The sequence below is a fragment of the Molothrus aeneus genome, chromosome 15 (genome assembly GCF_037042795.1).
Source record: "Molothrus aeneus isolate 106 chromosome 15, BPBGC_Maene_1.0, whole genome shotgun sequence".
Classification (NCBI taxonomy): domain Eukaryota; kingdom Metazoa; phylum Chordata; class Aves; order Passeriformes; family Icteridae; genus Molothrus; species Molothrus aeneus.
In genome coordinates this window covers 9,611,802-9,733,682 of record NC_089660.1, presented here as the reverse complement: position 1 = coordinate 9,733,682, position 121,881 = coordinate 9,611,802, and the positions used below count along the sequence as shown (strand labels likewise).

Below are 121,881 nucleotides of genomic sequence, written 5' to 3'. Positions count from 1 at the left end.
AGGAGGCCAACATCCAAATTATCCACTACACTAAAGCTCTTACACAGATCCTAACTATATATTTTTGAAATCTGAATCAAAGGAGCTCTTTTGGAGCTAGAATCCCCTCTGTCACTCAGAGATACATCACCCCAGTCCAGCAAATGCAGCACCACCAGTATGAGAGGGATGAACAAATTTTGCATGAGCAAAACTGAGCCTTGAGAGTTTAAAGGTGCAAAATGAAAGACTTGATCCTACTTTTCCTATGCACCAAAACTTGAATGATTTTCCTCCTGTCCTTCTGCAACTGAATAAGTACCAGTAAAGAAAAGAAACTAAGACTTTCAGCAGTGCTTGTCCTAACCTCATAAGCTGTCAAGATCAAATTATACTCAGCATCTTATCCTAAATACCTCATGCTGCAGTTCCCTGTGGGACATAAATCAAGGCTCAAATCTTTTGCAGCTGTAGTACTGAGTGCTCCAGCAAACCTTGCCATGGTCCAGTTGGGCTGGGATTCATCTCAAGGGCAGGAGGAATGCACAGGGCCCAGAGCAGCATATTAACACTAATTATATTATATAACACTAATCATATTAACACCAATAATTGTGTGAATGGTTGCACTTAATCTTAGAGGGCTTTTCCAGCGTAAACAATTCCATGATTCTGAGTGTCCAAGGCAAAGAAAAGCATGAGAACATAACTTGAAAGTGGAAATAAAATGAAAGTTTGAACTATGACTAGGACGATTTCTGCTAAGTACCCCAAAAGTGGGTTGCACACCATGATAAGCTTAAACTGAGGCACAAATTTCTGATTTTCCCTAACAGCAAATAGCCAGTTAATGTGAAATTTTAACACATTTTTTTCTTGCCATCCTACTCTTCTATGCTGTCCTTTGTACACAATTAGGAAGCTCATAGTAAAACCATTTAACAGTAATTTCTAGTCAAAATTTTTGCAGGAGTCACCAACACTTCACTGCTGGCAGAGCTGCCCAGCCATTCAATATGGGGTGTGGGTGCACTGGCAGGGGGGAATGAGCTGAATTTGGGGTTTTTAGGGTTTTCTTTGGCTCTTGTGCAGCAGTAAGATGCCAGCCTAGGCTCCTCACTGAATCCTTCCCATCAGGGACAGCTTTCCACTGAGAACATCTCCAGTACTGTGGAAGGTTTGTGGGATAGAAGGCTGCTCTTTCCACTTCACCTGATTTTTTACTCAGCTCAAAAGACCCACAAACTTTGTAAAGGTCAGGACTGGGAGCAGGCTATTCCCCAGGGAGTCACTGCAATGTAGGCTGCAGGGGTCAGGTGCAGTGCTGCAACACATGCCCTGTGGGCTGCATGGCACAGGAGGGAGATGAAGGCACATGCTGCTGCAGGAGTTTGGGTGATGTTGTGTGTGAATGGAGGGGCACCATCTGTTTCTGAAAGGACTGTGCTCAAGCATTTGCTGAAAATGAGGTGGGAGTTTAATTGCCTCTTCTGCAAAATGAGAACATCAGAATTGGAGTAAATAAAAAGGACAGAGATTTGTTGGAGCAACTCCAGGGGAGGCCACAAAGATGCTCTGAGAGCTGGAGCATCTCTGCTCTGGAGACAGGCTGAGAGAGCGGGGGTTGCTCATTCTGGAGCCAAGAAGGCTCCAGGGAGACCTTACAGATCCTTCCAACATCTAATTGGGCTCCAAGAGACCCAGAGAGGGACTTCAGACAAGGGCATGGAGTGACAGGCTAAGGGGGAATGGGATCACACTGACAGAGGGCAGGGTGAGACTGGATATTAGGGACAAGCTCTTCCCTGTGAGGGTGGTGAGGCCCTGGCACAGGCTGCCCAGAGAAGCTGTCCAGGACAGGCTGTCCTGTCCTTGTTCAGGGCCAGGCTGGATGGAGTTTTGCTCTCTCTCCTTGCATGATTTGCTCACCCAGTTCCCAGGGCAGGCGTTGGGTCTCCTCCCACGTGGCAGGACTCCTGTGCCTGCACAGACAGGCTGCTCCTTGTCCCAGCCAGCACCTGCCCAGGGCCCTCCTACTCACTCCCTGTGGCAATGGGCTGGATCCCACAAAGCTCCAGCAAAGGACTCAGGGTAGGACCAGCTCCTTCCCCACCACAGCCTCGTACTGTGCAGGTCTGGTACCATCTAATGAGTGCAAAAGCAAAGTCTCCATCACCCATTTCTCTCACATCTTTTTCGGTTTTTTGCAATCTTGAGATTTGCACTTTTTTTATATTTTGCAGAAAGGATCCAAGTCTCAGCCACACATCTGTTTATTTCAGATCTGGAACATACAAAAGAAGAATTATTGTGGTTTTTTTTCCTAGATGCTGTCTTTGTCAAGTGCTCTTATGCCCACAAGGTGTCTGAGATATTATTACAGAAACTCACAGCATTTTCCCTCTTATCTGGTAACACACAGGATGCTTTTTTTGCTTTATTTTATGAACCTGCTTCCCTTTCACTAAACATCTTCCAGCAGCACAATGTTCTGCAGCAAGTTTAGATTTGCTTTGTACTCCCAGAGAGGTGCAAGCCAAATGACAGTTGACCAGGTCAGCCAAGGACTTCACCAGCCCCATCTCCATGGTGTGCATTTCATAATTTCATGTTTACAGACACATAAATAGACTCAGCCCTCAGTCACATGTGTGAGGATCTGTTACACATTCTTCACTGCAGCCAGACTCACAGCGGCTCAGCTAACTTCAACTACCCACAGAGGAACTTTTTGGGTTTTCTTCATTTCTCACAAAATAATAATGGCAAACAACATGTGTAAACTTCATACTGCTTCTCTCTTGCATTGTGCCTAACAATGGCTCTGAAAACACCACCAGAATTTCTTCTTTGATAGAGGTTTCTCTTTCTCAGAATTTTTAAGCATCACAGTGTTGGAATAAAGCGCCCCCCAAAACAGTCCAGTGTGCCACTAATTTACACAAGGTTTGTGAGGTATCTCCAGTAGCTTCTGCGTGAGGGAGGCTTCTGTCACTCTGTTACAGACATGGGCAAACAGTGCCCACGTTAGGGAGGCACCACTTCCTTCAGGGCTGCTGTGAGAGCTCTTCTTGTTCAGGCAGAGCCCAAGCACGACCCAATCCCCCCAGCCACCACTGGCACCAGAGGGATAACAAGGACAGGAGCCCTTGCACTCACAGGATGATGAGGCAACAGTAGCAGATTGAAAGCTCTGAGGCCCTGAAATGAAAGGCATCAAAGGCTCCAAAATATTATTGTAAGATTTCTTACTATGATGCAACATGTGCAGTAAGAAACAGGGTCATAAGAAAAACAAGTGATATATTTTTTAAATTATTATTTTACCATACTTGCTCATCAAATTTTTAATTGTAATTCAAAAGCAGACAAAAATAATTTGAAAAAATGTAAACTAAGGAGAATGTATGCTTAAGGTTGGAAAATAGTTCTCTAACAGTAGGTTAACACACTCTCCTGTGGGCTACACTCAGCTTGGTAAGTTTGAACCCAGTGGCAGCCCCCATTCCACAGTCCCACCAAGAGGGCCAATCCTAGAGCACAGCTGGATTCTAAGCAAGTATCACTCCCCTCTAAGATTATATCCTTCCATCTTATTTTAGAACTGCAACAAAGGAAAGGCAATTTTTTTCACATTCAAAGAGTTTTCCAGATAGAGGATTTTTTCCATACACCCATGAACAAAAATTGAGCAAAAGTGAGACAGAACTATTATTATATCCACCCAAGAAAACCCAAGCTCACTCCTAGACCATATACTGAGTACATTTTTTCCTGATTTTGATAATTTCAAAAGAACTACCTGTTTAAAACTCTGTAAAATTTCAAGCAAAATTTTATTTTCTATTCCCAATACTTGTGTTTCCAGTATAGGATGGGACAAGAAAATAACAAATGCATCGACAACATGTTAAAGAACACTTTCACCTTTAGCTTTTCTTCTGCAGTTTATTTTATAAATTACAATTTTCAACATTTAGTGCACTCACATTTCAGAACAGAAACACCAGTGCAAAGAGTGGTTTGTCCAAGTGCAAGGAAGTTACACATCCCCACTGACCCCAGTGGATGAAGCTCAAATGTACCTCCTCAGTCCACAACCAACAATAGTGTGACCTAAATGTGAGTATGTTGTAGTCAACAGAAACACTGGACTTTGGTTGGAAACAACCATATACTTTGACAGGACCAACAAGAGAAGAACAATTTGACCTCCAGCAGACCTGTGAATTCACTGGGATTGGAGATCACCTCCATCATTTTTCTGAACTGACATTATTATAAATAAGTGAATGCCAAATGTTCTATTTGATGCTCAGATCCAATTATCAAAACACAATAAAGCTCCCATGCATGCAGGTACTGTACTCCAGTGAATGCCACAGGTCACCTTTGGCACATCATAGTCAGAACCTGAACACAGAAATAATCCTGATCTGGCAGAGGATGAATGAGAAAGCTTGGAGAGCTTTCCCATCTCCAATGCCAATAATTGTTGCTGAAAAATGTATTAAACCAAGACTGAAATACAGCAATCACCTCTCAGTTATACAGTACATACTAGACCCCAATTTTAATTACATCCAAGCAAAAGAAATCTTATTCAACCCAGAGATGTTGGTAAATGGGGTCACTGCTGTGAAATACAGGCCACTGTCAGAAGTAGTTAGTAGGATCTTAGAAATCTGCATTCATTTCTCTTAAGGAACTGTTGCAATGTAAAAACAAAATGAGACAATTCATAAATAACATCTTTATTAATGAGTTTTCTTTTTCACATTCTTTAAAGTGATGTTCAATTAAAATCTGCATAGTCAAGAGTGCAAAAAAAAATCAGAAGTCAGACCCAAATGTGAACACTACCTTTTTTGAAGCAAGACTGGCCACAGTCATAGGAATAAAATAGAAATAAATGGCCAGAGGGATAGGGAGGGGGTGGGGATGAGAACCACCAGGAAAATTCTCATGAGTATATTTGTCTATTAATAAAGTCTTCACACAAAGACACACAACACTCATTCACATTCATGTGCACAACAGAATGTAAACTACAGAAGAAAGGTCCTTCCTCTGCTGAATGAAATGAAATAGAGCAAGATTATTTATGTATTTCACTGAGCATTGATCACCTATTCCAACAACATACCCAGCTGGATAACACAAGGTCCAGGTTTCTTCATGCCCTTATTACAATAACATTTCAGCCACCATCCCAGAGCAGGAACCAGGGAACCAGGAGTGTTTCCACAACACTGGGAATTATTCTTAACACACACTTTTAAGCACCATCACCTCCCTTCTTTTTTAATTTTTAATAGGATTACCCCTTTCTTTAGTGCTGTTGTTCACAGCTGGTTGGAAGAGCAGGTGAGGAGGACCCCTCCAAGCCCATGCAATGGCTCAGCCTGTGGAAGTGCAGCACAACATCTCCACTTCCAGCTTCATTTCCATAAGCACAGGCAACACAGTCCCAAATCCCTCACATCAACACCACAATGACTCTGCAAGTAGTACTTTTAATATTTACACCATCTAGTGATTTAGCTGTGGTCTCTGCATTATCACCATCATCAGAAAAAGCTAGAGAAAAAAACCAAGAGGCACATCCCCTACATAATGGCTGTAGGTAGTAAAGACACACACTGTCCACACAGTGGTGAGAGGCCACTTCTTGCCTCCAGTCTGGATTTATGCAGCAGAGACACCACTCCACAGCTGAGCATGAGTTAAAATGCAGAATTCTCTATGTTGGTCATTTGGAAAAGCCCTCCAATGCCCTCACACTGAACTGCACCACACACAAACTGGCTTAATGTTTTGCATGTGATTCTGCAGTAATAAACTTCATTTACAATTTATATTAGTTAGGTTCTGAATTATTCAGATGCACAATCTAGGACTGTGGGGAACTGATCATCAATATTCAATCATACCAGTTCAGGTCTGGGCAAGGAATAAGTCTCATTTATTTGCTTTGTGCCTACAGCCTTTAGATCTGAGATTCAAGCCCAGAGGTCAAAAGAAAGTTATTTGTGAAATCAAACCAGTCAGAAATACATTTGCTGCCATGGATATTGGAAACATAAGGCCTAAAGTATTTTGGAGAAGATATACAACAGGAAGTAAAAGGATTCAGTACAACTTGCAGCAGTTTGTATTTGTACAAGGACAAAACAAACTACAAAGTGAAACTCAAACCCATCAGAGTGAAATGGTGACTCCAAGGTTGAAACTCCACATACTTTTGGCAAATTAGGAGTAAAACTTGCCCAGCACAAGAAAGCACCCACCACAGCTCCCAGCCAGCATCAATAAAATGTGCTGCAGCATCCTTTCTTCAAAGATAACCTGCTTTCTCCTTGGGGAACTAACACTCAAAAGCAGGGAAAAGCAGTCAGAAACTGGAAAGAGGGACTGACTTCTACCCCAGAAATAAGTGCCCTGGGCAGCCAACAGCTGCCACACTGGCCAGATTTCAGGGCAAAACCACTTAAAAGAATCCATCTTGTCCTAAAAGAATCCACTTAAAAGAATCCATCTTGTCCTAAAAATAAAACTGGCCAATGGGTGTGAGCTGGTAAACCTGCAAAAGCAGCAATGGCAACCCCTTCTTTTTCCTGGAAATTTCATGGGCAAGTCTTCCGGTAGACCCAAAAATGAATTAAATTGGAAATGGGATATTTAGTGCAGTGTTAATCTTATTTCTTCAGAAAGAAACTGTATTTCTTGTGTCACATCAGGGGTTTAATTCAAGAGACCAGTAGATTAAGACCACTTTTGTCATTAATTCAAGATTTACTTTGGCACAGCTCATTTAGACTTTTTGTATTTGTGGTAATTATAAGGGCATCACAGTGGATTTTTCCTTTACTAAGGAAAATCCTAAAATAAATACAATTTAGTAGTCTGAAAAAACCCACCTTTCTCTAATCTACAACGAAACTACTTTGTGGCCTGCTTGTGTTTCAGGAAAATATCCCACATATTCAGATCAGCCTCACTAGTTAAGACACATTAAAATGAAACATTTCCCATTAAAGATGCCAAAAACTGGATTTAAATTTATTGCATGACGTTGCATAAGAAAGTGTATTATTGAAAACTGTAAGGCATCATGCAATTATCCATCAGCTAATTATTTATTATTCCTTGAAAGATGGTTATATACTCTAAAGTTATAAAACCAGTTTCAAAAAAGTACATAAAAAATTTAACATAAGCATTAAATATTTTTCACATGTTCATCGTTTTCAGCTGTTAAAAAGTGCATTCAAACATACTGTACTGGAAAGTTGCTCTGACCAAAAATGGTGCTGGAGACTCATTAAATTAAAAGCTGCAAAAGGATGTTGCATGGGATTAGAAAGCTCACAGGTTGTGGTATTTAAACTTACAAACTTGCTTGAAATAATTTCGCAATCCTCACACTTACAATTTAGCATCAATGATATAATTAGCTAAAAATGTGTATTTTTAAAATTGAACAGTCAAATGAATTCAAGTTACGTACACTGAGTGATCAGAAAGGAGCAGACAGGGAGCCCCAGGGCAGGGTGTGCTGCTGGGATTTTGGCAGGCTCAGTTGATGTACTGGGCCATCCAGCGGAACCCCTCCCCGTAGCCTTGTCTCTTCAGCACGCTGCACATGAACACCTCCAGGGGCCTGGCATTCAGGTCCTTCAGTGGTGTGCTGCCCTGCAGAGAGACACAGACAGGCCCTTACAGCTCCTTGTAAAACATGCCCTTACAGTTCCCTTATAAACAGCATCTATTCCACATGGACATCTGCTTCTATGGAATGCCCCTATTTAACTCCTGTTTGGCACTGGGATTTTGGAAAATAAATTAATCTAAAATCATAGAAGGAACCTTAAAGCTAGTCTCATTCCAAACCCCTGCCATGGGCGGGGACACCTCCCACTATTCCAGGTTGCTCCAAGCCCTGTCCAACCTGGCATGAAAACACTTCCAGGAACGGGGCATCCCCAGCTTCTCTGGGCCTGACACCTCCACAGGGAGACCAGAACATGCAACCTTAAACTCAGTAACTTGTGTACAAGAACACCATGCATGTTCTCACGGGCATCCACACTGGAGAGGGGATGTGAAACCAGAACAGAACAGCAGACATGCAAAGAGAATTTTAGAGCTTATATTTGGTGTTCGGTCACAGTTCCCTGCTCTGTTTGCAACATTTTTCCAACCAGATAAGAAAAACATTTGCTACAAATTTTAGGTCTGACCAAAGCAAAAGTGCCATGTGTTTGCTTGCCAAGATCAGCACAGTGCAATAAAGCTGCTGTTCAACTGGGGATTAACAGTGGTGTCCATGCTTCATCAAATACTTGTGGTGTAAAGACCAGAAAACAAGAGGGCAAAATGCAACAAACAAGAAAGTAAAGATTTCTTTTTGCCTGACCTAAACTATGATTGGCACTGAACTTAAAGGGGGGCACCTAAGAGTGAATAAGCAAAGAGGAACTGCAAGGCAGGTGCCCTCAGCAGAGCTGGTCAGCTAAGGGAGCTGTGATTGGGAGCCACAGTGGAATGACTCTGTCAGCTGCAGGGAGGTTTCTTCCCAAGGGCCAAGGACATCAAGCACCATTTCTAACACTCACAAGCAGAGCACTGTATTAACTTTACATTAAAAGGAGCTGAAGTATCACAAAGATCCTTACTAGAAATCTGCCTTGTTGCTACAGATGCCAGTAGGAACTTTTTCCTTTCTGCAACCTACAAACTTACACTTCTACAATGGTGTAAATCTATCTCTAAGCTTTAGGCACATATGTTTGGTAGAAAATTATTAGAGCTTGCACTTGAAATGAGAAAGATTCTATTCAGTTTTCTCTCATAATTCACTCTACAACTATAGCCTCTGAAAACTGTTTAAAAATAGTGCATAAGAAAGTTGAAGTACTAAGAATTATTCTAGATACAAGTACATTTTCTCTGAAAAAATGTGGCATTAAATACAACATAAAAAGTTGTAGTAGACATACATTTAACACACACACACACACAAAGAGACTCTGGGATTCATTCTAAATACTGTTATTATGTACTAAGTACTTTATAAATTAGAAAAACATTTCTTTTGTATAGCTGGAGCAAACCAGAGTCAACACACAAATAAGGGAAACTAACTGCCCAAGCAAAAAACCTCACAAAAAAAAAAAAAACCAAAAAACCACAAACCTTTCCTGTTGTCTGGCCATACAGACCAAATGTCTCTCGTAACCTCTCTTCACTGATGGCTTCAGGTCTGTCAATCTTGTTACCAAGAATTAGGATAGGCACATTAGCAATAGTTTCATCTGTCATTAGTGACTGCAAAGGAATGGAGAAAGGAGGACTGATTAATTTAAAATACAGAAGGTCAAATCACTACTACTCATTTGCAGGCGACAGCAGGGGTCTGTTGGGTATTTGAGCTTAGTTCTTAGAAGTTCAAACTTTCAAAAGCTTATTTAAACTTACATCAAGTTCTTCTTTTGATTCAAGCAATCTTTCATGATCTGCACAGTCCACCAAGAACACAACACCATTAATTGCAGGCAGGTAATTTTTCCACACTCTGCGAGCTACAGAGAAAATAAAAATGAAAGGAAATTATCCCCAAATAACAGAGTGATGCACATTGGTAATTAAAAAGCAACAGGTGTGTGTGGGTTTATTAATTTGATTTTTTTAAAAATTCTTAGCTTATGTTGCCAGTCTTTGGAATGCAATTTCATGTTTTGCAAAGCTTGAAATAACAGAACAAAATTATAATTCACTCTAATGTTATCATTGTTCTGTCCCACATGAATGCTGATGTGTGGAAATGGTTTTTGTTTCCCTAAGAATTATGTCAATAAAGGTAAGTTTGAAGGTAAATGCAAGGAATTCAAAGTACCGAACTCCTCCTCACAGTATTGGTCAAAAGTTTCTCCTCTACTGCAGCTCTTGCTAAATCATATTTGTGATGAATGGTGGAGATGGGCAAAAGAGCAGCCAATGTCACAGAAGAGTTTGGGAAGTCAGTCTCTGCAGCAGGGCCGTGCTTCTGATTGGAAGCAAACTGCAGCCCAGTTCAGTGAGCTGAAGTGAGACATGCTCTTACCTTGAGCGTGTCCACCCAGATCGAAGGTAGTGAAAGTCATGCCAGCAATTGTCAGCTCTTCTGAAGCTGGAAATACACACAATTATGTTCTAGGTCAAGATTATGCAGTGCTTTGGAAAAGCCTGGCCTTCGACCACATAGATTTTACTTTCTTTTGGTTCTTTCCAGTATTTTGTTATTCAAGAAGAACATGAGAGTAATACATTCTCTCAAAATCAATGGCACATTCGTGTATCACCAAAATGTTATTAACCATTAGGGCATGTGTGAAATATCTACAATGCTAAGAAGAGCAGAGTATTCCTACATTATTTATCCCTACATGTTACACAAATAACAGTTGGCTCTGACATCTGATTTGCAAAAAAGATTTTGCATTTGGCATTTTGTTTTCAATACTGTTCAAGGTTTCTCCTCTTCACATCCTTTCCCAGTTTCTCACCTCCTTACTAGACTTCCCCAATCCACATTTTCAACCTGTGTTGAACTTTTTCTCCTGCAAGGTTACCAGGATAACAATTACACAGCAACCTCTGAGACACAAACACTGATTTTCTAATTATACAGAGAAGCTGTTCCCAAAAATTGCAAGCCCCTATGTCTTGCAGCTTCTATACTACAAACTCTCTGCTTCATATAGTACAAAACTTCTTCTTGTTCTGCTTGTTATTCACCTCTTAATTTTAAATATAACACTCTGAACTATCCTACACACATTGTTTTTTTAAGATTATTTATGGATTGAACTATCTATGGATTGCAATCCCAAAAATCCCTTTGTATCTCCCCAGTTACACTGATGGTCTTATAATCAGATCTGGCATAATCAGATCCTGCTTTTCTTCAAATGCTTTCTAGCTAAGGAGCAGCACTATGAACTTACTGGGGTGTAACGTGGGGACGTGTTGTCCCAGTCTGTCATCTTTGAGCATGTGCAGCAGTGTCGTTTTTCCAGCATTGTCCAGCCCAAGAAACACTAGTTTGCCTGATTTCTTGTACAGTCCTAGAACAAAAAAAGACCTAGTGATTAATCAGTTCAACAGAGTTCATTTCTAGAGATGATTTTGCTCCTAGGAACGAAGTGTTACAGTCACGGTACAAAATACAGACCAGGCAAACTCCACCACACCTTTATCAGTGCCCTTTATCCACGTTGTACAAATGACATTCCCAGTTACCACAAGCCTGCTGCACCAGGTAACATGCAGCTTACAGGATGCTTGGCAGGAGAGGCACAAATTGGTGTGAATGTGTCAATCATGGAATGCATGCCATTATCTTAGGAAAAGCTTCTGACTGAACAGGACTAAATGCTACCAGTGTAGTTTACTCTGCCCCAGCAAGAGGACAGTTCTGCTCACAGGTGGTGGACAGGTGGGCACAGACCCAGCACTAACAGCAGGTTCTGGATCATGGACCATTCTGAACCTGAACTCTGTTCACCCACCTCCAATTACAGCAAAACACTCATCCGAGACAAAAAAGAAAATTCAGACCTCAATCACAATAATACAGAGAAATTGGATTCAACATCAATAAACATAATTTGTGGATGAATTCCTTAATATTGGTTAACACATTATTTGGACAAAAAGTAACTTTCACCCACACCCCCAGGAAAACAGTTGGCTACATCTTGAATGGCATCGTCAGGACACTTCTGACACACTTTGTCCCATGTGACAATGCTTTCCTAACAGGAATAAGAAATTTTATTTTCATTGGTTGTCATCTTTATAAAAATGTCTTCTGCCCTTCTTCTCCCCCTCCACTTGTAACCCCAGAAATGCAACAGTTGCTGTGAAGGAGAGGAAAGATTTTTTAAAACACAAACACCATATTTTCTTAAATTGGAGATTATCGAAGGGCAATTCTCTTACAACTTGTCAACACTCTATCCTCTGCCAGAATTAGTTTTCACTGCTTCAAACTCATTGATATTCAAAGTAAAACATTAAGAAAAATTAAATTTAAAACAAAAAAATCAATTCTGTTCTGTACTGCAAAAAATCCCCTGTTTTCTGTAATGTGCTATGCTTGTGTGTGCTGGGATGTTGAGCCAGCCCTGCTGAGGCTCAGCATTGCAGGGGCAGAGGTGCCTCTGCCCAGCAGACCTTTACACCACTGCTGTTTGCTCACCTCTCCCTCTGCCTTTGAGCTAATCTCAGGGATCACATTCCAGCTGCACATGTTTTGTAACTTGCAGGAATGAATATTCTCTCCTATTCTTCATCTTATTTCATTAATGATCTTTGTTACTCCAGGTCCTGCAGGGTGTCTTCACAGTTCTTTCAAATACAACAACTCTTACTGCCCAAACTCACCTTCTCACATACCCATATATACACTAACTAATAAACTGTGGAGTGGAGGAGAAAGTGTTAATGTTTACAGAGAAAGAAGTGGACAAACATTTTCATATACTAACTTAGATCACAGGAGAGACTCCAGTTCACACTCACCTTATGAGTTAAACACAACTCTACTAACCTATAGGAAAACAATAATATTTTTCCCCCTCTCAGCCTACAGATCCAGGAGTCTTTGCTTCCCAGTCAGATGTGGCTGGTTGCACCACAACATTTCAAGCTTCCCAGGTGTCTTTCAGAGAAACACAAGACTAACAAGCAGGCTACACCAAGATCTGAGTTTTTATACATATATACAAATTAAAGAATGGTTTTGTGCCTCCCAGAAGTATACTTGTGCAAAGATATTCTTCCTAAAGTGATCCCATTAACCTTCTGACAGGACAGCATAGGGAATTGTGGGCAGGTTTCCAAATGTTGTGATCTGCCTTCTTCAACTCTAACTATAACTAAGAATGCAAAGAGAAAGTGTTTCCTTTAGAAAAAGAGGGACACAAAAAAGGGAGCTGCTTCAAGCTCCTCTGTCTTTCAGCAGAATTAGCCTTTGCTTGCACAGGAATGGAAGAGCAGGCCAGTGTGCAGTAATCACTGTGCAGCTAAGGAAGAAGAGATAAGAAAGATTAGTCAACTTAGTTAAAATTTCACTGGCTAACATTTTGATAGCAGGCCAAGGGTCTGACATTCAGTGCAAAACTTTAAACTTTCAACTGATAAAAGGTAGGTGGCACAGCTTGCTATGATTTCTTAGCCTTAAATGCTATTTGACCACTTTAATAAAATCCTTTGAACTTGGAAATTTTGTCTTTTACCTATGGGATCTGCAACTTCGGATCCTTTTTTTAGTATCCTAACATTAACTGTATCCTAACGTTAATTTTCCTCATGGTTGTGGGGCTTTTTCACCCTGGACTGATGTGGATTGCAGACTTTTTGAATAGGGAATAATTTTCTGAGGCTCTTGAGAAGATGCCAGTGAAGTTTCACATTAATTTCTGTGGCACAGAACAAAAACTCACAGAACAATGTGCTGCTGAACATGAGAAAGGGTTTCAATATCTGACACTAATTTTTTGCAGACAGTCCCTCCTATTTGGATTCTGAAATGATAGTTTCATGTGCAAAAGAACTGAATTAAAATAACTGAGTTCAGTTCTTTACAGCAGAGAAAAATCAGGAGAAGACCCATAAAAGCCAAGTGAATTACACCAGCTTAAATGTAGTATGATTAGAAAAGTCCGACCTTTTGTGATCATGAAATAAAATGTAATTTTTTTCAGGAAGGGTTAATGTAAGACAGAGTGGAGAGCACACTCTGGAAATGTTCAGTATTGATAAGTGAAACTTTTGTTTGAGTGTTACTGAATGTACACCAAATCAAATATTATTATTTACCCAGCAGTCTTATTTGAAGATAACAGAGGTGAGCAGATATTTTACACAAGAAAAGCAGAAAGGAAAAGACCCAAACAATAATGACTTACCTAAAAACTGCAATACACTACTGAAACCACTGTAAATCCAATCAAATAGGAACATATCTGAATCTTATAGTCTGAAATAAAGAGAAAACATAATACATTTAAGTTCTGCCAGAACAGCACATTAAGCATTGTAAAATATTTATAGGTAACAAAAATAATTTAAAATCCTGTGTTAAAAATAAAAAAAAAATAGTTTTGGTAAACTGTATCATAGACCAGTTAAACGACAATAGCAAAGATTTTCCCCTCCCTTGGGAAAACTCTACATGGACTGAAGTCTTTCCAAGAAGTAAAAATAATTTTATTCAAAGTACAATTTGTTGAAGGTATGTGATGATCCACTGAATATTTTAAACAGGATTTTTACTTTTCAGCTGGGGAAAGGTGGCACTTAGAGAGGGATATCAGTGCAGATTTAGGGCTCCAGCCACCCCTGGGAGCTGCTGGGGTTCAAAGTGGAGGCAGTAAGAGGTGAAGAAGTTTTGCAGAGTTGAATCTAGAGAAGTTTGATACCAAATAAATCCTTGTCCACACAGAACCTGTCTGTTTGGCTTGTTATAGAAAACAATTACCTAGCACAAAGCACTGGAATTACCCTTCAAAGACAGTGACCTCCTCTACTGCCCTGCACAGGCTGCCAAAATTCAAACCTTAAATGCAAAAGTTTTGTTTAAAAAAACCCACCAGACTCCCATATTTCCCCACCGAATTCCTTCAGCTTGGATTCAGTAACAAGCTGAGCTGAGAGCCCATACCAGGTTCATTGTGCAGCCATGAGTGATTAATTTCCTAGCTTTCATCTTAATTTCCTCATTATCTGAAGTGAGGATAATCATAGAATTATTGAGGTTGGCAAAGACCTCTAAGACCACTGAGCCCAACTGTTAGCCCAGAACCTCTGTGTTCAACACTTAAACCAAGTCCCCAAGGCCACATCCACAGGACTTCTGAGTGCTTCCAGAGGTGGTGAACCCACCACTGCCCTTGGGCAGCCTGTGCAGGGCTTGGCCACCCTTTCAGTGAAGAATTTTTTCCTAATACGCAATCTGAATCTTTGCTGGCACAACTTGAAGCTGTTTCCTCTTGTCTTGTCACTTGTCACCTGAGAGGAAACAGCCCTCACCTGGCTACAACCTGGCAGGGAGCTGTAGAGAGTGATGAGGTTTCCCCCTGAGCCTCCTTTCTCCTGGCTGAGCCTCCCCAGCTCCCTCAGCTGCTCCTCCTCAAACTTGTGCTCTAAACCCCACTGAAAGCACCAGTTTGACACAGTGAACTGTGAGCATTTTAGTTCTCTTGGAGACTAAAGGGCAACATCCTTAGAAGCCTTTAGCCAGCTAATTCCTACTGGAATACATGACCCCTGCAGACAGTGGGAGTGTGGCTGCCCTGGAAAAACTGGGCTACACTGCTAAACACAGCTGGGACAGGCATCCACACTGCTACAGGGTCTCACCACACTTGTCCAGAAGCTGCAGGGCTGCCTTGGGGCATCACAAGAGGACTTCAGGGCAGCTCTGAGCCTAGAGCACAGCACACAGGAGTCAAAACACAGGTCTGAACCAGCCCAAAAATCCAGGCATCCATCACAGCAGCTACACTCGTGACAGAGTTTCTTTGCTACGCAACAACAGGTACATCATACAGAGCTAATGTGGAAAGAGGAGTGGATATTTAAATGACCTTTGTTTGCACTGGAACAAAATCCGTTCAGATGACGAAGCACCAGGTGTGTTGGTTTCACCACAGCTAACCCTTAAACCTTTAACCACGTCTACATGACTCTGAACAACACAGCAGCTGCAACAGGCACAATTTTTAAGAATACCAATGAAATATGCTTGTCAATGCATAAACACCCAGTTACACAATGTCATGACTGAAACTGTTCCTTGCATGGCTAAAAATCAAAGGTCAAGAATAAGCAAACATGGCAGAACACACACGTCAGCAGATTTATTTATTGCTTGAGCAAAATACCAATCGAGAAAAGCCTCTGTGGGGCTTAGGGAAACCATCAACTCAAATAACCTGCAAATCAGGGCAAACAGCGTGATGTAAGAGAAGTGCTCAGATTACTGAGGTGAGAATAACTTCAGTGTTCAGTTGTATTAACCTGTTCCATCTATTACACTTAGGTTTACAAAAAACATCAACCAAAACAATCTTCATGCACTACAGAAAAACTTTAAGGGGTGAGATTCAAACGATTAATGTGAGAGCAGGATTACTCTCCAAACACACCTGAAGTGGCATTAATACTGGTTCAATTTCCATCACCATAAGAAAAGCGGTGCTGGAAACAGAGCTACCCAAATCCTCCCAGAACAACCTCCATATCAGCTGGCAGCAGTTAAAGGAAAACACTTTCAAAATGGGAAAAAAATGGACAGCTAATTGTAAAGGGACACAGGTAATATTTGAATAGCGATATTAAATCTACTCTTATCACACAGGAAAACTTTATAATTCAGAGCTGTGTCAAATCAAAGCATTGCAAAACCAGAGTGGCTCTGCTCTGGTTTGAGAGTTGTTATGCTGAGAGCAAATTCAGGGAAGAGTTGAGGCTGTTGAATATATACAGACTCAAACTCTCAGGCTCACGTTAAAAACACCACAAAAGCAGAACAATGAAGACTCAGCAATCGCTGTTCACAAGCCATGATGGAGATGAAGGTACTATTTTAATGTTATTTCAAGGGTTGATTTGAAAATAATCCACTGGAAGCAGACAAAAGCTTTGAATGAAAAGCTGTGCTGGACCAAGACAGTCTTTTGATACCAATTGCTTTTACAGGCATCACCAACTCACTGTGTCTCCACTGCAAAGATACCAAAGTTAATTTTCTAGTATCACTTCAGTGACACATATCTACCACTGAAAAACATCCCCCTTCAACCCTGGTCAATGTTATTCCATCAGCAAAGCATCACCCAGTAACTCCTGTGGAGCCAGGTCCACCACTCCACAGATCAAGGACGTGGGTTCACTCACTGAGACTGTGGAAAATGAGGAATTCCCCACAGTGGCTCTGGTAACACCGAGCCAGCCTCCTGAAGGGAAAGCTGCTGACAGCATGGACTAGCAAGCAAACTCACTCACACCTCTTTTATCTTCTGAAAACTAGGAAATTTTTCCTCCTACACTCAACTTGCTTTTTTTCTCGCTAAAAATTCATCATTTCACTCCCAAACCTTAGGACAGTGCTCACTTCTGAAGACTCTTGAAGTTAAGGTAAGAGACAATATCAGGCTTTTAAAGAGTGTTTTAAATGCTTTTATGGAACAATTAGGAAATAAAAACCAGTGACACCCAAGAGAACAGCTCCTGCATGAACTGGGAACACACTGTGCTACACCTGTGTGGGGACTGTCAGCAAGAGAAGAGATCTGAGTCCAGCCTGAGAGCACCAAACATCAGTTTCAGCCACAGTTCAGTCTGAAACCACAACCTGCAAGCAACGGCTTAAAGCCTAGTGCCAAGGGTGTATTTTTAGTTTTTCAAGCAGGATGGAAACATGATAACTTGAAAGTTATAATTTGACACATGATCACCATAACATTATAAAATATTACTAGAGGTAATGAAAGTAAAAATCCCTAGGAAACTCAGTGGATAAACTGAGATCCTACAACACACTTTATTCTTTGATTTGAAACTGCACTTGGATGTTGTATTTTAAGAACTAAGGAAAGGCATAGTTAGAAAATGAGGTAAAAGCATAGACTTTCTTAAAGTATTTTAACAATTTTTTGACAGCAACTGATTTTTGACACAGCAGAGTTTTTCTATGAAAACAGCACTACAACACACAAGTTCCTAAGGGCAGCTGGTGCAGCGGTTTAGGCAGCCCTGGCTCACCAAGTCCAGCTGTCAGAGCACATCCTCGCTGCAGGGCTACTGACCATTCACTGACTTGGGAACAAAACCCTTAAAAGCAGTAACTTCTGAAGACATAACAATACTTCTAACAAGTATTGTCAGGTCCATACAACACGGCAGACGGCTGCCCAGGGAGGCTGCAGGGCATCCGTGGGTTATGGGGTTCCTTAAGGCACCTCACCACCGCAGACCCCGGGAGGCAGCGCTGCTCGGGACCTGCGAACACCGTGACAGCCTCAGGACCGCCGGTGCCGCCAGCGGCCCGAGCAGCCCCAGGGCAGTGCCGGGGGGAAAGGGAGGAGACAGAAGGGAAAGGAGGGAAAGGAGGGGAGCGGCCGGCCCCGAGCCGCTCACGGCGCGCTGCCCGCGGCCCCGCACAGGCCGCAGCTCGTCGGGGCGCGCAGGGACCCCCGGCCAGGCCCAGCCGCGGCCCGGAGGCCGCTCCCGGCAGGACACGGGAACGGCCCAGCGTCCTGCGGAGCCAGCCGGGGACTACAGACCCCTCACCGCCCGCCCCGCTCACCCGGTACCGCCGAGGCCGAGGTGCTCCGGGACTCGGGCAGCACCGACACCGACACTCACCCGCGGCTGCGCCCGCTCCGCCCCCCGCCGCTCCTTCCGGCACCGGCAGCCGCGGCTCACACACTCGGCTGGGCTCGTCTGCGTTCGGATGGACTCGGCTCTGCCCGAATAGGCAGGCGTGGTCTCTACTGCGTTGCCTTCGGCTGGGTTCGGCCGGGCTCGCACCGGTTCGGTGTGACTCGGCTGTGTTCGGCTGGGTTCGGTTCGGCTTCGCTCGGCTCCGCCCCTCCGCGTGCCCGCCCAGCACCGCCCCCGGCCCCGCCCCTTTCAGCCGCAGCGCCGCTCCCGGAAGTGCCACGTGTCCGCAGTGCGGCTGCGCGCGCCGCCCGGCAGTTCCGGTGGGTTCGTCCCCCCCGCCCGGGCCGGCGCCGCCACACGGGCGGCACCGAGCGCAGCCGGCCGAGCCATGGCCCAGCCCGCCGGGGCCCCCGCCGGCCAGCAGCCCTACAGTAACGGTGAGTGCAGGGTGGGCTCGCGGGGCTCGGCGCGGGATAGGCCTGGCGGGCACGGCTCCCGCCGCGGGGCGCTTCCCCCAGGCCCAGGCCGCCCTTCTCCCCGGGGCAGCGGAGGCCGGGGCCGGTGCCCGCGGGCAGAGCGTGGGGAGGGGGTTCTGGGGACGGGTGCTGGGTCACATCCGGCTGAGCTCGGCGGGGCAGCCCGGGCAGTCGCGGCCGGGCTGAACTGGGGCGGACAGCAGGAACGGAGCGGCGGCGGAGCCGGCACTGCCGGGACCCCGGGAGCGGCCTGCGCCGGTGGGAGCGGGGGCGAGCTGCTGTCAGACCGGGCCTTGCCCCGAGTGTCACTGAGAAAAGCACAGAGTGGCTCATCAGGCATAAAGCTTCATTCTGATTTATTTTAATGGCAGAAGTATCCCAGAGTACATCTGTCTGTCGGTGTGAACGACAGCACCTTGCAGAGAGCCCCTGTCCGTGCTGCACGGGCTGGCCCGGACCGTCCCTCAGCCCGGGTGGGTCCCTGTCGGTGACACGGGTGACACAGCCGAGGTTTGACCCTTTGGAACGGGGCTGTACATGTGGCACTGTGGTTATCGCTGAGCTCAGCCCGCGGCGCTGCGGGGCTTTCTTATCTTGTCATTCCCGTAAAGCCGACATTATCTGGTTCTGTGTGCTGCCAACTGGGAAAGTCTTCATTACTTTCTTCCCCTCAAAATGTATTTCTTTACAACGAGATATTGAAGGTGAAACTGAGCTTACTAGCCGGTATTTTAATGTAGGAATAAAAAATTCAGGGCCAGCCTTGTCTCTGTGTCTGTTTTCGTGGCATGTGTGCAAATCTGTGCTGATGGAAGTGTCTCCTGATTTCACATACACATCCTCTGCACTTGCTGCCTTAATTACACACTTGTGTGTTTCAGTAGCTGTGCTGCATCATAAGCAGTTCAGTTATAATGAGATCTTTTGATTTTTCTTCCCCCTCCTCCTGCACAGTGTGTTTATTGCTTTTCTTCAAAGTCATCAGCAAAACGACAATTTGCAATTAACTGTGTAGCTGCTTCTAGGGTCAAGGGAGTGGGAAGAGTATGAATATAATGTGGAGAGAGAGGCTCTGTCCTGGAGAGCTTATGGTCTGAGCAGAGGCTGTACCAAGGGAATGTTAGCTAATGGAGAACTGAGTGGGATGATTTACAGACTGGCTTTGCTTTATGTTTGCTCATTTCCCTAGTGTCAAATTAAGCACATAATGGAAGTTATGGAGAGGCAGCCAAGAAAGAGGAATTTCAGGCTGTTCAGCTGTCAGGTGTATGAAAAATAAAGAACTGAAATGTAGAGTTATGCAAATTAAACAGTTGTTATGGTATGTTAGAGATAAGGCTTGGGTTGCTGGCCTTTGAAATAAATCAAATTGTTCAAGCATGGACTGTTCATAGCGTTGTTTAAAATGTATGTTGAGAGGATGCTGTGATCCTTGCCCTTTATACTGACACCAAAGCTTTATAAAACAGTTTGGAGGGTACTGAGTGCTGTGGTGGTGCTTACAGTGGTCTGTGAGGAAAGAAGACTGTCAGCAGGATGATAAATTGTTCTACAGCTGTCAGCCCTGCCTTGCAACTTGTTGCTTGCTGAAGTGTTTGCAGGTCCCTGAGCAACTCCCTGAGCTTGCAAGTCCACTAAGGCAGTAAATTGTCACAGCAGCACCGTGTGCTGCCCGGGAAATTGTTTAGCACAGAGCTTTGGGTTGCTTAGCAACAACCTTCCTCTCCTTCATTTCTGTTTGTCTTTTAATAGGACCAATATTCTGTACTCATTTAATTGCAGGTGTCTAATTTGCTTTCCAGTTAAAAGATCTGAAGTGCAAGCAAGAAGGAGAAACAATTCTTTTAGAATGTTTTGCTCTTCTCATGTGGTACCTTAGCATGGTACTTTGATGTCATGAGGTGCTTTAGGAGCTGTTGGGTTTGGAATCCAGTGGGTCAGACTCAGAGAAGTGGACAGTGGTGGTGACTGATTCCACAACATCTGTTGGGATGTAACTTTTCAGGGTGTTTATCTTTGCATCTCCTTGGAGCTTGGAGAACTTGTGGCTGGCAAAAGTGATGTGCTGAGTAACTGGCTTGGAGTAGGGGACAGTGAAATTCTGTGTGGCAGAAAACACAACTCAGATCCTGGCTGTCCACATTAGTAATTTGACTATTTTATAAAACTATCAAGCGACCTTCATACATATTCTGGTGCTATTCCTGATCTCTCAGAAACATTAAATGGCCTTGTGTTGTTGCAGAGGAGTCTTTTGCTATTAAAAATAGGTGGCCTTTCTTCTATTACTAATAAATTTCTGTAGTCTCCAAGTGTTGGCTGTTTTGCTGCTGTACAGGTGAAGTAGCTCTTCAGTCCACAGAATTCCTTGTTTATTTCTGGCCTCACAGAAAACCAGCAGCATTTGGGGAAGGCTGGACAGCCTAGATACTCCTTGATGGGTCTCAGTGAAGAGGTTGGGTCAAGATGGGTATCTGGCTGCAACCAAGCAGCGAGTCCTGAAAAGTTTTTGAGCACTGTGAAACTCTGTGTAAAGGGATTTTGTCCCTTAGTGCTATTTCTATAGCTTTTTCTGGCAGCTTAGTGCAGACTTGTCTTGGAAACATGAACTATTCCATGAGGATGTCAAGACTTTTCATTGTGCTTCTGACTTTGAAAATAAAAATTGAAGTTGGAACATTTATAGTTTGGCATAAAGTGCCATAGAAAATATCAAGTAGGTCAGTTTTTGATATCACCTCACTTCCACTGTTTTATCCTCAAGCAGAGAAAACAGTGCATAAGAGAGCAATCCAAATACTCTGATTTCTGCCTGGGATAGAGTCATGCCCTAAGGTGAAAAATCAAGTTATTAAATCAATTTGTATTTGTTCTGTATTTTTCCTGCAGTTTATAGTGATGATGTTTTATCAGTGTTTGTGTGGATGCAATCAGAAGGTTTGATAAGAATTCATAATTTTTAAAGTTATCGTGTTTAATTGCTATAGGGTTTGTAAATCAATTGTTGGAAACCCATCTGATAACTGCAGGGTAGTTTTTGAAGGTTACTGTAAGCATTTTCATCTTGGTGAGCTTTTCTTTAAACACCCTTGATTTTAGAGAATTATTAATTGCTAATATCTACGAGCAGCATTGTAAGGACAGTAGGGTATAACTGGATTTCCTAACTGAATGATAAATTACAGGTTGAAATTAATGGTTGGAGAATAATATGGTGTGTACCTTTTATGCACAAAGAAGAGGCAGTGAGGATGAGATCACTGGCACTGTAGTAGTTATATGGACCTGTGCAATATTTGGTGAATTAACAGCTGTGTGTGACTCAGAGCCTAAGGTTTTCTAGAATGATCAGTGCAGGGTTTGTCCTAACTAAGAATTTCAATGTATTCTGCATTTAGCTTAATTTATTGTCAGAAATGTGTGAGTTACTTTAACTTGGAAATGTGAACTTGCTCACCTTTCAGAATTTAAACATTACATTCTAATAACCAGCCATCTTTTTTTTAATGTGTAACTGTGTGTGTGGAATGCCTCCAGTATTTAAGCTGTGTTTTTAGGGGATGAGGAGAGCCACAATGTGACTGGCTGAACTGAATGATACAACACTGGAAAGTGTTTTGGTAGTTGTGAAGGAGTCACAGCTGGCTGTGGCCTGCAGCATCTGGTCTGTTCTGCTCAGAAGGATTTCACTTGAAAATTGATAGTCTCTCTTCAGCATGTCCATTTTGTGGCAATAGTATGAACAATCTGTACTAGTACCTTTCTTGATGGAGCTCTTACTGCACTGGAAATCCCATGGGATTCTGTCAGCCTGTTCCTCTGTAAAGCAGAAATCTGATGTGTTGTTTACCCTTTGGAGAGTTATTAACCTTTTTTTTCCAATTTTTTTTTCTTCAAATAAGTAAAACTTAGTTCATGTATACCAACCAACATATGCATAAAGAGCATCATCAACCTGTCAAGTATTTTTTTCCTGACTGGTGAATTATTTTATGATAAACTTACCCTTCGTTCTGTGTTGGTGACCAGCTGGCCACTCACATGAGCTGTATGTGTACTAATAGTTCTCATACTAAAATTAACTGCAGAAACTTTCATAGATTAACTCAGTCACTTGAGAAGCAGCGTGGTGACCTACGGTGGCACTTGGCTGGCAGTGTCATTGTGGTAAGCTGACGTGTAGGCTGGTGTCAGCCATGGTGTGAAATGGAGTTCTTACGTAATGGATCTTCCACTTTCAGTCTGCTCCTGTGTGCTGCTGCCAGTGCTGTGGGGCTGTGCTCCTCCGTGGGCAGCTTGTTTTTGGGGGTTTCTGAGGAGTGGATGGGATCCTGTGTGTTTCAGTCCAGGAGCATTGATGGTACTGGAATGCTTAGTGGTTTCAAGGTTACTGTAAAACAAAACAAAGATTTAAGTGTCAATAGCAAAAAAATACTGCCAAATTCACATCCCTTGCAGTAGTACTTCTGTCACACCTAATGGTTTAAGTTAAAAATGGCTTGGAGACTAATAAAATCCTAAGGAAAGACATTCACAGGAACATCTTTTATTTTCAGATGTGATACACAACACTGACTTCCTGAAGAGTGTAGTTTTTTGTTTTTTTTTCATTCCAGGCCCTGTTCAGAATCAGCTGATGCATTCCCCAGATGGCCAGGGATACAGCCCTGCAGTTCCAGGATCGTACTCCCATCAGATGCCAGCAAAGGTTCCTCCACATCAGTCTTCTGGACAGTACAGCTATAGTGGCTCTCAGAATGTTTCTCAATTAAACAACTTCCAAGGACCTGGCCAGACTCTCAATAGACCACCAGTGGCAGCTTTCTCTGGGTCACCAGTGCAACAGCCAGGTCCTGTTCCACAAGTGCTGCCACCTGCATTACAGAACTCAGCTGCTGTATCATGTGCTGGGAGCTTTCCTCCTGGAGCCAGCCCAGCGGTGCTTTCAAACTGGCAGTTCAGCCAGAGCCCTGGGAGTCAGCCCCTTGGGGCTCAAACAAGCCATTTGGCTCCTGTGCCTGGGACAGGGGCAGCTCAGCCTCCATCATCATTACCAGGAAGTACAAATCCTGCAGGGAGTTATCAATATGCTGCTTCTCCAGGGGCTCCTCCACTGCAGAACAGCTACATGAAGCCAGGTAATCAGAACTTTGTGGTATTCTTCCAATGTATGTTTTTCATATTTCACCTTTTAATATAATGAGTATAGAACTGACTCTGCAGTGACAATTTGCTTGTGGAAGATTGTTAAAGCAGATACACCCATCAGAAATACCTGGATGCTTTCTTTGGGTTAGAAATGAAAGTTCTGTGCCCAGGGTGGGTGTTTCAGCTGGCTGGAGCAGATAACTCCTGAATGGTGTCCCATTGTTTTGGGGTGCTGTGTGTGGGTGATGCTGTTTCTGTGATCTAGACCATTTCCTGGGGTAACCCATGAAGCATTAGTATGTTTCAGTCCAGGACTTCACCATTGAAAACTAGCTCTGTTTAGTGAGCATGGGCAGTAACCACTTGATTCAGGTAATTTTCTGAAGAGCCTGTCAGGTTGATTCAAATAACTGGAGCACAGCCTGGAAACTGAAAAGCATTCTGTGCTGTTGAAATAGAGGTCAGTTCAATGGAAAGCTTTCTTCCCCCAAACTTGTAATTTTCACATTTAATGATAATTGTCAATCTTCAGAAAGTACTCTAAAAGTAGGAGACTCTGCTCCTACTGCTTTACTGCTGTTATATGCAATGGTAAAAGCTTTTCTAATACAAAATAGCTCTATTGTGCAACTTGTGATTATTATGGAAACACAGTTAATTCTCAAGTTTCTCTTTGCCAAACTGCTGTATGTTGTTAGGTTTTTTTCTCACTAAGCATGCAAACAGGACTTATGTACAGAAATATTTTCGTGTAAAAGCAAATAATTTTTCTTGTTAAGCACTTTTAGCCTCATTAGAGATTTTTGTTGATGCTAGTTTTTTGTTATATGCCTGCCTAATTTTCTTATGCTGCTCAAAATGTCTTAATCTTGCAGAATTTATTAAACTGTTTCTGGCACTTAATTGGAATAAGCAGTTAGTAGTTTGGAATTAGTGAGGAAAATGCAGAGAAATTTTGGAAAGTGGCATATGAAAGGAGAGGAAGTGTTTGGAACAAGTAATTTTTGAATTTTTGAATATTCATTCAATCCTCCTGAGCCATTTCCCTGTTTTTTTGTTTTTGTTTTTGGTTTTTTTTTTTTTTTTTTTTGTATAGCAATGATCACTTTTAATTAAACTTGCTTGGTGATTGTTCCAGACTTGGTTATAGCGTTGGGATATTTTTTGTACATCTTGGAATTCTTTCCAACAATAGCAACAAAAAGCTGAAAGAGATCAGTAAATGCAGGAACCTGGAATGAGAAATGAACTTGAAGTTGAGACCTTCTACCCACATGTTAGGATTTATGTATCTCATGCCATTCATCCTCTGAATAACAAAAACATTTAGAATTCAATCTGTGCATTTTTGTAACAAAACTTTTGTGATTTTTTCAGCTGGGTTAAACTCCTCCTAAAAGTTAATCTCTTTATAGGATCTGCACCTCCACCAGTGACTCAGCCTTTAACTCCCCTCCACCCTCCAAGGCCACCTTTAGGACCTCCACCAGTTGGTGGTCCCCCTAGGCCACCAGCAGCAGTAGCAGGACCACCTAGTGCACAGTCTATGCTACAATCAGCTGTAAACCAAGAAGGTAAGAAACAATTTGCTCTTTATGTTGAATTCAAACACTGGAACTTGCTGTAATATGCAACCTTTAAAGTCAAGCACGTTGTTCTATTAGAAACTCAGATTTTAAAATTGATACTGATACAGCTAATAATTTAATCTGAAAAGAGTAAGTAAGGACCTGGAAAGAAGAAAAATTCTTGTAAACAGACATTATAAAATTTAAGAAATTAACAGTTGGAAATAGATTTCCAAGTGAAATGACCGTGGCCATGTCTGCTGTAGTTGACATTGCTTTTTTCATTTTGAGTGTTGTAAAGTGATAGGATCTCATTTCTCTGCATCCCTGAATGCTGTTAGGACAGAAATCCATGTATGACTCCCTGTATTGTTCATTCTACAGGGAGAGATAAAATGTGGACCTTGCAATTCCTTGCTATTTATGTAGCTGTACCTAATTCTTCTCTGTGTAAAATCACTGAAATACACATCTTGCATTTGTTAGCTTGCTGAAGGAAGTTACTAGAGGCTGTGAAGTGTCAGCTGTTGAAGACAGACACCTGGCTGAGTGTCTCTCCTGTGGGCCCTGCACAAATATGCCATTGTTTAGGAACTCCTCAGGGCTCTGTATCAGACAGACTCCAGTTGTTTGGCATTTAGTGCCCATGCTAGATGGGGCCATGTGTGAGTTGGCAGCTTTATTTTTACATACACAGTTCTGTCAAAGCTGTTGGTTCCCTGCATGTTCAGATTGACAGTTTCTTGTGTGTGGTAGCTCTGTGAGCACAAGAATAGTATTTTCAGATTTAACTTTGTTTGGAATGTATTAAATGCATTAGAAACAGCTTTTGCTTAGAAAATATTTTCTTCATCGTGAAAAGAAACATTTCCAGAGCCCCGGAGAGATAAAAATATTTAGTCTATGAAGCAGGTTGATTGCTGCTAGGAAGATTCAGTGTGTAATGTAAGTTCCTTTTTTTGGGTCATCTTTGGAGATTTTAATAAAAAATGGTAATAAAAATAGAGTACCTACTTGTCCTTAGCAATATATAGTTGTGTTAGTATATTTAGACATACTTGGCTTACCAAAAACTGCCCTTTGGGAGCACTCTCTGAGTCTCAAGGTTTTTCTTATCTTATATTGAATTTCTATCTTGACTGATATATGACTGTGTCAGAGCTGTTGCTGTTTGGTGAGCAGTAGTGAACTAAATGTGTAAGTGTAGGGAATTTGGTGGTTCTGTGAATTATCAGGGGAAAAAGTTCTTCAGGGTTAAGCTGAAGGTTACTAAGGAAACCTAAGCTACAGGTTACTTGGAAAACTACAGCTAGCCTAAAGAAACTTCCTCTGCTGAGGAGGGAGCATCCCCTGACCCTTTGCTGCATTTTGGCTTGGAAGCTATGGCAAATCCCTAATTGGAAGGAGTCATAAAAGATTATTCAACCAGAAGTGTAGGGACTTTGGTTTTCCTTTAAAAAAAAAAAAAGTGATGTTTTATGAATGTCCTTTGTTGAGATCACATCTGCAAGGGACATGTGTGTGAGAAAGAGGACAAAGTATATTTAATTCAGTTTCATCCATGGTCAAAACCAAAGTAGACTCAAACTATGCTTATCTTAATATTCATCCAGCAGGTAGGATATTTTTTGCAGTTACCTCATTAAAACTTCTTCATAACTTGTGCAAATTTTTCCTGTGGTTGTTTTTCTTTAAAGGTGATGCCAGATCTGCTGCCAGTGATGGGTCTGTAGTGCAAAACAGCTATGATGCAATTGAAGGTGGTGGCCTCATGGGTAAGGCTTTGGGAGTAAAAATGCTAGTTATTATTATGGAACTTTTAAGAGTTTGGGAAAGACAGAAGTTTAAGCATTTGTGTACAAACATATGTACTTGGTTCAATGCCTGTCTTGAAGCTAAATGTGAAATTTGAAGCATTGACAATTAGCATGTGTTAGCCTGTGATATAAGTATGAGAGAGCTCTTTGCAAAGTTGACTGCAGCTGTATTTTTCAGACTTAGAAACTAAACAGGCAGCTCTCCTGTTGTACTAATGCCTCAAGTAAGAAACAGTTCTTCAGCAATTAAGTGTCTGTCTGCTCTGCTTCCAGCAACTCCACACCATTCTCCTGCAGCCCCAAATCTTAAGATGAATAGAAGTGTTGGGTATTCTTACCCTGCCTTACCTCCAGGCTACCAACATGCTTCTCCACCTGGAGCCCCAGGAATGAATGCAGCTGCTTTGCAGTATCCAGATGGATCAAAGCATTTCCAGCAGGTAAAGGTTGTCTGGTTTCTGTCTCAGTACTACCTCTGGTGGGGGTGTGTGGGTAAAGAAAAGTGATGGTTGGTAGGTGTTGTGCATCCCTAGGATGCTGCTGCTTTTGTTCCCTGTTTGGGCACCATTTGTTCAAGAGGACAGACATAGCCCAGAATTAATGCTTTTGCCTGTGCCTTGGTACCAGTTTGGAAAAGCTGTGTTCCAGCTCTTTATGAAGTGTCCCACCCTCGGATCTGTTCAGGATGTTTCTTTTGAAACTTTCAGTTGCTTTTGGCATGTTTCTCTTCAGTGGCTTTGTTATTGTTAGCTGAAGTGTTTGGTTTTTCTTTCCCTGAACTTTCAAAGTGAACTGACCAACACTTTCACCAGCTGAGCCTCTGTATTTCAAGAGTTTTATAGGCAATTTATGCTTTTTTCCTCTCTTATGGTACGTACATAAGTCAAGTTCATGTGACAACCAGCTTTTCTAAATATATTGATACAATGGCAGTTAGTACATGAGCAAAACAAACTGGAAGGGATATAGATGTGGTTTTAAACAGACTATGGGTTTCATCCAAGTAGTTGGTGCTAATTTGTGAAATTTGATTTGTCTCTAGCCTGCCCTGGGCACTAATCACTTAACTGCATCAATGGCTGGCCTGAGTCTACAGCAGGAAGGGTTAAGACCTGTGAATCTTCTTCAAGAAAGAAATATTCTTCCTACCACCCTTTTGAAGGCTCCTGTCCCCAACTTGCATGAAGACATCCAGAAGCTCAACTGCAATCCTGAGTAAGATTATGCATTTGCTATAATACATCAAAATAGATAGAAATGTAAATTCCTGCTTATAAACATGATTTCACAAAATATTTTCTTAATTTTATGAGTAGAAAATATTGAAAATGGGCTTCACTGTTACAATAAAGGCAGTAAGTAGATTTAACTTTGAAGAGGGGAAAATCATCTTTGTAGAAGGTATGAGAAAAAATTAGTTAACAAAGCAGCTATAGATAGGTACAGTATAAAAGTTTTATGCCTGGCAGTGAGTATGGATGAGAAGATATAAAATAACAGTTAATTCAGTCAGGTGAGGTATACCAAAAAGATTGTGCCTGAAGAAACATGGGTGACCTCTGTATTGAAAAGTAACCATTTAAAACAATGGAGTAAATGAGATTTCAAACAAGAGACTGGCAGTTGGTTAATCAGTTATTCTCTCGGAGGAGACCCACCAAACTGTGAATAGCCAGGGACTTCTGCTTTGCAAATATTTTTATGGTAGATAAAGGAAATAACAGCGCCTTTGTGACGTTGTTCATGCAAACAAGCTGGACAGGATTTGCAAAACTGCCACATACATCTGCACCTTGTGGAAGCTGCTGAGTGCTCAAGACTCAGAAAATGATTGTGGCATTGTATTTAGTTACTATGTTTTTAAAACCACCTTATAAACATTGCTGGTTCTGATTTATTCCAAAGTAACCTTTAGTATATAAAGATTTGGTGCAACTTTGAATGTTGTTAGGCTTAACTTTGACTTGAGTGACTAAAATGACACTGAGTTCTGTGTAAAGAGCATTTGTATAAAGTAAGAACTCTAAGTATGTACTGTGGGTCAAGCACAGAAACAAAATAATTTGACAGAGATAGAGATCTTTCATCTGGAAACAGAAATTCACCATTAGCAGCTCTAGAAAAATATACTGTACTACTGAAATCATAATTTATTTGAAAGCCTCTGAAAATAACCCTTTGTCATCCATGTAGGTTGTTCCGCTGTACCCTGACTAACATTCCTCAAACTCAGGCCTTATTGAATAAAGCCAAACTTCCTTTGGGGCTCCTGCTTCATCCTTTCAAAGACTTATCGGTATGAGAAATGTTCAAAACTTTACATGCTGAAATATCAACTATGCCTTTACTAGAGTCCAGACAATGGACAATGAATTATAAAACAAGGGCAGGTATCTTGGCCCAGAAGAATTACCATAGTAACTGACATTTCCTTATTCCATACAGATTGCTGCAATTTTTCTCAATTATTTTTCCCTACTATATTTAAACCTTCAGGTCTCACTTCTTAATAAAAAAGAAAGCCTCCCAAACCTTAAAAAACCAAAAGCTTAAAGGCAGCACAGAATTTGGACTGTGATGGAAGACAACACCTAAATTCCAGGTTGTCTCGTATCACTTGTAGTTATTAATTTCAAACCTAGTACTAATTCTAAATTCAAGACTTGACAAAGTTGAAGGGATTTGGATGTCATGGAATAGCCAGAAGACTTTGAATTTAGCAGTGTCTTTCTTAAACATTGGGTTTTTTTCTCACTTCAGTTGATTTTTCAAAGATGTGGGCTTTTTCCCCCCTGCTTTTTGGTGCAGGACTTGATCTTAAACCATCAGTGTAAAATTCAAGAATTTAGAGGCTTGGAAGGGGAATCTACACAGTTAAATATGTTAGAGCTCAGTTCCTACCTGTCTTACTAAGGAATTGCAGTGATGCTGTGAGGATGCAGAAGTACTCCTTCTTTCAACGAGGATGCTTTGCCTCACTAGGCAGCTCAGTGTGGGTGGTGTTGTTACCACAGATGAGCAGCTGCAGGGTGAGGATGCTTTAAAACAGGAAGCTTTTCTTTTCCAGCAATTGCCAGTGGTCACTTCCAGCATTATTGTGAGATGCCGTTCCTGCCGGACGTACATCAACCCCTTTGTCAGCTTCCTAGACCAGAGGAGGTGGAAATGCAATTTGTGCTATAGAGTCAATGATGGTAAGTTTTAGATGTGCTTGAAAGTGCTGCACTTAACCTTTTCCAATTAACCTTGCAGCACCTTAAGTGCTGCAATTAACCTTGGCCTTTGAGACTGGAGTGTTGTTGGCCACATCAGCAGGGGGATTGTTGTCAGTCATCCTGGGGGTCATGAGAAATGTTTCCCAGTGCCAGTGGTGTCCCTAAAGAAACATGATGAGCCCAAGTAGTCCCTCACAGTACCCTTGCACAGGTGTAAGAGCTCCACTGCCTGGTGTAGTTCTCCATGTGTTGCCACAAAAGAGTTGATATATTTGTTTTAAAATGCAGCATAGCCAATACTAGTGTGAAATACTAATATATAAACTTATCTGCATAGTTCCTGAAGAATTCCTCTATAATCCTGTGACAAGAGTTTATGGAGAACCTCATAAAAGACCTGAAGTCCAGAATGCTACTATTGAGTTTATGGCTCCATCTGAATACATGGTAAGGCTTTATTTACTTATTCTCTCTCTTTGTTTTATTTTCAGAGGGATGTCAGAGAAAGTTTTGTTTCAGAGGATGCTTTCCAATTCAGTAGCTGTTGCCTTAAGGAGTGTATCTGAGAACTCCTGGGGAGGACCTCAGAGAGTTCACTTTTAAACATTTATGATATCAAAGTTGTTCTGTATTTGGAATGTGTAGGTATTCTGTATTTGGAATGTGTAGGTACTCTGTATTTGGAATATGTAGTATCTTTGGAAGAAAACTAGAATTCTGGTATTACCAAATAAGAGGCAAATGCATTCAGAAATTTTAGCTATCATCTATGTGCTGTTTTAGCAGTTTAAACTTGCAATAGAATGAATAAAGCCAATGTAACAAATGCTATTTGAGAATTAAAGGTGATCTTTTCTTTGCTCAGCTGCGTCCACCCCAGCCCCCCGTGTACCTCTTTGTGTTTGATGTGTCCCACAATGCAATCGAGACAGGATACTTGAACACAGTCTGCCAGACCTTGTTAGACAATCTGGACTCGTAAGTACTTTTTTCTTTAAATCTCCAATTTTCATTTGTCTTAAGAAACCTGTGGTAGACACCAACATGCCAGTCCTTTCTGTGTGGAAGACAATTTTCTAGTGTGGGCAAACAATGGCCAGTGTTGTGTTAAAATGTGCCATAAAGCTGTAGTCTTTTTCCCATCACAACTACACCAGTATAAAAGGTAATTTTGAGACATGATTTTCAGTCTGACTCTTTCCTATAAGCTTCATAAATCCCCAAAAGAATGTAAGTATCATGTTTATCTTTTGAACAGTATTTTTTAAAAGCTGAAATTTAGATAAGTATTTGCTGAGAAGAGTCATACATCTAATAACCTTCTCATAAAATGCATACTGTTTGAACTTATATAAACACTAATTGGGATTTTGCAGTTTATTTATTCCTTTTCTTCCACTTCTGATTACCCTCTTAAAAGGTTTTCACCTGCCTGCCAGGTGACTCTACCATGAGCTCCTTTTTTGTTGTGGTTTTTTGTTCTTTCCAAAATGACTTAGTGAAGCTCTTGCTGTGTAGCTGTTAAGCTAACTGCTTGGTAACAACCACTGAGAGATGCAGTGGATGTTAAAAAAAAAAAAGCCTGCAGAAATGAAATTTCATCTTGTTGAACACCATATGTCTCATTTTCAGGCTTCCTGGGAACACAAGAACAAAAATAGGCTTCATAACATTTGACAGCACAATCCATTTCTACAGTCTTCAGGAAGGTCTCTCTCAGCCTCAGATGCTTATAGTTTCAGATATTGAAGGTATGCAAAAATAATTTTTGTGATCAGTACCTATTAGTGACTTCTGGTTATGACAGCCTTTAAAAATAAATATCTGGTGGGAGTTTCTGGATCACACCATTAGTCTCTCTAGTAATGCCTTTAGAAGTACCATATGTGTGAGTTTGTTTATGAAGACATCTCCCTGATGTCTGAGCAATGCTGTGGCTGCTCATGACTTCAAACATGAAGACAGCTTTCCTACCTTCTAGTTTAATTTGTACAGATCTCTAGATTCCTCTTGAAATCCCAAACACTGATGTTAAATACCTTTCTGTAGATTTTCTTGTGGCTGGTGCTTAGTGCTTGTCCTTCTGCCTATTGTTTCAAATCACCTTTCACTGGATATTATTGGGCAGGGTAGAATGAACATTGGAAATATTTGCTATGTGATTTTATTTAATAGTCTTGATTATCCTTCATGCCTGTTGATTGCTGCTCCACCATGGAATTTTAGCCACAGGAATGCTTATGAGAAAGAAAAATCCACATAATTATGTTTACACGGGTTAATACACTGATACTGTGTATTTTTTTCCAATAAGTATGATGGTTGGCAAATAAAGTCAGGGAAAGCTTGATGTGTTTTTAAAAGATAACTCAAATATTTTTTCCCTTTCAGATGTATTTATACCAATGCCAGAAAACTTATTAGTAAATTTGAATGAAAATAAAGAGGTAAGAAGCAAGGACTTTCTTACATAAATAGTGACATTTACATAATTGGGGATATGTTTGGTAATTTTTTGATTAATTAATGCTCATTAACACCAGCTGTTCGAATGCCAGGTTTGAGGCAAAAAAAAAAAAGAGGTCTTTTATCTATGTCACTGTAAGTTCTTGCCAACCTGAAACAAGACAGTGCTTCAATTTTTCTGTGACTTTCTCTTTACTACTTTAATATTAGAAGTGTTAATACTTGGTTGTGTTCAAGTATTTCAACAAGTATGTATGTATGTGTGTGTGTATACATATATATAAATATATGTATATATATATATAGAGAGAGAGAGACCCAACAGCCAATATTTGGCTATAAAATAGAAAACCTTGAAGACTCATAGGCCTAATACAGTTTTCTCACTTGTAGCTAATTCAAGATCTGCTGAAGACATTGCCACAGATGTTTACCAAGTCCCTGGAAACTCAGAGTGCTCTGGGGCCTGCATTACAGGCTGCCTTTAAGCTGATGTCCCCCACTGGAGGTAGAATCACTGTCTTCCAGACACAGCTCCCATCTCTGGGAATGGGAGCACTAAAGTCACGAGAGGAGCCAAACCAAAGAGCAACAGCAAAGGTTAGGAAAGAAAAAAGGTTGGGAGTATTAACAACTCTGTTCTATGTGTGTAGGTGGTTCTGGGATTTCCTCTTCTGGGTTAATTTTCTGCTTGTCTTGCTTCTTTTAAAGAAGGTGAAAAAACCAAAAGAAAAGCCAAGCAATATAAACACAAGTTAATTACCTGATTTTTTAAAATAAAATATTTTTAATCAATGATGGAGAATGATTGTGTCCCTGAAAGCAGGCAATAAATGTATTAATCAATTTGAATTTCCTTTGTGTTTTGTAATACCCCACTGTGTTAACAGGATATACATCTGACACCATCGACTGATTTTTACAAGAAGTTGGCCTTGGACTGCTCAGGTCAACAGGTTGCAGTGGATTTATTTCTTCTTAGTGGGCAATATTCTGACTTGGCTTCTCTAGGTAAGTCATATAAAGCTCTTTTGGGGCATGTAACTCTTGTATTTTGAGCAAATGCATAGAATCTACATTAATATTTAGTAGATGTACCTGATTTGAATTAATCTAGTGTGTCAAGATACAAACTTGTCCTTGCTGAGCAGTGACAGTGAATAGAATGTCGTCTTTAAGTCCTGATTTAACCTACTTATCTTCATGTCATCCCTTAGTGAGTCAGGATCCTTGTTCTACTGATACAAGTAGTGGAAATAGTTTCTTCCTTTTTTATGCCTTTTTAACCATCAGCGTCATTGCCTTTAACAAGTTTTATTAGCATTTTAATTATTTTTTTCTATTTAACCAAACTTTCAAGTGACAGCAATTTCAGGTCAATAGAAAATTATTTCACACCTGAAATTTATCACATGTTAGAATATGCAGTTGTATCTACATCTCTCTCTGTAGGCAGGTCTGTAACTGTGTATTTGAGTGATTTGCTGGTGTGAACAATTTAATACTTTAAAGATGGCAGCAGCAGCTGTTTGCACTTTCCAATGTATGCTGGTTTTGTTTCAGGTTGTATATCAAGGTATTCTGCAGGTAGTGTCTACTACTACCAATCTTACCATCATAAACACAACCCTGTCCAGGTGGAGAAATTGCAAAAGGAACTGAAGCGATATTTAACTAGGAAAATTGGGTTTGAGGCTGTCATGAGGATAAGATGCACCAAAGGTCTGAATTCACCTTCTTAGGTTTTTATGGGGTGGAGAAGAGGAAAGTGGGGGTTTGCTGCTCTTTGGGAATGTTTTCATTGGTCTTCTAGCTATTTTGTAACCTCAAATGATTAAAAGGCAAAGATTAGAAAAGTAAAATTCAGTATCAGGGATAAGACAATTTTTTTTAAGACTATATTTGCAGTGTGTTTTCTGTCATCAAAGTTCCAGTTTATAATGGTCAAAACTGGAAGTTTTCCTGAAATTTCAACAAGGAACTAGTTTTATAATCTATATACTTTCTACTACTCTGCATTGATTTGCCTTGCTAATTCCCACTTTCTGCTAGGCTTTGTGGATTCTTTGGATGAGTTGTCAGTTTGCAGTATTTATCTCTTCTGAAGACAATGTATTTCATTGAGAGGGAGCATTCCAGTACAGTCATATACATTGATGGCAGATCTGTATATGGTGCTTGTATTTCACAGCTGTAAAACCCAAACTGATTCATTATTATCTTGTAGGTCTTTCCATTCATACTTTCCATGGGAACTTCTTTGTACGATCTACAGACTTGTTGTCATTGCCCAATGTAAACCCAGATGCAGGATACGCTGTGCAGATGTCAGTGGAAGAGAGTCTTACTGATATGCAAGTGGTTTCTTTTCAGTCAGCTCTCCTCTACACCTCCAGCAAAGGTAAGGTTCAATTGAGCCAACAGTGGCATTTGTAGTGTTGCTTCATAAAACAAGGATGGAGGTTACAGTTGTCTTTCCTTGCAGGTGAAAGGCGAATTCGTGTGCACACGATGTGCTTACCTGTTGTCACAACCCTGAGTGAAGTGTACCTAGGGGCAGATGTGCAGGCCATCACAGGGCTCTTAGCCAATATGGGTGAGTGTGCTAAGAGCTTGTTTGGATATGTGTGGATTGTATCCTTAAAGGTCTGAGCAATAATCCTCTGGATTAGAGGAAAAGATTCTCCCTCATCCTAAGAGAGTTTTGGTTTTAATGCTTGGCTTAGGTGAAGGATCAGTAGAGCTGTGTGTAATCACCTGGGCTTAGGCTTAGTCTGGTGCATCATCGTGCGCCCCCAGCTTTTTCTGAAGCACTTCCCCTAGAATGTAGTAAAAGCTTAAGCTGCATTGGCATATATGATGAAGTGAGAGGAGTTAATGTATGTGACTGCATTCCTGCCAAGGGAGGAACCCTCTGATTTGAGCCTTGCCCTGTTTCCAGCTGTGGACCGCTCCGTCTCCGCCACGCTGAGCGATGCGCGCGATGCCTTGGTCAATGCCGTGATTGATTCCTTGGCTGCTTATCGCTCCTCCGTGCTGAGCATCCAGCAGCCCGGCCTCACAGCTCCCTTCTCCCTGCGCCTCTTCCCACTGTACATACTGGCACTCTTAAAACAGGTAAGAGGGGAAAGGAAGCCAGGCAAAGGATGATTTTTGGCAGGTCAGCCTGAAGTAAAAGGACAGTTCTTTGATGGAGAATGATTTCGTTCAAAAGCAGGAATTTAGAAGTGTGCGTAAAACCAAAAGTATAAATGTTTTAAGCAATGGAAGGGCAAAATAATAAAGACACTGACTAGTGAAGAGCATGTGACAGGATACTGATACTGTTTTCTCAGGAATCTCAATTTTGTGTGTCTCTGGAAATGTAGATCCACACAGCAGTTCAGTGCGGATTAGAACAGAGCTGAGTGTGGCAGACAGGGAGTTAGCTGGCTGGCTGTTCTTGCAACAGGTTTAGAGCATTTCACAGTATTTGCCCAGTGTAAGAATTTTTTAATTGAATTTCCCTGAACTGATACTAAAGTCCTATAAGTGTTGGACAAACTGGTTTCTTGGTTCAAAAAGAAGTTTTGGATTCATACATCTTGATTAGGAATTAACCAGCATGTTCATATTGAGCTTTTTCATGTGAAAGGCTTGATAAGCATTTGATCCAGTCAGGTGGGAGGAGTGAGTCCTGCTTGGATTTATAGCGCTTTTTTTTGGTCCCAACAAGCCAGGACTATCTCTTTCTTGTTAATACAGACCTGAGATTCTGTACATTGAAACCAGTTGTAAACTGCTCCAGTATTTATGCTTTTGAATTTTGTCAAGTAGCGTTTTTGAGGTGTATGTTAGTATTTCAAAGTGCTTTCATCTCAGCTGTAAGAGAGGATTGATGGTGCCAGGTCAAGGTTAATTCTGAAATCCAGAAATGGGAGCGAGACTTGTATGATTTCTATGTGAAACTGAGGAGAACTATGGAGAAGTAAAATACAATGAGAAAAAACTTAGGGTACATCTTTAACCTTAAGTAAGAAATAAGTAGCAGGCAATGTGTCTTATCTTCCAACTTACCTTGCTTTGCTTTAATGGTTAAACTAAAGGCCTGCTTGTTTGCAGAAAGCATTTCAAACTGGGACAAACACACGTTTGGATGAACGCATCTTTACCATGTGTCAGGTGAAGAACCAGCCCCTTGTTTACCTCATGCTCATGACACATCCCAGTCTGTACAGAGTCGATACTCTCACAGATGAGGTGAGTCTTGGCCTTGCTACATAATCTGTTTGATCCCAAAGATCTGTGTGATGTGAAAGTAAATGTGTTAGAAATCTCCCAAGTTTTCCATCTAAAGCTGCACAGCTAAAATGTAATGTTTCATATTTGGAAGTGGAGTGATGAATTCTGGAGAGAAGCTGTGCTTTCCTATGGATGGATGGGGAAAGTTTTTTCCTAACTTATTTCACCTTTGCCTTGTGTCATTATCTTGTGCTATAAAACCATATGTACATAAAGACATCATAATGTGGGTTTTGTCCCTTTGTAGCTTCCTTTATTTTAAAATATCAAGCAGTTTTGAGAACAGGGAATTTTTCTGTAAAACCCCGAACAATTTTAGAAATCACGTCTTTGGTACATAACAAATCAGATATTCCAGTTCTAGAATTAATTAACTAAGATACATTTGATAACATTCACCCTCTCTAAATAAAACATTAAGATTTATTAGTAAATTACTAATTAATAAAGTAAATTATCACTTTAAGTATGGCTTGAATGAAACTGAGAAAAATGGTCCAGCTCTAGTATTCAGTGTAATAAATCCTCCTCTTATTTAGCATTCTGTTCTTGTTTTTTCCATCAAGATGTGAACCACTGTTTTTCATCCTTCTTTTAGGGAGCTCTTAACATAAATGACAGAACTATACCTCAGCCACCCCTTCTCCAGCTGTCAGTGGAGAAGTTGAGTAGGGATGGTGCTTATCTTATGGATGCTGGCTCTGTAAGTTGTGTGGTGGGGGGGATTTAAAAAAGTATCCAAGTTTACTTGGTGTGCTCTTTCTGAGAACCCAAAATATGTATAGGACTGCTGAGGTGTGTTTTGGGTTGGATTAATGTTGTTATTGATGGTGTCTTTCAGGTGATGTTTCTGTGGATTGGGAAGAACTGTGGGCAGGGTTTTATCAGCCAAGTCCTTGGAGTTCCAAATTATGGCTCAATACCACAGAATATGGTATGTGCTTGCTCTGCACATCAGTCATACATACAATGCTCCCAGAATATAATTTGCATGAGAATTAAAATACACTACTCAGCTATTAGCCCTCTAGTGGTATAGATCCAGATCCAAGGAAAGAAATAATTGCTGTTACCTCTTGGAGTTTGTTCTCATGATGAGGACACAGTAGGAAGAGGCTGACAATTACTGAGTTTCTCAGACCTGTGGGAGCAGACTAAGAACACTTGCAAATAGTGAGCACAGTGGGTTAGTTAGTGGGAAATCTTTTAGTTTCTACAACAAAGCAGGAATCAACCACAGCTCAGTCATCACCATTCTGACAGCTCCTAAGAGTTTAGTGCTCTTGACTATTTCAAAAAAGACAAGACTGAAACTATACATCACAAAACGTATCTGTCTGGGTTTTCTTTATACCTAATGAGTTTGGCTAGTTGAAGTGTTCCTTTTGGTGTTTTTCTGAAAAATTTGTATTAATGAAACCCTTTGGCTTTTAGACACATCTCCCAGAACTCGAAACGGCAGAATCCATCAGAACACGAACTTTCATTTCTTGGCTGAGAGAACAGAGACCTTTCTTTCCTATTCTATATATAATAAAGTAAGTGGGTTTTAAGAGTCTTTTTTGCTTCTTCAGCAACCTGTTAACAATACATACTTGGATATTATATACTGAACTTCCTTAATGGAATTCTTAACAATAGTGTGTGCTGTGCCTGACAGATTTGACTACAGATATGACTTATGAGTTGTCTCCAATTAGAATTTCAAAAGACTAAAAAAGACTAAATGTCACAGGAGAATCTTTAGGTAATGTCAGATAAATGAAGTAAATGCTGGTAAGAGTACTTATTAGGATTAATCACTGCTAAAGGCTATTTGAGATCCTCTTTTCATATGTCCTTAAGCTTTTGAAATGTCTTGTCACTTGACCTGTGACTTTATTCATGCATGGTAGCCCTGACAAATGTTAATTCCACTCAAACACTTATATTTTTGTTTTTAAGGGATGAGAGTCCATTGAAATCAAGTTTTCTGCAAAATATGATTGAAGACAGAACAGAATCAGCCTTATCATACTATGAATTCCTCCTTCATATACAGCAGCAAGTGAATAAATGAAACACTAGCCTTTGGCTTACTTCTTTAAGGAAAGATTTTGCAGTAAAGAATGATTGTGCTTGTAATATCTTCATTAAATCTGTGGCCTGAGGCAGTTGATGAGAAGTTCTCACTGTGATTTCAACGAACTAAAGCAAATAAAGGACCACATCTGAGAATCAAATGTGCAACTACATAATATTGTACCTTAAAAAAAATCAAACTGTTGGAACTGGTTGAGCACCTTTAATTTGCTGCAAATCGTGTTTTTACTGTAAGTAGTTGCAGCATGAAGTACATTTACAAAGGCAATACTGAAAAGGTGAAATACATTTTGTAAAATAAAGAGTTCTTTGTTGTTCAAAATGTATATTTCTGTAACTTTTTTTTGTTTTGTTTTTGTTTTTCTTCTTTTTTTTGTTGCTGCTAGATATAAAACCTCACAATACTGATCATGATTTGCAGGGAAATTCTTTCTAAGTGCATCCAGTGATTACAGACAGAGCATCTCAATGTTCAACTTAATGCTTAAAGTAGCAGTGAAAGAAGTGTTCATTGTGAAATGAACAAATGCTTGTGAAGTGTAGAATCCAGTGCTTGGATTGGATTATGGCTAATAGGACTAAAGGTAAGCTTAACCTGGATAAGGTGGCTGAATTTGTTGAAGCTTTTAATAAGTCAGTATTCTAATTTTAAAAACAGTGGGGAAGAGTGGGCCCTACATGAGACAGATTTTACAAAGTCATTGGCAGCAAAAGTAGACTAAGGTAGATTGTAAGCTTTGCTTCTCTTCAGTAAAAGGAATAGTTTTAATTTCTATTTATGAATGGTGTGGGAGGGGAAGAGCAAGGAAGGTTATCTCAGATTTTGTTTGGTTTATGTTCAGTAGACTTTTGGCTCTTGTTTACTTTAAGTGAATGTTGGGCCCCTCAGATCTGGTGTGTTTCTGAAGCAAGTTTGTTGGCAGCACTTCAGACCAAATGTTGGTCTGCAACACTGAATATTCTGACATGAAAATTGGTAATTATTTTTCCAAGAACAAAATTATTATATTGAATTTGAAGATTTGTATATGGTTGCAGACATGCCTGAAGTTTTCAAAGAAAGGGTTTTATGCTGCAGCTGTGTAATGAGCCCAGATCCAAGGCCAGTGTGCACCAAATAAAAGCTTTAAATATACTCTGAGATCCTGCCAGAGCTACAGATCAAAACTGACATCGGACTTGAAGTAGGAACTTATATACAAAAAATATTTAAATAATTTTATAGAGGTGTATTGATAATTCTTCTGTTTTCAAGATTAAGCTGTCATTGATAGCTACCAATGTAAAAAGTATTTAAGTTACTGTATTCCAATGCCCATGGAATTGTTGCATATGGAAAAATCTTGGTTTGCTTTTTTATTTAATAATGGTAAACCTAAAGGTCTTTCAAAACTTCTTTCTGGGGCAGGTAACTTGAAGAGGTAAAACACTTGTGAGTGGTCAAATGTACTGTGCTTAGGATGTTTGGAGATACAAATGTCTGTAGGGTCAGCATTTGGGTAAACATTTGCTCCCATTTCAGGCTGTAGCTGCTTGTGATTGTCAGGATTTTCCTCACTTCAGGGGAGGAGTTCCTTGGGAGAGATTGTTCTTGAGCACAAGAAGCTGAAGTTCAGAACAATGCCTAAAACAGCATGAAAAGATTATTGTAGAACCAATTTAAGCTTCCCTGTCTGCTGCCTCTGTAGCAAACAGGAATATATTTACTTGAACTGCTTTTCAGAGAATTGCACAGTTTCTAGTCATAGTGAAGAGGTGTCTTTTAAATTTTGATAGTCTGATTTTTTTTTTCCCCAGGGAGGGGGAAAGGGGTCTCTTCGTTGAAATCATAAATGGAACCTCTGCACTTGCATAGGTTCTGCCCTAAACCTTGTGGTTTAGGTATATTATCACTCAGATGTTGAATTGAAAACCATCCTTGCATCAAATAGCCCACCCAAAGTCTATTTCTCACTATGACTGTATTTTGCTACTATATCCCTTTTTTTAAGAACCGTAAATACTAGAAATGGCCTCGTTGCTTGATGTCCACCAGACCAATGGCTGAAGATGTCACTCTTTGTGGCAGTTGACAAGTTTGAAGTTGAGTCCCTAAGTTTTACAGAGCAAAACATGATAAATGAGTCAGATGAACCCTCTGGGAGTTCTCTTCACTTTGGAGGAAATTCTCTATTGAACTTTGTTCATTGATTCCCTTGCAGTGGGGAAGGCCTGCTGGTTCACTGCTACTGCTGTAATGGCAGTGCAGGGAACATGAACACACACACTACCTGTGATTGCTTTTTTACATACAATGGAAAAATGAGGACACTGAAGATGGACTGCTAAAGTAGGCAAGAGTGGTTCTGGTACTTAGATCTCAGCACCACAACTCCACCACTGTAAATGTGTGGTAAAGGTGTGTCTCTCTTTGTAGTCAAACACTTTTTTTAAAACTGTTTCTTATTTTGACACATTAGTGTTCAGCCAACATTGTTACCATTCATTTTACTTTGCTTTCATTATTGTTTTTAAATTAATATATTTGAGTCTAAGTCCACATAGGCTATGTTGCAATAACTAGAATGATTCAGTTTTATTTAGAATTAATTTCTTAACAATTTAATCAAAGATGCAGAATGGTTTTTAAGTTAAGGGACCATTAAATGTGATTTTAAGGTTCTGTTTGCTATTATGGATGTAATCCTTAAAGTAAATTTAATTTTGTAAAGTAGTGTATAATATTGTAATATTAAATCTTTGTTCTCTGAACTCAAAGATTTGATCTTCAGTATGAAGTTATAAATCTTCCCCCTTCTGAATTTGAGACAGGATTTACTTGTCCTCCTTTTTACAGTTTGTAATTTTCACTGTTTTATTCCTGTAAAAAGTCATTTATAACACATGCAAATGCTTATTTTATCTGTGCTAATTTATCAGATTTGGCTACTCAATAAAATTAATTGAAAGAACTCATGCCAGTTCATCACTCTTTTCTTATAAATAAAAGTAGAAGAATGTATTTAATTGAGATAAATGCCATGTTGGTCACAGGACGTAGCTAACAGTGATGGTTGGAATTTAGCCTTTAGCAGCATTCCAAGACGGTGATCAATTTTATTTTAGGTAATCCTGTATCTTCATTTAACATCCCATTATTTCAGCAGCTTTTTTGTAAAAGCCATTCCATCTTAATGCTTGCAATTTTTTTTGAGATGTTGTCACTGCTGCCTCTGGCCCATCATAGATGAGTTAATGCATGAGCTTGGTACTCTGACTTCTGTATTTAACTGGTTTTAAATACAGAATTCTCTCATTTAATATTGTAGAAATATTAATAGGATTTGTCAGCTCTGTTTTTTTTCCCAATGCACCTAACACTGCCCTGCTGCTGCTGAACTCCCCCATTGCTGTAGTGGCTGGGGGATCAGCGGGCACTGTCCTGGCACGGGGCTTTGAGAGCGGGGGCTCTGCAGGTCAGTCCCGTTCCCGGCAGCGCCCCCGGGCAGGGACTGCAGCGGTGCCAGGGCCGTGCAGGGCACGGGTGCTGAGGGGAGCCCTCTGTGTCCTGGGGCTGGTCAGGCGAGGGAAGAGTAACGCGGCAGTTTCACCACCTGGCACACCAGGAGGGGTGTACCGGACTTTTGGTGCACGTAAAGATGAACATTGTGCCAAACGATCTTAGTGGAAAGAAGCCAGCTCCGTGTTCGATAATGCCAGTGGCTCTGGCGTCCCGGAGCAGTGTTGTCTGTTGGTGTTTCCTCGGTGTGCCCGTCAGTCCCGCAGTGCCAGGGGCTGAGGCTGTCCCGAGTGTGCAGCGGGCCAGCCCCGCCCTTCCTCGGGGTGACCCCGCCACCCCGGTCCCCTGAGCGCCGCCATCGCCCCTGCCCGGCCTCGCACTGTGACGTCACTTCTGAGGCCGGGGCGGCCATCTTTAGTGCGGGCGCCGCGCCGTCAGAGAGGGGCGTGGCGGGGGCTCTGCCAGCGCGCCCGGCCCTTCTCCTGCCCCTACGTAAAATGGCGGCGCCCGCTTCAGCGGCTGGAGGCGGGCGGTGCCGGCGCCTGCGCGTTGTGCGGGGCGGGCCCGTGGTGCCGGGCCTGCGGTGCCGGGGATGGCGGACGGCAGCGCGGGAGGGGAGCCCACACCGCCGGGGCCCCCCGCGGGGCTCTCGGCGTCCCAGCGCCGCGCAGAGCTGCGCCGCAGGAAGCTGCTCATGAACTCGGAGGAGCGGATCAACCGCATCATGGGCTTCCACCGGCCCGCGGCGGGCAAGGGTGAGCCCCGTGGCGGGTGCGGCGGGGCTGTGTGAGGGCTCTGGGGCTGCGGTGACGCCTCGGCCTCTCCGGCCGTGACCGCTGCCCGCGGTCCCCTGGTTGCCCGCAGGGACAGGGCCGGCTGGTTCCCCGGTCCCTCATAGGGATGCCTCAAGCATCACGACCTGCCCTGCTCCGCCAGGGACCCGCCCATAAAATCCCTGTGCCCTCAGAAAGGTCGGCACTCGGGCCCTAGATAGCGAGCATACAAGCTGTCGTTTCACTGCAAGTAGTATTTTTAGTTGAAGAAACGATGAGCCTCCCCCATGTTTTTAGTTAGTAGCTGCTGGCTTTCATAGCTGGCTTTTTATAGCAAAGTTATCTCACATTTGGATAGTGACATGGATGCTTGTGGTTGTTATGCAGAACCATTATTTTCTTGCAGAACCATATCCTAGGTAGCTCAGTTATATCTCTGTGCATTCTTCAAATGGGCTGTCTTGTCAGGAAGGAGTTCTCAGATTTCGGTTTACAAAGATGCCGATGAGCTGTGGATCAGTCTGATACTGAAAAGTACTCCTGAAGTGTCAGCTCTTGCTCTGTGCTAGGTCCAGACCGTTCTTGATTTGCCTTTTGTTCTCTGCCATCACCTCGTCTCTGGAAGATGGGTCTTCAGGCTTGATATAGAGCAGGTTAACACTGCTCTGCCTCTGACACTAGACAGGCAGCTAAAGTGCTTAAAGTGCTTCTGTTTGCTGATTTGTCAGGTATTCGTGCTCTTCTGGTTGATACACTTTCTGCAAATATTTGTCTTTTTTTTAATGTCAGTCCATATATTTGGATCTTTCTGTTTGTGTGTGCAGTGCTGTTGCTGAAGGAAATTCAGTGTTTTTAATATCTCCATTGCTTCAACTTCTGACCTGCATTGCACAGCTTTGTCTTGTGTCTGCTCCATGAAGAATGTCCCCTTTAATCATAAATCTGTCTTTTCCCTTGGGAAGCAGAGACCCAGGATCCTGACCCAGTATAGATGAAGTGTTGTTCCATGTACATGGCGTACATAACTCTGTTTTTATTTTTCTTCCTTAGATGACGAAAGTCACACAGAATTAAAGCTTCAGCATGAGCAAGATAAATCAAACTCCCTTCCCATTCCTTCAGTTTCCAAGCGGGTTGTGCTTGGCGATTCCATGTGCAATGTGACAGGCTCGACCGACCACGCAGGCAGCATGGCAGAGCTCAGAGGGGACAAGGACTTGTTCGCTAAAGCCCCAGAGCTGGTCACCGAGGGGACGGGCGAGCTCCGGCAGCGTCACAGGGCAGAGCTGCCCTCCGAGGCTGCAGCACGGCCACCCAGACACGGCTTGGAGCAGTACCTGTCCAGGTTTGATGAGGCTCTGAAGCTGAGGAACCAGCTGATGAGCGAGAAGCCGAGCCAGGAGAACGGGAGCGCGGCGGAGGAGTTTGACTCCTTCCGCATTTTCAGATTGGTGGGGTGTGCCCTGCTCGCCGTCGCGGTCAGGGCTTTTGTGTGCAAGTACCTGGTGAGTTCAGGGACACAGTCCTGCTGGGGTGTGCTGCTTGCTGCACATTCTTGGGAAATATCTGGGCCTGATTGGTAATGACCAAGGTGGGAATTTCAATATACAACACAAAAGTTGTATAAAACCTAAAAAAATCACTGAATTCTATGAGAATAATCTGCTACCAACACAGTCACTGTGTAACCACTGAGAGCATCACATTTGGTCTGTTGTGGTTCGGGAGCAGATGCACTGGAATAGCTTTTGCAGCTTAAATCCCCTGCAAGTTTATTCCCATCTTGGTGAGCATATGAGTCAGCTGCTCCTCTAGTTCAGGGTCTACAAAAGAATCATAGAGTAAGAATGGAGTTCTCATCTGTGGAAGTGTCCAAGGCCAGGCTGGATGGAGCTTGAAGCAACCTGGTCTCGTGGAAAGTGTCCCTGTCCATGGGTTTGGAATGAGATGTGTTTTCAGGTCACTTTCAACCCAAATAATTCTGTGTTGCTAAGAATAATAGTTGTACCAAGGTAAGTAGATCCTACTCATTTATCAGCCTGGGAAAAGTAGTTCCTTGGTATTCCCAGTGCCTGCCAGAACAACAGCACAGAGGTGTGATGCAGGTACAGCCATCCAGCTCCTGCATCCCTGGGCTCAGTTTTACACACTGGGCTCAGTTTTACATCCTGCTGTTCTCTTCTGCCCTTTCAGTTTTTAAGTCTCAAAGAATAGATGGCAGAACCTTATTTTTGGCATGTAACTTGTCTACTTAGACTTGTAGTGTTTGAGAACAACTTTGTTCCACAAATTAATTTTTACCTACTACTTTTCTTTTATGCTTTGGAAGCATTAAATCTTTGTGTTTCTTAGCTATTCTGACCAAGTTAATTTTTATATATTCTTTTCTGTTCCTTCAGTCGATATTCGCACCATTTCTTACTCTACAACTTGCTTATATGGGGCTGTCCAAGTACTTTCCAAAGGTAATTTTTTTTCCAGAATTAGATTAATTTGAAGTGTTTTCAATTTAAACTTGTGTTTAGATTGTATTGTTTTAGGACCAATGCATGTGAAGCATTTTTCCCTTGTTTTAAACTGTAGAGTTGAATGACCAGTGCTGATAGTTTATACTAGTTTTTAATCTTTCCAGATTTAGTCCAGGATCTTTTCTTAAAGTTGCAGTGAAAACATGGACTAGCAGCTTGTGTAGCTGTAGCCTAATTAAAAGTGTTTGTCCAGGAAGTTCTTTCATGTCTTCAGGAAACTTGCTTTTCTTCTAGACCATGTTTTTCCCTGGTTATTATTTGCTTTGCTAAGCAGCTGTTCTGCATATAATATCTGGATGAAATCTGGGAGAGTGTTTGCTAAAAAAATGAGGCAGAATGTTGAGTTTTAATGGCTCTGCATTCCACTGCTGGTATTGGTTTGAATGGCAGCTTGAAATGAGACATTTGTCTGTGTGTGAAACTTGCTGCTTATTAGCAAGATTTGCTATACTACTTGCTTTATATATTTACAACTGGTAATTGTTCCTGAAGCATTTGTTAGGTTGATGATTTTTTCAGGTCTGTGGGGCAGAGTGGGATTGAATGATGTTCAATCCACAGTTAAAAGGGAAAATTTGCATTTTAAAAGGAATAATAGATTACTTGTAGAAAATCAGAATAAATCAGCAGTTGTTTTGTAGTTAAGTATATCATAATAGTCATTCTAAACTGATGTGTCACAACACAAAACAGTAAGTTTAGCCTTAGATTTGCACCAGCTCATCTGCTACATCATCTTGATCTTGTTTTTGGTGTACTTAAAATCCACTCTTCAGTTTCAGAATTCAAGAGGTGGCTCCTTTCCACAGCTTGCTTTTACTGCAGTTAGATGTGGGTGGTTGAGGTCAATCCCTTTGTTAACCTACATTTTTCTCCCATGAAACACAGAAATATTCTTGAAAGACAAATTTAGACTGCATTAAATTAAAATATCCACCAAGTATCATCAAATTATTAGAATTTTCAGCCACTGTCACTTTTCCTGCCTGTCAGACTTGCATCCTTGGGATTCCTCATCTTAAGGATGGAACAGCTTTCAAAAGGTTTTGGAGCATTTCTGAGTTCAGAGGCTAAAACTGCCAAATTAAGTTGTTCTAAACCAGAAACAGTTGGTTTTCAACTCTAAATAATTTTTTGTTAGAACACTTTAAAGTATTTATGGGGTTTTGAGCAACCTGGTCTAGTGGAAGGTGTCTCCGCCCATAGCAGGGGATTGGAAGGAAATGAGCATTAAGGTCCCATCCAACTCAAACCATTCTAATTCTGGGATTCTGGTTTTTTGCTAAATAGTGTGATGATGAGATTAATCCAGTTCTGACAGTGGAGAAGCCAGGCTTGGCTTCTTACACCTAGATTTCCCTTCTCTGGGAATGTTCCCACTCATGCAGGAGCAGCTGCCCAGCCTCATATCTCAGCCTGCTGGGAGAAGTAGTGTGAATGAGGCAGAATAGCCAGGATGAATTTTATCTGCTGTTAAGCAGCCTCTCACTGGTAGATCCATCACAGCAGGAATCTGTGTCTGGGATAAGGGCTGTGACTCCTGGAGTGTGTCTGGACAGAATCCATCCAAACCTGCTGCTCCTACCAAGGGATTTGGAACGTCTGAAATTGGCACAACATTGATGACACATAAAGCAGAATTGGATTAGGAGAACTAACGTGATACTGGTTTTTCTTTCCTTTCCAGTGTGAGAAGAAGGTGAAAACGACAGTACTGACTGCTGCTCTTCTCCTCTCTGGAATCCCTGCAGAAGTGATCAGTCGCTCCATGGACACCTACAGCAAAATGGGAGATGTTTTCACAGACCTTTGTGTCTATTTCTTTACTTTTATCTTTTGCCATGAACTTACTTTGGTTTTTGGCTCTGAAGCACCATGATGGCTGTAGAATTCCACACAGTAGCTACACTAAAGCTTTCTGGACTGTGTTCCTTTTAACATTTGACTGTGCAGGCAGGTCTAAACCTTCATGAAAATTCTTACCTTTGGAATGCTTGAAAGGGGCCTTAAATCCAGTAATTTTGGGAAAGGGAGAGCAGGGTCCCTGACTGCCAGTTGTGTTGGTTCAGTTTATTTAAATACTGTGTCTGCATATTACAAATGTGAAGGTTAGGATGCAAGTGACAGTGGATGATTTATTTGTTTTAGTTAGATGATGCCCTTCCCAGCCTCCTTGATAAACATTGACAAAGCTGCCTTTGTTCTTTTCAGTGAGAACAGGAAGAGAATTCCCTTCAGCAGAACCATATATATGTGTATATCCTGTATGACTGTAGCTAACAAGACCTGCTCATTTTGTGGTGTTCCCATTTTTTAAAGAAAGCTCTAAAGAAAAGAAATCCCTGTATTCTCTTCAAATGTTCAAGTTCAGAATGTTGAACCGAGTAGCTGCTTCTGGAGAATGTTGGTGAAACTTGCCACTTTGTTGTCCTTATCCTTGCCTTGCCATACATTACTTATTGTGATTGTGATTAATTTAATTTGATGATTGTTGTGGAAAAGAGCTAGACAAAACCAACAGCAAGAAGGTCCTGGTGCTTATAAAGGTCATTAATCAAAAACTAAGAAGAAAGAGAACTAATCACATCTGTTTATGAGTTTCCAGCAACCTAATCCTAGTGCAGCTCCTCCCTGTGCTTTTTGATACTTTTTTTTATATTGTTATCTCATGAGAATTTTACACATTGGCACCCAACCTGCAGTATCAAATGTTTGCTCTAGTGTTTATAAAACTTACAAGGGAAACAGTTTTGTTTTCAAAAAAACCCCTTTGTTTTGTCTTAGGAATTTTGCACAGTGAGAGGAAGTGTCATTCCAAATAGTCAAACACTGATAAATCTCTGAAAATCTCTGTTGAAGCTAAATTTGGTAGTGTTTTCAGCTTGTAGTTTTCTGTTTAAAATCTGGACTTTCAGGTAGTATAGGCTGATGCCTATTTTTAGCATAGTAAACCACATATTTAACTTGCTATTTTCCTGCAGAGTTTTTTTTAGGGAGCAGATGTGTTTAATTGTACCTCTCTAAATGGCCCAGCTTTCAGCTGATTATTCTCTGTTAATGCTTCCTCCTGTAATTTTAGTGATGCATTTCTGACTTTTAAATGAGATACATGTTTGTGGCCTCAATACAAGAACCTTATGTTTTGATTTTGCCATTTTCTTGGGGGTTTTTTAACTGGTTCTGTTATGGTGAGTATTACATTACAGATGTACAGGGCTGGGTTGCAGAAAATTCTGACTTAGGTCTATTAGCACAGATATTGATTCAGCAGCTTTAAATTTATTTATATTAGATAGTCATTTCAGAAAATTGAAATTACAGTAATTTAAGATAAGGCTGAGATATGTAAATAATGAGTTTGCTCAAAAATTACTTGTTCTGATTCTCTATTTATATGCCCAAATGTAATACAAATAAATTGAAAAAAATCCCTATACCAGTACCTGCAAAAAGCGATGAATTTTTAATGCTTACCATTAATCAGGTAAATAGCCTTGCATGGGCAGAGCACCAGGAGTGGCTTGTGCTTGATTAAGAAATCTCGATGAAGAAATGCCGATCAAGAAACGACCTTTGACCAAGAAACCAATCTCTTATATTCCTTTTTTAACTTACCTCTGTTGTTGTACATAGTTCTGTTTCATGTTTATTGCCGATGTTTTTTTTCTATTAAAAGCCTGTTTGTTACCCGCTTCCTCGGCGCTGTGTGCGGCCGCGCCGGGCTCGGTTCCCGCCCCCGTTCGTGTGCCCGGGCGGCGCTGCGCCCTCCGCCCGCCGGGGGGCGCTGGAGCGGGGCGCGGCCCGGAAGGGGCGGCGCTCCCCGCAGGGCTCTCGCCGTTCGGGCGCGGAATGGCCGCCGCCGTGTAGCGGGAGCGCCGCCGCCATGGGCCGCGAGTCCAGGTGAGGGAGCGGCGCCACTGCCTCGCCCGCTCGGGGATCGCGGCGCGCTCGGGGCTGGTGGCGCACTGAGGGGGACAAAGGGTGGCGCGGGCTATCTCGGCCGGCTCTGTCGGGCGCGCTGAGGCCGCCGCGGCAGGGCCCGGGCCTGGAGCCGGCCCTGAGGGCAGGGCCGGGCACTCGGGGCTCCGGCCGGGGCCGAGGGTCCCAACACTGGGTGGGCCCGAGTTGCCGGGGCTCACCGGCACCGACCCCGGGCTCCCGGAGCACCTCCGGCCTTCTCGGGCATGTTCCAAAATGTCGTAATTAGCCACGTAGGGGGGTTAGCTTGGTTTAGATGTTCTTGCTTGTGCCTTTTGTGTTTATGAACTATGTATATTTTGTCCTCTCCCAGCTGATGTAAAGACCCGATTGGGGTTGTAACCAGCTCGGCAGTAATGTGCCCTTGTGCTGCGTGTGTCTCGGGCCAAAGCTGTGCTCCAGATGATACGGAGCTGTTCACACCTGTCAGGCTTTAAACCACTTCCACGGTTTAAATTTGCTACTGCTGTCGGCCATATGCCTCTGTCTCGTAGTTTAATCAGGTTTTTATACTAAAGCTAACACTTCAGTCCCCACATACACTTGTACTACACTGTACCAGCTCCCAGGTCCATCTCCGCCGAGGGAGACAGGTTACTTGAAATTTTAACAACCACCTTAAGCTCAAATTAGTGACCTAGTGCAGAGCTGGGCACTCCCACAGATCTATCTAAATTAGTTCCCGATGAGCTGGGGCAGCAGTGGGTGGTACAGGGCACCCTTAGAGCCTCCTGAATTGAAAGCCAAGCTCTGGCACTCCAGCCAGCAGGACTCAGTTGCATGTCACAGTGTAGCTTCTCTGCTGAAAATGACAGGGTTCGTCTGTTTGGGCTAAAAATAATGTTAAAAGTGGGTTTAAAGTTTAAAAAGTGAAGAAATGGTTAAGAGGGTGAGAGTGAATGGTGGGTGGAGATGGGTGGGGGCTGCATGTGCTGGGGTTGGTGTGAGGAAATGTTCCTCACACTGGGGCTTCTGCAATCTGAAATCATCTTTTTGGCTTTATTGCACACTGTAGAGGAAAGATATTTAAAAACAAAAGTAGTTCTCTAGAATGAAAAGGTTAGAAAGAGAGGAAGTATAGAGCAGATCCCATGGCATTTTGTGATGGAGATGGAAAAGAAATTAAAAATCTCAATGCTGACAAATGTTCTTAATGATCTTTGCAGTTAGTTGTCCTGCTGATAGGCAGGATGTGGGTGTGTGCTACTGTACTAACTCCCAAGTGCATGTGCTGCCTAAATATACAACATAACATAGACTAGATATAAATATATTGCTATTTTTAGAGCTGAACTATTTTAATACTACCATGGAAGTGAAACAAGGAGTGGGGGGCTGAGAGTCTTGCCTTCTCTGCTTCTTCCTTCTTCTCAAGCATGACTACTGGGCTTGTCAGGAGAAAGGGTCTGTGGGTCCTGAGCCACAGGAGAGTGAACAAAGGAATTATTCTGGCCTGGTGTCCAAAAATCTGGGATTGGAAGAAGAGGAAATGGTCACAGTCAAGGTCCCTCTGTGACTTCTATACTCAGTTGAAGAGTTTCCTAGGAAATTCCTGGCCCTGCTCTGCCCCACAGAAGTGTGGATGGGATAAGAGCATTAATGAGAGGAGTAAAGGAGACCCCCATCTACATCACACCCCTCAGGCCTTGCTGACTTCTGACAGCTTCTGTTGCGATGTTTGAAATGAAAGAATTTCTGTTGATGTCAGCATGGTAAAGGCATTGACCACAGCTGTGTCACTTCCTCAGGGGTTTATCTTTCTTTAATTCCAGTCTGACAGCTTTCCCATTGAGTACAGCTATAGTTCACCTACCTTACATGGGTAAACATTTATTGTATAAAAAGCAACAAAGAGCAGTTTTGTTTGCTTGACAGATTTTGGGATAGCTTCAAAGAGCCTTCAGCTTTTCCTATATATAAAATGGAAATCCGTGGATTTCTGGAAAGGAAATTGTTCTTGATGTTTTGGTGTTCTCATGGTGTGCTTATAATAGTACTCTAAAACCAAAAGAAAATCATGACCAAATAATCCTTCTAATTTCAGCGTCAGTAGGAGTGTATATGCATATTATGGATATTCTGCATATACTATGTATATTAATCAGTTTGGCAAGAGGATTGCAAAAGTTTAGACATGTAAAAAGTCCAAGAAATTCAGGTAATTTTTTTGCTGTACATGGTAGCGATGCTCACCCTCTGTGCCACGCAGGCATTACCGGAAGCGCTCTGCGTCCCGGGGCCGCTCCGGGAGCCGCTCCAGGAGCCGCTCCCCGTCGGACAAGAGGAAACGCGAGGACAGGCGCTCCAGGAGCCGTGAGCGGGACCGCAGGCGGGATAGGTCACGCAGCAGGGACAAGAGAAGGTCTCGCTCCAGGGACAGGAAGCGTCAAAGGTACGACATCAGCTCCAGTCAGAGTAGCTGGAAGTGCCTGTCCGCTGAATGTTGGTGTTCTCCCACTCCAGTTAGTTACTTTGCTGATGGCTGTGATGGGTTTCACTATGCTTAAGGCTTTCTGCTTATTAAATGCTTGCCGGTGCTGGAGTTTGTAAATTCTTAGTGGTCTGTGGGAACCCAGGAAATTCCTCTGGCTGCCCTGGAGGGCTCGAGACCCTGCCCAGGGGGCTCAGAGACCTTGGCAAAGAGCCCAAGACCCCTGTGCCTTTGATTTAGCCCTTAGAAAAAAACAATTACCAACCTTTATATGAAGAATTACAAGCCACAAAAGTTTAAGTAGAATGATAGTGAATTTATCACAAGGTGAAAAATAGATTTTTGGAAGTTTTTAGGATGGGGGTTCAGGGGGCAAGATGGAAGAATCTGGATGTGTCCAGCCTTTCTCCTTCTTCTTCTTGGCCTCCATCTTCTGCTGTGATGTTGGCACTTTTAGGTTGGTTTAGAGTAGAAGCTCACTAACGTAGATGATAGGTATTAGAAAGTAATTGTAAATATTGTACATGTAACTTTTAGTATAAAAAGATAACACCACCCCGGGGGCAGGCAGAGTGCCTCTGACCGTCTTGCTGAGCAGACCTCAGCAGGTCAGGAGAAAGAATTTTCTAGATAAGATACAATAAACAACCTTGAGACTGAGAAATGAAGAGCCCTGACTCCTTCTTCAAGTGTCGGGCTGAGAAAAGAGACTTTCTAACTTATCTCGAAATTACTCTGACCAGCTAGAGACCCCGAGAGTGGTCTTGATGATTGGTGGGTTCCTTTTACAACCTGTTCCTCAATAAAAGGCTAAAGTTATGCTATGAGCATGTCCTATGCAAAGACAATTTTGTTGCATGTCAGACGTTCAAGGAGTAGAGAAAGGGAACGGAGCCGAGAGAGGAGACGGTCCCGGAGCCGAGAGAGGAGGCGCTCACGGAGCAGGAGCAGAGGGAGACGCTCTCGATCCTCCAGTCCAAGCAAGAACAGGAAAACAGAAAACAGGTATTCTTCTTTTCTTAGGTTTAGAAATGTGTAAAAGCTTGCTGCAGGTCATTAACTTTTAAATATATCTTGGTAAGGTTTTCAGATGTAACTGAAAACAGCATATAGTCAGGCTCTGCTGTAAAATGGGTGGGAAGTCTGTAAATGATAACAACAGTCAGTATACAGCATAAGTAGTGATGGCACTCTAGAAATCATGACAAGCTGGAATCACAAAAGCTTTGGGAATAAGTGTATGTTTTGTATCAGAATAGTCCAAACTAGAAAAAAACTTCATGATATTTAATTAACTAAAGGGAATTTTATATTTATTGTCATAAGCTAGCACAAATTAGGTTTAGATGCTTTCTTTTAAATTGGAAGCAAGTAAGTACAATAAAACCTGTTATGAATGATTTTTATATTCAGTGCAAGTCTGCCTGTTATGTTTGCATTACATGAGTAGCTTTTCCCAGGGAGAAGAGCTTTTGTCTGTCGGCCAGGACAGTGTGTTTAGGGGGATGCTTACACTTCCATGGCAAGTTGCTAGATCACTTTACATTTCTCTAGAAATTCCACAAACAGGAAATTTGTTCTCTTTTCTAAATGTTGACTTCAAGGAGCTGTAAAATAAAGTATAGAACAACTGGAGTATCAATTGTAAGAGCTCTGAAAATGAAGTCTGCAAAGAAATGAGAAAAGCATTTGAATTGCTGGATTGGGTTAGAGTCTATATTACTTGTAGTTAGAGGAAGCAATTCCATGACATGGAAAGATTGTCTGGGAAGCAGTGTGTTTTGTGAGGTGTTTGAAAACATAACAGGGTGGTTATAGTTCTGTTTCTGTCCATCATATATGTATCCTCCCCCTGAGAAAAGCTGTAATGTTGTAAGAAACCTTTGATCTTACCTTTCAGATCAAGATCTAAAGAAAAGACAGATGGTGTGGACATTTCCAAAGAAAAGAAAAAGGACAAAGATGACAAAGAGGAAGAGAAAGACAAAGATGCTACCACAAATGCTGTGGCCACTGAGGTAGAGGCTTCTAACACTTGTAAATTTAAAAGATAAAGAATTTAAACCAGGAAGTTTGTGGATGTCCAGTCTTCTACAGCTTGCTCACTCAATGGTTACATTTGTTTCAAGAAGCATAAATAAAGTCAATGGCCATTAATTTTCACTTTTTGGTGGGTTTTTGTCATAGAATTTTGATCAGAATAAACTAGAAGAAGAAATGAGAAAACGAAAAGAAAGAGTGGAGAAATGGAGGGAAGAACAACGCAAGAAGGCAATGGAAAATATAGGAGAGCTGAAAAAAGAAATTGAAGAGATGAAACAGGGGAAAAAATGGAGTTTAGAAGATGATGATGGTACTTAAACTCTTTATGTATAACAGAATACTTCTATTCCTAGTAATATTTTTATTACAATAACTTTAAAGCATCTAATTACTCTTCAGAATGTGAACCGTAAAATAAAAAAGCCTAAATCTGGTCATGGTGTCAGATGGTTTAAGATAGATTTTTGATAAACCAACTGGAGAGATTAGTATGAGGAAAAATTATATAGTAATATAATGGGCTGTAGTTATTTGGGTGGACAGTAATTTGACACATGTAAGGACTTCTGTCTTTCCCTGTCTTTCATCCCGATTTTTTTCACTCTTGTTAGATGATGAAGAGGAAACTGCAGAAGGAGAAAAAGAAGGCAATGAGGTTGAAGATGAGGAGTTAGATCCTTTAGATGCTTATATGGAAGAAGTAAAAGAAGAGGTCAAGAAGTTCAATATGAGAAGTGTGAAAGGTGGAGGTGGGAGTGAAAAGGTAAAATCACTTGTTAAATATTTCTTGCTTTTAAAAGACAGAGATAACATTGTGTTTTAATAGCAAAATGGCTTGGGGAAAATGGGGGAAAGTGCAAAAAAGCACAGATTATATGCACTTAATGCATGTTTGCTTTAACTATAGTTTCCTGGTGTTTTTATGAAACTGTTTATCAAGCATTATTCTGATAAAATTTCACTAAGGGAAGTAGGAAATAATTTGCTCAGCATAATGTATCCAGAAGTACAAATGTTCTGTATGGTTTTTTACAGGGTGGGTTTTGTTTATACAAGAGTGCATTCATTTTTTAAACATTTTTTAATAGAAAACTGGACCAACTGTTACCAAGGTGGTAACTGTGGTGACAACCAAAAAGGCATCTGCTGAGTCAGAAAAGAAGAAAGGGGAGCTCATGGAGAATGACCAAGATGCAATGGAGGTAATGGCAATGTTTTGTATTTCTCTTATGAACAGGCAAACTGCCAGTTCTTGCTTCCTGTGGCTGTGTGTGGTTTTGGCCTGAAGAGCTGTAAAGGGTGTGGGTATTTTGCTGCTCAGGAGGCTGTGGAGGGTCAGCCTTGCCTGTGTCACAGACTCAACACCCTGCAGGCTCTGGAGCTCAGCCACTTCAGGCCATGCTCTGTGAGTGCAGTTCCAGTGCTTGTGGTGCTCCTTGAAAGCTGAGCTGGGGACATCTGTCAGAGCTGTGACTGCAATGTGACGCCAGTCTGCTGGCTGGCTGCTTTCTCTTCATTTCCTCTTACTGTTTCTTTGGTGTGGCAGTGATTATTTCTGAATGACAGGGCTGGTAGTTGGCATTGGTAAAGCTGTGAAAGTGACACAGAACATGATGACAGTTAAGGTTTGGGAGAAACATGAAAGCATTAGGGGAAAGAACAATTGGGACTCATAAGTTAAGAGCAGGTCCTCAGTTGCTGTAAATGACAAAAGCCAAACACCTTCATAATTCATTAATCCTAATGCACACAAAAATTGTGATCTCTGCAGTATTCCTCAGAAGAGGAGGAAGTTGACCTTCAGACTGCCCTGACTGGCTATCAGACCAAGCAGAGAAAGCTGCTAGAACCAGTGGATCATGGAAAGATAGAATATGAACCTTTCAGGAAAAACTTCTACGTTGAAGTACCTGAACTAGCTAAAATGACTCAAGAAGGTAAAGACAAATACAACCAGAACACCTTGAGTACTATTGAAGAAAAGAATGGTGGATTTCATTGTGCTAAGGAACAGCAAATGCTTTGCAATGTAAAAAACATCTGGAGCAACTTGCTATAGAAAAAATGTTAAATCGGTTGCATCTCTATTGTTGATAACTTATTATAATTATGTATGATGCTTTAATTGGAAAATTAAGCTGAATCCTTTCAACCCAACTCCTGTGTTTATGTGTAACAAGCAAAAAGCTCTTTTTCTGGTAGTGATAAAAATAGTATTTCATGTTAAGGAACAAAGCAAGAATTTTTTGATCACAATAGTAGAAAAGTGTCAAGTTTGACTCTGTTAAAAGATAAACTCTATTTCAGAGGTCAATGTGTACAGGCTGGAGCTGGAGGGAATTACAGTCAAGGGAAAAGGCTGTCCCAAACCAATAAAAACCTGGGTACAATGTGGTATTTCCATGAAGATTCTCACTGCCCTCAAAAAGTAAGCAAGCACTTTATGAACTGTATCATCCTTGATTTTGCTCGCTGTGTTCTGTCCTGTGTCCTTGAGAAGGACCTTTTACTTTGCTGCATAATGAATGCCACATGTCCATGTAAATGTTACATTTATAGTCATCAGAGTGTTTATCACTCTGTGTTGAATTATTGTTGTTATCTATTCTCTGCCATTTGTATCATGCTTTTGCATGCTCATTTTGATCTGTATTTTTTGAAGGGCCCTGATATATATGTATATATATGTAAATATGAATATGTAAAAAAAAATTAGCATAACTTCATGATTCACATCTATCAAATTCTATTTTGTTCTTAAAATTTTTTTTTTCCTTCTTGAAGACATGGCTATGAAAAGCCCACTCCGATTCAAACCCAGGCTATCCCAGCAATTATGAACGGACGGGATTTGATCGGCATTGCTAAAACAGGAAGTGGAAAAACGATTGCATTTCTGTTGCCCATGTTCAGACACATTATGGATCAGAGAGCATTAGAAGAAGGAGAAGGTCCCATAGGTAAAAAGATTTTATTTTCAAAGTTACTATTTAAATAAATATAACATCAAATATATGCTTTAGATGGGATTTCAGTTCTTTGTGTGGTTATAGGGAGAAGTGCTTACTAATGTCCATTGATAAGTATTTTTTAAGTTAAAGATCACCATGCTCTTTAATGTTGTTTTGTGATTACTGTGCCATCTCATGTTGTTTCAGTAGCATCTCATGTCCACATATATGGGAGACCTTCCTGCCTTGATTTTTACACTTGGACCAGATTTCTACTCCTTCCTCATAATGTCTCAGTTATGTTTTCCTTGAAATTACATTCTTAAAAATAGGAAGTGAATTGCTGTAAACATCATTACAAAAGATTGATTTCTGTTGTGGAAAATACAACATCTCTTATATTGCACTGTATGAGAGAAATGTTTTGCTTTTCAGCTGTCATTATGACACCTACACGTGAGTTGGCTTTGCAGATTACCAAGGAGTGCAAGAAATTCTCAAAGACTCTTGGGCTTCGAGTTGTCTGTGTTTATGGAGGAACAGGGATCAGTGAACAGGTATGCAGAACACATGCCTGGCTTGTCAAAGAGTGCTTGGGCTTCATTATTCAGTGTTTCTTTTGTAGCAAAGTTAGTTGCTTTTTCTTTTCCATTAATCCGGTACATTTGCAATTTTCATTATGGATTTTCTCTGTGGGAATGGTAGTAATGCAAAAATGGTAGTAATGCAAAAAGCTTTGCATGTAATTTAGCCTTAAACAATAATGATCCTGGAAAGTCTCAGATACGATCCTTAAAAATTTCAGACTGTTTGTCTTTATGTATGTACTGAGTATTAAATTAAAATTGAATTATTAATGGGATATAATAGTTTGAAAGTTACTAGGAAACTATATTCTTCTGAGAGTTCCCTTTTAAGATAACAAAAGTCAGAAAATTATATCTTTGCTTTATTGCATTATCAAATATTGCATCTTGAAGTAACTTAAAAATTAATTTCAAGGTTTTCCACACCTCCACCCCACCCATTTATGGAAACAACAGGAATGACCATCTATGGTAGAATATGATGTGTCTACTATCACTTGTTCCTGATGTAACACTGACATTTCTTACAGGCTCTTAAGCATATTGAAGTCATATTCTCATTAAAACTGCTCCAGGTGCTCGTAACTCTGACTGTCAGGGGTTACTCTTTTTGGAAGCAAAGTTCTCCAAAGACTTGAAGAAATTGCTAATTAAAATCTTTACATAATTCATGTTAGTAGAACAGATGTATTACAGTGTAGGTGGTTTTCTTTTTTGCAAGGTGATACATGTTTTAAAAAATCTGAAAGAAATCACAAAGCAAAAACTAATAGATTGTTCACTGTGTTTTGAAATCAGATAGCTGAACTCAAAAGAGGTGCTGAAATTATTGTTTGCACACCTGGACGTATGATTGACATGTTAGCAGCTAACAATGGTGAGTAGAAAACCTTTTCCTTTGCAGATTATTTTTACATTTGTTGTGTAATTCTAACAGATTCAAAAGATCATGTATTTGATAAATGGTCTTATGGAATTTTCTTATATCTCTTCAGGCTGCACTATATAGCTATTGAGAATATATAGCACTAATAATAGGTTTAAGCATATATTGATTTGACATTTTTGGGGAGGACAGGAATTACTACATTCTTGAAAAGTTTTTGAGAATGTTTATCATTGCTAAACTTGAAATGTGCTGGTCCAAATTTTTTAAGTTGGAGTCATTGAGATAAAGGTTATGTAACAGTTGCTTATTTTGTCTGCCCATTGATCCATGCTAGAGTAGCTCAGCAGTTCCCCGCTTTACAAGAGCATCTGACTCTGCCTTTATCTGTTGGCTTTAAAAAACAGACAAAGAAGCCCTCCCTAAATACCTGCTCAGAAGTAAAAGAACTGACCTTATATCAGATATTCAGATTGATTAAACTGAGCCACTGCAGCTTTAAGAGGTTTTGTCCTAGTATAACCATTGCATGCTTATTAGATAAAGTTTTATTATTAAATTATTCCACATCAAAACCTCTACTAAACTGTTGACATTATTTAACTTCTGTGAAAAAAGTACCTTCAAGACATATAGAACTGGGCTTCCAAGACTTATATCGTCAAAGGTAGGTACATTAATGCTGTTCCCAAGTAATTTTACAAAGTTATTATTTGGGGATGAAAGTGTTAAGATGTTAAATAGATACATAGATATAAGGAATACTTGTTCTGTTCCTTAGTATTGAATTCCATATCTTAAAAAATGCAGCGCGTAATGTCTTAAATAATTTGAGGATTCAGCTACGATTTGCTGAAGCTGAGAGGACCAAATTCTTCTATAGTTTGATACGCACAAGTCTGAGTGATAGTTATAGAAAATGTGACAAATCTTTCCCATTCAGAGAGCATTTGGCAGGGTTACTCCACAGCTGTGTGGAACTGAATGTGTTTATATTGTTTGAGAGTATGATTTTAAATCCTTGAGTTAAATCCTTCTCATGAAGGGGAATCTCTTCACTGTTTGGGAAGGGTGCTAGTTATCCTGTCCATGATAATTTCAAAATGTTCACAGAAACACAACTTGCTTATTTTATTTCAACCTGTCCCAGAGTTTGGGGTGGTTCTTGATTTTTAAATTCAGTAGTGTTACTGGGTAGGTTTTAATCTTTATATAATAGTTATTTTTAAAAGACTGCTTATTCTGTTTTATGCCTATTATTAGCAGTGATCTAGAACTAGTATGGTTATCCTCATATAGTTATTCTTAATTCCAAGGAAGCATTACAGATTGTGTATAAAGGAATTTTCTGAGGCTGCAGCAGTTAGCACTGGGCTTTGCCTTCCACACATGCGCTGTAATCTCTAATATGTTCTTTTCTAGGTGCCGCTGTCAGATACTGGCTGATGTGGCTCCTTGCTTCAGCTCAGTCTTAGTTTTATGATGTGTTTTGGCGAGGGCAGTTTTCTGAATTTTACAGGTTCTTCTGGCCCTATGATGGTATGCAAGAGAAGAGTTTGACAAACTAAAAGGGCCTTGTGCATACTTACACATTTCCCAGAATGTATGTGTGATTAAAGTGTGAACATTAAAATTCACATTCAGTGAATTTTTTAAAAAATTAATTAATGTCTTTGTTAGAAGATAGTGAGACTATATAACATTTTAAAAAAATATTCCTAAGGGAAACTAGATTTCCATTTGATTTTGTTTCCCATGTGTTTTTTCCTCTCCTTTCACAGGTCGGGTGACAAACCTCCGTAGAGTCACGTACGTTGTACTTGATGAAGCTGACAGAATGTTTGACATGGGGTTTGAGCCTCAGGTAATTAATGATATGGGGGGTGGTGCCAAAAGAGACTGTTTGTCACATCAAGGGTTTTCCAATGCTGCATTATTACTGCACTGCCAGTGGGTGTTCAAAAGGATGTGCTGCATATGGACAGCGGTTTAAGCTGACTCTAATATTTCTATTTTTCTCCTGTCTATTATCACATTATTATAACATCACATTATCCTCACATCTAGTGGAAGGTATCCCTGCCCATGGCAAGGGCTTGGAAGTGGAAGATCTTTAGAATCTTTTCCAACCCAAACCATTCTGTGATTCTCTGTTTTGCTTTCAATAAATTCCTATATAGCTTAGATTTTTCTCTAATACACAGTGTTTTACACACTCATTTTGAGTACTTGTGGCCATGTGGTATCCCTGTGTAATTCCTTGATACAGGTGTTGTGTTAGTAGTTTATTGGAATTAGTAGTCTGTTTATAAAGTCTTTGATATCTCTTGGCAAGAGATAAGAACAAAACGTTGGAAATGCTGCTGACTTGCTGAGAGCTTTGGACATCCAGGGCTCTTCCAGTTGTCATGGGCTGTACTGTTCTCCAAAACTAGGAAAATTCCTTTTATTTGTCTCTTGAGCTGTAGGATTTCTGCTGCATTTCCTAGGATTTTTGCTGAGCTGCTGCCAGATTCCATATTGCCATGCAACTTCCTTCTGAATCCAGCAAGTTTTGCCGTCTTCCAATGCCAGCAGCTTGGTGCCTAGAGGAAATCTGTAAAGAATGTTTTGTGGTCTGGGAGGTGCAGATACCACCTGACTTTAGAAATGACAGCTTTGTATGAGTGTGAAATGGAGTTGCAGCAGTTGGACGTTAACAGGGAACGTTCTCTCACCACAGGTCATGCGCATTGTAGACAACGTCAGGCCTGACCGTCAGACTGTCATGTTCTCTGCTACTTTCCCCAGAGCTATGGAGGCCCTGGCTCGCAGGATCCTCAGCAAACCCATAGAGGTGCAGGTTGGAGGCAGAAGTGTTGTCTGTTCTGATGTGGAGCAGCACGTGGTGAGTATGATACATCTGCCTCACTTATCTTCTCGGTTGCTTGCAAAGGATTGTTCCCAGCAATGTTGAATATAAACCAATATACCCACAGAGCTTTTATGTTTAGAAGCTTAGTGGCCTTATTAAAAATGAACTTAGAATAAATCAACACCTTAATATACAAATGCAGTGTGATTTTTTAAAGTTGGTTTGTAGCACTAAGCTGAACAGCTGTTTTACCACTGGCTGTGGGAACAGCCTGAAAAACTCATCTCCTGTTCCTGACTTTTACTTTATACACTCTGGATTTGTTTAATGACTCAAGATACAAATTATACTCTTTTGTATGTCTCTATCCAGATTGTCATAGAAGAGGAGAGCAAATTTCTGAAGTTACTGGAGCTACTGGGACATTATCAGGAGAAAGGATCTGTTATCATATTTGTAGATAAGCAAGAACACGCTGATGGGTTGTTGAAAGATTTAATGAGGGCCTCTTATCCTTGCTTGTCTCTCCATGGAGGTAATCTGCAAATTTAAGGACTTATATTAACAACTCCCAACTAGGATCTTGGTATCCAGTAGTTAAAAATCACTTAGTTCTTGTATAGTACCAATTTTATTACTTCTTCATAAGCAGGTTTTGCTTTGTAATTGGGGAGGATAATTGTCTCTTAATTTGAAATAGATATGATAGTTTTGTGTAATTACTCTTCATTGTTCTCTCTGAGATGTCATCAGATGCCAAATCTTGTATCTGTGCCAGAGGACTGTTACTTAGAGTTAACACCTCCCAGGGAATATTGCTGACTACTCATTATTGCAGAGTAGTGAGTGCCAGGGGGAGTATCATATGATATTTTTATTTGAGATTCCACAGTAACAGCACTTGCTGCTCTACTTTTCTTCTGTCAAGTAGTAATAGAATGGAAGTAGCAAGAGGAGAATAATCTCTTTACAATGCTGTCCATCCCAGTGTATCTTAAAACTTATGGTATTTTTTGGAGTGTGTTATATAAAATCAGTAACTACAAAATCACTGTTCAGCAGGAATGCAGCAATGGAAGAGGGAAAAATATTCTTGTTCTTCTGAGATTTCTGTTGCCTTTAGAGAACAGACAAAGTGTCCAGATGAGGTCTCAGCTGAAGTACAAAAGAGAAAATGATATTAAAAAAAAAACGTTTTGAGGCTCTTGGTGTGGGGAAAACATCTTATGGTAGTTGAAAAATTAGAGGTTATTTTAAATAATAGAGGTTATTTTGGCTAATGTATTTTGCCTTCAAAAGTGTGAAAGTGTTGAAGTTTTATTTGCTTGTGGTTTTGGTTGTTTGAAGTTTGAGGGTATTTTGACCTGTGTACAAATTCTCGTGGCTTAAAGCAGAGCTTTATAATTAACTGATTTGTCTTGCAGGTATTGATCAGTATGACAGAGACAGCATCATTAATGACTTCAAGAATGGAACCTGCAAACTTCTGGTGGCCACATCTGTAGCAGCCAGGGGCTTGGATGTGAAGCAGCTGATGCTGGTGGTCAATTACAGCTGTCCCAACCACTATGAGGACTACGTGCACCGAGCCGGCCGCACTGGCCGAGCTGGCAATAAAGTATGTACACTCATGTACTCAATAACCACACTTGGCAGGTGTGGTTATCACTGGAATTTTCCCCTTCTTTACTGTTTGATGAAGTTATTCCAAGGGATAGCTACAGAGGGACTAGTTTGTATTGTTGGTGGGAAGAATGTTTTTAGTATGTTCTGAACTTCAGCAATCTGAAATTTGGAAGATATGTGTTCTTCTGATGTCTGAGTGTTCTTTTAAATCCCATTTGTGGCTGAAAGTTTGAGTGTTTTGCACTGTTGGAAATGTGCCCTACTAAATTGAAAAGATTTTAATTTTTCAAACTTTGACCCATGACAACACTGGTTGGAAGGAGAGATTTCAGTGTTTACTATCTTTGGATGATTACCTCTGTATCAGCTTCCTGGGAAATCACATTATTCATTCTACACTTCCACTAAAAAGGAGTTATTGCATGACTGTCATGGTTACTTTCATTGACTAGAAATCAGCATCTGTGCAAAGGTATTTCAATAAATTTAGAGATAATGTCTTTAGAGCTTTTTCCTAATTGTCTCTTAAATGAATTTTGACCAGGGGTATGCATATACATTCATTACTGAGGATCAGGCACGTTATGCTGGTGATATCATTAAGGCTTTGGAATTGTCTGGGAATCCAATTCCTCCTGATTTGGAGAAGCTCTGGGCTGACTTCAAAGAGCAACAGAAGGCTGTAAGTAATTCTTTCTTCTGTAGGGGGCTTGGTCCAGGTTTAATGCGTGTTCAGGCATGCATCCAGTGTACATGCATGGGTCACCTCTCTGGGAACACGTGTGTGCTTGGCTCAGTGTGTCAGTGACCTCAGGATTGGGATCTTGAATGTCATTAAAGAACTGTTCTTAAGAATTTAAATATTGTCACTTGGATATGTAATAAATACCTATGGTATGAGAGGCACTTTGGCTTTTAACAAAATTCACGTACAAGATAATGAAGCCCTTTCACAGAATTAATATGATTATTTCTAGAGTTCTCACCATCAGAGGATCTCACTCATGCTGAGAAGAATGACTTTGGAGTTTTTCTGATATAAAAAAATGGAGGGTTTTTTTTTACTGCATTTGAAAAGCACTTAAAATGTATACTTACAGAAAACCCCAATAGGGTACTGTCTCTGTTGAATTAACATAGGTTTTTTTAATTACATTTCATTGTGAAATGCAGCTTTTAAATTTGAAGCTCTTTATGAATGTGCTAGGATTTGCTTTTTAAATAATTTCAAAATTATTTGTATAATCTTAGAGTTATTTTATGACTATGAGAACTAGGACTTGAAACTCCTAAGTATGATAATATTTTTGTTTTCAGGAGGGAAAGTTGATTAAAAAAAGCAGCGGATTCTCTGGCAAAGGTTTTAAATTCGATGAAACAGAACAGGCTTTGGCTAACGAAAGAAAGAAGCTACAAAAAGCAGCTCTTGGCTTGCAAGATTCAGATGATGAAGATACAGCTGTTGATGTAAGCACTTGGGAATAGGATTTAAGTTGCTTATGGATTTTTGCAATACATTTGATTTTCTAACCCAGTAGATTGCATAATACATTGCAGAGTGCATGGATTTCTATTACTCTGTGACCTTTGTTACTGACTGCATGTATTCTTCAAATACAGAGTTACAGCTATGAAGATCAAGATCTAGGAAGATTTTCAGTGTCTCTTTTTGACTTACTGGTATTTTACACTTGATGTGTGTAGTTATGTAAAAATGTCACATAAATTATTTGGGATATTAATCTTGCATAAATGATATAGAACAATGGTCCTCAGTTGCAAACATATTTTTATTTGAAATGTTTTAAAGACATTCATGGTAGCATTTTCTATTTTAAATCTTATTAAATTCCTTTCTTAATACTGGATCCTTTTTGTGACCTTACAGGTAAACACTGTGTTCAGACTTTTTCCTGATTAGATCATCTTTTGTTGAGCTGTAGTTTTGGGCAGGCTTCTACAATTTATACAAGATTAATTTCTTTAAGAACATGTAAACTAAATGCCCCTTAGTGTTTCTTTATGATGACAAGATTATATAGTGGTAAATGCAGTGATCAAATAATTGTTCTTTTCTTTAGATTGATGAACAAATTGAAAGCATGTTCAATTCAAAGAAAAGAGTAAAGGACATGGCAGCACCAGGAACATCAAATGCTCCTACACCATCAGCTGGGAATGCAGAAAAATTGGAAATTGCTAAAAGATTGGCTTTGAGAATCAATGCCCAGAAGAATCTTGGAGCAGAGGCACAAGTCATGGTTCCCTTCCACTTTAAGGTCAGGCTCTTTACAGACCAATTTTACTCTTTTTTAATAAAGGCTGTTCAGTTCTTTGTTCTGTGGTTGCCATTTGATTTAGTGTTTCTGCATGCTAGTAACATACTGCATGGTTTATCTCATTTAGTCTGGGCTAACTCACTTATATAGGATTTGTAAGTGAGCTGATTTGTTTATAAGACTTATTATAGAACCATAAATGCTTTGTCTGCCCTGGCAAAGAGTTAATTTATTACTGATAACATTACACAATTAGTTGTGTCAGCTTTGGCAGAGTTGCAGAACATCTTTCTCTGCTGAAGCATGGGATGTACATGTGATGTACAATTTGTTTAGATTGAGCATAATTGTTCTGGAATATCCAAAGATATTTTAAGCTGAAAATACAAAAGACCACTAAGATCTTTTCTTTGCAGGTGTGAAGGGAGTGTTTGAGAGGAAGGAAGGAAGAGCAGAAGTCTGGAGAATGTATTTGTTATGTAGACAATTACATTACATAGAGAGCTTTAATGAAACCCTTATTGGTTTATATAGGACTTTTTTTGGCTCCCTTGTTCTTAGTATGGACCTGTGCTTTTACAGGATGTGATGCAGCAGGCTACAAATGCTATCCTGAGAGGAGGCACAATTCAAGCTCCTACTGTGTCCGCCAAGACCATTGCAGAGCAACTGGCTGAAAAAATCAATGCCAAGCTCAATTATGTACCCATAGAGAAGCAGGAGGAAGAGAAACAGGATGGAGGACAGAATGAATCCTTCAAGAGATATGAAGAAGAATTAGAGATCAATGACTTCCCACAGGCAAGTAACCATTTTGCTATTATCAAGTATAAATGACCATCATTTAACAAAACTTCTCTTCATACTTACACCAGTAAAATACTATGTCTCTAATCTGATCATACCTAATTGAAATTGCTACATTAACTGTGATTACTTCTCAGGTTATATAAATGCAATGCTTTGGACTTAGTCCAGAGAGTATCAGAAAAACAAGTATTCGTTATCAGATAAAAATCTCTTCATCCTCTACTCATTTCTCTAATACCCAAATCTCTGACACTGTCTGGTGTTTTTTGCAAAGGCTTTACTGCCATGACTGATACAACTCTTTGCCCTTTTTTTAGTACCTGAGTATTTCTGCCATTCAGAATATTGCTGCTCAGATCTAAGTCATCTATTATTTTGAGGATTTACATTTCACAGTATCAAGTACAAATTGCCTGTATTTATCTTTGAGCTTCTGCCCATGCTGGCAGAACTAATGGCTTGCCATTTTGTGTGGTGCCTTTCTCCTTGTTGATCCTCTCATATCCTTCACTTGCAGACTGCCAGGTGGAAAGTTACCTCCAAAGAAGCACTGCAGAGAATCAGTGAATATTCTGAAGCTGCCATTACAATCAGGGGAACTTACTTCCCTCCAGGCAAAGAACCCAAGGAAGGAGAACGAAAGATTTATTTGGCTATAGAAAGTATGTATTCTTTTTATAAATGTTTCTATTAAAGCTATGAGTCTAGTTTTGTAATTAGACAGGGAATTTCTGTAGTCAGTGTTCGGACACTTGAGTTATAGACTCACTGCAGTTACTTTGCAATTACTGAAAAACACTTGTTTGTCTCTATACACTTATCAAATGATCCATGGGGATCACAGAGAGGCTTCTCCTCACCTGCAACAGAACAACAGCTAATGTATGAAATCAGTTTGGGGGAGAGGAAAAGAACAGAGGAAGAACAATTAGCACAAAGAGGTCTGTGCCACCGTGAAATAAGGAAGAAAATAGAATTCTGTTTAGGCTGTTAAAGGTATAAGAAATTGCATCAACTACTACAACAAAAACTTGGCAAATGTTGTGATGGTTGATTTTTTCCCAAGAAACCTCAAGTCCTACATATATCTGAACAGTATAATTTATGACTGCTGTCTTCCTTAAAAGAGAACACAGTTTAGCTTTGGCATTCTGTGCAATAGAGTGTTCTTCACCAAATAGCTGAGGATATTCAAGCTGAGCATATGAGCAAATTTTACTGTGCTTCTGAAAGTAGACAGCAGTTTTTATGCTGTAGGCTTCATATACAGAAAGTGTTTAAGATTATAATACATATTTTTATCTTCAGGTGCCAATGAACTTGCTGTACAGAAAGCAAAGGCAGAAATCACACGACTTATAAAAGAGGAGCTCATCAGATTGGTGAGTGCAATATCCACAATGCAGAGGGAAAGTGCCTTAATGCATGCTTGGAGATTGATTTCTGCAAATGTTGATGCTCTGGCATAAGGTTTTATTAATATCAGGGACTGGCACCTATAGATCTCAAAACCACTGAACAGCCTGAAAATCCGTGGCACTGGTTAATAAGCCAGAACACGGCTGCTATCAGCCAGCAGATGGAGATAACACATTGACAGAGCTTTTTGGTTGGAGACCCCTCAAAGAGCTGGGTCCCAATAAATTTCCTAATTTCAACACCATCAGGCAGGGGAGAGGATTATTCCCCTCATTTTGATATTTTCTATGTGTTGAGAGATCTGGTTTGCTGTAGCTTTACAACATAGCCAGCTAATAACCTAGTGGGGTTTTACTGCAATTCATTTATCCATCTTCACTTTTAACTGGTTATCCTCTTCTTTATTTGCAGCAAAATTCCTACCAACCAACCAACAAAGGAAGATACAAAGTTTTATGAGCATTTGGAGTTACTTGTCTGCTAGCAGCTGGTGCGTGAAACTTTGTGGCTTCTGTTGTTTTTGCTGTTTACACTGCTTATTGTAAATTAAGAAAATTTTTTATTTCATCTTGCGGACATTTTTTTAACAGAAAATTGATACTTGCTGAAGCATCTTAATTCTCTCCACTAAAGTTATCAGTCTTAAAGCCAGACCAGTTTTGGTGGAACATGATTTAATTTGAAAGTGCAGTTTATACACTTTTCATCATAAAGAATATGAAATAAACTGACTTTTTTTTTGACAGACAGTATACTGTTAAGTAAAATGAAAGTGTTGGGATTTGTGTTGGAAATTGTTAGAATGTACCTGCTTCATATTGTTGAAATGGTTCACACATCATTTTCTACTGGAAAAAATCTAAAACACCAAAATAAAGGCAGGATTTTTCTCCTGATCCATAGCATCTCTCTGGCTGGTTTCACACCCATTCATTCCCTGGACAAATGTCCCCTAAGATCAGAGAGTCTTGCATTGATCAGAGTAGAGAATTTTATCCTTCTCATGTCCCCGTTTTTCTGTATCATCCAGGTATTAGCTAACTCTTTGGGGTTGTTGTAAAGTGAAATCTTTTGTAGTATGACAATAGTTTTCCTGTTTTTTTCTACACATCAGAATTTTAGGATTTGATTTTTTTTCCCCCCTCATTTGGTGACATAAGAATGAAAGCCTGTTTTAGTTTAAAAAGGAATTCCCAGAAAAAGAAAAGAGAAACCTCTTTTGTAATGAAATAAAACTTTGTCACTCTTTTATATTGTTCTTATATATACATTTAATGTGATTATTCCCCCAGGATTATCATCTTTATTACTGTTAGGACATGGCTTTAAGTAAAAATGTGTAATGATATTTATGAAAGAATTCCACAAATACTATCATTGCAGTCAATAAGCTACTGGGACAGGCAAGACCAATGTTTTTGAGCTCTCATCCCCATAACCAGTAGGATTCATGAGGGACTCTACTCCTAAGCAGTTAACTTCTGTCTGCTTGTCTGGAGCCAAAGCAGTAGCAATTTCAATTGTTTCATCCTAGCATCTGCAAGACTCTCAAGATGATGACTTTGAAAAGGACTTTGATAGAAAGCTTTTCTTACCTGACATACAGAGAGGAAATGTGTCATTTTAAACCAGCTGTGTATATACTGCTTTAACCCTGCTGAAGACAAATCATACAATCTGCATCATGGCTGTATAAATTCACAACTTTTCTTTCCAAACTTCAGGTAATTTAAGTGACTCTTTGTGTTTGCATACAACTGTGTGTTACCCTGTCAGTGTACTTTATTTGCAGTACCGGGAAGAAGTAAAGGAATGACTGTACCAGCTTAACAGTCCACTTTTAGGATAAGTACACTCCTAATGTAGTACTTGCCAATATTAATCCATGGAGTGGAGCAGAGAGAGCAGCACACACAGTAACACTTCTCAAAACTTAAAACAGAAATCCCAAACTAAAGTCTGTGATTACATTTAAATACATGTTTTTCTTCCCTTAAGAACTGGGGTTTGATGTCTTTCCTAGAAAATCTTTGTTGAATTGTCTAACTTTTGGACAGTGTTCCTTCCCAAAAATGACACATTTTGTGTATTTAATGAAGAGCACTGCAGAGTTTGGACAGCCTGACATGTGTTTAAAAGTCTTGGTTCAAAATGTTCATACACTGATATCTCCTAAAAAAGGCATGATGGAGACACTTTTATTGGGTTTCAGAGATACAAAAATGTATAATCTTTAACTTCCTGGGGGTTTTAAATGCAATGTCAATATTCTTATGTTTTTTTAATTCCAGCAAAAATAAAAGCAATTTCAATGTATATTTTTCAGAAACTGTCTTTCTGAATAGCTCCTCTGTTTTCTGCATTTGCACTGCTTCTGTGGTTTTTCCTATGACAGTTAACCTCGTGCTGTTTGGAGAAGGATGATGTGAGCAGCAGCTTGTACTTTTGTCTTTGTGCTGGAAATGCAATGCTACACAGCCCAGACTCAGTTAAGAAAGTCACAGTGAAGGTGTTTGGATATGTGAAAACAGGAGCAAAATGCATAAAAGCTGGGGCAAAAGAAACTCTCAAATTTACAAATACACAGGAAAATAAACAATGGAAACAGGATGAGAATAATACTTTGGAAAAGATAGAATTCAATAATGAAAAGCTCTATGTAGTTCTTCACAAGGGTGTCCATGGATCTAGACAAGATCTTGATAAACATCATGATTGGGCTGCTTTCCAGGGAATCTGCCCTGGTCAGATTCACGTTGCCAGCTGTGGGAAGAGCACAGGGATGCTGATTTTTTGTTTTTTTCCTTTTAAATACACATAAGCAGAGCTTGCTCTGTTACCTGCCCAGGTGATAATGGTACCAGCTTTCAAGGTTGCCTTTATGCTGTCAGTGAGTGAGCAGTGATGTTTTTGCGTGGATAAGTGATAAAAGTGGATTTGACAGTGGATCATGAATTACCTTTTTCTTGCATGTCACATAATGTGGTGGTGTCACTGTGCAGCAGGCTCACAGCAGGGAGGGGAGGCAGGGTGAGGCCCCTGTTCCCAGCCCAACTCCCCCATTCTCCATGCAAGTGACCCACCAGAGATTCAAACAGCAATAACCTCCCACCACCACCCCTGTGAAGGATTAATGCCCAAGTCATGAAAACAGGAGAGACTAAATCCAGTCTTTTGTGTGGGGGAAAAAAATTCACAGCAAGATAAAAAAATGTGTGCTATCACAGTTCAGAATGTTATACTCCCTGAACTATATGGTTCATGGTGCCACCTTTTGTTTAAAATAGGCAGCTCAAGGCCTATTTTGCCTGCTGACTTTATGTTATAAACATAAACCTGGGCAGTGAGTGTTGATCACAGCCAGCATGTTCTGTAGCTGTTCTCTGTGCTGGCTGCTTGAGATTTTACTTGTACAGTTGAAGCACTGCAATTTAGTTAATGTGCATTTGGCTGCTAATTAAATAAAATATTCAGAGGCTAAAAGTACCATCTGTAGGAGGTTTTCATACTCAAGTCTTCCAAGTGGAAGAAAAAAAAACTTGTTAAGCAAAGTTTTCCTGAAATTCTGCAATTGTGGCAGCCAAATATAAAACAAACAGCAGGGGCTGGATTTGGGATCTTCCTAAAATAAGCAAAAGAATGCTGGAATTTCAGGGAGCAAGAGAACACTGGTGTTTCAGTCCTTCAGGCATGTTTACAGTTGTAGGAAATGGTCATGACTTCAGCCAAAGTAGTGGCAGGGTTACAGCCAGGTACCTGTGGCTGTGAGGATGGAGCCTGTGGAGCTGGCCTGGATTAGTTTTGAACTTTCTGCCATGGTCCTGATGCTGTTGATGGTGTGCTGCTGAACCCCTCATTTCCAAGGGCCTGGCTTTGCCCCAGTTTGCTGAGGTGGTGCTCAGGGTGAGCAGCAGTGGCAGGGGGGCACTGAGGGTCCTCCCTGAGCATTAGTTCTGGGCCTTGTGCGTGCCGTGGCCTCCTCACGTGATGCTCCAGGAATGCACTGCACTTTGATTATTTTCCTTGACCCAGATCTCTTCCAAATATGGTCTCAGCTTAAACAAGTTTGTGTTCTTAGAGCCTGGGCGTTTGCAGAATAAATTCTGGCTTCCAGCTAACCGTGGCTGGCTGTATGGGGGAGTGGAGGCAGAGAGCAACCTAAAAATGCAAAAATAAAAGGGGCACAGCTGGGTTCAAATTTGTCCCAAAATGTACATTTTGTACAATGTTTATACAATGCTAGGCAGGAAGATTTGTTTTCATAGTTTTAGCTACAGTGGAAACAATTGTTTTTAAATAAATGATCATTAGTCTGAGTGATGGGCACCCAAACATTGGTTCTCTGAGACTTTTCATCTGAAACAGATTTAAATATTTTTCTTTAGTCAAACTGAGAGATACAAGATTGTTAAGCTGACCAGCATAAGCAGAGGTAAATTAATTAACATCTCAGATCTAAGTTGTTCTAGTGAGCTAAGAAATTATTAATAACCTACTGCGGAATGAGCATATGATTAAGTTATTTTGTACTTTGGCCATTCTAAGTATGAAGTTCATCATCACAAACATTTCTCAAAATAATAAATACCCCATGGCAACTCTTCTGAAATGAATGGCCAAGCAAGGAAAATGTTACACTCAGAGTTAAGATTAAGGATTTTCATTAAAACCTACATTTCCTCTGCCTGTGCATGTTAGCGAGGAAGTGAATTTGTAGAAATGCCCAGCTCTGATAATTCACAGTTAAATAGACAGGAGGCCGTGGCCATTCCCATACTGACTTCTCCCTGTTTGCTCAGCATGCTCTGGAGCCCAGGACTGAGGAGAAGCTCCTGTATTGGCAGAAGAAGGAACTTGTGCTTTGAGACCCTTCCTCTCCTTTAAAATGTGCATCCTTTGGCGAAATCTCCACTGAGAGGGGAGGAGAATGGCATTTTGTGGTTTGGATGTGGGAAGGCTCAACATTTCATTGCATCACTTATCTTACAGATAATTAATGCAGTTATTTGGTACTGCTAATGAGTCAGTCCTTTAGAGGAAGAAAAGGAAGCAGATTCACAGCCAGAGTGCTTCAGGCCCTGGGAGCTGTGACAAAAGAAGAGTGGCAGAGTAGTTTATCAGTGTTTGGTCCATGTTGTTATCAGCAGTTTCACAGGAGGGGACCAGGCTCTGTTGCTACCAGATGACAATTTGAGCTTGCTCAGCTGGTGTGGGTTTTCCTGGAGTTTGGTGCGGGGCAGTGACACCAACCTGGCCATCACAGAGCCATGGTCAGTCCCAGGTCAGACAATTGGATCTTGCTCTGCTCTGCCAGCAACAGCCTCGACAACAGCTGGGTTCCAGCTTCACAGCTCGGGATGGAGCCTTTCACTGCCTGACACTGCACTGCCACTCCTCTAGGGCCTGATGGCTTCTGTGTTGAGAACAAAATTTCTGCAGAAACCAGGAGGATAAGCCCAGCCTGACTTCATCACCTTCCAGATTAAAATATTGCAAATAACAGGACACTGAAAACGTATCAAATGGAACCATTTTTCATTGGCATTTCCAACAGGCGTTTGAACAGCAGAAAGATGAGCTTTGTAAATAAACTGAATCATTTGCTAAATTAAGCTAAATAAATGCTGTTTTTCCCTGCTGCTTTCTTATATTGCAAGTGAGGATTCCTGCATGCATTAGGAAGAAATGGAGAGAATACGAATCATCGTCTTGGCAGGATGTTTCACAGCAATTTTCGGCCTGAAGAGCTCCAAGTATTGTAGAAATTGAATATCTTAGTGTTGGAGTACAGCAGTCTGCTCCTCAAACAACAGCAGGAGGGGAAGATATTTTTAAAAGCAGAATTAACCATTTGTGAAAGCTACAGGTTTGTTTTCTGGTCTTTTTTGCTTTTATTATCTAAAACATCATCTGAATAAAACACAATATTTTTCAGGCTCTTTTGTGTGTCAGTAATTTAAGGACCAATGTGGTCACTCAGACCCTGGACCACGGGTGCTCATGAAGGGCAGGAATCTGTTATTAACAAATGTGCATTAAAAAATACATTGGTCACAGCCCTCCACCAAGCGGGCAAAAGGTTGGATGGTGAAATGTGCTGGGCACTTAAAATGTTTCTATGGGATTTTTTTGTAAACATTTGAAGTTGCAATTCGTGCATCTGCTGTTCCTGCTTGCAGGTGTGAAATTGTGTTTATAAGGAAGTGCTACTGCAAGACTGAACTCTTCAGAACACAGATGGATGAAACAAAGCAAAGTATTTAATAACCAGCAGTCCCAGAGATGGTCCATGCCCTGTGTGAGCTATGCTGGGAACGGCAGCTGTTCCACTGCAGTGAACTCATGTCATACATCCTTCTAACATTGGACTATTCCATAATGGACTGCAGCGTTTGGTGGAGTGGAGGTGATGGAGTCACCGCCCCTGGAGGTGTTTGAGTAAAGACTGGAGGTGGCACTCGGTGCCATGGTCTGTGTGACGTGGTGTTGGTCATGGGCTGGGCCCGGTGACCCCAGAGTGCATTCCAACCCAAGTGAGCCTGTGTGTGTGTGTACTTGTGACACAGAAGATACCACACTCCTCTATCCAGACGGCAGCGATGGAAGCACCACTAATATTTACCCGCTCTAGGGATGTGCAGGGCCACGCACACTCCCTCAAGCACTCAGGACACCTCTGTGCCCTCACCAGCCTCACCTCTACCCGCCCGCCCCACAAAATGGCGGCGGCCGCGCGGCCCCGACCCTCGGCGGCGGGAGGGGCCTGGCTGGCCCCGCCCCGCGCGCGGCCCCGTGGCGCGGCCCCGCTCGGGAGCGCGCCCCGCCCGTCCCGCCGCCCGCGCCCGCCGCAGCGCCGCTCCCTCCCTCCCTCCCTCCCCTGCGCCCGTCCCCTCCCTGCAGCCGCCCGGCGCGGTGTGGGGAGGCGGCCGCTCCGCCCGCCGCCGCCGCCGCCGCCGCCCCGAGCTTCTCAGGTAGGTGCGGGTCGGGCCCGCGGGCCCCGGCCCCTGCTCCGCGCGGTGGGAGGCGGCGGGAGGCGGCGGGCGGGCAAGATGGAGCCGCGGCCGGCGGGGGAGGGGAGCGGAGCGGAGCGGGGCTCTGCTCTCCCCCCTCCGCTCCCTCCCCGCCGCTGAGGGCGATCCCGCGATCTGCTCGCCCCAGGGTGTGGTGCCGGGGCCCCGCGGGGCCATGCGAGCGGAGCTGCGCCATCGCCGCCTTCCCCGCTGTCCCCGCCCGGCCGTGCCCCGGGCCGGGCCCTGTCCGTGCCCCCCGCACGGGACACGGGACACCGAGGCCACCCCCGGCGCCGTGTCCCCGGCTGCGGCCGAGGCGGAGCGAGCTGTGCCGCCCCTTTGTCCCCTCAGCCGGCCCTCGGCCGCTCCAGGTGGGGCTGGGCCCTCCTGTCTCCAGCCTGCGGCCGGGAATTGTTCCTTCGCTTCAGCAGCCGCCGCTCCGTGCGTGGGGCTGCTCTGCGTGCGGGGCTGTTTGCTTAAAGCGTGTTCCCATTGGCGTGGGGCATCTGGATGTGTGCGGACAGCCCATGGATGTGTTCCCTCACACACCTCAGTAGCGGATGCCTTCTCTGACCTGCACATCGGGTACCTGGGGAGCCTCACTGTGTCCCTTCTGTGCCTTTTTGCATTCTGATATAACGCGTGTCAGTGCTGTGTATTCTCGTGTTCAGTTGTGGATAGTTTAGTGCATTCTTGTTTGTGCATAGTTCTTCTGGTGTAATTAATTAGTGAATAGTTCCACTTTAAATTTTTGTGCAGTTCTCCGTGGATTAACAGTTATTTTGATCCATGTGGTTTTTATTTGTGTAAAATGAAAGGGTAGGAGGGGCACTTTGTTAAAATATTCTTAAATTATGGTTTATTTCTATTTCAGTCTTCGGATGCCACAGCTTCTCTTAGAATTTTGTGTGTGTGTCTGTAGCGTATCCCTCATATTTTAGATGCAGCCTTAAATAAAAAAAGTCCAACATGTTCTTCCATTGGCCATTGTTGAACAGATTCAACAAGTGGACTTTGTCTTTCAGCAGTCTCACACAAGGATGCTGCCGTGGCTGTGTTTGGGTGGGTGGACAGGTGTCCAGAGCCTCCTGCATGGTCCCGTCACAGAGAAACACAGAAAATGCACATCAGGAAGGAGATGCTGGATCCATCTCTTAAGCTTGAAAGTCCTTTTGTGGTAGCAGGCTAGGGAAAGGAGAGGGTAGGTGAGAACACCCACTGAGATGAATGAGCACCTCTTACCTCTGGAGCTATTGTTGGGAGACTGCAGCCCTGGGGAGAAGAGGGTGGGCGAGAACACCCACCGAGATGAATAAGCATCTCCAGCTCCTCAAAGCCCTTGTTCTAGGCTATGGCAAGGACTGCTCCTTCTTATTTGGGAATAGCCCCTTGAGGTGAATGGACAATTCACAAACACTAATAATCCTTTCTTTATAAAATCCACCTCTACCTGCTCCATCATTCATATGCATATTTGGTTTGCCTTGAAGTTTGGTAATTGCAGAACCAGAGAATAATGAGGGTGCAGTTTCACCTACTCTCCTAAGCCAGTCTGTCTGGCCTAATGGCTGCCTCTCTTCTGTGCTGCTCCATCCCCAGCTCTTGGGTTTTTCTCCAACCTCCATTCCCTGTGCTGTGCTTGGGACTTGTCATGCCTGTCATCCAGATCTCTGAAGTCCACAAAGACTATCTTTTTGAGATCTTGTTATTTTTTTAAGTAACAGTACCAGGGTGTGGGTCAGTGGCAGCTAGTGGGTAATGTGGCTTAGGCTGACCTGGCACTGTCTCTGTGCTAATGGAAATGTGGGTTTCTGTTACTCTTGCCCCTGTGCCTACACACTGTTGCTTTTGCTTTCTTGTTGGATTAGTTTTCACCTGGATCAGATCCCTGGTGTTGATTTGTCCTGCTCTTGCACAAGAGTTAGTGTTGGCAGAAGGAGTGGGAATGTGAGAGAAGAGGAAAGGGCAAGATTGTCCTGTTCAGAAAAAGGGTGGATTCAGAGTGGTTTTTCTGTTGATTATGAAACCAAGCTGTCAGTTGTGTCAGTGTGACTGGAGGTGCACAGATAATTAAATCATTGATGCCATCTTCTTTAATTTTTGTGAAGCAGTCTTAAGTCTTTCAAGGTGCCCTGTTCATCATCATCATCATATATGATCTTAGTTTTGGGGAGGGAAGAAGTCAGCTGACATCCTTGCTAATGTTAGCATCTAGTGAAACTCTGCCCTTGGATCTGGCTTATTTGGTTTTTAGGGCTAGAAAGCCTAACAATTACTTGCTTGCCTGGTTTTGCAATCAAATAACGAGTGAACCCTAAAGGTTCAGTTTACTTTACACTTAGCCTAGTGGTGCTTGCCAACATCAACTCTTTGTGAGAGCAGTTGAGCTTTGTCTGTAATACAAAGCTGGTGCTTAGGCTTTGGAGAGCTTTGTTTCTCCTGCGGTGTCTGAGTCAAAAGATTTGAACTCCCGGGGGCACGGGGACCGCACCCAGCTTGCAGCTCTCTGGTGAGGAGCAGGAGGCACAGATGAAGGCTCCCACTCCGCCTGGCACGTCTGGGGAAGGAGAATTTGAAGGGAGTGGGTGTTTCAGCTCCAAATAACTCTTAACTTCTGTCATAAAAGAAAATTACTCTGGGTTACCAGGGGCAGGACCACACTTATAAGTTGTATTGCTTGGAGAACTCCTTAATTTCTAAAAATAACCAAAATTCCAAAATTATGTTGTCTCTTGATGTGCAGTCTTATGTTGTCATGTAGTAACTCTAGGAAGTCACCACTGTAAAGAAATTATTTCTTACATTTTGGCATCTTACCTGGTGTCAGATGGTGAGAAAATAAACATATTATGCACCAACTGCAGCAAGGGCTTCATAAGCACATTGTGGAAAAGCTGGTTATCGAACTTCACAAGTAGATAAGATTTCAGTTGTAGGTTCAGGTGTTACAGTGTATGTTGTGCCACTGATAGAATTTAATACTTAGTATTTTTAAAATATTTACGTTTATGTGACTGCTCCATGTAAGGTGCATCTTTGTGAAAGCAAGCAGTTACAGGGTTTTAAAAACTGGGTAAGGCTCTACTTTAGCAAGAGTTAATGTGTAGAAAAGAAGCTGACAATAAAAGGGACATGTGAAAAACATTTAAATTGATAGAATTCTTAGTGAGTGATGAAAGGATTTCTCACACATGAGAAATCCTTTCCTAAGAGAGAAGAACAGAACTGATACCATATTTCTGTTGTGGTCTTGAAAGGGAAAATGTTCCTCCTGCTGCATTTGCTGCTCAACCCCCCTGCAAAGCAAAGGAGCCCTGTGAGGCTCCCCGGGGCCCTGGAGCTCAGCATAGAGCGTCCTTTATGAGGGACCCTGAACAGAGCCGGGCCTGTGCTCCGCTCCTGCAGCGTTCACTGGCCACAGTGACCTTCAGAGAGCTGTGCACAAATGATGCTTGTGGCTGCTTGTGTTGTTAAGTAGCGAGTCACATACTTTGTATGTGTTGGATGATGATGAAAATGTGCTGCTACAGCCTCCCACAGCCCCATCGATACTGTGGAAACTATTGGAAGCTCAGTGGTGAAAAACCTCAGAAAAACGAGTGGGTGTTGTATACTAACCCTCATTAAAAGCAAAATCGGTGTGAGGAGTTTACTTTTCTTGGTGTTCATCATTTGGAAAGCTGTAATCTAGGTGGATTTGGAGTTTTGTGCAGTTTTGCTGAGATTCAGGTGTGTTCTAGCAGAAGTGAGAGGCACTTGCTGAGTCAGGTCTGTTGTGGTGCTCACCAGGCCACAGCAGGCAGGCGGGGTGGGTGGCAGCAGAGCAGTTGCCTGCTGCTTGTGCTGGAGCTGATTATTCTGCTCAGTGCAGATAATGGCTCTCAGTCCAGTACTCAGTGTAAAATAACAACTGAGCAAGTGCCTGTTCTGGGGGGCCTTGTGAACTTCTCTGCTTATCAAAGGTTTCATCTTGTCTACACTGGCAGCTAAATCATCCCCGTGAAGAAGGCAAGGTATGATGTTTGAAAGCCAAAGATGGCATCACATCACAGCCCAAGAGGATGTTTTTATGTAATGTGATTTAAGTAGCTTTGATATTACAATTTTGTGCAGTGAATAGGTCATGAATGGGAATTTCCTGCAGGAGGAAAGCCTGGAGAGAGAGATGGGCCATAACAATAGTGGGAGCCTTAGCAGCTGTGAGCTAGAGCTGTGTGTTAAGCTGTATTTTAGGGATACAAGGGGGGTCATGACCATGTCCAGACATCCCCCTGTAGCAAGGCTTTGTGGGTCCCAGCTGGATTGTGCTGTTTCTTTCTAGCAGTGGTGGAACTCCTGTGCTTTGTTGCATGGGAAGCTGCCTCTCTTTTCCCAAAGCCAGCTTATCCAGTGCCTCCTCCCTTCTCCAGCACTTGTATGGATATAAATTACCAGGCACTAAAAGATCCGTACAGAAAATCCTCCACAGTCACTTTGCAGTGAATCTTTTTGAAATATAACCTAATTTCCCTGTTGCAGTGCCTCATCTTAATTGTTTGTTGATACAGAGATATTCAGCCAGTCAGTTAAATCAGTTTAAAAACTGATTTAAGTAAACTGTTGCAAATATTTTTGCATGTCTATTTACAGGTTTAAAAGGAGAAAGTTCTATCTTATTGGAAAGTTTTTGGAGGGTTTTATTCAAGAATGATTGCACACAAAATTGTATGTGTTTAGCTATACAATTTAACTGGAGTGTAATTTTTAAATTGGCATAGCTTTGCATTTTATACCAATTTTCTTTTGTACTGTATATCTCCCTGCCAAGAAACCTGCTTCCACTCCACGGATAGACTCTCTACATTCTTTTATTCCCTACTGTAATGTGAATGAAGGAAAATTATGCTGGAGATTCCATGTTAGGGTAATTAAGCTTGATTACAGATTTCCTTTTAAAAACTTTTCAAAAAAAGTCTTAAAGAAGATAAAAGAAGAACCTTGGCTACTACTTGAAATTTGCATGGTTTGTTGAAAAATGGTGCAGAGAGGGGGGCAAATGGATTAAAAAATCCTATTGGCACTCTTCCACTGAGATTGGGGGTTTTATTAAGCTTCTTCTAGAAAGAAATTTTAAACAGTTACTGATTTGTACTGTCTTTCTTCATTCATCCATTCCAGTGATGCTGGTTCTTGCCAGATGGAAGGTAAAGCATCGTCAGCCAGAGCTTGTGTGAGAAGTCAGTGTTTGTCAGTGGTATTGCAGTAGACACAAAGCACATGCATATGGTGATGAAGCTCCAGCATTCATCAGCTACAGCAGAATATATTCACTGTCTAGGAGTGCTTATGATGGTTCTCCCCCAGAAAGGTGGATGGAAAAATCCGCCCAAGTGTAATGAGGAGAAGAAGCAGAGAGTAGAATGTAAAACAGCAGTGAATGTGAGCCTGGTCGGTCTCATGAGAAACAGCAGGAGCCTCTGCTTTTATTCAGTCAGTGCCTTCTCCCAGCTCTGGGAGTTCCTTGTGTCCCTTGGATACTGGGGAGCTCAGCTGATCCTTCTTGGTGGCAGTTGAGCTTGGAGCAGTTTTTTGGGGCCAAAGCCAGTATTCCTGTGTTTAAAATGAGTACTGAGACAAGAATGCTGCTCAGCACTCCAAGTGCCTCTAGTGGATCAACAAACAGCTGAACAGCCTTTCAGAGCTGCTGGGCTTTACACTCTCTGCAGCAGAAGGACATTATAGCACCCTCATGTTTGCAGTTACATATCGTGAAAAATCTCAGGTATTTTTCATGATAATTTCAGGCACTTTTCTAGTGGGGTTAAATAAAGGTAACATTTTTTGAGTGAATTGTAGAAAACCCTGAGCTTCCTTCTGCATTGCTGCACAAATCATTCTGTCTGATCTCTTGACCTGAGCTTATTTCCTTTGTCCTTTGCTAAGTGCAGGCTTGCAAACTATTCTTAGTTGTTTGGCTTGGACGTTAACAGCTGCAATAACAGTGGTTTCACTTTTGTTCCACTGTACCCCATGCAATGCACCAGGATTGTAGCACTTGGATTATCTCTGCTAGAACATCTAATATTTAAACTATATAGCTATCATAATTTCACTATTTGACATAAACCCATATTCATATATTTGCACAAGAGTAATGCACACTGTAATGTGCATTTGACAAGCCAGGGTAGATTGAGTGTTTCAACAGGGAATGTATCCTTTGTAATCAGGAGAAAAGAGCACGGGGATTTACTCCAGGGTAAATAGACTGTGCTGTGTGCTTTCTCTCTGGCTGGCAGGAAACATTTGTAACTGCCAAGTAAATTCAGTAATCAATGGTAGAGTTTAAATTATGTTGCTGTAGGTGATATTCCAGAGCTATTGTAGGGAAAAGACAATAAATCTTCCAGACCTTATCTACTTGTGAAATTTAACATGGGAAGTAATTTTTGGTGTCTTGAACGTGGCTGTAAGACATAGAAATACTCTGAAGGGACAGATATTTATTGGCTTAATATTGTCTTCAGCATGGCTAAATATTACTATCTTAGACTTTGAGTATTTGCAGCTTACTTAAGTTGTAGAACCAGTATAGTTGAATGGAAGATGTAATTGCTTTATTTCCCAGAGTTGTTGGCAATGCCAACAAGATCAACATATCTCAGTGCTGGCATTGCTAGCAGCTTGTACGTGCTCTCCTAACTAGGACAGCAGTGGCATTTCTGCAATCCAGCATCTTGTACTTCGTTACAAATTCATTTCATCCCTGTGCTTTCCCAACTATGGCACCATTGTGTTGCCAAATGCCTTATATGTTTCTTTCTTTGACATTAATTGTGACATGAAATAAGAAAACTGATTCGTACTTTATTCTTTTGCTGCAGTTAAGCAAACAAAAAAAATCTTTAGGATTCTGTATCTACTGTACCAAGAGAGTTATAACATATCTTTCTTTGGCTTACAGCTGAGTCACATATCAATCTTAGAGCCAAACAACTAAAATTTAGATGATACTTGGTTAGAAAGGTTTTGGAATCATAGATGAGCAAATGTTGTAGGTCTTGGTTTCTGAAATGCTGTTGTTCAGTATTTTAACTTACTTTGTCTCTAATTATATCTATGTGAATAATATGTGATTTAAACTCTCCTTTTTAACTATGTGTAAAGGTTACTGTGCAGAACCTCAAGCGAAGGCTTAATAAAAGTAATTTCAAAAGTAATTTACTGACATCAGTACTGTTTACTAAAAATAGACAAAGGAGTTTGGACTAATCGATGAAACAGAGGTAGCTTTTGAAAGATTCTCTTTTGTGCAACACTGCAGTATTATGATATATTGATACATATTTCCCTCTCCTGTTTCTGGTAGAAAATGATGCACCCTGTTGCCAGCAGTAATCCAGCTTTCTGTGGGACCGGCAAGAGCTCTTGCCTGAACGAAGACAATGTGAGGGCTGCGGATCAGTTTGACCTCTACGCCACGCAGCAGAGCAAGTACAGCCACGCAGTCAGCCACAAACCCATTGCCTGCCAGAGACAGGATGCCTTGAACGACCCCCACTTGCAGACCACAAGTGGCAGGAATATAGAGACAAAAGATGAACTAAAGAAAAAGAAAAACCTCAACCGCTCCGGGAAGCGCGGAAGGCCGTCAGGGACCACCAAATCAGCAGGGTACCGAACCAGCACAGGTCGACCCCTGGGGACCACCAAAGCAGCTGGATTTAAGACAAGTCCAGGCAGACCCTTGGGTACAACTAAAGCAGCAGGATACAAAGTCAGCCCAGGCAGACCTCCAGGTAGCATTAAAGCTCTATCACGGCTTGCAAATCTAAATTATACTTGTGGCAGTGCAGCTTTTCCTTACCCTATGGTGCATAACAGAGGAGTCCATGCTGCTGGTGAAACTAGCAGCAAAATCAAACAGCCTAATGAATGAAGGGAGGGAATGAGTAACTCCTTACTAATCTGCTTTATGCTGATTTTGGGCATGTTTCTTGAGTTTTCTTGTAATGTTTGCTTAAGTCTGAGCTTCTAGATTTTATTCCAATAATGCCATAACCTACGGGTGCAATTACTAACTTTAACAGAATGTTGGGAAGGCTTTGGTTTAAAGAGGCTTCTGTTGATTTAAAATCATAATTTATAAGGAAGTCTAAAATGCCTTGGTGTCAATACTTAAGTAATGTCCATGTCCCTAGTTTTAAGTTCAGTTTCTCATAAATCTAGATGTGTGGTTATGCATTAAATAATTGAAATAAGGAGGACGGAAATTAGCTGGCTGATGTTTCATGATGTGGCCTGTCCCACAATAAGCAACTTAGCCAGTTAAGTTCTTATTTGGTAAGAAAAACTGAAAAAGTGGCAAGCCACATTTTCCACTTCTGCAGGACCTTCTACAGACCTCAGATAGACTTACAATAGACTTAAAAACTTAAACAAAAAAAAAAAAAAAAACAAAACTTTTTTTCTAAAGTGATTTCCAGTGACTTTTATTTCTGGAGTTGTAGCATTAAGTGAATTTCAACTCATGCTCCAAAAACATTTTGGAAGATATTAAAGAAACCTGAGCATTTGTACAGTGCATTACAGCTGCACAGAGCCTTACAAAGACAAGTTACTTTGCCATTAGGTGAGAGCTGTTCTTTTAGGTACACTGTTACAGGATTCTGTGGGGTAATTTTGAAATGCCTAGTAATACATATACCAAACCACAAATAATTCTTTGGAATTTGAAATATTTTATAAGAAATTAAGTACTGTTCATTCTAGTTAGGCACTTGATTAATATTAAACAGTATGTTCTCAAATCTGTAAATAGCTATTTACTCTGGCTTTTGCCTTTCAAATCTGTGCTTAGATGGCGACAGTTTAATAGCTTTTAAAGTAATAACCTATAATGTTTACAAATTAAACTTTTTAAATAGACACTGATGCCAAATTTTTACACTCAGTTTTGCCAGATATTCCTGGAAATAATTATTTCATTGTTAGACATTTATACTATATTTAAGTTACAGAAGCTTATATATCTACCAAAGGACACCATTTTCATGATTTATAAAAGCAAACTGTATAGCTGATGCAAACAGGATGCAGTTTACTGCACTGCTCAATCCCAGATACAGAGTAATTCATCTGTGCATGCAAGCCAGAAAAATTGTTGTTGGTTAACTATAAACACCTTTCTTGACTCAAAGTGAAACCTCCCCTCCTCCCAAAAGAAATGTTCCATTTTTCAACTGGGTGCGTGTAATTTTTTTTTAAGTGTGGGAGAATGTGTGAATGTGAGCGTGTAAAATACTGTCATCCAGACTTCAAAAGAAAAAAAATAATCAGTCCTCAGTGTTACATATTGTTTGCTCAAAATTAATTTTATTTTATTTTTTAATCTGGAAGAACGTTTACGTTAAAGTCATTTCACATATAAAATGATTTTATGATAAATTCGTAGCTTGAAATACCTGGGGAGGGGGAGTATGTAGAGTTTGCATATTTGGGGGAGAATAAAATTTGGGTTGAGCCTGTGCTGAATGGGTAATGATGGTCATTTTTGTTAACATAAATGCTATTCTGGCCTGCTGTCATTTTGACTAGAGCTCTTGCTTTCAGTGATGACAACTTAAGAAACAGATGTCATGTTTCATACCTTTTTTATCAGGAAAAAAGCAGCAAGCCTTCAGGTGTTCCAGTGATGCCTAACACATATTGAGCTGGACTTTTGCTGTACTTTACAATAGGTGTGTTGAATTGTTTTGGGGGAACTGTGTATGGACTGGCAACTAAGACAATGAACCTCAACTTTTACTGGATGGCTCCTTAGTCAATAGATGAACTAATGGCAGCTAAATTGCTACTAAGGAATAGTTTCTTCATGCTGAAGCTCTGAAATCCAGTTCTGTTCCTCAACAAACTCGCAAGTCTGAAATTTAGCAGTCTCTCTCAGAAGATGTAACTTCTGACACATGCAAAATGCTAACGTGAGTTCATTCACCCTCAGGATCTGTGTTGTATTGGCTGTTTTTAATCAGATAATTTTTCAACAAAAGACTGCTTTAAATTCTTTCCTGAACTCAGCTGGGCAAGGAGTCCTCTTCAGCGGAATGTGTAACTGCAGGAGTGTCACACCTCGCTGGCAAGGAACGTGTTGCATGTCACCACTGTACCTTGGAGAAACTCCACTCCTTACCTCCTCCTGTTGATCCTGTTTGCTCCTGTCCGGTCCTCACTTGTGCATCCACTCAATGGTGCTGTGCTGTGTGTCAGGAGATAATGCAGATGTATTGCTGTTCTGCTAGTATAATTTGTATTCAAGTATGCTGATGAAATAATGAAATCACCTAAGCAATTTCTGTTCATTACAGTGTTTATTAATTATATCAGATGAAATATAATCCCAGTAAAAACTAATTAATGTTGTCAGTTGTGAAATGATGAGCATCAAATAGAAAAGTGTTCAGAGAGCCTGCAGTGCTGCTTGGCACTCTGGATTTAGGAAGGAGATCAGAAGTGCACTGCTGGTTTCCTAATTCTGCTTTATTTTATATCTGACTAGAGTTTACTGGTGCCATGCAGTGAAGGGAAAAAAAAGAGGAGATTCAAAGTGACTAGAAATGGAATTTTCAAATACTTTGTTCTTCCTATGTATACTCTGCAGAATACATTGTGCTTTTTTCAACACTTTTTTTTTCCATGAGAAACACTGAAACAGCATGTTAATGCCTAAACTTTATTAGTACCAATGGGAAAACTGGCATTTTCCCCCCATAGTATGAAAACATTACTTGTAAGGTAAATTGCTTATTTTATATTATATATCATAATTCAGCTATTCATAAGCTAGGATCACTGTTGTGTGTTAACACTGTTCAGAAGACCGACATGTCAAGTTTAGGTTTTAATACTTTCTTTTAATTATCAAGTTTCTAATGTCTTATTTATACATAAATGAAATGTATTAGCTTGCTATTATTCCTTAATGATGCTATAAAGTTCACTGTTTAAGATACATAGAGTAACTACTATTCATTTTCTTGATTAAATTTACTTAAACTTTAAAACCAAATAATTTTGCTACTATAAAGTCTTGCACTGGACAGATTCAAGATGCTAGCACCATATTTTGGCAGAAAAAATCAGATACCATCAGAAGCAGCTGACTTTGGTATCAAAGATGGTATTTTTAAAATCAGCACTTAGCTTTGTCATTAAAGCAATGTTCTTTATATCTTGGATTTAGTTTAAAGTAATCAAATTAACTAGAGCCATTAAAGATCTCTCTTCTGAATGAATATATTTTCATTTTGTCTGAAGGATCTTAATGTTCAGTCAGGACAAAACCAAGCCTTGTCAGTGAAAAGTGATGTATCTGTGAAGAGAATTACCTGGAACTACAATACACTGAGTAATTCAGATGAGAATTTAACTCCCTTCCCCATTTTGAAGAGCTTTAAAAGGCAGAGCAATGTGAAGTCATTTTTGCAATGGTTTCATTAGCTGTGGCTCTGCTGGTCTTTGTTATATGTATAATAATGTTTCATGCTCCCATTAGAGTTGACAGTTAAAACAGCTGATAACAATCATAAATACTTGGAACTGCAAACTTCATTTCTGATTACAAAAAGTTTATTCTTCTCTATTTTAATGCATATATTTTAACACCGCTAAATATATTTATGACTTTAGTAGACACTAGACCTTTCTCCTTGTGACTTTTTTTTGAAATAGAAGAATCTGTATTCTGAAATTTGAACCACTTTCTGTTCCTTCAATCTTGCATCATTTGCTTTTCCACAGGTTTACTTTGGGGGTAACAGTAATCTGTTAAATAACTAGTATCAGCACCCTGTCCTCTGCTGTAAAAAGCCTGATTAGATACTGTGTATGTTTTTATGTCCATGAACTTGAGCTACTCGTGTGCAATTATGTGTATGGGAATGGAGTAGTGTTCATGATCTGTATTTACATCATCATATGGATGTATATTTATTAATAAAGTTAATACTTTAAAACCAAACTATTTTTCCCTGTTTTTTTTTTCTTTTAATATCTTTTAAATTCTGGCTGAAGATGCCAGTTGACAACATTACCTACTTGTTACAGACATGTTACATAAATTTGCATTAAGGCAAAAAGACTGTGAGTTGCAAGGTGTCAGGAGATAGAGGAATGTTGTTTATTTTTGAATGAATTGAAAACAATGTGACAGTAACTTAATTGTACTTGTCCTTTCACTCAAATAGGAGAAACAGGGAGGAAAGGAGCTATAACCCTGTATGGATAAATAGTCAACTGCTAACTTTTCCCTCTGTTTCACATGGAAATCAAATTGAAAGTACTCATAAATAAAATTTTCATGGAATGGTGGTCATAATTCATTATTCTGTGATGAATAAGACATATTCATCTCTGTATTCCCGGAATATTTGTGCTACGGCGGGAAGGAGATTATGTTAGGAAGGAGATTAAATTCACAGTAAGAAATTGTTTTCAAGTTGAAAATGCTGTTTTGACTAAAACGTAAGGAGAAGGGGGATTGGGGCAGCTTGTTCTTTGTTAGTCTGCACCAGTTTGGATTCCCTTTGTGCTTTTGCTTTCAGGCTTGCTCCGTATCAGCTGATCTAATTAAATGTTTTCCCTCTATGTGCAAACCTCATGTTTTCTATTTTTAGACTATTATGTCCTCATTATTAGTGCTTATGCAAATTGGACTTTAAAAGAAAAAGCTTCAAGCAAGAAAATGTGTGCTCTAAGGAATGACATGGTTGGAGAAGTACACCTGAGTAAAAACAAAGCTAAAAATCCAGTTTCTGTAATAAATGACTTGCATCTTCATTTATACACATGTACTTGATTTTTTCTGCCCTTTTCCCGTGTGCATGGTTCATACTCCCCTCAGTCATGACTATCAGTTTTTGACAAATGCAGAATTTTGGCAAAATCTCATTGTGCACTGCTGGCAGTTTTAAGTAGGTGTGTTAAAAAAGATAGCAGCACTTGATGTAATGTGTTAATTTTCAGAATGTCCCAAATAGTCTGGAGGCTTCACTATTAAACTGAAATAAAGTAAAAACTAATTCTGCAACAGGAAAAATACAATTTCCTAAAAAGGAATATGGGAGTATTTATCTTGCCTTTCTGCTTGGGAGCTTTGGTTGATAAGCTGCTGGACAAGAACTCTTCTTTTTAGTTTTAAAAATACGCCTCTGGTTTGCCACATTTTACCCATACCCCAGCCTGCTGTAGGTTAAGGCACAGTTTGTGTGCAAACAACTCCCAGAGGAGACCGTGCTTCCCTAACGAGGCTGGGAGTGGGCAAATCCCTCACCAGGCAGCTGCGGCTGTGGGGCAGTGCTGGGGCTGCAACACGCTGGCACCAGAGCAGGCTTTGGGATGAGTTCCAGGCACTCGCTGCTCAGTCCTAGCAGCCTGCCGAAGCCGTGGGATGACACTTGTCTCGTTGCAAGAATTTCCGACCTGAGCTAATTTAAATCAAGGGTGAAATGCCTCCAGCAGCACCAGCAGCCCGACAGCCGGGCCGGGCAGCGGCTCCGCTCACCGCGCGGGCTCAGCCCTGCAAGGCGGGGTCCCAGAATCATGGGAGGGTTTGGGTTGGGCCCTTAAAGAACATTTTGTTCCACACCCCTGCCATGTGCAGGGACACCTTGCACTATCCCAGGTTGCTGCAAGCCCCGTCGAGCCTGGCCTTGAACGCTTCCAGGGATGGGACACGTTCCAGGGATGGGGCAACCACAGCTTCTCCGGGTAACCTGTGCCAGGGGCGCACCATGCTCACAGTAAATTTTTTCTGGAAATAATTTTGCTAGAGAATTTTTTCCTAATATCTAATCTAAACCATTCTTCCTTGTCCGATCACAACATGCGCTTGTAAATAGTCTTGTCCTATCCATCCTACGAATTCCCTTCAGATACTGGGAGGCCGTAATTACGTCACCCGAAACTTTTTTCCAGGCTGAACACTCAATTCGGGGTTCGGTGGGGCCGCGAGAAAACTCGGTTAGACCCACCCGCTTTGTACCTAACGCGAGGAGAGCTCAGCCCCGCTCCGCCGTCCCACCTCCCTCAGGCCCCGGGGGCTCTTCCCACGGAAACACGAGCGGCAGCGGAACTGGAAGTGTCCCGGGGATCCGGCGGAAGCGTTCGTTGTCTGGGGAGACGCGGCGGCGGCCGCCGGGGCCGGGCCTGTGGCGGAGGATGTGGCGGCTGCTGCTGGCGCTGGCCTGGCTCGGTGCGGCCCTTCCCGCAGGTGCGGCCGGGGGGCTCGGGGTGCGCGGTGGCGGGGCGGCCGGGGCGCGGCGCTGACATCCCTCTCCGTGCCTGTGTCTCCCCGCAGGAGCGGCGGAGCGGAGCGGCCCCGAGCCGGTGCGGTACCGCACGGCCGAGATGGCGGACGCGATGCTGGGCAGCGAGGCCCTGGCCGAGCAGCCCGTGCTGCTGTCGGCGGTGCCGGCCGAGGCGAGCGGCGGCCCGGCCGAGGCCTGCGATGGGGCGGCCGCGGGCGATGCGTGCGGGCCGGCGGGGAGCGGCCAGGCCCGGGAGCAGCCCGTGCTGGAGCCCGTGCTGCCCGCGGCCGCCGAGGAGCAGAACGGCACCGACAGCGCCAAGGCTCCCAAGGTGAACTGCGAGGAGAGGAACACGACGGGCATCGAGCGCTTCACGCTGCAGATCCTGAACGTGTCCCAGGTACGCGGGGGCCCGCTCGCTGCCCGCTGTCGGTGTGAACGCGTGAGGGTCAGCCTGCTGCTCTCAGTGCCTGACAGCGAATTTCCCTGTGTAACGTCCTCAGTTCTACTGAAGAAAATATATGACTGGGCAAGGAGGCTTTTTGGGCCATTCTGAGCAGGGAAAAATGGAGTTATGGCTCACTTCATGTGCCTGTGTGTGTTATGTCTGTGCCTGCAGGGTGCTGCCAGCTTTCCTGCTCTGTGGACTGGTGTTTCTCTGGAAATTCGTTAATGGCAATTAGTGCCAGCTCTTTTCTTGTAATGGTTATGTGTATGTATATTTTTGAGTAACAAACTTTTAAAACTACCTTTAAAAAAAGTTATATACAATTCTCCACCTGTTTTAAAAGGTGTGGGTGCTTGATCAGTATTGCTAAGTACCTAATTAATTGCTGAATGCTGCATTCCTACACAGAATTTAACTCTGTTAAATATGTAACTGTCCACGTTTGTTCTCATGCTTTCTCCAAGGACCTGATGGAGTTCCTGAACCCAAACAGCAGTGACTGTACATTGGTCCTGTTCTACACGCCGTGGTGCCGCTTTTCTGCCAGCCTGGCACCTCATTTTAACTCTTTGCCCCGAGCATTTCCAACTCTTCGCTTCCTGGCACTGGATGCATCCCAGCACAGCAGGTAACTCACACTTCCTATGCTCTAGCTGCAGTTCATTTCTGTTAGCTTTCAGTTTTATAAACAGGAGTGACGTTTTCTCTACATAAACTGACCACTTTATTTACTGAAACTGACACTTTCGGTACTGCGACTGTCTTTATTTCTTCCTCCAGAAGATTTAATTTCCTTCATGCTTTGTTTTTTCTTTTGTAGTTTATCAACTAGATTTGGAACTGTGGCTGTACCGAATATCCTCCTTTTCCAAGGTGCTAAACCTATGGCTAGATTTAATCATACAGACAGAACGCTGGAAACCCTGAAAGACTTCATCTTTAACCAGACAGGTGTGTAAATCAGCTCTGGTTTGCCAGTGGGAAGAACAGGCTGGTTTTAAGGTCCAAATTGGGCTCTCCTGTCCCTGTGTGTGTTCTTTAAAATGAATGTCATAAAGACCCTGTGAGGACCCAGCAGAGGTTCCCTTAATCAGTTGTTGCTGTGAGCTGGACTTCAGCCTGTGCTGAGAGCAGAATACTCAGCTCCTTGGCTGCTGTCACAGAGCAGAGGGAACAGTGGGGTTTAGCTAGAGAGGCTACGAGAAGGATGGAGCATATCTTCCTGCCCAAAGATTTAATTGAGAATGAAATAAATTAAACTCTCTTTGCCACTCAGCTAGCTCTCTTGTAATCCACACTGAAGTGCTGTCTGGATCTGTATTTCCAGAAATGCACAAAAATTATATTCCTGAAACACTCTAAATTAAATTTCCATGCACTGAAAAACTCTCACAACATGCCCAAGGCTGTCCTGTGGGAGGATAGAACAAGCCTTCTCCTGTTTGGCAAATACACATAAAAATCACTAAGTTTTTCTATCAGTAAATCACATTATGGGATGTACAAGGGCCATCTCACCAAAATTTTAAGTCTACCTGCATTTAAGCCTTAGTCTGAGAGCAGGAACAAAGCTCCACATAGAAGCAGCCTCTCTGTATTTAGCAATTACGATGTTGACCGAGTACTTTGTTTTTTAGGGATAGAAGCCAGAAGTGATGTGGCTGTGACGGAGGAGGACTGGGAAGGGCCCCTGCCAAGTGTTCTGACCAAGGGCATAGACTGGCTGCTCCTGTTCTCTCTGCTCTTCCTGGCTGCCTTTGTCATGTACGCCACCATCCGCACCGACAGCATCCGCTGGCTCATCCCAGGACAAGAGCACGAACACCAGGAATAACCCCAGGTGTTCAAACAGGGACAAAATTTTGCACTTATTGGTAAAGTGGGACTTTTTATGGACTAGAAGTACCTAAGAATGAACTGTTGAATTTGTTGGCTGTAATTTATAATAATGACTAAAAATTGGCTTTATTTATGAGCTGCTGAATCTGTGACCAGCGATTTTTGGCAATTCCAGTGGTAAGTGAACAAGTATGAAAAAACATGAACTAAAGTATTTATTAAGCTGCTCTGATTGACTTCTTTTTAATGGACTTTGATGTAATTAGTGTTAAAGTTCTAATTTGTAGATCAGGAAAGATTCTTACAGCACATTGGTCTGGGTGTGGCACTGCAAGGCAAACACTGGTGAAGGGAGATGTTGGTACATTACTTTGACTGTCCATAAAATAAACTGTGAAGATGTTTTAAATGATTTTTCACTCCCATGGAGGTGACTGTTCCCACCTCTGGCACTGGGGTTCAGTGCTAGTTTTCTTATCTGAGTTTTAACTTAGTGACAGTTCTTTATGAGATTTAGAGTCACTTCCCAAGCTGACCTCACTATTTCTCTGTGTGTACACAACTTATTTACCACATTCCTGTTGGATGAAATTGTATTAATTGTCATTTAAAAAAATAAATAAATCAGGTTTTTAGTGTAACCTTTTAAGTCCCTTTCTTTCAGAAGTAAAAACATGCAATTTCTGAACTACAGCTCACCTGCCTAAATTAGCAAGACCAGTCTTGATGTTTATTTAAATTTCTAGTACCATGTTTGCTAGCTCCACACTCTTCCACTTGAGGCTACATAAAGAATTTATGGGCTATTTTAGTTATGATTAGTATGGAGAGCTTTTGATAAGGTATGGACTGGTATGTTGTACGGAGTTTGGATTATGTGATTGCATAAAATTTATCATGGTGGAGGCTTAATAGGGCGGTTTAGAGAGCAAATTAAACTAACATAAAACAAAGAAATTCTTAAGACTTACTGTTTGACAGATAGCTCAGATCCCTGCAATGTAATTCTTCATGAATTTCTCTGCTGACTCTATCTTTTCCTCTGGAAACCAGAGGTCATGTGTATCTGTGTTTAAAAAGGAAACTGCACTGGTAAAACTTCAGTGTTACTGAAGATAAAAGTGGGGTGGATGTTATTAATAAAGATTAATAATTGGAGCATTCTTGCCTCTGCCATCTGGTTCGTTTGAGAGGCCCAGGGTTGGATTGTCCCCAGTGCTCGTGTCCCCACCGGTAACAGAGATGTGTTTACAAACAGAACGGGGCTGTTTCAGTGCGGTCCCTGAGGTGGAAATGACACCTGCCCGCTCTCTGTGTGACAGAATCCACCCGGCCCTTCTCCTCCCGGGTAGGTGTCAGAAATCATGGAATCATCAAAGTTAAAAGAGACATTTTAGACCGTCCAGACCAACCCTCCACCAGCACCGCCACCGTAACCCCTAAACCACATCACCCAGCGCCGCATCCCGGCGCTCTGAAACCCCTCCGGGGCTGGTGACTCCACCGCCTCCCTGGGCAGCCGCTCCGATGCCCGGCCACCCCGACAGAGAAAAGGTTTTCTTTAATATCTGATCTGAACGCTCCTATCTCAGCTTTAGGCCGGTTCTGGTTCTCTCACTGCAGGCACGGCAGAAGCGATCGGTGTCCCCACACTGCAACTCCTTCCAGGGAATTGCACAGAGCGCTGCGGTGCCCGAGCCTCCCCGTTCCTGACCGGCGGCCGCTTTGCCGGTACCACCCACGGCCCCGGGCGGCTACTGCGGCGCAGGCAGCTCCTTTTCCTCCGTCGCTCTGTCTCCCCCGGTTCCGCCGCGGGCTGCGGCTCCTCCCGCGGGGCGGGCCCGGCGGGGCCGGCGGGGCCATGCCGGGCGGCGGGGCCGTGCTGCGGCGGGCGCTGCTGGGAGCGCTGCTGGGAGCGCGGCGGGCGGCGGGCGGCGCCGGGAGCCCCGCGGCCATGGTGAGGGGTCGGGGGCGCCGCGCCGGGCCGGGGGCGCGGGGCGGAGGGGAGGCACACGGACAGGCCGCGGGCTCGGGTCAGACCCGGGCCTGTTCCCTCGGAACTGGGGAAACTGGGGTCGCTCGGCCGGGAGAAGCCTCCGGGGAGACCTGGTTGGCTCCGTTAAGTACGCCAAGGGGCATGGGGAGAGCTAGAGGGGATTTTGGGCAAGGGCGTGGAGGGAAAGGGTAAGGGGGAATGGCTTCACACTGATAGAACGTTAGATGAGATATCGGGAAGAAATTCTTCCCCGTGGGAGTGGTGGGGCCCTGGCACTGGCTGCCCCGAGGAGCTGTGGCTGCCGCATCCCTGGAAGTGCCAGGCTGGATGGGGCATGGAGCAGCCTGGGATAATGGAAGGTGCCCCTGCCCATGGCAGGTGTGGAACAAGATGGGCTATAAGATCCCTTCCAACCCAAATCATTCTATGATTTTCCCTGTGTCCTACTGCCATCCCACCTCACGGCTGATTATTTTGTTTTGCACAAAGCTAATAATGAACAGCACATGCAGGGTTCAACCCTTGTCCCTCAGGCATGAGAGTTTTTGTTTTGTTTTGTTTTTTAACTTAATGACTGCTTTGCCTGGGCTTCCTCCAAACATTATCCATCACTCGGGCAACCCCACACCCAACAGCCCCTGAGCGTGGGTGCGGTGCCAGCACCTCGGGGGCTCGGTCAGCATTGGCACCCTGTGCCTGTTCCTGCCTCCCTGCGCTCTGGCCATGCCCCTGACGAGCTGCTGGGGCTGTGAGTGTGGAAACGCCATTGGAGTTTTATCTTTGTCCTTGCTGCTTTCTGCTCCATTTCTGAACATCGTGATGTGTCAGGGGGCTGACTCAGGACGTGGCCTCCACAATGCGAAACGTGCTCAGTGCTCACCAGGGCCTGCATGAAACGCGGTCTCTACATTCGCATTAAAAACGAATTTCAGGTCACAACATTGTCTTGTGTCAGGTGAGGTGTCAGGTGAGGTGTCAGGAGAGCACCACAGTGTCCCCAGAGCTGGCTCAGGACATCTCTGTGCCAGCTGGACTTTGTTTTTGAGACAGCAAAGTCCAGCAGTCCTGGACTTTGCTGTCTCAAAAAAAACCACCCCCCTCATGATTTTTTGTGCATTTCCAGTCTAATTTCATCTCGTGCCAGATAAAACAGTACGCTTCAAGACAGCCTTTAGCTTTGGGGATTTTTGTATATGCTTGAAAAAAAAAAAAATTACGTAAGAAATGTATGCCTATGATGCAGTTATAGCAAAGAAAAATCTGAAATTTGTTCTTCTTGCAACCCCAATGTTGTGTTTGAAGTGTAAAGAGCCTAAATTAATTCAGTTTGGGGCCTGTAAAACCCATCTCTGGTTACATCGCTGTATCCCCCTAAACACAAACGGCAGCGGTATTGCTGTTAAATTGATTTACTGCATTTGGGGCTTTTTGTCCTATGTTATTGGTGAAAACGTTGCTCCTTGGCCCTCGTGGATCTCAAGGCCATGCTCAGGTCGCATTAATTGCGTTAATTCCTGCTCTGCTCGGACTCACAGCCCCATCTGGTGGCACCGGGGCTCGGCTGGCAGAGATGAAACTCCTGAGTGCTGAGCAGGTCCTCACTGCCTCCCCTGTCTGAGTGAACCTCTGGAGCAAAACTGCCTTTCTGGAGGATCTCACAAAGCTGAGCCAGCTGCTGAAATAAAGAATAAACCAATCTGAATGTAGCTGTACTGGGGAGAAAGGTTCTTCCCACGAAAGCATTGCGTTTGTCATGAGAACCCGAGAGCCATCTCTCAGAATTTGTGGTCTGAGGAAGGGCTCCTGCTCTTAGTTCCTGCTTTTCGAAAAGGAATCGAGCATCTTCCAAAGGCCCCACAGAGCGTTCCTCTGTGTCTGGCTCTGGCCTCGTGTGTGCTTCAGCCCCTGATTCAGATATTTAAGCAGTGTTAATCTGTCATGTCTGTGCTCCCAGTGGCATCAGGAGGACTCGTGCCACGTCAAGTAAGCCATACTTAAGCAGCGGTGCCTTGCAGAATTTAGTGCTTTTACCAGTAGCTTCAAACTTTTTGTAATTGTGTCTGTATTGTCATTTCTTTTCCTTTTGATTTAGTTACAAAGCTCTTTGTTCCTTATAGAACTCCATAGCATGTGCTGTCTTAAAAGTCCAATCGCACTTTCTTAAAATAGTAAAATACAAAGTAGGTAGAGTGGAATCTCCTGTTTTTTCCTCTCTTTTGAAATAGGTATTTCCTGATATCTTCTAGCCTTATAATTGTACATTTAGCAAATAATGTAAATAATCCTTTACTTACCAGACAGAATGGAACATTTGGAGATTAAATGTGATGTTGCAGCATCTGGATAATTCAGATGACCAAGGGTACAGGTATGCTGATGTCCACCTTCATTCCTCGGAGTCTGTTACTTTTCACTAGTTTTGTACAAAAAGCACTTGGCCAAACTTACCTGCCCCAACAGAAATGGCAGGGTTTGGCTGGTTTAGGTTAAACAGGTCTGTGAAATTATAAATGGTAAGAAACTGCACAGTGAATTTTCCATATCCTCACCTTTGCACCATACATAACCACAATTTCATCGTGTGGTTTTCTTATTGTTGTACAAAAGAGAACCTCAGCCTCACTTGTGCCATGCCTTTATTTTTTCCCTCAATAGTCCTCCCAGTCTCACTGGTTGACGACAGAAGAAAGGAATCAAGTTTTACTGGATCTCAAAGCTTCAGGCTGGTCTGAGCTGGGAGAAAGAGATGCCATCTACAAGGAGTTCAATTTCAAAAATTTTAATCAGGTAATGATTGTTATATGCCACTTTTAATATAAAGGAAATTTAATTGCTTTAATTTCCATATGGTCCTGATGGGAAAATATTTATATTCAGAAGTTTGGGAGTATCCTGGTGGGGCCAAATCCTCTTGGATTTGCCCTGATGATTTGCTCTCAGATTCTGATCTCATTAGGTGGAGTAAATTAATTCCATGTTGTAGTTGATAAGTAGATTTGTTCTAATATTACAGTTTCTTGATTCTAATATTCAGGTTGGGGTCAAGGTTGGGATTGTGGAATCAGAAAAAGCAGTATTTGATCCTGATTTTTTTTTTTTCATTACTAGCACTCATAAATAAATGCTGGAAATACATAACTGATGGGCAGTGGGGATCATTTTTGTCAGGGAACTACGTGAAAAACATAGGTAAATATAAGAAAGAACAGAAACTTTTGTCAAGCAAGGTGGGGAAAACAGGAACGTTTCACCTTCTAAACAGGAAGACAAAGTTCTAGTATATCCTTGATTGAGTTGTAATAGCTATCTTGCAGTGTCTTTGGCACACAGAGTGCACTTTTTTACTGTTTTTTATTTACCTCACTGGGCTTTTGTTTGGAAACTGGATATTGAACCACATCTCACACTCGCAAGAACTTGTCTCAGACATTAGTTAGAAACTGGCTTTAGAAATACTGAATTTGTCTTGAGATCCCTGCTCAGCTACATTTCACTGAAAATTCCCTTCTGAGGAAAAATGACATTGCTTAGAAAAAGTCACACTCCCAGAACATGAATTTCCTTTCTATTTTATTTCTGAGGGAGGGGTGAGCTCTTTCTTGGGAGGGAAAGAATTCCCAGGGGTTTGTTGGGGTGATGGGTTTCACCAAGCTGGTTCTTTCCCTCACTATGGAGGGACATGGCAAGCTGCAGTTTGGGGATGCTGTGGGTTTGTTGGTGTGTGTAGGGTCCAGGAGCTGTGCTGTGAGCTGTTTATATAGCTGTGCCTAAACCCAGAACAAGATGTTTTAGGAAACCACAGTGAGCTGGATAAACCACAGTTTGCAATACTGACCCTTTTTTTTTTGCTGTTTCAGTAGCTGTCATATTAAGGAAAGCCCAGGCAGTAGAGAGAAGGTGGGTGAGGTGAGCTGGGAGAAAGGAAAAGAGAAAACAACTGCAGAAAAATCCAGCTCATTAACAGGACAGTGCAGGTCCAGGGAGCACATCCAGACCATGAGTACATTTTTAACCTGAGTGTTAATACAGAGCAAATAGAACCAAATCAGTTCATTCCAAGGGCAGTGAAGGGGAGAAGCCCATGAGAGGGAGCTCACAGGAAGCCTTGGTGAGATGTGCAGGCAGCTGGAGCAGCCAGGAATGTGGCAGGATAGAAGTGACCCTTGGAAGAGTTGAGATTTTCTGACTTGAATATTCATGAAATGGCATCTCTGCCTCGTTGTGGTCAAAGTCTTTGTTGGTTCAGCACAACTAGAAGTGAAGTTGCCTTCAAAAATATTTTAAAAGTGTTTTTGCCCACTGTAAATGAGTAACTTAGTTTGATCAGATGGATTTAGACAGTCCCTATCTGCCAACAGACCGGTGAGGAGACAGATCAGTGTCCTGCACCAGCAGATATCTGGAAAACACATTGCTTTCACAAAAATTTACAAAGTTGTATTTTTTTTTTGACAGTGTAGACTTATCTTACCTACCAGCTTAGGTAGATATCCATATGTCTTCCTGATCTGAAGGTGGATGGAGCACACACCAGTATAGGAAATTGAGTATACTTAAATTAGCTTCTTGGTAAATTATGAACTATATATCAGTACTTCTAGTACCTGTAGTCATGGGAAGAGTACTTTAAAAAAGTGCCACTTCAATTTTTTTGGAGTTATTAGAATAGGGTCTTTCCTTCTTAGCTGCTTTAATGGATGTAAGGCAGAAATGAGAGCAGAGGCTGGGAGTTGGCTTCAAAATGAAATTTCTGCCCCCAGTTGGGAGAAGAAGCCTTGCAGGTGGGTGCTCTGGGCAGCTCTGCTTGGGTCAAGCGTAGATTTGAACATCTGAGGGCAGAATTTCCCCTGTTGATTTTTATGGATTTACTGCAGTGTCCCCTTTGCTGTTGCAGAGGGCAGAAATCGTTCCTGTTCTCATAGTCCAGGAGCAGGCTCAACATGCAGATCCCAAGGGCATCAGACCCTTAGCTGGTATTAGAGAGCAGGTATTTGCCTTTCGATAAGTTAAAGCTGAAAATAAATTTAAATTATGCATGTATGCTTAATTTTATTAAATTATGCACATATATTTATAATGACTATTAGTAAACACTATGTTTACTACAACCTAGGAAACAAATGAAAAAAGTGGAGCTATACCTGCCTTGCCTTGTACTTTGGGAGAATTTAGTCCTGCAGTGAAAAAATGGAACTTGTAGGTACAACTGCTTTCATTTAATGTAATAAATATTCTATTTACAGGATTTAAAGTGTTTGGTAAAAGTCAAAGGACTGAGAAATGTCATTTCCTCAGTGATCTTCTTGCTGCCTTTTACAGATGGCCTAAAATCAGGTGTGGAAAAAAAAATCGCCCCCCAAAAATACACACACAAAAAAAAGTAGTTGAGCTGACATGAAAGGTATTTCAAATTTATGTTTTGCAGATGATATCGGTATGATTAATGTATTCATTGCTTTTTTTTTTATTGCTTCTTGCAGATAGTGTTCATGATGCATGGAAAATTCTGTGGCTTCAAAATCTATGCCAGGTTTACAAAGTCTATGTATGTCAACAGATGTTAAGAATATAAACACAACTTTTATTATAAAGTTGTGCAAATGTGTAGACATGAGCTTGGTTTATGTATATTATTTTCAGCATGAGAATGAAATGAAACTTCTGTGAAACAAGAGTTATTTGGATTCCTGAAGCTTTCAGGCTGAAATTAGCTCAGTTAAAAGCTATCAGCAGTGAGCTGCCTTTGTAAGGCTGACAAGCTAATGACACTTCTGGCTCAGGGAATTAGTTTGTAACCCAGAATTTGAAAGCACTGATGGTGTTTGTTATTCTGAGGATACATTTTCACAAAAATGGACTTTGGTGGTACAATTCTCTGAAATAAGCTGGAAACCAGCCTGGGGTTTCTGCTGAGAGTGCTTGGTTGGTTTTGTTGCTGTGGATGCCCACCAAGCACCAGTCCTGGGGGCCTGGATGGCATTGGCTGTGTGTTCCCAGAATGTGAGGCAGGCTCCTGGGGGGTTGATGGTCTGTCTTATCTATAGAATAAAATACACCAGTGGTGGGGGGAAAAATGCAATTCAGCTGTAGAAGAGGGTGCTGTGTCCAGAAGAGCTGTGCTGATGGCACCAGTGCCTGTGTTCCTCCATGTGCCTTGCAGTTGCCCTGGGCTGTTGCCACTGTGGAGTGGCAGGTAGGCAGGGATGAGTTAACACTGGGGGCTTTTACCTCCAGGACCCTCAGTGGGGTGCACTTGCTCAAAGCCCTCGGGCTGAGTCCCTTTTCCAAGGGAACATGTGCTTGGCTGAAACCTCTGGCTGTGAGTGAGGTTTTGGAGAGGAGGTGGGCTTGGAGCACTGCATGGCAAGTCCCAATTCCTGCTATGCATCTGAGTGCTCGTGAGCCTCTACAAACCTCACATCAGGGAGCTTCTTTGGGGCCTCTCTCCCAGGCTGCAGGGCACAGAAGAGTGGCTGGTGAGGCTTGCAGGCCGTGGTGTAGCATCATGAAGTGATGTTGTCATCCATTCACATCTTTGTGCTACTGAAACAAAACTGTTTTCTTCCAGTGGAGCAAGCCCTCTGCTTCCAGTCTGCTTGAATAAGATTGGGAATTGGGAAAGAAAGTTAATTATGCCTCCAGATCATGCTGGTAACTTCTCCCAGCATTTCAGGTCAGTTGACCTTGGGAGCAGTAATCTGGAAGAGGGGACAGGCCTGGTTTAGAGATGTGAATTTCTGCCAGATTCATCTCAAGCCCAGTCCTGGGCTGGGCGTGCAGCTGTGAAGGGCTGTGAGTGCAGGATGCCAAGTGCTCAGTTTGGGTCCTGTATCCAGCTGCTCACTTTCCCAGAATTTGCAGGAACATCTTAGCTCTGAGACTTCCATGTCTCTTGTCAAACTTGGTTGGATTTGACCAGAGGGTTTAAGGGGCAACTGCCTGTGTGATTGCGTTTCCGTAGGTAATCACACCAAGGCAGCAAATGCAGTTAGGAAATTACAAAGGTGGGCAAGTTTGCTGATGGTCAGGTTCAGAATTTACAGCTGCTTTCTTTTATAGGGTAAGTTTTTAATTAAGTTTGTTTAAAAAAAAAAAAAAATGTGTAGGAAGTCTCCATAAGACCTCTAACGTCATTTTCTAAAATGACAGGAAATCACATGCTCTAAGAGTTTTAAAGCTATTTCAGATACATTTTTTGTCTTTTGGGGCAAGAGGGTGGAGGTGGAGGATGAGTCTGAGCAGAGGGGACGGTACAGAAATGCTGTGCACTAAGAGTAGAGGCACATGTGTCTCGGTGCAATTTGTGTCTTGGGTTTTGAGAACATATTTAAAGATGTGCAAAAAATCTAGGAGTATTAAATAAGTTATTTTTCTCCGTTTGCATTTCCTTTCCAGATTCACTGTCTCTCTTGCTTGAAATCTGGGAGAAAAAAGTCAGTCAGAGCATGTTATGGTACATGCCTTTTTTTCTCCCTCCTGGTGATGCCAATTTTTCTTTCCTTTGGCTGTAGGGAGACATGCTTGGATTTGTCCCTTTAAATTGATGATCCTTGTTGTATGATCCCAGTTACACATCCAAATGAATTTGGTAGGATATGCAATGCATACTCTTGATTTCTTTCAATGGCAGTACTTGGTGCCAGTGCCTTCAATACAATCTGGGTCCATCCTTCCTTTTTCTACTCCTGGCATGTTGCTTTGTTTTTTTACATTCATCAAAGGTTGGAAAATTTGGTTTTATACATATAGGCAGTGTATTTCGTTTCCACTTTATGTACTTAATCTTTTGGCTCTTTGTCTAAAATACGTCCACGCCTTGTATGTATTGAAAACATTATATCCTTTAACTTACAATCTGCAGAGTTAAAATGAATTTTATGGTAAATATTCAGTTGTGGACCACATCTCCAGCTTTTTATATGCCACAGCGGTCTTGTGGTTTTTTTTCTTCTCCATTGTCTGATAGTGAGGTCATTTTCAGTCCTCTTGAGATATTTTATTCCCAGCCAGATGCAGGCCATATATTAAAAGTAGCACCTGTGGCTAATATCACAGCAGCTTACCATAAATTTACATGGTAACTAGGATTATATCTGTCAAGACTGTTAAAAAATGTCTAGTTTTAATTTGATTTCCAGTATTGAAGGAGCTCTCCAACATTTTGCTTCATAACTATATTTTAAAAGTTAAAATCACTCCATTGTTAAGTTTTATAGCACTCCCAGTGCCCATTAAGTTGATTTGTTAAACGGGGGTCAGAATAAAGCAAGTTGGCTACGGGAGGATCGGAAACCAACCCATTTGTGACAAATTTAGTCCTCGCGTGTGAATCTTCTCAGAGCCCAGGGAGTGATTGGATTCAGGTGCAGCCTGTGTCAGTTGTGTTTAACCTCAAAGCCTGAGCAGCCTCAGCCCAACTGTCACTTCTGCTAATCGAAAATTGGACCTATTTTCATACATTTTGGGGGGAATTGCTATTTTTAATGTAGTAGTGCTCTGCCAGCTCCTTCTGGTAGAGTTTTGCATTTGATTGCCTGTCGACTAAAAATAAATTATTTTTTTATCCAGCTAGGTAGGTGCTGGTTTTCATATAGGCTTTCTGAAACTGCTTCATTTTCCATTATCCTTTGAGTCCTCTCCCATATGCTGTGATTTGTGCACCTGCAAAGTTATGAAAGTATTTCATAACTTTGGTAGTTATGTTGGTAGTTATGTTGTTCACTAACTTCCCAGCGTTTATGAATACAATAACGCATTTACAATAAATCAGAATTATTTATGAGTGGGTTTACAGAGTTGGAAATACCTTTGTATCTGAAAATAATGAATTTCGGGCGTATTTGCCTGTTGACATGTTCTTTTATTAGAAACTGATAGTGAAGTTTCTAGGACTGGCAGAGGTTAACCTGCAGGCCAAAACACAGTCAATGAACTGCATCAAGTGTCTCAGAGCAGAGCACAGTAAAAATATATGATTCCTGGATGGTCACACCTTCCTTGAGTTTATTCTTGGGATTGAGTGAGTAAATAAGAGTCTCACCTCTGAGTCGGCAGGTCAGGGTGCAGCTGTGGGACCTGGACATGATCCACCTGCCCGTGCTGCTGCCTGCCTCTGCCTGTGGGACCAAGGTACTGCAAGGTCTGGGGGAAATGAAATGAGAGGTGGCTTGTTTGGAAGCTTATGATTCTCCTTCCTCGGCCTTGGAGAAGGAGGAGATGGCACTGGAGCTCTGGTCAGCATGTCCAGTGTCCAGTGAAGCTTCCAGCTCACTGGCAGTCAGTGGTGAGGAGTTATGCAAAGCTTGGAGGTCTGTAGTGGTGGAAATGTGGGATCTAATTGTGTCTAAGAAGAAATTAAATCCTTGGAGATGGGAGTTGGGAAATAAGGGAATTATTTTCTTCTCACAGCCATCATGGCCTGCCATGTACAAACCCATAGCATCCTAGAATGGCTTGGGTTGGAAGGGTTATCAAAGCTTATCTCATTCTGAACCCCTGCCATGGGCAGGGACACCTTCCACTATCCCAGGTTGCTCCAAGCCCAGTCCAGCCTGACCTTGGACACTTCCAGGGATGGGGCAGCCACAGCTGCTCTGGGCAGCCTGTGCCAGGGCCTCCCCACCCTCACAGGGAGGAATTTCATTCCAATATCCAATCTAACCCTGCCCTCTGTCAGTTTGAAGCCATTCCCCCTTGTTCTGTCACTCCATGCCCTGGTAAGAAGTCCCACCTTGTCTCTCCTGTAGCCCCTTTAGGTGATGGTTCCTCTTTGTGCTGTTGAATATCCCAGCTCCCCTTTGCCAAGGTGGGTGTGTGCAGATCCACCACCCTTGTGTCCCACCTGCCTGTGACAAGTGCTGTTACAGTACCCACGTCACCATTATAATTTCATTGTGGCACTGCCAGTGGTGTCAGGCCACCAGGGTTATTTAAAATACCACAATATTAATAATTTAATAAATATAATTATCTTTAAATTGAAGACTCACACATGGTCATATGTCCTTCATCTCGTTAAGCATGCAAAATGTCCCATCCTGGTTGTGGTAGAGTTTGAATCAGTTTTTTTATTTTGTTTGTTTTTGTGACTTAACTGTAATTTGGCATACTCATTTTCTTGATGAGCTAATCATATTTCTCCCTAGAATAAACCATTATTTTATTGTTTATAATTAGTGGGGTATGGTGTTTCTAATTGCTGAGTTTCTCCCCTCAGTAGACCTGTTGTTTCTCCTTTTATGCACTCCACTGCTTAAAATCTGCCCAGTTGACCTTTGGGCTGCTCTCCAGTTGACTCCAATACAAATGCTTTTCTTAGCAGATGGATTTATTATCACTCAAGTAAAAATTGTTACAGCATTTGTTTTAAAACAAATGCTGTAACAATTGTTGCATGCATCGATCTGAAGATGCAAAAGAAATCATTTGTCAAAATGCCTTTTGGATCTCACAAGCTGTCTTGTAGATTTGTAGCAAAAGAAGAGTTTATCTTTTTTTTTCAGCTGCACAGATTGATTGTTTCAATTAAACAGAATAAATAATGTCCTGTCAGCCATATGGACAGTGCTCAAAGAGATAAATGGGAGCGAGTCAATCTAATTTTAGCTACATTTTGGGCATTTCCCATGATAAAGCACCTTTGGAAAATGAATGGAAAAGACAATGGGTTTGAATTCAGTTGAATAGCTTCATTTGGGGAAATGCAAGTATGACTGCCTCTTTTGAAGAAGATGGTTACTCAGATGAATGTTTTTATCTTTTCAGTTAAGGAAAACTGGTTTCCTGAAACTCCTTTATGCAATAACATTTATTTTTATGGGGGGACTGGAACGATGCTGCTTAAATGCCGTCCTCGTTGTTTAACCTTTTGCATCCCCTTGCTTTTTGGAGCAATGCCTGCCTAGAGTTTCAAACTGTAAATTGCCTTTAGCACCAGCAGCTCTCCCTTTCCCATACTCCCACAAAGGAGCGACACGCTTTGGGATATTATCCTCTGCAGCTGCAATTAAAACTGGACTCTGGCTGGCGGAATAAACTGAACTAAAGCTCCAACGCCCCTATTTCAGAATGAACCATTACTCACCAAAAGCACATCAAACCCACTTAGCGGACATCCGTTAATCCCGCCGTGGGGCGGTTCAGGCTTTAATGCACACTGTTTTACACGTTAAGGGGTTTGAAGTGCCGGGCCAGCGCTGACCTTTCGCATCTGCTCCTCTCGCAGTAGGAATCTCCGCTCGCCGCTCCCCGTCAGGCCGGATTAGCGTGACGAAGTGCAGCTCTTCTGCTGGCTGCAATTTCAGGTTTTGATCAGAATTATTTCTTTCACAAACAATCACGTTTGGCTAAAACGTTACATCTGCTCTGGAAAGCCACTGGCAGGGCCGTCGTTTATCAGGGCGAGGCATGTGGAGTTTTTTTTTAGCCCTCTCTTATAAAGCTGCAAACCCACTTCACGTGGCATTTTTGGGGGAGAGTTTCCTTTCTTGCTCTTCCCCTTGCCCTTTATTCCTTTAGTTTTGTTTGGCTGAGATGAAGAGTCATTTTGGACAAACAAGAAGCTGGGTGTGATGTTTTGGAGGGGTTTGGTGAGAACACAGTGATGAGTGGGAAGCCCTGTGCTGAGTCAGCACTGCACTGTTTGGTTTATTTATTGCTAAGGATGCTTTGAAGTAAAATGTTATTTATTCCTAGGATCAGAGGGAAAAGTCCTGATTACATGATCTACCATGATTTTCCTTGGACTGGGGTGAGAATAACAACAGACAGTTAAATATATGTCTGTGTATGTCCAATGTGTCCCTGGTTGAGGGAACATTTACTCTCCTTCCAGTAGGTGGATGCTCAAAGTGAGCAAAAATACTGTTAACTGTACAAGCCCTGAATGCTGGGTTTGTGCACGTCTTGTAATGCTCAATCTGACAAAAAACCCAAGAGTTGTACAAAGGGTTTCCCTTGGTGGTGTGCTCATACGAATTTCTAAAAGAAATTTGGTGTTCACTGAAGGACTCAGAATTACTGTTTGCCTCCCCTCCTGAGCCTGTGTCTCCATTTCCAGATGGACCAATGTACAAGCAGTGTGGGTTGCCCAGAGAAACCTTTGTGTTCTGGTAAAAAAAACAACCAACAAAAACTTTGCAAAATGTTGCTTATTGAACATACTCTGTCACTTCCAGGCATGTGTTTGGAGCATAAGAAGGGGTCTGAAGACAGTGGATAATGTAAAGTGCAGGTTGAGTACCTGAATTGTTGGCAGTTAGGTGAGCCTTGTTCTAATAACACAGCTTAATGCAGCTGCTTCTTTCCTTTTCTCTGTGACCTGCTCCAGCCATTCTTCCAAACAGCAGAGACAGGAGATGAACCTACAGATCCCAGAGGGAACAGTGGGCATGGCAAACCAGGCAAGGGACCCACCTGTGTGGAGCTTGAAGGATACCCTGTCCTGTATGGGAAAATTCTTAGTCTGTCCTACTCTTTTTCCCCAAATGATCTGTTGTTTCTAGACTTGAAATGTCTTGCTTGCAAAATAACATTTGAATTTTATGGTGCAATATAAATTAGCAGCCTGACAGTGCTGGCCCAGGTAAGTCTCCTCCTGAGTTCACTACCCCTAAACTCTACTAGAAAAGGTGTCCAAACATTAAAACTTGTTCTTGCAGTACAGTAGGACACCTCCAGCAGTTCAGCTGAGTGAAATGATTCCCTGACTAGATCTGACATAAATGGTCCTTAGTTTGCTTTATTGCAAATCTCTAGCTCTTTCTAGCTTCTGGCTTGGCCAAGAGAATGATGGGAAGACCTGTCCAAATTCCTCACTTCTCCGTCATGTTTTCTCTGTTGCGTGTTTGAATTGCTGAACTTGCCTTTGAAAAAACAAACTAAACCAAAAAAGCTGACGGGATAGTGGAGGATGAAATAGTCATGAGACCAACATCTTCTCTTAATCCATCATAAAGCAAAGCCTTTCTTACTACTCTTTGATGTGTTCTTAGGATCATAAATGGCAAATATTTAGAGGATTATCAGAGGCAGGATATGATTGCCCTTGGATGCTCAGCAGAGAAGATGTTGGATATTAAACTGATAGTGTATGTAATCTTGGCCAAAAGACCAAGGAGAATTTTGTCTGAGCATCCCTGTGTTATCAACAGCATGGATGGCTTGTGAACTTCACTTTCATGTCTACAGAATGAAATCATTCCTTCTCAAATGAGTAAAAACAAACATTGGGGAAAATTGCAGAATATGTTGTTCTGCTCCAGTCAAATCTGTTTCATCCAAAATGTGGCATGATGGGATAATGAACTTCTCTGTTCTTCTGCACCATACCTGCACTCTGTCAGAGGGTTTGAGAAACTTTTAGAAGGGGAACATTTACTTAAATTAATTCAGAGAGTTTGAGAAACTTTTAGAAGGTGAACATTTACTTAAATTAATTCTGATTTGCTCTGGTTTACGATACCTTCGTGTCATGGGCTGGCACTGTGCTGTCAAGGATGATTCATTGCCCTCTGCCTCAGCAGAGGGCTCAGGTGCCTGAATTCAGAAGGTTGGAACTGGGGGCTCCTTACACCTTGTAACTACTTTATTTTTATTGGGGTTTGTGTGATGGCTTTATTACAGTACAGCCAAAGGTTTGATTTGCTGGACCAAACATTAGTTTTAGCAAGTCAAATTATCATTGTTCTTTCAGTTGTGCAGCCAAGAGAGTTTATTATTTTAAGTGCCTGATTACTTTAGCAGGTGCTCAGTTAATGGGGGCTTCACTGTGTTATTTCATGTTTTTAGGTAGGGTGCAAAAATCTCATTTTAAAAAGTCATGTTTCTTGAAATAGCTTTTTTTTTTGTGCAAACTTCCTAATGGCAACCTTTATATTCCATTTTTTTAACACAAAGCTCACAAAAATGGCTTGGAAGGTGGAGAGCTGCATTGAGATTATGACATGGCTGAAGGATTTCCACCATGCTCTAGTTCTGTCCTGACACCTGGGATTATTTCCCTCTTTTTTTCCTGGAAAATGTAATTCAGAGATCTACAATTTTAAATAAAAATTGTTATTTTTAATAAAAAATATTTTAAAATAAAATAATATTAATTAGTCTATAAGTGCTGAGGGACCCGGGGGGAAAAAGGAAAAATTAAATCATTTATTTTCTATATTTTGATATGAAATGATGCATCACAAATACCACATGATTTAGTTGCAGGTGTGATTGGGATTTAGGGTATCTACTCATTTTGCAGAAGTTTTATGGGCAACTATCATATTTATCTACCTATAAACCAATGAAAGTATTTTGTAATAATGTTGTATTGGCATTGAAACTTTTATCACTTCCAGAAAGTTTTTATGCTGCCTTAAGACATCTCCATCTTCTCTCTCTTCTACTCCATCAAGTCTATATTGGATATAGAATTTAGAAATTCTTCCCTGTGAGGTGGGTGAGGCCCTGGCACAGGTTGCCCAGAAAAGCTGTGAATGCCCCATCCCTGGAGTGTTCAAGACCAGGGTGGATGGGGCTTGGAGCATCCTGGGATAGTGGAAGATGTTCCTCCCCGTGGCAGGGGATTAGAACTGGATGGGGTTTAAAGTGCCTTCCAGCCCAGAGCATTGTGTCCTTCTGATCCTGTGATGTCACAGCTTTGGTCACTGCTGAGCTGGGAGGATGAAGCCCTGAGCTCCCATTCCTGTGCAGAGCTGCACCTCAAGCACTGTCAGAACTGAATTTGCTTCAGTCACTGCTGAGCTGGGAGGATGAAGCCCTGAGCTCCCATTCCTGTGCAGAGCTGCACCTCCAAGCACTGTCAGAACTGAATTTGCTTCAGTCACTGCTGAGCTGGGAGGATGAAGCCCTGAGCTCCCAGTCCCTTTGCAGAGCTGCACCTCAAGCACTGTCAGAACTGAATTTGCTTCGGTCACTGCTGAGCTGGGAGGATGAAGCCCTGAGCTGCCATCCCTGTGCAGAGCTGTATCTCAAGCACTGTCAGAACTGTGTTGTGCCTAGTGCTGCACTGGGTCTAGACGGTGCTAAGTGCAAATTTCCCTTTGCCACAAGTGGCATGGGCTTTTCCTGGGACAGCATTCCTGGAATTGCCTTCTGTCATCTCCTGCGGCTCTGGACATTGTAGCGGTACCTGGGTGAGAAACGTCCCCATGGAGGCAGGGCTGTGCCTCCCAGCTCCACTCCTCTCTGCCTCCAGTGATCCTTCATGGTCCTCAAATTGGCAAATCATATGACAATAAACAGAAATACTCTCAGTGAAGAGAGAAGGGGAAACTGTTGTTTATCTGGTCAGGTGGTTTAGATTAGCAGTGATGCTGGTCTGTATTATGTTACTTTAAATCATAGTGTCCCAACAGGACATAAATTATGAAGATTGTTACAGTATGTTTCATCCAATGTAAGATCAACAAATTGGAATAATTTTTTTAAATAGGAAAATCAGTGCTTTGGCAAGGTTATTGTTGAAGAATTTAATTTAACTTGAGCTTTGCTTGCATTATTTCTTAATATATAAAAACTATTTGCATAATGTACGAAGTATAAACATTTTTAGAATCAAAGGCAAGAATGCCTTTTCCAAGATTACATGGAGTGGCAAACTACTTAGAATAGATCAGTGTTTGTGCTTTTGCTGTCAAAAATGTTTGATATAGAGCTGGCAAGCTGGTTTCTTCACTGACATAATTGTAAACAAGTGTTGGGAGACAGAAACAGCATTCTTTGGAGAACATGGTGTAAAGGTTTGCACATTCTCTGCTGCACATCTAACACAGCAATGTTTACAGCTGTAATAGGAATGTAAATAGGTAACTTTTTTTAGAGTGTAAAGCAACATTGCTTTTTTGTGTGAGTGATGTATGCAGATAAGTATGGGGGATGCAAGTGGTCAGCTCTGGATTTTCAAAGAACATTGGAAATGCAGAAAAGCATTGGCAATTCAGTTGGAGACTGGCGTTGTGGGGGTTTGGAGTTTTTAGTTTCAGATATTGCTATGAAGATGGAAATGGCATCTCAGTCCATGTCAGAGTGTCTTTAGTATTATTCCCCCATCCTTTCCCCTCATTATTATCCTTCAGAGTTAAGAGCACTGCTTTCCCCAGCCACAGGTAATGCTGTGGAATGGGAAGGTTGCCTCTGTTCACAATATTTTGCTGCTTGAGCTATTAAAGAGGAGAAAACCAAATTTCTACCAGTGATTCATCAGGTGTTGTTCACCTTCACACCCTGTTGGCTGCCCATGCCAGGATGGAGAGAGTAGGGAGTTGTGGCACAGTACCTGATCTGTCTTGTCCATGCCTTGAGGCCTCAGAGAGAGATGGAGGACATGAGCAACCTGAGTTTAGCTCTATTTTGGTGCATGATTATTTGCATTCTTAATTACTGTCCCACTGTTCATGGATTGATGTTAAAAAGGGGGAAGCAATGAGAAGATGTTCACCTGATTTATGTTGTATGTGAATCCAGACACAGACAAAAAGGGGGAGGAAAATATCTAAATGCCATGTGGATCCAGTGTCCCTGAGGATGGTTCAGGCAGATTGATGATACCAACAGGGAAGAATCCCAATATTGGGATTCCTGTTTTGGGAATGGGTACCTGTCCATCAGCTCCCTAAATATTAATTAGATTCCTCTTTTTGTGTTTTAACTATGTTGTCGTTTTCAGATAAAGAGTGTAGCTTTGTGACATGATTTATGCATATTTATACGATAAAAGTATTTAGTGATGGAGTAAATAGACTCAAGATAAAACAAAGCCCAGTTTTTTCCTGAGAGCACAAGAGAAGATGTCGTGAGAGCCCTTATGACTAGCAGCTGATCCTGACTTAAAATATCTTGACTTTAAAGAGCTTTTTCCTTTTATCTGCTGGCTTGTAGCTCACTGTTAGGTAGTAATGTCAGCTGGATATGTGAAAGCTTCTGGAGTTTGGGAGTGAACCTTAATGATTGATTTTATTGTTACAAGTGTCAAACTCTAAGGAGAATACATGCTGTACCCTGGGTACTTTTTGCTCAGGTGAGTGGAGAGCAAATGTGTGAGGTGTAGTCATCTCCTGTGTGAGAGTGTCACTGTAACCTGAGCAATTCATTAATTTCCCACTGATAAATGGTACAGATACAGCCTGGGAGGCAGGGGAAGGGAAGACAGGTAGCCCTCATGCTGCAGAAGGTCAGGGTTAATGCTACCTCCAGCGTTATAATGACAGATGGGAGGCAGAAACCTTAATGTACTTGTGATTAGCACATGCTTTCCTTGGCTGCGCGTCCAGAGGATTTAAGAAGCCTGAGTGCACACTTCATTTTAAAACAAACAAACAAAAAAAAAAGTGTGCATGGTTATATCGTTTAGCCTTTCAGCTGTTTTGCTTAAATATCTCCACTTGGAGTCAAGGACTGTCAGCTGCTTTCTTCTGGAGATGCACGGGGTGATCCATCACGGGACTCGCGGTGGGTGATGTATGAGCACAGCACAGCGACCTGGGAGCCTTTGATGTATAACTCATCAAGATAATGTTGGCAAGCATTGTACAAAAGTAGCCTGTTTAAAAAGTATTAAGATGAATGGATTCCTTGCTTAAGAAGTGTGAAAGGAAGAATAATAGCAGATTAGCTCCGGGATCCCGGGGTTCTCCCAGAGCTGTGCAGCGCTGGGCGGGGCAGAGGAGCGCAGGGAATTTCATCTTCCCTCCCGGTTCTGACAGCAAAATGTCTGGCCCTGGTTTTCCCATTCTCAGGCAACAAAAGTAACATTAAGTCTTATTTTGTGATAGTGGATTATATCAGTTTCAAGAGCAGCTTGACCAGTCACAAAGCATCATGAGACAGCTGAATTCTTTTATAGTTTATCTTGGGTTTTTTTCACTTATTCAGGTTAGCTTGTTTTTCTAAGAGTAGCCCTGATTTTTATCTCATGGAGACATATTAGGGCTGCTAGTATTTAAGAAACATTTTAAATGTGATGTTATGACTGAAACACCATTAGTTTTTAGTTCCTTCTTTCATGATCTTAAAAGATGTGAAGAGACATACCAGCTCACCCAGGCATCTTGCCTGTGCAGGATTGCTTCACTCCTTACTTATATTGCTCTTCATGGTTTGTTTCAGGGACTCTGCACTCTGCCACCCCTTGGGTGTTGTGGTCTACATGTGGAGTTCCCTGAATGTCTGGATACTATTTTAGCCCAAATGTCCTAAAAGGGTTAGGTTAAAAATGTGTCTAATATGCCTATTACTGAAAAACCAGAATACTTCATAATATTTACTGCATCAAAGTCTCTTTTAATATTTTTATGGCTTCTAGAAAATGCACAAAACCTTTCTTTCTCCTATCTTTTTATTTTTGAGGGAAAAACTAGCAAAAGTTCTCATCTGGGGCCAAGGGACTGCACTTCCCTGTTATTAACAGAGTGAAAGTCAAGACTGTGTTGAGTCTCACTGTCATGAGTGAAGTGATTGTCCCACTTTCATCAAGAAATGTGTGATGGTCTGATAAACTCTGCCCACCAGTGCAGTCTTGACAATGATCTTGCACTGCAGACTGCATAATAATTTTCATTATTTTTAATTAAATTTGAAGAAGTGCAGACTCCTGCTCAAATTAAGGTTGGTTGTGTTGCCGGAATGCGGTAATTACTTTAATTGATCACAAGATAGTTTCCTTGATCACCAATTAGACCAAATTACCGATCAAGTTTCAAGACGTGAAGAAATGTCCAAACTGATTTTGTGTAATAGTGTTTTCATATCTAATCAAACCTAAAGATCTTTTCCTTCCAGAGTCAGTTATATTTTCCCAAAGAAAGGTTAAGGCTCTACAAATATAAAGGTGATTAATAAACAATAGTGTTCCAATTCATTTAATTGGTAAAGGAAGTATTTAAGACCTTAATGGAGATTGTGTTGGTGAAATTGCTCAGTAGAACCATAGGTCATTTTTTTTTGTGAGAGTTACACTTTGTGTGTAATTAAAGTAAACTAAAATGCAAGGAGTAAGTTGCTGTGGGTAATGTGCAATGAGGGAGAACGTTTCTGAGCAGAGCAGGGCATGCACGAAGGCAGGCAGGCTTCATCCTTCACTGTGACACTGGATTGCCCTGGCTGGGACAGTTGTGGGCAGCTGGAGCAACAAGCAGCAGGACGGGTCCAGGGGAGAGTCCTTTGTGCTGGAATTTATTCCTTTTCATGAGCTGGACAGCCTCAAGTTGAGCAGTCTTTGGTAGGATGACGGTTTTGTGACCAGTGTCTATTTTATCTGGTTGGAGACTCTACTCTCTGCAGGGAAGGGGCAGTGGGATGTTGTGTTGGTGCACTGACCGGGGGATTTGGGGGTCTGCTGATAAGGAGGATTTGTCACTTGAAATATGGAGGAAGGTCTGTAGAGCACATTAATTTTTTAGAGTAATTTGCTTGTGTAATTCTCTCTGTGTGCTTTCACTGGAGCAATGATTATTGTCTCACCATCAGTGACTGTTTGCAGTGTGACCTGAGTCTGTGCATGTGAGTTCCTGGGATGAACAGACACCAATAGAGCTTACACAAACATGATAGGGGATTTTATAAATTTATTTTTATTTTTTCCCTTGCCATTTGTTTCTGTACACGAAATTTGGTTGCAGACACATCACTGTTTTAAAGTTTTGAGGATATATCTGTGGATTGATTGCTGTGTTGGAAATAGCATTCTTATTAAGACTGGACACTCAAAAACATTTAAATAATCACTATTAATGGAGAAGTTTTCCAAATCATTGCTAACATCTGATGCACAACTTGCAGCTTTCTACTTCAAAGCGTGCTGCTGAAACATGGGCAAACTTTTAAAAGTAATTGTTTGCTCAAAGTAAAACTAAACTGAGCGAGAGCTTCAAGGGAAGTTAGATTCTCCTGAATTTTGGAAAGCTCTTGGGTCAAAGAAAAAAAGCTTTTTAATTGCTGACAGTTTGGTGATCTCCAAATGACAAACCTCATTGGAATGATTTTCTCTGATTATAACGTTTGCATTCATTTGACTGGCAAAGCGACCAACAAAGTAATTCTTCATCCAGGCACCAATTCTTTTTTTTTTTCTTAAAGGTTTTTGCAATTTGTGAGAGGGAAAAAGACTTGAAACTATTATCAACCATTATATGTTATTCATTGACCACATGTTTGTTTGAAATGGTCATCACTTGGTGGAATGTGGGCTATATACATTTTCTTCCATAAATTAGCACTGAAAACCTACCTAAATCAGGTATGGTTTTGTGGAGCTTGTTGTATTATAATCTGAACCAGACTGTAATGTGGATGTTCCTCCAGCTTTATATGTTAATGCAGGTCCTGAACTCGATGGATGGAGCTTGGTATGAACAAAGCCTGCTGCTGAGAGCATCCTGCTCACGCTCCCAGGCCCTTTGGGCCCCACTGCATAATTACAGTCTTGATTTGCATGGACCTTCTAATTTTCTTTATAATGCACTGATTTGCTCTTAAGTATTTTGGCAAGGGCCTGCTATTATTTTCCTTTTGAGCCTCTGATAAAACCTGGGTCCTGGGGGAGCATGTAGGGACAGAGGATTGGAAAACCTCTTTTAACTCATTTAAAAGGAAAATATGTCTCATAAAGCAGAGGGGCAGGCCCACCTGCTGCCTTTTTCTCTGCAGTAAAGTAAATAGCAAAATGGTTAAATGGAGGGATGTGTTCCTGGAAGCAGTGTTGGTCATACAGTGGCATGGTGCTTAATTAGAAATGGCACGTTTCTAAGATGCAGTAGGGGATGGATATTTGAAATCCCTGCTGATGGCAGAGATAAATTCACTGCTGTCATGCAATAGCTTTGAGTCCTGGGCTAAGTCACATTGAGCAGGGTGATTTACCAGGGTCTGCAGGGGATCATTTCAGCTGTTTTGAGAATGCACCAGTGGCATAAGAAGTTCAAATGCTTCTTTAGCACACACAAACCCAAGCTGCAGCCATGTGGGGCATCTTGAGGAGATTTTGGGATTTTGAGGTGAATCTTGCCAATCCACTGCCATTCCAATATTTTCCTCTTTGCTCTCTCTCTCCCTAGGCTTTTGGATTTATGACACGTGTTGCTCTCCAGGCAGAGAAGATGAATCACCACCCGGAATGGTTTAATGTCTACAGCAAGGTAACGTTCACAAGTCCTGGTTACTCACACAGCAGTGGAGTTAAGGAGACCAAACCACTGGCCCATTCTCTCTGCCTTTATTTGTAGCTTATCTACAAGGTAAGGGAATGAGAAGTGTCTCTATAAAGAGATTTGAGATTTTAAAGAGATGCTGAGATTTGCAGTGGTGAGGAGTCAAGAATGAAGCTCTTTGCGCCTGCTGCCAGCTGCATGGTTGTGGCCTGCGGCTTCACCTCTCTGGCTGAGATCTAAAAATAAAATATTAGCCTTTAAACTCTTATTTAACCAACTTGAATAAATTACTGTTTTAAAACTATTCACCAGCTCTCATTCCTGTCTGTGCAGCAGGTCAGGAACTGAGCAGTGTAGGGTAGCAGACTGTTGGTACCTAAATGGGAGCCTGGCAGTCTCAATTCAGATTTGATTTTTTAGAAATTGTAGGCTCCTTTGTCTCAACATAGCAGCTTATAAAATTTGTTTATAATATTACCTAACTGATGGTGGTCTCATATTTACAAGGGTTACAAGGATTACTGCAACCCTCGAATGAAAGGTGCTGTGTGAAGGGAGAAATTATTGCTCTCCCTTCAGTTTTATTTTGTAATACTTCTCATTGCATTGTATCACATTGTTTATTGTAGCATTTAGTGAATATATGGCAATCCCACTAAAAATATACCAAAAGAAAGGACATGTGGACAAGCAGCCTGTAGCTCAAACCACCACCCTCAGAGCAGGACATCCCACCTCTCCTTGTAGCTGAAACTCCCAGCAGAGACTCTTCCTCATCAGCCCTTCATGTCACCCTGTTCAGGGGACATTAAATGATCACTGGAAAAAAAACTGATCATGCACTCCTCCTGATTTCCTTGGATTTCTAGAATATTCAGAATTCGTCTTTTTTTTTTTTTCCTTTTGAGTCTTCCCAAAATCTCAGTCGAAGGCAAGACAAAATAATGCCCAACTTGTCATCTGCTCAGTACAAACAGACTTGTGAGGCAGCTGTGTCACCTATACTTTTTTTTAATTAATCTGCAGCAAGCTTAAGAATTTTTTCACCTTTGGGATGTGGATTCTCAACAAAATATGAGCCCCTGATCCAGCTCTTGGCAGCTTGGTCACTTTCCTGGATTCTTCATGAAACTGATCCGTGGTATTTAAACTTAAAGAGTGAATGATTTCATCAGATACCTCTTCTTGGATGAAACCCAAGAATACAAAGCCTGTGTTATTCTGCAGAAGGGCTCATCTGGTGAGATTCCAGGCTCTGTAAAGCCTCCTCACCTACAGCATCTTCTGGTTTACACGAGCAGGGAGGGTCCAGCTTGGTGCTTGCCAGGAGCACCAAGTAAAACCAACTCACTACAGAGACACACCACGTTCCCAATGAACTGCTGTTCTGCCTGCATGTCAGAGATCAAAATGCCTTTGTAACCTATTTCTTTTCCTTTGTGACAGGTTCAGATAACTCTGATTTCCCATGACTGCGGTGGGCTGACCAAGAGAGACGTGAAGCTGGCTCAGTTTATCGACAAAGCTGCTGCCTCAGTTTAACCAGGATGTAAACAGCTTTAATACAGTGTCCACCTATATTTTGTTTTTAAATGGTATCTCTCTTTCCTTGTAATCCTGATTTCCAAAACCCATAGAGGGAAGATATTTTGTAAAAGGAGCGGCTGAGCTTTTCTGACCTTCAGTACCTTAGTGTTGAGACCCCTTTGGATGCCTGTGCTTGTCCTTTCCCATTGCTGGTTCTGCAGGAGGATGCAGTGGATAAACCAGCAATAAATAAGTTTTGAACAATCCTTTTTTAGAAACTAAACTGTGCTGGAATGAAACCAGGAGCCCACCCAAGTGTGTTGGTGTTCCCCAAGCTCACAGGGACTGGTCCAGCTGCCACATGAGCTTCCCCCATGCCTGGCCGCTTCCCTCCTATGGTTTTGTACATCTCTGCACTTCAGACAGTGTGAGAGCAGCCCGGCCAGGTCAGTCCCCTCTGCCTTGGCACCATCATCTCTGCCAGTGACCAGTGACAAGTGCAAGGATGCTGGAGAGAGCAGTGCAAGCTGCTGCTGGTGTGTCCTTGGAGTTGCAGCTCAACTGGCAGGAACAGCTGTATCCAGAGCTGCTGCTTGAGAGCCTTTCCCCGTCTGAGAGTATAGAATCACATAACCACAGACTGGTTTGGGTTGGAAGGAGCCTTAAAACTCATCTCATTTCAACCCCCTGCTGTGGGCAGGGTCACCTTCCACTAGACCAGTTTGCTCCAAGCCTCATCCATGCTGCCTTGGACACTCCCAGGTGCAGAGCTGGATCTTGGAGTTGTGGAAAACTTTAGTGCCAGTACTGCAAACACAAAATGTCCCAGTGAGCCCCCAGCTCCTACACCATTGAATGAAACCTGTGCTTAAGGGCTTGGCCAGGTCAGTGCTCAGCTCCCTGCAGGATTGAGCCACTGTTGGTGATGTAATGCTCCAGTACCTGCTGGATCAGGCTGGGGGTGGCTTGGCCAAGTGCCCGGAGCCCTGGCCAGGGCTGCCGGTGGTGAAGGAAGCGGCATTAGCAGGATTCTTGCTAAGCTGGGCTCCACTGAAGCTATGCTCACCCACTTTTTTTTCATAGCTAGAATTACTCATTGCACACATTGTTGCAGGAGTTGCAGATCCCACTGACAACGTTTAAAATAGTTCCTCCCGTGGTTTGAATTGTTTTTATCCTGTGATCCTCCCCGAGACAGATTTCCAGTGCCGGCAGGGAGATTTCATCCTGCTTAAAGCTTGCAGGAGGGCCTCTCCCCCTGCAGTGCCGCTGCTGAGTGTCCCCAGCGTGCTCTGTCATGCCCGGCCAGCAGCTCGGGGTGCGGCTGCCGGGAGATTGACACCTCCCAAATGCCGGAGTGCATTGCTCAGATGACACCGGCGGAGCAGCCACCGGCTACCGAGAAGGGGGATGCACGCCTGCCAAAATCTATATCGGGGCGAGGTGTGTGGTCTCTCAGATATTTTGGGAAGCAAAATGCCATGAGCTTGCCACCCAAGTGATTGAGTCGATAAAATAAGATATTTTTTGTAAATCCTTAGCAAACACACCGTCACGTGCTAATTGGTCAGACACAGGAAGCAAGATGTTGGGGTTTATTGTCAGAAACCCAGCTTGGGATATCACGTTAATACCTAAAAAGACCCAAATTCAGACAACGTTCTCAGCTGTTCTTTTCTCACAAGTGCCTTTCCCCAGTGAAGTGGAGGATTTCCCTGATATGGTTTGAAAACGGTCGCTGTTGTGAAGAGCAAATTAAACTAAAACAAACAACCAGGCTGTGATGTCTCCTGTTAGTGGTGGGGAAGTGAAATGAGCTTCACCCAAAGTTTTGACAACATCTCTAATGAAGTGTGTAAAGTCTGTTGTTCAGAATTTATGTATAACGCGTGGGCTTTGAATAAAACCAATAAAATCAAATTCCTCCTTTGTAATTTGTTTCTTTATTATTGTATATATGTGACAAAGCTGTTTAGTTTGAAGACAAATTTAAGATAAATAATATTTAGTTACTGGGAGGTCTTTGGTTTAGAATATTGATATTTATTTACATACTCTGAGGAAAAAAATCCCCATCAACTAATTCAGCTCAGAGGGCTGCAATGTCTGGCTATGGCACAAAGCTGTGCTGGGGGTGTTGAGAATCCTGACCAGCAAAAAGGCAAAAATACTCAGGAATGAGAAGGATGAAGCTTTGAAATGAAGCTTTGAAATGCTTCATTTTATGGTCAGTGCTTGTTTAGCCATAATTTTAGTCATTTAGCCATAACACTGTAATTTCTTTATAACTTCTGGAGCATCCCACAGACCTGTAAGCAAGGTGATCATTGCTGTGAAATGTAAATAATAAAATAAAAATAGGTCATGGGGAAGGGATGCACAGTGTCCATGAGCTGGAATTTCACAGCAAACTTGGACAGCAAGGATTTAGTGGTAGGCGCTGGTTTGGGGCCAGGAAACTCAGCCTAAGGCTCCTCTTGAGCATAATTTGCTCTGCTCTGAGCAAAAGTAGCCAGTGTCAAAGGTTTGGGCCTTTCCCAGGTGGTGGCATTGCTGGAGCTGTGCTGCTCTGTGAGGATAGGGCTCAAAAATGGGTTGCCCAAAATGCAGCTTTGCTGTGCCGGCTTCTCCTCCTGGGCAGCTCCCCAAAGCCCACAAAGCTGCACCCCAAGGCTGAGTGTTGCTGCTCCTGCAGTCACCTTCCCCTGTTTGCCTCCAGGTTCAGATCACCAGTCACCAGGTTAAATATTCCCCTGGAGTGCTAGGGGTTTTTTTGCTTTAAGGCTGATTGTGGCTTGAAATGTTTGGATAATCCATCAGAAACAGCGTTCTTGCTGGCAACTCCCCTGTGCTGAGACTGATGTAACTTACTGTGTCACCCCCACCAGCCTTGACCATGGTGTATGGGAAACACTGTCCCTGGGAGACCCTCCAGTAGTGCTCTGTGGCCACAGGAAATTAAAAAGCAAAAACTCAAGGCTGAGAGAGCAGAGTAGGAGAGATGCCTGCAGTGTGCTGTGTGTTGGGATCACTGCTTGGCTCCTGCAAGGCAGTGGCTCAGACCTTCCCAGCACCAGCTCTGAAACAGGGCCAGAGAATAATCCTTTTCTTTCTCCACACTGGGAGCTCAGGTCCAGTAAACTGCAAAAATCATATTGAAATGGGAGGCAGTGGCATCAGATGTGCTATGGGGCTCTGGGAATGGGGTTCCACAGCTCTGCAGGAACACATTAGAAAGCAAAAGTTTGTGAGTTATGGCTCAGTCCGGATGCAGCAGCATTTCTCCTGGCTCTCCTCCTCCTCCTGGCTGCCCAGACTGTGCTGGAGTGGCTGAAGAAGAGGTGGGTTCTGTTCATTAACCTCTCACCTTGGACAGTTTGGACATGAGGAGGCTGATGAGGACCTGTCCTCACCCAGCCAGCTCTCCAGGCTGGGAGGATGGATTGATGTGGTTCATTTTAACATGTCCAGGACACATCCCTGGCTCCAGGATGGGGCTGGAGGGATCACAGCATCCCTTGGACATGTCTGGGCTGCTGTGCTGGTCATCTCTGCCTCTTCACTGGCCTTGTCTGGAGCCTTGGGGGTTCAGCAGAGTAAAACCACAGGGTGGATCCCACTGGAATTTTTGGTTGGTTTATGTGCACCAGCTGGCTCAGTGCAAGGTCAGGGGTGCAGCGTCCATGGATCTGGGTGATGAGCACAATTCTTGGGTTTGCCCATTCCTGCTCCAGCACTGTCCTTGTGCTGTCTTGTAGCCTTCAAATCCCCTCAGCCCTGCTTTGCCTTTCCCTCTCCTCTGAGGGGCTTCTCAATCCTGCAAAAAACAACTTTGAAAGCTTTGCACTTTCCACAGCTGCTTCTTGGTGTGTGCATTTCCTCTGGCCCTTTCAGCCTCAGGTTAACGAGGAGATTGTCAATTAAATGAAGTTAATGAGTTCTTCTGCATGAGCTATTTTCAATTCTTCACCACTGTTTGCTCCAAGAAACAAATATTTGTGGCCTGCTCAAAGTTACACCTCAGGAAACATGTGTGTGTCCTGGAACAAGTGCTCACAGAGTGTCCAGACTTGCAGTATGGAGCTGCTGACTAACCAAAGTAAACTGGCAATTGTTAATGCTCCTTCTCCTAAAGATCCAAGCCAAGGAGCAATCATGGATGTGAGCTATCCACTGACATGTTTGCATAAAGGCTGAAGATCTGTCACAGAGTGGATTCTTTGCTGAGGAACTGGCAACTCATTTGCAAGTGAACTCTGCAAAGAGCCCAGGAATGGCTGCCAGAGGTTCTCTGGTCAGAATCAGTCAGCCCACATAGGCTGCAGGGATGCTGGAGCCTTGGGAAGGGTCCCAGTGAGAGCAAAGGCCTGTGCTTGGGCTCCTGCACCGCTTCCAGACGCGATGGAAAGAAGGGAGGATGACCCCAAAGCTCAAAGGCACAGCCCCCATGGGAGTGCTCGGCAGTTTTTGCTGTTAGCCAGCAGGAAGGGGAGATGCTCCCCACCTTGGCATGGGGGCAGGCTGCTCCCCTGGGATGCCAGGAGGGATGATACCCATGTCCACACAACATCCATGATGGGAGCAGGTGTGCCTGAACTGCTCAGCAATGCACACACAGTAAATTCAGAATAATCAGCCTGTGCTAATGACGGAATTTTGTCTCTCCAGGAATTTGCCCCAGCATTTGCCTGTGTGGTTTCTTCTGGAAGTGACCTCATAGGGTGGTGACATCAAAAAGCAAGTTCCACCCTCCCAGCTGTGCCAAGAGTCACTTGGGGAAGGTAAGAAGCACCCAACTGTTTCATGGAGCCATTATGGAAATGCACATGGAGCATCCAGATCCTTCCTTGATGGATGTGTTGCTTCCAATTTTCTTTTTAGATCCCTATAGCATTTACTTGGGGCTGTTGCAAGGTGTCTCCCATGTGCTATGGCCTGGAGGGGGTGGATGGAGGGCATGGGGGTTTGGCCCCTGTGGGCACTTGGGGTGGCTGCCAGTTCACTGTCCTCCCCTGTGCCACTGCCTGCACTGCCCCAGAGTCTGTATGAAATGCATTTCAGCTTCAAATACCCTCATCTGTTTGATACTTACCATTCTTAAAATACAATTGTTTGCTCCTTTACTAAGCAGCCCTTTCCCCCTTGTGGTTTTGGCTCAGCTGGCTTAAGCACCCTTTTAATACTCAATTTTCACATTGAAAAATCCCTCTTGGTCACACTCCTTGATTTCCTTGTCTTACAAAAGCCAGCTACTGTATGCAAACCTCTGAGCCTTAATTGTATATGCCAGTAATATATAGCCAGGCCTGGCTAATGTCAAGGAACCCAGCCACGAGCACTGGAGCTTTCCAAGAGCTCTGGGGCAGGACCAGGCTCCCTGCAGGGAGTGAGTGGCACATGCTGGGTTCTGAGGGGCCAGTGGGTGCAGGATGTGTGGCCAGGTGGGCAGGACCCCCCCACACTGGGCAGTGGCCCCTGATGGTGGCTGTGGCAGAGTGA

General features: G+C 42.0%; 7 protein-coding genes across 9 annotated transcripts; 6 read left to right on the top strand and 1 right to left on the bottom strand.

Moving 5' to 3' along the window:
* Positions 1–3,796: 3,796 nt before the first annotated feature.
* SAR1B (secretion associated Ras related GTPase 1B) lies at positions 3,797–18,609 on the bottom strand. Of its 2 annotated transcripts, none has more exons than XM_066560407.1 (7): positions 18,397–18,609; positions 13,935–14,005; positions 10,968–11,087; positions 10,085–10,150; positions 9,460–9,563; positions 9,178–9,309; positions 3,797–7,674 (listed from the first exon to the last, which is right to left on the bottom strand). In XM_066560407.1, exons 2-7 carry the CDS (start codon positions 13,987–13,989, stop codon positions 7,558–7,560), a joined length of 594 nt encoding a protein of 197 aa, XP_066416504.1. In that variant the 5' UTR covers positions 13,990–14,005; positions 18,397–18,609; the 3' UTR covers positions 3,797–7,557. The 2 variants fall into 2 exon arrangements, with proteins under 2 accessions (XP_066416504.1, XP_066416505.1); XM_066560408.1 differs by lacking the exon at positions 18,397–18,609 and adding an exon at positions 18,338–18,392.
* Positions 18,610–18,748: 139 nt separating this feature from the next.
* SEC24A (SEC24 homolog A, COPII coat complex component) lies at positions 18,749–42,422 on the top strand. Its single transcript, XM_066560406.1, has 23 exons — positions 18,749–18,851; positions 23,507–24,028; positions 25,454–25,612; positions 27,304–27,381; positions 27,697–27,863; positions 28,466–28,638; positions 29,617–29,719; positions 30,491–30,617; positions 30,976–31,085; positions 31,504–31,616; positions 32,271–32,389; positions 33,030–33,085; positions 33,498–33,704; positions 33,995–34,115; positions 34,668–34,826; positions 35,332–35,505; positions 35,590–35,700; positions 36,046–36,221; positions 37,206–37,343; positions 37,984–38,088; positions 38,227–38,319; positions 38,820–38,923; positions 39,330–42,422. The coding sequence occupies exons 1-23, from the start codon at positions 18,803–18,805 to the stop codon at positions 39,442–39,444; spliced, it is 3,279 nt and encodes a 1,092-aa protein (XP_066416503.1). The 5' UTR covers positions 18,749–18,802; the 3' UTR covers positions 39,445–42,422.
* Positions 42,423–43,543: 1,121 nt separating this feature from the next.
* Positions 43,544–49,959, top strand: CAMLG (calcium modulating ligand). Its single transcript, XM_066560332.1, has 4 exons — positions 43,544–43,721; positions 44,790–45,244; positions 46,139–46,204; positions 47,955–49,959. Exons 1-4 carry the CDS (start codon positions 43,559–43,561, stop codon positions 48,144–48,146), a joined length of 876 nt encoding a protein of 291 aa, XP_066416429.1. The 5' UTR covers positions 43,544–43,558; the 3' UTR covers positions 48,147–49,959.
* Positions 49,960–50,087: 128 nt separating this feature from the next.
* DDX46 (DEAD-box helicase 46) lies at positions 50,088–70,447 on the top strand. Its single transcript, XM_066560060.1, has 23 exons — positions 50,088–50,167; positions 52,455–52,637; positions 53,541–53,681; positions 54,577–54,694; positions 54,864–55,029; positions 55,331–55,482; positions 55,808–55,921; positions 56,491–56,656; positions 57,027–57,147; positions 57,504–57,679; positions 58,106–58,227; positions 59,056–59,134; positions 60,925–61,007; positions 61,866–62,030; positions 62,370–62,532; positions 63,422–63,615; positions 64,168–64,305; positions 64,941–65,090; positions 65,705–65,902; positions 66,485–66,703; positions 67,230–67,374; positions 68,021–68,094; positions 68,543–70,447. The coding sequence occupies exons 1-23, from the start codon at positions 50,151–50,153 to the stop codon at positions 68,588–68,590; spliced, it is 3,132 nt and encodes a 1,043-aa protein (XP_066416157.1). The 5' UTR covers positions 50,088–50,150; the 3' UTR covers positions 68,591–70,447.
* Positions 70,448–74,997: 4,550 nt separating this feature from the next.
* On the top strand, positions 74,998–87,136 carry C15H5orf24 (chromosome 15 C5orf24 homolog). Of its 2 annotated transcripts, XM_066560122.1 has the most exons (3): positions 74,998–75,102; positions 82,490–82,919; positions 84,782–87,136. In XM_066560122.1, the coding sequence occupies exons 2-3, from the start codon at positions 82,493–82,495 to the stop codon at positions 84,820–84,822; spliced, it is 468 nt and encodes a 155-aa protein (XP_066416219.1). In that variant the 5' UTR covers positions 74,998–75,102; positions 82,490–82,492; the 3' UTR covers positions 84,823–87,136. The 2 variants fall into 2 exon arrangements, with proteins under 2 accessions (XP_066416219.1, XP_066416218.1); XM_066560121.1 differs by having other exon boundaries at positions 82,490–87,136.
* A 2,123-nt stretch (positions 87,137–89,259) lies between these two features.
* TXNDC15 (thioredoxin domain containing 15) lies at positions 89,260–92,868 on the top strand. The gene is made up of 5 exons (XM_066560040.1): positions 89,260–89,386; positions 89,474–89,823; positions 90,336–90,499; positions 90,692–90,822; positions 91,509–92,868. The coding sequence occupies exons 1-5, from the start codon at positions 89,335–89,337 to the stop codon at positions 91,703–91,705; spliced, it is 894 nt and encodes a 297-aa protein (XP_066416137.1). The 5' UTR covers positions 89,260–89,334; the 3' UTR covers positions 91,706–92,868.
* A 696-nt stretch (positions 92,869–93,564) lies between these two features.
* On the top strand, positions 93,565–118,302 carry PCBD2 (pterin-4 alpha-carbinolamine dehydratase 2). The gene is made up of 4 exons (XM_066559991.1): positions 93,565–93,667; positions 96,362–96,493; positions 114,763–114,843; positions 116,302–118,302. Exons 1-4 carry the CDS (start codon positions 93,572–93,574, stop codon positions 116,395–116,397), a joined length of 405 nt encoding a protein of 134 aa, XP_066416088.1. The 5' UTR covers positions 93,565–93,571; the 3' UTR covers positions 116,398–118,302.
* The last annotated feature ends 3,579 nt before the right edge of the window (positions 118,303–121,881 follow it).

What these genes read in the sequence shown, in the direction of transcription:
- SAR1B (XM_066560407.1), bottom strand. Translation starts at nt 13,989, where the DNA reads ATGTTCCTATTTGATTGGATTTACAGTGGTTTCAGTAGTGTATTGCAG. An exon ending in TCTGGGTGGACACGCTCAAG is followed by an intron (nt 9,564 to 10,084) that starts GTAAGAGCATGT and finishes TTTTCTCTGTAG; the next exon opens with CTCGCAGAGTGTGGAAAAAT. An exon ending in ATGGCCAGACAACAGGAAAG is followed by an intron (nt 7,675 to 9,177) that starts GTTTGTGGTTTT and finishes GTCTCTCTGCAG; the next exon opens with GGCAGCACACCACTGAAGGA.
- SEC24A (XM_066560406.1), top strand. Translation starts at nt 18,803, where the DNA reads ATGGCCCAGCCCGCCGGGGCCCCCGCCGGCCAGCAGCCCTACAGTAAC. An exon ending in TGGCTCCATCTGAATACATG is followed by an intron (nt 31,086 to 31,503) that starts GTAAGGCTTTAT and finishes TTCTTTGCTCAG; the next exon opens with CTGCGTCCACCCCAGCCCCC. An exon ending in CCTCTACACCTCCAGCAAAG is followed by an intron (nt 35,506 to 35,589) that starts GTAAGGTTCAAT and finishes CTTTCCTTGCAG; the next exon opens with GTGAAAGGCGAATTCGTGTG.
- CAMLG (XM_066560332.1), top strand. Translation starts at nt 43,559, where the DNA reads ATGGCGGACGGCAGCGCGGGAGGGGAGCCCACACCGCCGGGGCCCCCC. An exon ending in CTTTTGTGTGCAAGTACCTG is followed by an intron (nt 45,245 to 46,138) that starts GTGAGTTCAGGG and finishes CTGTTCCTTCAG; the next exon opens with TCGATATTCGCACCATTTCT. An exon ending in TGTCCAAGTACTTTCCAAAG is followed by an intron (nt 46,205 to 47,954) that starts GTAATTTTTTTT and finishes TTTCCTTTCCAG; the next exon opens with TGTGAGAAGAAGGTGAAAAC.
- DDX46 (XM_066560060.1), top strand. An exon ending in ATGAAGATACAGCTGTTGAT is followed by an intron (nt 65,091 to 65,704) that starts GTAAGCACTTGG and finishes TCTTTTCTTTAG; the next exon opens with ATTGATGAACAAATTGAAAG. An exon ending in AGATCAATGACTTCCCACAG is followed by an intron (nt 66,704 to 67,229) that starts GCAAGTAACCAT and finishes CTTCACTTGCAG; the next exon opens with ACTGCCAGGTGGAAAGTTAC.
- C15H5orf24 (XM_066560121.1), top strand. Translation starts at nt 82,493, where the DNA reads ATGATGCACCCTGTTGCCAGCAGTAATCCAGCTTTCTGTGGGACCGGC.
- TXNDC15 (XM_066560040.1), top strand. Translation starts at nt 89,335, where the DNA reads ATGTGGCGGCTGCTGCTGGCGCTGGCCTGGCTCGGTGCGGCCCTTCCC. An exon ending in AGATCCTGAACGTGTCCCAG is followed by an intron (nt 89,824 to 90,335) that starts GTACGCGGGGGC and finishes GCTTTCTCCAAG; the next exon opens with GACCTGATGGAGTTCCTGAA. An exon ending in GATGCATCCCAGCACAGCAG is followed by an intron (nt 90,500 to 90,691) that starts GTAACTCACACT and finishes TTTCTTTTGTAG; the next exon opens with TTTATCAACTAGATTTGGAA.
- PCBD2 (XM_066559991.1), top strand. Translation starts at nt 93,572, where the DNA reads ATGCCGGGCGGCGGGGCCGTGCTGCGGCGGGCGCTGCTGGGAGCGCTG. An exon ending in CCGGGAGCCCCGCGGCCATG is followed by an intron (nt 93,668 to 96,361) that starts GTGAGGGGTCGG and finishes TTCCCTCAATAG; the next exon opens with TCCTCCCAGTCTCACTGGTT. An exon ending in GGTTTAATGTCTACAGCAAG is followed by an intron (nt 114,844 to 116,301) that starts GTAACGTTCACA and finishes CCTTTGTGACAG; the next exon opens with GTTCAGATAACTCTGATTTC.